The sequence below is a fragment of the Arvicola amphibius genome, chromosome 3 (genome assembly GCF_903992535.2).
Source record: "Arvicola amphibius chromosome 3, mArvAmp1.2, whole genome shotgun sequence".
In the NCBI taxonomy this organism is placed as follows: domain Eukaryota; kingdom Metazoa; phylum Chordata; class Mammalia; order Rodentia; family Cricetidae; genus Arvicola; species Arvicola amphibius.
In genome coordinates, this window is record NC_052049.1 from 48,653,586 (window position 1) to 48,797,764 (window position 144,179).

The 144,179-nt window shown below is 40.9% G+C and overlaps 1 protein-coding gene across 4 annotated transcripts; it reads left to right on the forward strand.

Moving 5' to 3' along the window:
* Nucleotides 1-33,943: 33,943 nt before the first annotated feature.
* Tnpo1 (transportin 1) lies at nt 33,944-117,559 on the forward strand. Of its 4 annotated transcripts, none has more exons than XM_038321931.1 (25): nt 33,944-34,065; nt 62,220-62,333; nt 64,562-64,637; nt 68,112-68,261; nt 72,880-72,986; nt 75,291-75,424; nt 84,417-84,498; nt 88,037-88,159; nt 89,966-90,084; nt 90,540-90,600; nt 91,152-91,320; nt 92,861-93,013; nt 95,423-95,648; nt 96,956-97,127; nt 98,516-98,602; nt 100,029-100,136; nt 100,250-100,408; nt 100,487-100,574; nt 102,905-103,003; nt 103,222-103,317; nt 106,054-106,129; nt 106,988-107,087; nt 108,767-108,841; nt 109,631-109,772; nt 111,869-117,559. In XM_038321931.1, exons 1-24 carry the CDS (start codon nt 34,051-34,053, stop codon nt 109,736-109,738), a joined length of 2,697 nt encoding a protein of 898 aa, XP_038177859.1. In that variant the 5' UTR covers nt 33,944-34,050; the 3' UTR covers nt 109,739-109,772; nt 111,869-117,559. The 4 variants fall into 4 exon arrangements, with proteins under 4 accessions (XP_038177859.1, XP_038177861.1, XP_038177860.1 ...); XM_038321933.1 differs by lacking the exon at nt 33,944-34,065 and adding an exon at nt 34,730-34,817; XM_038321932.1 differs by lacking the exon at nt 33,944-34,065 and adding an exon at nt 62,007-62,100.
* Nucleotides 117,560-144,179: the final 26,620 nt, after the last annotated feature.

The following is a 144,179-nucleotide window of genomic DNA, read 5'->3' on the forward strand; positions in this document are numbered from 1 at the left end:
GCAAAACAATGGTTTTCATTGTTATGGGTCCCCCGACCCTGCTAAGGGGTTTGCATGGCCCCTGATTTTGTAGACTTACAGGAGTCAGAAAGTCTCAGCCATCGAGGTGCCTTCCAGTAGAGGTTGAAATTTTTACTACAATTTTATAAGCGAGACAAATATGCCTGGCTCCTCTCCTGCAGTATTCTGCTCCTCTCCAAGGTCTTAGGAATGTAAGAAGATTGTATTCACTGACCAAGACTGCTGGGCTTGGACTTGGGCCCAGATTTGCAGCAGGGATCAGGGACGGAAAAAGCCACACAGAAGCAGTGCCACAGCAGGCATGGCTGCAGCCTCCAAGAGAGAAATCCTGTGTGCAGACATCCTGTGGCCCATGATGAGAAGCCGGTCTGCCCATCAGCCCCCAGAGCCTGACCCTTTTGTGGTCATACAAGCGTTAACTCTGGTCTGTTCCAGGACAGGAACTACAGGAATGTAGGCAGTGGACTACCAATAAACAATTATGAAATCCAAGTGCACACGCGGCTGTTGTGAGAAAACCAATGAGAAGTCATAGAAGGAGCTTAGCTTCTCCACTACCACACTGCAAAGCACATAGACACAGGCTTAAGACAGTGGCCATCGGTGCCTGGGCATTGGGTGGCAAAGCATACCACTTCTACAGCAGCTTCATACGGATGAGTCATTAACAAGGAGGAGGATGTAAACGTTACTATTTCCATGTAATTAAAGACACATTGGTAGAACACATAAGCCCTGTTTTTGAATTTTGCACAAACCAGGGAGCCAAATTTCATAGGTTCTGGTATAATCTCCACAGGTTTTGGCAAATGTTAAAGGAAACATTAAAATTCTATTGTACAAATTTACATTTGTACAATAATTAAATTTAGTTTTATACAAAACTGATTTATATGAAAGACTAAACACTTTTAGAAAAATGTTCCATGAGAACCAGCAGGTTTACATGTGCCAACATTTGTTTCAGAATAATTTATTCAGAAATTTCCCCTAAATGTTGTCACAGGTTATAAAATACTGTGACAATCACTCAGTAACAACTGCAGAAAGCTTGTCAAAAACTAAAACACTCAAAGGGCACTTTCAATTTGTCATTTTCCAGGACCAGCTAATGTTAGTTTTAATTTTACCAGTTGAAAATAAAGTTGTAAAAAGTTTAAACTGAGCTGGGTGGTGGTGCACGCCTTTAATCCCAGCAGTCACGAGGCAAAGGCAGGCAGATCACTCTGAGTTCAAGGCCAGCCTGGTCTACAGAGCAAGTTCCAAAACTACACAAAGAAATTCTGTCTCAAAAAACCAAGCCAAACCAACTAAACAACCAAACAAACAAAAAGTTTTAGTTGAGTGGCTGATTAAATGAGCCATAGAAAGACAAGCCTGAAAAATTTCATAATTAGCCAAGATGCTACATGCAAAATGTTTTCCCATCCTTTATATTATACAAAATTACAACACCATGTTTTCAACTTTTGGGAAATTATGTTGTTAGTGATTTATCATTATTACATTGCTTGTAATTTGTAAATAATCAAACATTTCAAAGGAAAGCCTTTACAATACCTTTATTGGTACTTTTTCCTTCTGCTTTTAAACCAAGGGCTTTAAACTTTCATTTTAAAGTCATTTCAAATTCTTACATGAGAGAAGGGGGAAAGCCATAATTATAAAAAATGCTGAATGATTTTGTACAAACCCAGGATCACAGTGGGTTCTTTCTGATTGAGCTTGGTGAGGGTGATCTTTGATGACTAATAATTTGATGTCCAATAATTTCACTGACTGCTTAGCAAAACTGAGTCACTAAACTCTGCTTTGGGGTCCAAGGTGGTTTAGGAACAGACTCCTTCTCCTTTCTCCTCCTTCTGTTTTCTCTAGGCATATATCACCAATGATAGTTAATCTTTTGTTGTTGTTTTATTTTGTGTTTTGATATTTTAATTTGTCTTTGTTTTGCCATTTTGCATGTATTGATGTTCTGTTGATGTCTCTGCACCATGTGTGTACCTGATACCCTCAGAAGCCAGAAGAAGGTCTGAGTTCCAGAACTGAAGTTACAGATGGTTGTGAGCTGCCATGTGGGTGCTGGGTATTGAACCTGGGTCCTCTAGAAGAGAAGTCAGCACTCAAACTGCTGAGCCATCTCTCCAACCCACTTTTGGTTTTTTAGTCGTGATTAATCGTGATTGACAGCTTGATGAGACCTGTGAGGGCATTTCTAGGAAGGATTAGCGAAGAGAAGCCCCTCTACCCAGAGCTGACTACAACTCCCAGTGGATGACCCAGATCTAAAGACCCAAGTAAAAAGCAATCTCTCCTGCTCTCCTCCTTAATGGTGACTGTATCTGTCATTGCTGCTGCCACTGATACGCTTCACCGACGGATAAGACGGTGTCTCTTTTAGCCTTCAGTGTGGACTACAGACTAGTAACTCCTCAGTAATCTTCCCAGCCTTCAGTGCAAAGTTGAGAACCCTGAGGCGTCCAGATTTGTGGACTGAGCAGCAGCCAGGCACTCACCCTCCAGAATGCAGAGGCCACTGTTGGCTCACTCAGCCCCATCATGTAAACTCATTTAATACACCCCCCTTTTATAATACATATGCATTCTTTTAGTTCCTTTCAGGAGAGCCCGGGGGGGGGGGGGGGGGGGGGGGAATAAACCTCTGAGTCCAGTTTAAGGGACAAATCTGAAACTAAACCTTAAATCATTCAGTTCTACCTGGTATAATTTCTGATTTTGTTAGTTGCTAGCTGTGGTCCAGGAAATCTGAGAGCAATTGAGATTTTTAGGAGCTAAGGTGGGGGAGGTATTTATGTAAGTAAAGCAAAAGCTGAGAATCCAAACAAGGTTGTCAGACAGGATCCTTATATACAGCGTCACATCTCTACCAGCAAGAGAAGGGGTGTGTCCCAAATGACCAGGGAGATGAAAGAAACACTATTGCCACCCCAGATGAACAAAGGAGAAATAGAGGGCCTTCCATCTTTTTACCACAGATAGCAACTGACAGAGCTGAGCAGGAAGCCAGCTGAGAGAAAAGCCAGGGACGTTGAACCTAAAGGAAACAGCCCATTGTGAGATTGAGCAGAACAGAGAAAGATCAGATCAGAAGGTAAATAAGTAAACGATCCAAGGCTAATAGCTTCAGATTTGAGTGTTGCCCAGGCATCTGAAAAATACCAGTAGCCACAGGTTACTGGAAGTCTTCAATTATTGACCTAATGTATTTAAAGCTCTCTCCATATGTTCTTCTCCGCTTTCTGATGCTGCAATGAACACCGTAACCATAAGCAACTTGAATAGCAAAGGGTTTATTTGGCTTACTGGTCCCAGGCCACACTCCTTCACTGAAGGAAGTCAGACAAGGAGCTCAGGGCAGGAACCTGGAGAGAGAAACTGAAGCAGAGGCCATGAAGGGGTGCTGCTTACTGGATTGCTCACCATGGCTCCCTCCCCCACCTTGGGCTGTGCCCTCTTACATCAACCATTAATCCAAGAAAATGCTCCACCAATTTGCTTATTACAGGCCAGTCTGACGGAGGCAATTTCTCAATTAAGGTACCCTCTTCCCAGATGACTTTAGCTTGAGTCAAACTGGCAAATTAACCAACACGTCACAGTAAATGGAGGCTAAGAAATCATCATTATTATTATTCCTAGTCAAAGAAAGGAAGTTTAAAAAGTGGGGGGAGGGACCAATGAGATGGCTCTGTAGGTAAGTACATTTGCCACCCAGTCTGATGACCTAAGTTCGATCCCTAGAATCAACCTTTGATCCATCCCCACATGTAGTCCCCAGTGCATATGTACCTTCATACATACACAAGCAGAATAAAAATGTAGCAATTTTTTTCTTAAAAAGGAAAAAAAAGACTCAGAGGGGTTTAAGAGAAGATGTTGAGACCACTGAATATCTGAAATGAAAGAACAAAGGAGCAATTATTGCTTTTGCCAATGTAGAGGTGGTCTGTGCTGATCAGGTACAGTGTCTGCATATAGATCAAGCTGCTGACCTGTTGGGAGAAGCCTGGTGAGCTGTGAATGGACAGACTCTCAGGATATTAGGGACAGTATCACCTGAAGAGTGTGACTGCACAGTGACAAATGTCACCAACAACTTCATGTCCAGATCTGCTTGTTGGAATCAGACTGTCCCATGAGCTGTCAAGAGTGATAGGCTCACTGAATTGAATTATTCTTTATCATCTGAAGGGCTTTAAAACTGCTTCTTGGGGCTACTTGTTTCCCCCACTATAGCGGGAGAAAAACTAGCAATCTTTTCCCACGTATGTGGAGAGTTTCCTTATTTCAGTCCTTAAAGCCACCCAGGTGAACCTCAAGGGTTGTAAAGATCTTTTCCATCGCTGCTGACTTTGATGAGAGGTGAGATTTCAATCGTGTGCTGGCTAGTTTTACGTCACACAAACTTGACACAAACTAAAGTCATCTGAGAGGAGGGAACCCCAATTAAAGAAATGAATCCATAGGATCCTGCTGTAAGATATTTTCTTAATTGTGATCAATGGGGAGGGCCCAGCCCACTGTGGGTGGGGACACTCCTAGGTTGGTGGTCCTGGGTTCTATAAGAAAGCAGGCTGAGCAAGCCATGGGAAGCAAGCCAGTAAGCAGCACTCCTCCATGGCCTCAGCGTCAGCTCCTGCCTGCAGGATCCTGCCCTGTTTGAGTTCCTGTCCTGGCTCCCTTCGATGATGAACAGTGGTATGGAAGCCTAAGCAAAATAAACATTTTCCCCTCCAAGTCGTTTTTGGTCTTGGTGTCCACCACAGCAACAGCCACCCTAACTAAGACAGTGGATATTGGACTTTCGCTTCCCATGTCTGTCGGTTGATTTTACTCTGGCTCTTGTCTTTGAGTCCCTTGCTCAGACATCTGTCGGAACAGTAGAGACGGAGCATGTAAGACCCTGCACCAGCCGGGCGGTGGTGGCGTACGCCTTTAATCCCAGCACTCGGGAGGCAGAGGCAGGCAGATCTCTGTGAGTTCGAGACCAGCCTGGTCTACAAGAGCTAGCTCCAGGACAGGTTCTAAAAACAAACAAAAAAAAGACCCTGCACCGCAGATGCTGAACAGCAGAGAGGCAAGCAAGTGCAGCTGAGGTCTGTGACTTGAAATTCCAAGACCTGATCAAGGATATTCCAAGTCACTAGGTATGGCAGGGTAGCCCTTTAGTTCCAGCATTCAAGAAACAGATGGCAGGGGCTGTGTGAGCCATCCAGCCTAGTCCACACAGTGAATACTAGGAGTGTGTGTGTGTGTGTGTGTGTGTGTGTGTGTGTCCGTCCTAAGTCTACTTCAGATCCTCAGGCTCAGATATAGATATATATTAGGTATGTATTATTGTGGTCCAGCTTGGATGGATATTCAGTGTCAGCAATGGTTAAAAATAAAAATGTTCCTTCGTTTGTTCCAGACAATTCCGAGGCCATTGCATTACCTATAACTGCACAGCTGGCTAAGGAATTTTACCTCGGGTGTTGGGCTCTGTTATTTACTCTTTCAGCTAAAATGATAGAATGGTATTCTGCTGAGTGCCTCTGAAGTTTCGTTTCTGTGGATCATGACCATTCTTCTCAAATGCTTTCCTTGTTATAAAATTTTTATTTTTGTTGTTTTTAAAAAGAGAGATAGTCCTTTTGGGATGTTGGGGTTGGTTGTTTTGGGATGTTGTAGTATTTATCTATAGCTCTGTAACAAATTATCCCAAACCAAGCAAGCAACTTGGAAACCAGAATATTATCTCTGAATTTCTGAGAGGTCATGAATCTGGGAGAAGCTTCCTTGAAAGGCTCTTGTCAGTGTCTCACCTGCGACACAAATTCTAATTGGTCTTAACAATAAAAACTTGGAGTCAGCTATCGGGGTGAAAGCTGAGGGATCAGAGAAGCAGAGAGGCAGCCACTAGAGTTCTTACCTCTACCAGTGCTCAGTCTAAAGGGGCGATCCTGTCCTCAGACTGCCTAGACTGCTGCCTCAAACCGACTGCCTCAGACTGACTGCCTCAGACTGACTGCCTCAGACTGCCTCCTCAGACTGACTGCCTCAGACTGCCTCCTCAGACTGACTGCCTCATACTGACTGCCTCAGACTGCCTCCTCAGACTGACTGCCTCAGACTGCCTCCTCAGACTGACTGCCTCATACTGACTGCCTCAGACTGCCTCCTCAGACTGACTGCCTCAGACTGACTGCCTCAGACTGACTGCCTCAGACTGCCTCCTCAGACTGACTGCCTCAGACTGACTGCCTCAGACTGCACTGAACTCCTATCTCCTCCTGCCTTATATTACTCTCTCTGCCCAGTCTTCCTGTTTCCACCTCCCTGGTGCTGGGATTAAAGGTGTGAGCCACCACCGTCTGGCTCTGTTTCTCTTTGAGACTACAGCAATCTGGGGTAGCCCAGGGTGGCCTTGAACTCACAGAGATCTGCCTGCCTCTGTCTCCCAAATCCTGGGATTAAAGGTGGGTGCCACCACCGCCTGACGACTAATGGCTTAGCTGTGCACTCTGATCTCCAGGAAAGCTTTATTTGTTAAAACACAAACAAAACATAACCATAGTTACCAACCATGAGAGCCGAGGCTGCACTTCTCTGAGGGTTTAAATAAGGGTAGATAGAGCCTGCTCCACTCAGCCGGCTGTGCAGCTGTGCGCTGGAAGCTCACTTCCTCCAAGGCCACCCCCACTGTGACAGCTGACTTCCTCTAGAGCAAATCGGAAGAGAGGCAGGCAGAGACTACACTCTTCCACAACCTTGGAGCAACATGTCGTCACCATTGCCAGATTCTATTGGTCAGCAGGCAAACTGTGGAGTGCTGAAAGGATCTGTGTCTGATATTTATGGGATGTCTGGCTTAATTTAAAGCTTGCCTTTTTCATGCCCTCTAGTACACAAAAATTTTCTAGAAATTGTTTAATACGCTGGTGAATTGTCCTTACTATGGTGGGATGTCTCGGAAAAGCTCAGCAGGTACCAATTCGAAGTTTCATGTGGAATCATGATGTATGATTTTGACAGATCTCATCCCCATTCCTCACAGAACCAAATGATTTTCAGTATTTCTTTTAAGAATGTGAGCACTGGAGCTGGAGAGATGGCACTTCCAGAGGACCTACGTTCAGTTCCCAGCACCCATGGGAAGTGGCTCACAGCCACCTGTAACTCCAGCTCCAAGGACCTGCATGAACCAGCACTCAAATGCACATACCCAAATTCAGACACACACGCCTACATAGAATTAAATGCAATTGGAAAGATACAAACACCTGCCCGGCATAACGGTACACTCGAGAGGCAGAAGTAGTCAGGTATTTGTGAATTCAAGGCCAGCTTTATCTACGTAGTGATTTCAGGCCAGCCAAAGATATATAGGGAGACCTTATCCCAAAAATTAAATCACTAAATAAATAAAAGTTTTTAAAAGAATGTGAGCACCCATATTTTGTGCATTTGTTATGGAATTCATAAACTTCCCTGTGGATTTTTTTTATGATTATGCTAGTGTTTTTATGAAGTTCTTATCTAAAGAGATTTTAAATTTTTTGCTTTGTTTTGTTTTGTTTTTTGAAACAAGATCTCTCTATGTATTCCTGACTGTCCTAGAACTTGTTATGTAGGCCAGGTTGACTTTGAACTCCCAGAGCTCAAAATCATTTTTAAAGTATTTATTATCTACAGTATAGTATAGCGACATCTCGAATTCCTCTTTTTCTACTTATTTCTCTAATATGGTAGTTATTTTTTAGGTATAATAAGGCAACAAGTAATTAATGTGCCTACTATTTATTTTTTAAAAAGAACCTTATTTTATTTTATTTTTGGGACAAGGTCTCACTGTGTAATCCTGCCTGGCCTGGAACCCACTATGTAGATGAAGCTGGCCTTGAACACACAAAGACCTGCCTGTCTTTGCCTCCCAAGTGCTAAGATCTCATGTGTGTGCCACTACACTCTGCTGCTACCAAATATTTTTAAAAATATTTTTGTATCACTGTTTAATTAAGTTGTTTTAAGGGAATATCAGCAATTAGCTTACACATTCAATCTTGTATTTTTCTAACTTGAATACTCCTAAAAAGACCAAAGTTAAGTCATTTGTCTAATTTGGTCAACAATGATAAAGAATAGTTTTTTTATTTTACGACATTTATTGATTTGTGTTGTATGTATGTGAGTGCATGTATGTCATGGAGTGTGAGTGTGTGTGTCCATGTGTGTAGATCAGGGAACAACTTGCAGGAGTCAGTTCTCTCCCTCCACACTGTGTGTCCTGGGGATTTAATTCAGGCTGTCAGGCTTGGCAGCGAGGGCCTTGATACTTTCAGAGACATGTCACAAGCTCCAAGATTCCTTTCTTTTTTTCTTCCAAATACATTTTTTTGTATTTTTTTCTTGGTATGTGTATGAATGTTTTGCTTACTTGTGTGTATGTGGACCACATACATGCCTGTTGCACATGGAGGTTAGCAGAGGGAGTTGCAGATAGCTGTGAGCTACCTTGTGTGTGTTGAGTATTGAACCTGATTCCTCGGGAAGAATGGTAAGTTCTCTCAACCACTCTTGGCTCTCTCCAGCCCTGAAGGCAACTGGATTTTAAAGAGAGAATAGGCTAGTAACAGTGTGTGTAGGCTAGGTTTTTAATTGTACTCAGCATCTTACTCATTTTAAATGGGTCATTCCGTAGTGTCAAGTATATTTATAATTTTTCATCTTCAAAGCCTGTGGCTCTGTCCCCTTAAAAAGCAATCCTCCAACCCTGGCTCCTAGAAACCATCGTTCTACTTTTTTCTTATGAATTTGACAGCTTTAGACACCTTGTGCTAGCAGAATCACAGTCTGTCTTTCTTTGTGTCTGCCTTATTTTAGTTAACATAATGTGCTCTTGCAGCTTGAGGACATGTTTTCTTTCCTTTTAAAGCCTGAATAAAATTTGTCTTAAGAGTTTCAATTGCTGTGAAGAGACACCATGACCATGGGAACTCTTAGAAAGGAAAACATTCACTGGGGTGGCTTACAATTTCAGAGGTTTAGTCAATTATCATCATGGTGAGAAACATGGTGGCATGTAGGCACACATGGTGCTGGAGAGGTAGCTAAGAGTTCTACATCTTGATCTGCAGGCAACGGGAAGTGAACTGAGACACTGGGCATAGCTTGAACATAGGAAACCTCAAAGGCCATCCCCACAGTGACACACTTCCTCCAACAAGGCCACACCTACTCTAACAAGGCCACTAATAGTGCCACTCCCTTTAGGGGCCATTTTTTTTTTCAAACTACCACAATATTCATGTGTGGGTGCATGTGTGTGTGCGTTTTTTTTTGTTTTTTTTTTTTTTTTACTACATTTGGAAACTCTCTTTAAAACACTGCCTTTGGTCCTGTGGTACGCATACAGAAGTAGGATTGTTGGATCAGACAATGCTTTAACTTGTAATGTTTTGAAGAGCCTTATGACTGTCTTCCATAACTGTCCCACTATCCTCTAATCTCACTAGCAGAGCATGAGTGTTAATTTGTCTGGATCATTTCCAGAACCCTTCTGGATTTCTTTCTTCATCTTTAATTTTTTTTTAAGTTAATTCCAAAAGAACTTTAAATTAAAAGACAATGACATGATTTTCTTTCAATAGCTGCCATCCTAACAGACCTGAGACAATCTCTAGCTGTGATTTGAGTTGCATTTCTCTTTGTTAGTGATGTTCCACATCTTCTCGTGTTTGCTCTCTGTCTGTGTCCACCTCAGTAGAAATGCCCCCTCAAGTTTTTGCCCATGTTTTTTAATGGGAACACTTGAGTTTTTTGCTGTTGAGTTATGTGAGCTCTTATATACATTATTATATAATCTATATATCTCTTATCAGACATGATACATAAATGTTTTCTCAAATTCCTTTAACTGTTATGTCCTTTGGTACTCAGTTTTTTTATCCTTCTTTTTTTTGGTTTTTTTTTTCAAGACAGGGTTTCCCTGTAATTTCTAGAGCCTGTCCTGGAGCTAGCTCTTGTAGACCAGGCTGGCCTCGAACTCAGAGATCCGCCTGCCTCTGCCTCCCGAGTGCTGGGATTAAAGGCGTGCGCCACCACCGCCCGGCCTTATCCTTCTTTTTTGCATTATTACCTGTCCTTTTAATGTCAAGTTCAAGAAATTATTGTCAAGTCCAACACTGGAATTTCCCCCATGTTTTTCTTTTAAAAGTTATGGTTTTAGGATTTACTTCGGGGTCTTTAACCCGTTTTGAGTTGATTTTTTTTATGTGATATAAGACAGGAATCTTTTAAATTTGCTTATTTTATGTGTGTGTGTGTATGTTTATATGAGGCTACACTCATGTCACAAACAGGTTATGCGCGCCATAATGTGGGCGTGGAGATCAGAGAACAGCTTGCAGGAGTCGATTCTCGCAAGTCACGAGGCTTGGTGGCAAGTGTCTTTGCTCACTGAGACATCTCAACAGCTCTCATGGAGATTCTAAGGGCTGCCTGTATCTGTGGGATTTTGACTCTTACATAACAGAGGCTTATTATTAACCATATCGTTGTAGTTAAGAAATTTTTTAGGATTTTTTTTTTGAGACAGGTTTTCATTATGCAACCCAGGTTGGTCCCAACTTTATGATCCCCCCTCCCCCAGTTTCCCAAAGGCCTGCATTACAGGGACTATCAACACGCTCAGCTCTCTGGGATTTAGAGTAATCCTTGGCAGGATATTTTGTCTGGCAGTTTGTAAAGTAACCCCCACATATTAATTTGTAGGCCCTGTATTACAGAAGAAATGGCTGTTATTTCGATCCAGGGGTCCAGCAACTACAAGATAAGAACTGGGAAAGGACTTGGGAGTTTCTGCAATTTTTCCTTATTTGAGTGCTTCCAGCAGGCAAGTAAATGGGCCTCATTTTCCCTCAAGTCTTCTGTGGTTCACTGTGTCGTCTCAGATGTGTCTTTCATTCTCTGGCAACTGGCACAGACAGTCATTTTTATTTCAAGATATTTTTTTTTCATTTTTATTGCAAGTATTGGTTGTTCTTCAAAGAACGTTAAGCCCTTAGCCTGTGGAATATGATTGCATAGTAAAGAGATTAGTGGTAGATGCAGCTGCTGATCTAGTGAAAACAAAGCTGCCTTGGGCCCTCTGCGAGGTCAGAGGAAGGAAGGGACCTCTAAGGACCCGTCTGTCTGGGCAGCCTCAATGGACACAGATCGTACACAATTGTTCTTCTGTTCCTTCACTAGTGGAGAGCGTTCACTCTTTTTATGACTCTTGTATCCACAACATCTATGTTAACTATGTCCACAGGTCCCCAATTTCTAGAGAATACAAATTCCATCTCCTATGTGCACATAAATAAATTTTTAAAGAAAAGGAAACCAGATAGATAACAATGTATCAATTATGTAATAATTGTCTTCTTGAATTCTGAACATAGGAAATTTTATTTTTATTTATTTGCGCGTGTGTGTGTGTGTGTGTGTGTGTGTGTGTGTGTGTGAGAGAGAGAGAGAGAGAGAGAGAGAGAGAGAGAGAGAGAGAATGTGTGAGAGTATGCAGGTGCCTGCAGAGGCCTGAGACGGCATCGAAATCCCTGGAATTGGAGTTACATATCATAGGAAGCCACCCAATGTGGGTGCTAGGACCCACTCCTGGGTCCTCTGCAAAAGCAGCAGAGGTGCTCTTAAACATTGAGCCGTCTCTCCAGTCCCTCATTTATGAAAAATTTTAATTATAGCCATTATGTAGTTCTATATTAAAATTTTTAATCTGTCTCATGACCTAAAAAGATTACAATATAATTTTCATTACCCCGAAAAAGCAAAGTTGATTTAGAAGGTCAGATAAAGCTGAGTAGAAAAAGAGGAAAATTGTTGTTCTTCAAAGAGCAACAAAAGAGGCTTCCAACAGCCAAGAAGTCTTAGAGAGATTCTCTTGGTATTAGAATGAGTTCCTGAGACTCCTAAAGAAGGTGACTATTGACTGGTGGTTTTCCTCCTGTTTTTTATTTATTTTTAGACTTCCCCTTAAAGATATTAATTAAAATATTTATACAACTCAGATATATTTATTATTCCAAATCAAATTTTCTTCTGCCCTGTGCTGTCACCATTTTTAAATTATAACGCATTTTTTCTAGCAATAGGTAGAGCTTGAGTATAAGACATATATATTCAAGACAAGTAAGTGCTCTACCACTGAGCTGCGGCTGCAGCCCTTGGGTTATAGGATATCTTAAAGGAAACAGGCTCTTTCGGGAGAGCCGTGCAGACACAAGCAAGCCTGAAACCCATGAGGAAAAGGGGGCAGTGTGGTCAGGTCACAGCTCGAGCTTTAAATGAGTGAAGAGGCGCCCCAACCAGCTAGAGAATGAAGCAACCACACACGTTTCAACCTGATGGTACTCGGCTCCGGGGATGTGTAAAGCAAAGTGAGCTTCCTTCCCAGATGACCAGATAAAAAGAAGCCGATGTTGAAGGTTTTATGCTTGGTCCCAGACCAAGTCCCCTCCCTTATCTTAACAATTGATCACTGGCCTAATGGACTCCCAGCGTCAGCCCCCAGCCTTACTTATTTGCCTGGGACAGTCTTCAGGCCCACACTTCCACGTTATCCTTAGAGAACACGCCCTTATACACAGCACGCTGCAGAAACAATCGAAAACAAGGAAGACCATGTGTCCAGACAGACAGGGGCCGAAGGGAGACGACCAGCAGGAGACTAAGCAGTTAATCATCTAAAATCACTAAGTGGCTCACCCCCAAAATGAAAGGTCCACTTATCTTCTCACACAAAGCCCTCAGGGCTAATTATTTACCATATGGTGCATCATTAACCCCCCAAAAAGTCTAATTGCTTTATACAAAACCTAAATCCAAACAAAGGTCTACTTGTCTACAAATCTTAGAATAACAAAATGAGTTTGCAGTAGGAAGTCAGCACAACAGCAGAGATCAGAGTACGATCGAGCCCAGCTCACTTGGGAGCGCGCCTGAAGAGGAACGCGGATTTGGGCATAAGATGCCCGCAAGTCACTGGCGACGCTATCACATGAAGAGTGTTCAAAACGATCTTGTATTTCAACAGTTAGGTAGGTTTTCTCAAGATCTAAAAATAAATAAATAAGTAAATAAGCAAACAAACAAAAAGCAAAGCCAACTCCTGTTTATCAGCGGAAGAGAATGTGAGTTGACCCTGTCCTTCCAAACATAACAAATGGCTGGCCGTGGCTCGCATGCTGAGGAAGTGTGGGGTTTGGGAATCGCTTGCCTCTCATAATTGTAAGGAGGTTGACGTCATCTAACAAAGTGTGGCTGCTCACGTGACACCACTGCTGCTGGGGTCACACTCACAGGCATGCTTACTGGGGTGTGTCTGTTCCGCTCTGGCTGCCTCTCAGAAGTGAGAGACCTGCGATGAAGTTGCCCTGTGATTCTGTGTCGGCCGAAACGAGTTCTTCAGTGGAACAGGACTTGAACCATTTGTGGTGGCTACTTGTTACCATCGCTTCCATAATCCTCTGTGTTTGCAAGAAGCTTTTTAATTCTCGAGTTGAAGGAGAGCAAAGCTGCATGTGGTGGTAGTACCAGTCCAGCACTCTGGAGGCCCAGGCGGGAGGACCCTCACCTGTGGCTGTTCTCAGCTACGAAGTGAAAGGTCCCAAAAGGCGGGGGAAGGGGAGGGAGTGAAAGAAACTACTCATGACAGAGTTTGGTGTAGCACAAACTCTAGTTGATCTTAATAAATAAAACCAAAAATTAGATATGAGGGTGTGAAAACCGGAGGACCAGAGAATCAGTGCAGCCAGCCACTACTTAGTAGATCTTCACCCTTACCAATTTCAGACGGAAGGGACAATCCTGTCCTCAGACTGCACAGAGCTCCGGTCTCCTCCTGAGCTCCGGTCTCCTCCTTAGAGTCCTTATATTCCTCTCTCTGCCCAGCCACATCACTCCTGACTCCATCTCCCTGGTGCTGAGATTAAACACGTAGGATCCTAAATGCTGGGATCACCTTTGTGTGAGTTCTGTTTCTCTTTTAGACAGATTCAATCTTGTGTAACCCAGGGTGGCCTTAAACTCACAGAGATCCCTCTGCCTGTCTCCCAAGTCCTGGGATTAAAGGTGGGTGCCATCACTGCCTGGCCTCTAGTGGCTTAGCTCTGCACTCTGATCTTCAGGCAAGCTTTATTTGTTAAAACACTACAACCTGACATATAGCAGAATTTACCCCTGGGGACCCAGGGTCTGTCTTATTAAGTAGTCTTTAGTGTGAATGATTCACTTACATGTAAGGTTGCATTTTGCATGATTAAGCCAACAGAAAAAGGCAAACTGCAATACTTCCAGAAGATTTGCAATTGAATGAAGAAGGTATTTAGGTAACTTTCAAAGTTTCTTTTTTCCTATATACAGCGCTCCTTTTCCAGAAAGATATCTATGAAACACGAATGCAAATTTGTTGAAGGGGTGTTCTATTTAACACTTTCAGATTCTTACTGTCTTTCTTCCTTACTGAAGCCAGCATGGCAGGCTTCTCTTCAAAGAACTCCATATCTGACACTGTAAACCACGCCTAGCTTTAATTTATGATAATAATTCATTTCCAAGACAGCTGTCGGTGATGCTATTTGTAGCTGCTACAGAGTTAGAACGTCATCATAGAGTTAATCAGGGGAGAAAGTAACTCAGACTTTATTCAGGGGGAAAGACCAGGAGGAAGTAGTGCTTATGATTGACAGCTTGAACTTTAGACTCAGACAGATCTGGTTTAAGTCCAGGATCCTCACCGTGCAAATTGTATAACCTGAGGCAAATTGTTCAACTTCTCCAAGCTTTTATGTTTTCACCTGTGAATGACAATAGTAAAGAAAACAGACTTTACAGGTATATACAGGAGTAAGAGCAATAAGTTACCTAGCAAGTTTGTCATCGTTCCTGGTATGTAGTAGACATCTAATAAATGGAATGTAGCATTTTTGTAATTTATAGAAAAAGATATGGAGAAATTTATGCTAAGCTAACATTTACATGGCTTTCTTTCCTTATTTAAATTTTGCTTCTGCATCAAAATCACCTGCAATTTTTGATACTTCTTTTTTGGGGGAGCAGGGTTCAAAGACATGGTTTCTTTGTGTAACAGCCCTGGCTATCCTGGAACTCACTCTGTAGACCAGGTTGACCTCAAACTCATAGAGATCCACCTGCCTCTGCCTCCTGAGGGCTGGGATCAAAGGCGTGCGCTGCCACACCCAGCTTACTTCTTTCTTAATATTTACAACACAGGATCTTAGATACACTAACAGCAAGAAATCTCCACAGCCATTTGTAGAAATATCTTGATAACAGACAAGAACGAAAATATGATGTCAAAGAAGTTGGGTAAGTATCTAGGGGAGAAAGTAACTCAGTCTCCTAAAGACCTTCCATTCCAGCTACCCTCAGCAGTGACATACGATGTGAAGCCACAGGCCACTGTAAGAAGCACAAGTGGCCTGTCCACTTGGGACAGGTCCTCCCACCTCTCATAAATGACTCTGATACAGAGGAACATAGAGATGACTCCAAAAGACAGGTAACACTTTTAAATGTATGACCCATACTCTGGCAGCCAGGGGGGAAAATGAACTCAACTGTGGATGAACAACTTTTATTTACAGGACAAATCATAGCCATGTAACCGTCTTGTACTATGTGGTCCCCTACATGCTTTCTTTTCACAGTGTGAGTGCTGTTGCTGCCAGCATCTTTAAAGACTCTCTTCCTCTACAGAAGAAACTCAGTGTAATAATCATGAATTCAGAAGCTTTGGGTCCAGTTTTTTGTTTGACCATCCATGTGGTTTAAAATGATTATTCAACCTTTGGGCACCTCAGTTCCCTCCTGTGTAAAATGCGGTAAAGAAAATTCTACTTCTGGGGCTGGAGAGATGGCTCAGCGGTTAAGAGCATTGCCTGCTCTTCCAAAGGTCCTGAGTTCAATTTCCAGCAACCACATGGTGGCTCACAACCAGCTGTAATGGGGTCTGGTGCCCTCTTCTGGCTTTCAGGCATACACGCAGAAAGAATATTGTATACATAATAAATAAATAAATATTTAAAAAAAAGAAAGAAAATTCTACTTCCCATGCCTGCCGTGAAGATGAAGCCATTTCATACCCACATGTTCACGTACTGAAATTTTTTTCCTGATCTGATGGTGTAAGCCTATCATCTCAGATAGTCAGGAGGCTGAGGCGAAATGATCACTAGTTCAAAGTCTGCCTCAGCTGTGGAGTGAGTTCAAGGTCAGCCTGGGCAACTTAGTAAGACTGCCTCAAAAAATAAGAAAATGGGGCTGGGGAGACAGTTTAGAGAAAATGACTAGCCTAGCACATGTAAGGCCTTGAGTTCAAGTCCCAGGATCAATACTTAAACCTCTCCAAAGGAAAAGTCACCTGGTACAAAGAAAGCACTCTAGATGGCAGCCACTACAGCCTTAAGACTGGAATTGGATGTGTTCTTAGTTGCAATAGGGCATTTATATTATCACATTCTTGATTTTTTAAATGCTAAGTCACTTTTTAAATTACTTTATTGCATCAATTTATATAGACAGTGGTAAATTCTTCCATGGATTTTTCATTATTCTGTGACATATCCTTAGCCATACTAAATGTGAGACATTGCTCCTTTGTTGCTTTAATGGGAGTTTATTTAACTGCTACTGAAAGAGCTCTTGAGCTGACTGATTCCTTGCTTGCTCTTGATGCCCGTTTGTTGATGCCCTAGTCATTGGTGGTAGGCTTTTGCTTTCTCCAAAGTCTCGTTTGTCAAATTTTCTTCAAGAAACCCCACACCCTCACTCCATCTCTTGTTTTCTTTCTTTTATTCTTCTATTGTTTCCCCTTTATAGGCACATGGAAGCGCGTATTTCCATCTCCTATGTTTTTCCCCAGGGCTGTTTCCTCTCCTTTTCTTTCTAACTATTGGATTTGTTAATATTTTACTTCCTGTAGTTTTGTCCTTAAGGGCAGGCTGTTAATCATCCTTGTACCTGTGCAACTAGCTAGTCTAGCTCCAAAATGTAATCAATGGCTAAAAAACAGGTGTGAAGTGAAGAATGAAGGAAGGTAGATAGTAGTCCGCAGACCACAGAGGCGCAGGCGGCACACTAAGGTCACATTCCTCTAATAGCCAAATTAGAAGAGCCACACACCGCACCTGTGTGCTACAGCCTCTTGAAGCTCACTTTTCCCCGAGATTGGCCTCCCGTGGGGCCACGACTCATTCCACCAATCCAGTTCATTGTGATCTTTTGTTATCTCTGAGTCCAGAGGGTGACTCTTGTCCATCTGGTGACTGTTTCTCCAGAATGTCATTCTGCTCTATTAGTTTCCTTCCAAGTCTGGACTTGGAGCTCTCTCTTCAGTCTCTAAGTGCAGCTAATGCAGCAATAAAGCAGCCAAGAGCTTGAGCTCTAGGTAGCGTGCTTGCCTAACATGTAAGGAACTGGGTTTGAGCCCCAGAACCGCAAAAAGTGATTGGTTGATTGATCAGTTGACAAAAATGTGCTGCAGATTTGGGTATAATTTTTGTTATTGTTGTTTGTTTGAGACAGTGTCTCACTGTGTAGTCCTGGTTGTCCTGGAACTCACTATGTACACCAGGCTGGCCTCGAACTCAGAGATCCATTTGCCTCTGCCTCCTGAGTGCTGGGATTAAAGGCGTGTACCACCACCATGTTCAGCAGATTTGGGGATAAAAGAACAAATATAATATGGATGCCAGAAACTGTTTTAACACCCAATTTACAGTGGTCAGTCCACCCCCAGCAGCAATCTCCAGACAGCTCCCCACTGTAGAGCACTGGCCCTAAGAACTTTGGTGAGAGATGAATCAGACAAACAGACAGACAGAAGAAAGACACCGTCCATTCTTCATGTCTCACCTCAGAAGGCAATTATAGAAATTGACAACGGAAAATCCCATCATGGCTCATATAAGTCAATGATGATGCATTATTTTTCAGGTCTGAATTACCCTGTCTTAAATAAAATCACATAAAAGATACCAGTGGTCCCATCCACGCAGGATCCTAACAGCCTGTCTCCAACTGAATCCCTTTTACACGCCTCCTCTCCAGACAAGGGTAAGATCTATACAACCATATGTCAGCCTCTCTCCCTCCCTTCCTCTGCCTTCTTTCTCCTTCTCTCTCCTTTCCTCTTCCCTGCTCCCCTCCCTAATCCCTTCTGTACTTATATCAGCTACTCAGGAAGGAAAGTTTGGACCTAAATCCATATTCCAGATATATATACTTTTCTGCTATGATCCTGAAAACAATAACAACAAATCAAAAACCAACCAAACAACAACAGACATCAGCCAATAAACCCAATATACATTTCTAAGCCCTAGTCATCAGCCTACTAGAGACTTCAATTTTCTCCAAAGTGACAGGAGATATTTACTGAACACCTGGGTAATTTAAAAGCTCCATTCTGGCGATTTTCCCAAAACAAAGAAATTTTTCCCCAAAGATAGTGTCACTACTGTCAAAAAAAAAGGCCTGGGTGAGGGATGGAGAACTCATGACTTTAATCCAGGATAAAGACAGGTAGATCTTTGTGAGTTCAAAGCCAGCCCGGCATAGTGAGTTTCAGGACAGCCAGAGCTACATAGTAAGACCCTGACTCTAAATAAATATAAACTCCTGTTAATTAGGACTCAGGTCTAGAGATGGAAGTATGTAATATTGTGATAATATATTCTATCTTTTGGGAATCCCCTTTAGAATTGGCGAGGTTACTGTGCTTTTCTGACTAGAAGACTATTAGCCCTTGGCTTTAGTTTCTCATTCAAGGGCTTTGAGGGAAGAAGTGGGCTATTGACTGTCTCTTCAGCAGATGAAAGAGAAGAAAACAGCTGGCAATTTTTAAATGATGTAATGCAAAATTCTAAAACAAGCCAATTCTTCTTGGGTAGCCTCTTACAGAATGGGTGCACCTACTGCGTGTTCAGGGTTTAAGTAGTCTCTTACAGAAGAGCCAGGCACATGCCTTTTACAGAAGAGCACATGCCGTTAGTTCCAGCACTCTGGGAGGCAGAGGCAGGTGGATCTTTGTGAGTTCAAGGCCACCCTAGTTCCAGGACAGCCAGGACTACACAGAGAAACCCTATCTTGAAAAAGCCAAGGAAATAAATACTTGGGTTCCAGTCCAGATGAACACTGCTCCAGTTATTTATCACTCAGGGTCTCCCTCGATAAAGTGAGGGGTCTGTGTAGATTTAAAATGCCTTCTCAGGAGAACACTTCCTAAATATAACCCCAGTAGCATAGACACTGAGAGAAACAATTAATAAATGGAACCTCCTGAAACTGAAAAGCTTCTGTAAAGCAGAGGACACGGTCAACAAGACAAAATGACAGCCTACAGAATAGGAAAAGATCTTCACCAACCCCATATCAGACAGAGGTCTGATCTCTAAAATGTACAAAGAACTCAAGAAATTGATCCTCAAAAGAACAAATAATCCAATAAAAAAATTGAGTACAGACATAAACAGAGAACTCTCAACAGAGGAATCTAAAATGGCTGAAAGACACTTAAGGAAATGCTCAACATCCTTAATCATCAGAGAAATGCAAACCCAAACAACTCTGAGATTCCATCTTACACCTGTAAGAATGGCCAAGATCAAAAACACTGATGACAACTTATGCTGGAGAGGATATGGGGTAAAAGGAACACTCCTGCATTGCTAGTGGGAGTGCAAACTGGTACAACCCCTTTAGATGTCAGTGTGGTGATTTCTCAGAAACAACCTCCTCAAGACCCGGCAATACCACTGTTGGGTATATATCCAAAGGATGCTCAACTGTGCCACAAGGTCATGTGCTCAACTATGTTCATAGCAGCATTGTTTGTCATAGCCAAAACCTGGAAACAACCTAAATGCCCCTTGACCGAAGAATGGATAAGGAAAATGTGGTACATTTACACAATGGAGTACTATACATCAGAAAAAAATAACGACATCTTAAAATTTGAACGCAAATGGATGGAGCTAGAAAACATCATTTTGAGTGAGGTATCCTAGACCCAGAAAGACAATTATCATATGTACTCACTCATAGGTGGTTTTTAAACATAAAGCAAAAAAAAAAAAAAAAACAGCCTACAAATCACAATTCCAGAGAACCCAGACAACAATGAGGACTCTAAGAGAGATATACATGGATCTAATCTACATGGGAAGTAGAAAAAGACAAGATCTCCTGAGTAAATTGGGAGCATGAGGATCTTGGGAAAGGTTTGAAGGGGAGGGGAGAGGCAGGGAGAGGAGCAGAGAAAAATATAGAGCTCAATAAAAATCAATTTTAAAAATGCCTTCTAACTGCAATTCAAAAGAAATAATTTGTTATACATTTATAAAATCATTATCAATAAACAGTTTTCATTTCTAAATTGTAAAGTAAACTCTGGTAAATCTTCAAGTATTGCTCTTACCCAAATATGATGGTGACATTATGAGATTTTTTTTTCTTTCCCTAAACATCTAATGATGTCTTCCAGTTAAGTTTCTGCTGAGCGTGGTGGATTTTTTTTGTGCAATATCAGGACTTGAGAGGCTGAAACAGAAGGGATTCCCACAGGTTTGAATCCAGCCTGAGTTGTGTTGCAAGAGATACACAGTGAGAACCCGTCTTAAGAAAGTCTACTGGGCATAATGGTGCACACATTTAATCTCAGCACTTGGGAAGCAGAGGCAGGCAGATCTCTGAGGTCAAGGCCAGCCTGGTCTACAAAGTGAGTACTATGCAGAGAAACCCTGTCTCAGGAAAAAAAAAAAAAGCAAAACAGGAAGGAAGGAAGACCACCATAAAAATATCTCAGAAATACTCACCTGGAGAAATTCTCTGGTAGGTAAGAGCTTGCCCTCCCATCTTGCCCTGTAATCATGAAGCCATGAGTCTGAATCTCCAGAACCCATGTAGAAGTCATCAGAGCAATACATATGTCTATTCCCAGTGCTGTTAAAGCAAGATGAAAGGCAGAGACAGGGTTTCCCAGAAGGTCACAGGTAGATCAGGCATATAAACAACAAAGACCTGCCCCAGAGTGGAAGGTGAGGACAGATACCCAACATTGTCCTCTGACACACACAGAGACACAGATACATGCACATATATAAACACGCACACACAGAGACACACAGAGACACACACAAAGACATAGATACATGCACACATACTTACAAGAACACACAAACACAGAGACACACAGAGAGAAAGACACATAGAGAGACACACATACACTTCACACACACACACACACACACACACACACACAAATGTAATTTCTACAATAGAAAACACAGAACTCCCTAGCTTGTCTGCCTGGTGTAGGATATCTTCCTCCCTCTCCTCCCCCTACTCCTAACAAGCTGTGCTACTGACAATCATTTGTGGTCCAGATGTGACACCTCCTCAGGTGCAGTGAATCCCATTCTCCGAACTTTGGAATTTAGATAAGGAAAATACAAACAAACATGGAAAGGGAGTTGATCCTTACTGCTGGAGGTATTAGATGTAAACCTTAGGTATACAGAGAGCGATGCTGCCCGGGGAAGGATGTCTGCAGCTATAGGAGGCCAGCAGATGGTCCCAGGACTAGATAGATCCTCAGTTCCAGAACAGATGGTACCATTTCTCCTTGAGAAACACTCCAGTGCACTCCCAATGAGGTTGCCGTTTACCTCAACCATCTGACTTTCTTGCCTTCTCTCCTCCTTAGCCTCCCAAATATCTAAAGTACGGCAACTGATATTCAAACAGAATGAAATGTCTGCTCTTCTGATTACCTCCTGACAGGGGAAGACTCCTGGCATGGCTGCAGGTCTGAGGTACTTCTGTTCCATGCCTTCCATGGTCACGATACCCTTTCTTTCAAACTGTGAATTTTCTATCAGCTTAGCTAGTCTAAGCTACAGTTGACCAGTTCAGTATAGAGCTACCTCTACCTTGACCCTCCATTTCTGAGCCCTCCTCCTTCAGACCTGCTGCTTTGAATTCGTGTCCCGTGGAAGAGAACAGAGCAGACACAAACCTAGTAACTGTAAATAGACGTTTCTTGCATCAATAAAATGGGTCTTAATCATATTTCCTCAGATCCTGAATTGAGAAGGGATAAGAGATATCATTTTGATAATATCTCAGTCTTTTGCCTAAAATCAAACAGTTAAAACAAACACCACCACCAGCAACCAAAAAACCACTTTAGATATAAAGAATCATGGTAAACCCTTAATATGGTAAAGTGATGTTCTGTTTCCTTGGCTCTAAGCCTGTATCATGTCCATATGTGCCAGTTTTCTTAGGGTTTATATTTCTGGGGAGAGACGCCATAACCATGGCAACTCTTACAGAGAAAACATTCAATTTGGGGTGATTTGCTCATAGTTTCAGAGATTCAGCCCATTAATGTTATGGCAGAGAGCATGACAATGCACAGGCAGACATGGTGCTGGAGGAGTAAAGAGGCCTACATCTTGCAGGTAACAGGAAGTTGACTGAGACAGTGGGCAGTATCCTGAGCATAGGAAACCTCAAAGCCTGCCTCCTCGGTGACACTCTTCCTCCAACAAGGCCATACCACCTTGACAAAGCCACAGCTCCCAATAGTGCCACTCCCTACAAGACTATGGGGGTCAACTATTTTCAAACCACACCACACCATTGTAATTACACACTCCAACACTCAGAACATGCTTCTGAGAAAGAACACAAATTATCTGAGCAAGAATGAAAGCTTTGCTTCTGTTTAGTCCTGAGCAAACACCAGCCACCTTGCCTCTAACAGGCAAACAGGAGCCCTGTGGAATGGTGACAGGGTACCTGGAATTTCACTTCCCTCACTATGCAATGGCCACCAGTAGGAGCAAAGGGAACCCAAATGGCCAGCTAGAGAAGAGTTTGGTCCCTATTTAGAATCCTTTAAATCTTCCCTGACGGAAGGCCCAGGAAAAGCACGACACACATGAATCACAAATTGGTCTTTTGACAGAGGGGCCAGTCTATTGACTACGAAAGGAAGACAACAGCGAATGCTAAGAACAAGAGTGACGGCTGAGGAATGTGGGGAAGATCAAGCTAAAAGTGCGGGGTGGGGGGGGGAGAGGGGGGAAGCAGAGAGTGGGCACAGAGCTTTAGTCCTAGCACGCAGGAGGTAGGGCAAGTGGATCACTGTGAATCCCCTCCCCACCCACCACCCCCCTGCACCCCGCAGCCTCTCCCCCGACACACACAAAGCATGAAAGAAAAAGGAGGGGTTGCCTGAGTTTCATGTGACTTTGGCATCCCAAGGGAACACTTCACAAAGGAATCTTTAATCTTTGATACATATAGTTATAGCAGCAAGGCCTCGTGGATCTGTGGAATGTGTGGGATGCTTGACTTTCTGGACGAACTTCTGGCGGAAAACTCCAAACTTTCCTATGACCTGTGCTTGCTCTCCACCAAAGCGCTGATTCGTTTGAACTACTACGCCTGTAGGGAGCTTCATTTTTGTTTTTAATCTGTAAATTTTGCAGTAATAATCTCATTTAAAAAATATAAACCTTTCTAGCAGGGCATGTTGTAACACACCTTTAAACTCAGCACTGGAAGGAGATTCAGGCAAAGCTCTGTGAGTTCAAGGTCACAGACTCAGGCCCTACACACACACACACACACACACACACACACACACACACGCATTCCCCTTCCTTTCTGGGTAGACTGTCTCTGACTTGTGAATGCTTCTGTTTCATTTGTAGTTGATTCGCGCAGAATTATCAAAACAAAACAAGAGGGGCTGGAGAGATAGCTTACAGATTAACAGCACTGACTGCTCTTCCAGAGGTCCTGGGTTCAACTCCCACACCCACATGGTGGCTCACAACTGTAACTCCAGTCCCAGGGGACCTGGCATCCTCTTCAGTCTCCACAGGCACTGCACGCATGTGGCATACAGATATATATCAAGCAAACAATAGATACCTAAAATAAAGTCTAAAACAAAAATTTAAGCATAAAAATAAATTGTAATCTTTAGATCAATTATATTAAAATCATAATAGTTACTTTCCAATTATTGTGGAACTAATTTAAATTTAATTTTAAAATATTTTGTTCCAATGTGAATCTGATAACTGAAGATTGTGTGCATCAAAAAGCTTTTTTGTGTCTCAGTCAAACTGAAGAATGAAACCATGGCTAGAACCTCATCTCATAGCTCTGTAAACCCAGTAAAAAACTCAGTTCTAGGAACTGAGAGAGGTGACCCCTGGCCTTTAATCCCAGCACGTGGGAGGCAGAGACAGGTGGATGTCTGTGAATTTGAGACCAGACTGGTCCACATAGCAAGTTCCAGGGCAGCCAGAGCTACATAACAGAAAGGCCCAGTTTTTTAAAAAAAGCAATTTCAGGAGCTGGAGAGGTGGCTTAGATGGCTTAGCAGTTAAGGGCACTTAGTGATCTTGAGAGGACCTGAGTTTGAGTTTGGCTTCTAGAACCCACGTGATGTCTCACAACCATCTGTAACTTCAGGTCTAAGAGATCTGAAGCTCTCTTACAACCTCCTTGGCACCAGGCACATGCACGCACATGGTATATATACTGCACATATAAAATAAGATAAATTTAAGAGAAGTTTTTAAAAAATATTCAGTTCTGAGACTAGCAAGATTACTTATCTGGTAAAGGTGCTTGCCACCAAACTTGTCAGTGTGAGTCTGTTCCTGGCCCCACATGGTAGAAGCAGAGTCTCACCCAGTTCCCATGGGTTCTCCTCTGACCCCCAGAGCACGGATGCACACAGAGACACACTGAATGAAATACTGTAATAAAGTAGTTTTAGTTCAATTATATACATTATGTATACTTTAAATATATAATATAGTAAATATACAGTATATATTTTATACAACATAAAAATTGAATACTTTTTTATATCTTAGTCAAATTAAAAATGAAATGATGGGTCAAGATGTCACTGAAATTGAAGAAAGTGGTTCCTGCCCCTCCCAAAGCTGCAGTCAAAGTGAAGGCCTTGAAAGCCAAGAAGGTGGTGCTGGGAGGTGTCCACAGTCACCAAAGAAGATCCACACGTCACCCACCTTCCAGAGTCCCAAGACCCCGAGGCTCTGGAGGCAGCACAAATACTCTCTAGAGAGAGACCAGAAGAAACAAGTTTGAGCACTACGCCATCATCAAATTCCCCCTGACCACTAGGTCAGCCATGAAGAAGACAGAAGACGACACCACACTGCGCTCACTGTGGATGTCAAGGCCAACAAGCACCAGCGTAAGCAGGCTGTGAAGAAGCTCTATGACACTGATGTGGCCAAAGTCAACACCCTAATAAGGCCTGACAGAGAGAAGGAAGCCTGTGTTTGGCAGACTCCTGGCTGTAGTGATGAGGCGAGCAGGCCTGCTTTTCATCCCGCCCGGCTCCCGGCCGCCTGGCTAGCTTATGCCCCGAAATAACAACACACAAATTGTATTCATTTAAATACCGCCTGGCCCATTAGTTTCAGCCTCTTATTAGCTAATTCTCACATCTTGCTTCACCCCATATTTAGTAATGTGTGTAGCACCATGAGGTGGTGTCTTACCGGGAAAGATTCAGCATGTCTGACCTGGTGGCTGGCTTCATGGTATCTGTCTCAGAGAGGAGAGGCATGGTGTCTAACTAACTTCCCTTCTTCCCAGCATTCTGTTTTGTCTACTCCACCTATCTAAATCTTGCCCTATCAAAAAGCCAAGGCAGTTTCTTTTCTCTTCTTTTTTTTTTCTTTTTTTGGTTTTTCGAGACAGGGTTTCTCTGTCAAGGCAGTTTCTTTATTAACCAATGAGAGTCCTCCATCACCTGACTATAACACTCTGGATGTTACTGAGAAGATGGGGATCATCTAAACTGAGTCCAGTTGGCTAATTCTAAATACATATGCTTTCACTATAGAAAGGAAAGAAGAAAGGAAGGAAGGAAGGAAGGAAGGAAGGAAGGAAGGAATAAAGAAAGAAAAGATTTTTATTAGTATCAAAAACTCTGATTTAACCTGCAATTAGAAAATTAGAAGTCTCTGAAAATGATAGTAAGGGGCTTTTTTTTAAAAAAATTAAGGTTTAAGTTTATAGATGAGAGAAAAGAACTGGAGAAAGCCTACTGCTGGCAAGGAATGCTGAAGAAAAGAATACATGCCTCCACATCTATTGTTAGTAATGGTAGAAGTGGCGTCATCTTCAGCTAGTGAGTCAGCACACATTCCAAGCATAAGAATAATTGCAGGCATTTACCAAGTGACAGTCACATTACGAGTATAGCCTCATCTACTCCTCTCTCCATCACAGGCAAGTATCACTACTGTATCAAGGTACAGATGCGGAAACCAAGGTTTCCTAAGTGTGATCAGCATCCCTAAAAAGGCAAAGCTAGGACTGAGCTATATAGATATTTCTCCAAAGATGATTGAGCATGAGCAATAAGGATACAAAAAGAGGTCTGTAAAGATGGCCCAGTGGTTAAGAGGGTGTGCTGCTCTTTCAGAGGACCTGAATTCAATTCGCAGCACACACGAGAACAGTTCACTATAGGCTGTGACTCCAGCTCAAGGGACAACACCTCTGCTTGTTCTGGCCTCCATGAGTACCTGTTCTTAAGTGTGCGTACAAATCATGCCAATTTCTTTTATTGTTGGTGCTTATATATTTAATTCTGGTCATTTTCCATTAGGTATGTGGTGACAGGCCATTTTGATTTCATGTGTTTCAATTAATGGTTCATCATATCAGCTGGTTTTTATTACTGAACAGGCCATGAAAACTTCAGATATATTGGCCTTGATCATGGCGTGTAATTCTTTCAGACGTCATTGAATTGTTCGCTAATAATTTGGCAAGAATTTCTGAGCTAATTTTCTTAAGAAATGGTTGCTCTGTCCTTTTTAATTTTGTAGTTTGATTTTGGGCAATAGAAGAGCAGCTATCTGAAGTGAGTTGTGTTCCCACTTTCCAGGAGATGATTGTACGAATATTAGTGTGTTAATTTTTAAAGCTTGCAGCAATCTCCAGTGAAGCTACCTGAGTTTTGAGATTTCTTTCTAAGAAGTTTTTAAATTGTGATTTCAATTTCCTACAGTTTCAGGGTCTTCCAGATATCTACCTTCCGTTGGGTGGATTATGATCAATTTTTTTTTATACAATTGCATTTACCCATGTTTTGCTTAATAGAACAGTCCTCTACCTTTGGAGGTTGCATATCAAATATCTTGCATATCAGGTATTTACATTACAATTCATAACAGTAGCAAAGTTATAGTTATGAAGTATCAATGAAATAATTTTATGGTTGGAGGTCACCACAAATGAGGGCTAACTGTATTAAAAGGTCACAGCATTAGGAAGGCTGAGAACCACTGGGTTAATGTCTTTCTTGGATTCCATGATTCCTATAATCCTTTTTTTACAATTTCCTCTTTAGAGAACTCCATTTAACTATTTTTCTTCTTCAGAAAAAGCCCACTGGTGACAAAAGGATGTTTTAATTTCCTTTCATCTAAGAATGTCTTCACTCATCCTTGCTTCTAAGGACTCTTTTGGTGGGTTTGGGGTTTGAGTAAGTTTTTTCTGAGTGAGGTGGGATTTTTGTTTGTTGCTCGTTTGCTTTTGGGGGTGTGTGTTTTGTTTTGTTTTTTCCTTTCTGCACTTGGCAAGATGTGTCATGCCTTCCTTGTGCCTCTAGGGTTTCTGAAATCCACTGTCATTTGGATTGTTCTTCCTTGTAGGGAAAGTGATATTCTTTCTGCTCTCCAGATTTGCTTCTTCATCTTTAATTCTCAGAAGTTGAAGAATAGGTGTCTTGACATAGATTTCTTTGCATTTATACTACTTAGGTTGTTTGTGCTTTGTTTTAAATAATAGCTTTGTTGAGATATAATTTGTAAAGAATAAAATTTAGCCTGTTAAAATGTACAATTCAGTAGCTTTTGGTATATTTATGGGGTTGTGAAACTTCATATCTAATTTTAGAATTTTCACCACCTCAGAAAGAAACCCTATTCTTCCTAGTTGTCACTGCCCCAACCCCGCCTACACCCTTAGCAACCACTAATGTACCTCCTGTTTCTATACAGTTGGCCATGCCAGACATTTCACATAAATATGATAATTCAGTATGTGATTTCTTAAAAACTGGCTTCCTTTACCTAGCATCTTTTCAAGTTTCATTCATATGATAACATTCATATCTAACGCTAATTAAAGTACTTTATTCCTTTGTTAGGGCCAGATAATAGTCTGTTGTAAGGATGTAAGGAATATATTGTTTACTCATTAATCAGTTGGTACCTCTATTGTTCTACTTTTGGGGTACTTATAGTCACAAAATGCTGCTATGAACATCTGTGCACCGTTCTGGGGTAGGCCTGTTTTCATTTTGGCTATGAAAACTGCTGAGAGACAGGGAGAGTGTGGATTTAATTGTTTGAGGAACTGCTAGACTGTTTCCTAAAGCAGTCTTAGCATTTTATAACCCTACTAGCAAGGCATGAGGGTGCCAGCTGCTCCTGTGCTCTCCAGTGACACGTGACATTCCATAGTTATACTATCGGATATCAAGTGGTATCTCCATGTTTTGATTTTCATATCCCTAATAGCTACTGATCCAGAGTTTCTTCTCATAGTCTTTTACTTCATTTTATATGAAAGGATTTAAGTATATAAAATGAAGTATATATATCATATTCTCTCTCTCTCTCTCTCTCTCTCTGTGTGTGTGTGTGTGTGTGTTTCTTGACTGAGCTTGGTGGAACACATCTTCAATCTCAGCACTCCTGAGGCATAGGCAGGTGGATCTCTGTGAGTTTGAGGCCAGCCTGGTCTTCAGAGCTAGCTCCAGGACAGTCAGGGATATACAAAGAAACTCTGTTTTGAAAAAACAAAAAGAAAAAAGATGAAAAAAATAAAAATACTCAGTTTTCAGCACTTGCAATAGCTCTATGACCAATTTGGGGTTACTTTTTATACCCAATGTGATGTTCAGAATCGGCTTGTTCAAATATACTCAACTTCTTGAATTATAGGTTCATATTTTTCAACAGACCTCAGATGCTTTCTGCTATTATTTCTAAGAATTTTTTCCTTATCCCTCATTCCTCCCTGGGTCCACAAATGGACCGTGTATTACAGTCACCCAGTTCCATTATACTGCTCAACTGTTGTGCAGGCTGTTCTTGCTTTGTTAGTCTGGATTTCTTTACCAAGGTCTTTGATTTTATTCTTTCTCCCCACTCTCCATCTCCTCTATTCTGTTGCTAAATTTGTTGCCTGTGCCACCTCTGTTGTCTTGGCTCATCACCTATAATCTCCCTCTGCCCCAGCTTGAGTCCTTGATGAATCTTTTTCTGCTATACCCATGGTATGGGGAGGGGGGATTACACTACAAGATTTAGAATTTTTGTTTGTTATGTTTTGTTTTTTTTCAAGACAGTGTTTCTCTGTGTAATAGCCTTAGCTGTCCTGGAACTAGCTCTTGTAGACCAGGCTAGCCTTGAACTCAGAGATCCACCTGCCTCTGCCTCTGGAGTGCTGGGATTAAAGGCATGTGCCCCCACTGCCCAGCAAGATTTAGGATATTTTAGTGCTCTTCCTTTTACCTGACTTTTTCTGAAAGTGCTGGCAAGATGAATGGGATAGCAGACAGATATTGCCCACTAGGGCCAGTTTAGTAGAAAAGCCCAAGTTCCTCAAGTGTCTTTCTTTGACACTGAAGAGAGAAGGCCCCAGAGGTAACAAAATTATAGACATTATCATAGGGAAGAACGAACTAGGCACCTTACTCTACCCAAGAGTAGAAATCTAGGCTGTTAGGTCTTTGTTGATATGGCAAAGGGGTAGAAGGAGTGTTAGTTAGGATTCCTGTTGCTGTGAAGAGACACCATAACCATGGCAACTCTTATAAAGGAAAGCATTTAATTGAGGAGGTTCACTTACAGGTTCAGAGGTTCAGTCTGTTATCATCATGAGAAGGAACATGACAACATGCAGGCAGATGTGGTGATGGAGTAATAGCTGAGAGACCTACATCTTGCAGACAACAGGAAGTTGACTGAGACACTGGGCAGTATCCTAAGCATAGGAAACCTCAAAGCCCGCCTCCAGTGGCACACTTCCTTCGACAAGGCCACACCCACTTGAATGAAGCCACATCTTCTAATAGTGCCGCTCCCTATGAGATGATGGGGGTCAACTAAACTCAAACTACCACAGAATGTATCATAATTTTCTTTGATTTTTGCTGATTTAACCGGTTCTTTTCCAAAAATTTTCTGTATCCTATGCTGCCCCTTAAGCTGGAGAGAGCAGTGTTTTGATGGACTTTTTTTATTGTTTGTGTTTTGTCTGAGCCATTGGTATTTCCAGCTGGTTGAGTCTTCAGTTTCAAGTGTGGAATATAAAAAGGCCGAAGAAAAACCTGAATTCATTATTATGTCCTTCCTCGAATCCCAAGGTCCTTGCTTAGTCTGTTTTCTATCAGAGCTTCTTCTGTTTGCTTTCTATGTAACACCTGGGACTTTTGGCTGTACTGAGAAGAACAGTGAACACCATCTACTTCATCTTCCCAGAAACAGGAGTCTGAGTAGGGCATTTTTATAAATAGAATTATATTTTAATTACTAGGAGTTATTAATAGCTCAAGAAACTTTGAAGTTAATTTTTCCCATTTAATAATAACTCCTAATTTATCATTTTACAAATTAAGGCCTTATATAAGGGTTTGCTTTAAGTAAGAAATACCTATAAATTATTTACATATTCCTGAATTACTGTAACCCCCCTTTCAACTCTTTTAAATTCCCCAAAATTATTGCTTAGAAAAGATTTTCCTTAAGGTTAACATGGAGATGTTTCAAAGTAGACGACAATTCCTTAAACTGTCTGGTGTTAAATGAAGCGTTAAGAAGGGGAGTGGGTACAGGGTAAGACAACAGTATCTTTCCCTAAGGACAACTGGAAAAACGGTTCTCAGAAGAACCCTATTTTAAAGCTTGCCTACCTGAAACATTACTTCAGTTCTCTTGGTGAATTTTTATGTAATATTGGTAGTTATTAATCACCACTAATAAAATAACTTATTAATAGTAATAAAAGTATTACTAAAATAATGAAATATTAGTAATATTTGCCTATTAGATATATTTAGCAAGTTTTGGACTTTCAGATCTTTTTTTTTTTTCAAAATCACCCCCTCCACACAGGCAAACATGGTCATTTATATTCATTAATGTCCAGCAATACTTTTATCTATTGCCCCATCGCTGCCTGCCTACTGCTATTGAACTCCTCATGTGGTTTATCTTCCTTAGTCCTGTCTAAGACAAAATAAAGGTCTGAGAGACAGAACCACACACATGCCGGAGTGGTAAGCCTGGCATCTGGATGCAGGTCACAGTAAAGTCGGCAGCTGGATGCAGGAGTTTTGGTAAAACCAGCATCACGATGCAGGTCATGACCTCCTGAATATCACAGGGTTTTTGATGATGCTACATCTGACAAAGTAAGCAACTTTTCTTTCCCAAGGGTTGGTTTTCTCACGGGGGTGCCATTTCGTAACTGTTAATGTTCTTTGATTTTTGTCTTTGTCAACTCTTTCACCTAAGGAAAATTTAATGTAGAAATTAAAGAATATAAAGGTTGTGAAGAGAAAAGCAATGTTTATTTACCATCTTAAACTTCAAAATATGTCATTGAAAAATGCCAACAATTCTGCAGAGTTTTGCCACATGAAATGTAAAGAGAAAAACACCACCGAGTAGCCATTATTACATGTACAAAAGAAAAACAAAATAACAGGAAAGAAAATTAAATAAGCCATGTTAATAAGCTTTAATGATAAATAAGAGTTATTATTTAAAACACACATTTTTAATTTAAGGTAGAAGATGAGACAAAGGCCACCTAGATAAACATCTACCCACAGTCACTTCACGGTGACCTTTTCATGTCAGTGTTATGAAAGAATAGATTCTTGGGTTACCTCATCTCAATTTCATAACATCTGATAACCAAGTATTTTTTTAAAGATTTTGAGGGAACAAATGCCAACTTTAACTCATATACTAATAAATACTCAATTCCTCCTCCCTTCCAATTATTTCCAAAGTATTATTTAGGTGAATTTATATTAACTGCTTGGTAGGTCTCATAATTGTCATTAATTGCTAATCTTTCTGATTGGATTTAGATTTATTCATGTGTATGAGTGTTTTGCAGACATGCATGTCTGTATGGTATGTGTCCCTGGTGTCTGAGGAGGTCAGAAGAAGGCACTGGATTCCTGAAACTGGAATTACGAAGTTATGATCGACCATGTGGGTTCAGAAAGAGAACGCAGGCCCTCTGCAAAAACAAGGTTCTTACCCACTGAACCATCTCTCCAGCCCCTAATCTTTTAGATTCCAACAATCTTTTAGTTAAGCCCTAGCAATGTAAAACTTGGCTGCCACAATCCTGAATTATACAAGTCCCTCGTCTGCAATGCAGTCTTTTAAGTACAAAATAAGCCTTCATTGCATTTCCTCGCAGACTCACCAAACAGCTCTGGAGAAAGGGTTACATTAAATTGTTTTTTGGGGGAACATATTTCCTCTTAGAAACCCCTTTCCAAGAATACTACTTGATCCAGCTTCCATTAAGTTAACATTATAAAATGCTGATATGTATATTTTAGCTACTTTATTTTTTGAGACAAGGTTTCTCTGTGTAGTTCTGGCTGTCCTGGAACTCTCTCTGAAGACCAGGCTGTCCTGGAACTCCGCAATCAGCCAGCTTCTGCCTCCTGAGTGCTGGGATTAAAGGTGTGTGCCATCACACCGGGTCATATTTTAGTTATTTTAAATATTTCCCTTTCTATGTTCAACTTTCTGATAATAAACATCATCTTTTAGTCTCAAATATGAGTTAAACTAATTGTAATAAGTATTACAAGAGAAGATTCTTACGTTTCTTAATAAATAAGCCGTCTTAGTAAACATTTAGCATTTTCTAGAATTAGGTACTATACCATATATAAAGTGATGAAGAGCACTAAGCGTCTAAACAAAAAGTATGTGACACTAAGTTCTGGTGTGAGGATAAGTCTCCCCTGCAACTCCCCTTAAGAAATAAAGAGCACCTTGCTATGCACATTTACAATATTCATAGAGTATATCTGTGTAAAAGTAATCGCAGGGAAGGAGAACAATTCGTATCTATTCAATACCATCATCACAATTGGGTTTAAACATGTCTACCTCTCCCATACGAAAACATTTTCAGTTTGAAATTACAGTATTTTTCTCATGGTGGCTGTATAAAGCTAGGAGCGCTAATTATTTCCAAGCTCAAGAAAGTAGTTTTATATTAAGATACAGACCTAGAGAAGTAAATTTAATTTTCTAAATAGTTTCATTTGGTTTACACAGTGCTAGATCTGCACAGCTCAGAAACCCGTCTGGTACCAAGCGGGCAGCAGGCCTCCCACAGCCATCTGCCTCGTACCGGGGAAGCTGTGGGATAATCGGCGGCTCACGGGACTCGGCTGTCACTCGAGGGGCTACAGCGGGGACTCAAGTGTGGCCGGGGCACGTCACCTCCTGGAAGGGTCCTGCACGTAGACATCACACGCACGGGCCGGACAGCGACAGAGCCCCACGCTGGGCCTGCGGGGTCGCGAGGGCGTGGGGTTGGGGCGCGGGGCCAAGGCGGCGACCTCGGGGCCCGCTCTGGAAACCGCTGTCGTGCGACGCCCGACGCAGGCCCGCAGGCCAAGGCCGCGGTTTTCCCAGCCCCGCCGCCGTTGCCAAGGCGACCGCCGCCGAAGATTCCCGCGCCGGGCTCCGCCCCCCGGCCAATCGGACCGGCGCTCGCCCGAGCCCAGATTCTCTTTGTTCCGCAGCCATTTCAGGCCCCGGACGGGAGGCAGCGCCGCTTCGGCAGAGGGCCCGAGCGCCGGAGGCCTCTGGGATGGTGTGGGACCGGGTAGGTGGCGTGAGGGTGCGTGGCCGGGGCGGAGGGGCGGAAGCGGCCGAGCGGGCTCCCACCCGCTACCGTGCCGAGGGGGACGAAGCTCGGCTGCCGGCTCTCCTGGACCCGGCCCGGCCGTTTGGAGCCCGCCAGCGACGGCGCGGTTCTAAGCCCAACAGCTGCCGCCCCGGGCGCCCTGCGGGACCGGGGCGGGGCGGGTGGCGCCCCAGGGCGTGGGAGGTCGGTCCTGGGGCGGGAGGGCGGCTGTCGAGGCGGGCTGGTGCGGCGCACATCGGGCCGCACCGGGCTAGGACCCGAGGTCGCCGGTCTTTGTCCCGGAGCTCACACACCTCGATTTCTGCAGCCAGCTGATCCGCCTCCCCCGAGGGTCTGCTGGCCTCGCGACGTGTTTTTATCATTTTAATGTTTGTAACTACGGGTTCTGCTTAGGTTTGTGGGGCTTGCACTTCTGACCGTGCCCTGTCCGTACACGGCACGGGGAACGGCCGCCGAGGAACAGACCCGCCACCACAATCAAACTGGTTTTAGAAAGGCTTTCTTCCCCTTAAGAAATGATCTCGCGTTGTTTAATTTTTTTTCTTCAAATCACGTGGGCCTTGCAGGGATTGTTTACAGTTTCACTTTGTCATGCCAGTCGCAAATCAGCTGTAACTGTAGAAACGAATTTGGAGGCCGTCCACTAATTGTGAAGGTTGTCTGAAGAAGCTTAGTTTGTCCCTGCTGTAAAACAGGAATGGCTTCAGTGAGTACGTGAGCAGTCCTTAGCCCCCTAAAGAATAGATGCTTGCTAAGTGCAACATGTTTGATGAAATCAGTGTTCGGAACTGACTTGTCCGGAATATGCCCATTCATATGTGTTCATCTTTACCAAAAGGGCCTGCTGGGTTTGAAGTCTCCCTATCGAATATTTTCCTTTAAGAGTGATGAGAAAATGTACTTAATGAGGTAGTGAAGGTTTTGGGGAGGGGTTATGGTTTCTACCGTCTCCCTTACCCTGCGTCCCAGTTATTCTAGAGAATGGCTGATCTGGCTGAAAACTTGGAACTGCAAAGAGAAAATAGTAGTTTAGAGGTGAGGGTTTCTTTGAAAATCTTTGACAGTTGGGTGTGGGGGAATCGTGGCTTGGCAGTACTGTTTTTGCTTGAGTCGATATAAACCCATTGGGGTCTGTTTCATTTTCCTCTTCTGAAAAGTGGCCTCCGCCTTCCATGAGCCTTCATGTGCTTCATTGTCACCCCAGTCAGGATACTGAATTCCTGCCACTGAAAGACTATCACATATTTTTTGTACTTCTGTCTCCATCCCTAAATGCCTTTTGTCGTTCCATAATAGGAGCAGAATACATTTTGGGGTAAAAAAAAATGTTATCCTTGCTGTGACAATTTTCACTATCAATATTTATTATGTTCGTTGTTTTCATGACTGATTTTTTCCCTTACTTATATAATGTTAAAGTGCTTGTGTGCATTCAGTTTTTTTTTTTTTTTTTTACTGAATGAATTGTGTTGAGATGTGAACAAGCTTTATTCAGAGGAATTTCTTGTATTTGTTAACCATACAGTTGGAACCGACGGGTGCCTTTCTATTGGTTTACTTCATGATGTAAAATAGAGCTGTCACGCCAGGTGGTGGTGCACACCTTTGATCCCAGCACTTAGGAAGCAGAGGCAGGCTGATCTCTGTGAGTTTGAGACTAGCTTGGTCTACAGAGTGAGTTCCAGGACAGGCTTCAGAGCTACACAGACAAACTCTGTCTCAAAAACCAAAAACAAAAAGATAGAGCTGTCCTGTGTGGTATGGACATCAGGAGCAGACGCTTGAAGCCAAGCCCTTTGTAATTCTTAGTGTAACTAAAGGCAGGTTACAGTGTGAGTTTTTGTCCGATTATGTTCTGAGAGCATCTTCTGAGTCAGTACAGTATGCTCTTCTAACCCGGCCTGCGTGTTGTGAGTGCTCCATACATCACTACTCATCGTTGGTGCTTATTTTAGAAAACTAAGAAAACCACCAATCTCAGGACCATATAACAATTTCTATAAGCCCTTTGGTGTATTTCCTTCCAATGCTAGTTTTTGTTTTTGTTTTCCTACAGTTTTATTACATAAGTAATTTTCTGCTTTTTTCTTAAAAACCTGATATAAATATTTAAGTTGTTTAGTTATTTTGTCTATTTTTTTATGACTATAATATTTGTGTGAATTTCTCCCTAGAGTTTCTAATTTCTTGTAACTGTATAAGAAACCTTGCAATGAACATCTTTATGCATAGAATAGTTACTGCATTTCTGATTCATCGTGATACTGAGTATCTTCCCAAATTCTGGATCCGTATTGCCAAGCTGCTTTTGCTTAAGGCAAGTTTTTTCATGGTAGTGTTCTGAGAAAGGGTCCATCTCTGTAGCTCTGGACATACTGGAACACTCTGTAGATCAGACTGGCTTCAAACTCACAGAGCTCTGCCTGCCTCTGCTTTCTGAGTGCTGGGATTAATGGTATGGGCCACTATACCCGGCTCCTGGTGGTGTTTTGATTATATTGTTGTGGCTATTTGTTTGTTTGAGTGCTGGGGATTGAACTGATGACCTCATGCAGGCTACACGGGTTGTAAAAGGACTAAGTTACTTAGGCTGGCCTTGAATTCACTGTGGTCCAGGCAGTCCATCTTAATCTTTTTCCTTAGCATTTGCTTATAAGCCTCTATCTACTACTAGGCCTGCTGGCTTGTTATAAGACAGTTTTTCTGTGTTGCTTCTATCCTTCTGGCACCATTATGGAGATAATAATGTCCACTACTATGCTAGGCTTGCTTGAGGGAATGTAATAATATTCCTAAAATAAATAGAAGCAAAATAACATTAATGCAGCTACGGATGTGAGATGGAGGGAAAGACTGAATTAATACATTTTCCCATTGTACTATGTCAGGAGTTATCTGTAGACATCTGGTACATAGTATTTCTTTTACATAATTCTCATCATCATAGTCCTGTTTTATACATGGAAATTACTTCCCTTTAATTGATGGGAGGAGATGACTATACATTTTGCACAAGGGCTAGATGAATCTAGGTCTGTTTAAGTGAAAGATGATATTTGTATATTTTTATGTAGCGCATATTTTCAAAATGTGCCTATAAACCATAGGCCACACTGTTAAAATAGCTAACAAAATTAAACCAGACAGAGATTAACTTTCCACATTTTAGAAAATGAAAAAAAAAATCTTTACCTGGATGAAGTATAATTGGACATATAGATATATAGATAGGTATGTAAATAGATAGAAATCTGAATTCTGAAATGAAGGCAGCAAGCATATGTAGACTCAGCATTCTTAGTAATGCTCTCAAACAAATGGGAAAGGGGAAAACCCAAAGAAATCACAAATTTGATTAAATTTAGTGACTAAGAGAAGTTTAAAGGCCCATTAAGTAATTGAATTGAAAAATACACTTGATGAAGCCTATTACTGGTGAAATAAATGAAAAGTCTTAATGGAAAAATAAGCCAGAAAGACTAGAGCTGTTTAACATAAAGAGAATAGAAGATGTTCTGCTGAGAGGGAACAAAAACACAGACTCATGCGTCTTTACAAGTGATTGGAACATTAGTAAAATAGTGACATTGCATCCCCTTAATTCCAGGTGCACAAATCACTCCCACGGACACAGGTCATTTCTATCACTTTTGATTTACTGACAAAAGAAATGTAGAAGAGAAATAATAGAGAATTCCAAACTTATGTAGCATTTATGCAAACAAATGCTTAGTAATAGATGGTGCCAACCAAATCTTTAAAAAATGGACGTAAAGTTACAGAGCCACATCATTTATGTTTCCATTAGCAGTTAACATTTTTTGAGAAACAGCTGAGCTGAGGAGATGGTTCAGTGGGTCAGGTGTTTGCCACGACAGTAGAGGGCCTGGGCTTTGATCCCTAGGACACATGGAAAGCTGGGTATGGTAGCCTGCATTTGTAATCACTTGTCCTACGGAGAGATGGAAGACATGTGGAGCTTGTGGGCTAGCCTGATGTACTCAGGAGACTGTCCAGAAGCTTGTGGGCCAGCCTGATGTACTCAGGAGACTGTCCAGAAGCTTGTGGGCTAGCCTGATGTACTCAGGAGACTGTCCAGAAGCTTGTGGGCCAGCCTACTGTACTCAGCAATGAGCAAGGTAGAAGGGGAGGATTGACACACAAGGGTGTCTTCTGATCTCCACGTCTGTCCCACTCCAATATTTAAAAAGAGAAGGGAAAATATTATAAACTAAAAGTAAACTGTTTGACCTAGAACATAGGAGAACACGCAAGTTTGGGGAGTCTATTAGTTAATACAGTAAGCCCCGAGAGGTGGGTCCCCTCAGCTGGAGAGAACTGTACCACTGCTCGGCTCTAGGATTGACTGTTGTATGTAAACAGGCATGCCATAGCACAGTTACAGGGGTGCAGGGTTTAAGCCTGTGCTGACCTCAGGGAGGACTGGGAGTAGAGTCCACGAAGACTGGCCTGAGCATTTGGGAAGTAGAAACCCATTTCATGGAGTACTCAAGAGGTAAGAACCTGCCATGTTCTTGGACCACTGAGCAGGTCAGGTCCATGCTTTTCCTGTAGACGGGTAGATTATATTTTCTGCTCTGTGGGCCGTACCAGCCTTGGCATTGTCGTGCAGAACAGTTTCAGACAGTGAACCTCCTAACTAGTGTGGCCAGATTTGCCTCACGGGTTTTCACTGGACAACCTGGTCCAATTGACCAAGGTCTTAAATTGCCCTAGAATGAATGATTGAAATTTTGAAATGAAAATGCTCATTACTTGTGTAAATCATCAAGAACGGGATGTTTTTAAAAATAATTATGAAATACCTAAAAAAGAAAACAATTTCTTCCTTTTTCTTTTCCTCTTCTCTCCTCCTTTTTCTTTTCCTCTTCTCTCCTCTCTCTTCATCCTGTGCAACCATACCTGGCACAACTCAGTTTTTTAAATGAGGAAATTGTCAGAAGAGGAAGTACGGCTAGTCAGTGAGCATGGCGCTGTGTCACTAAAACGGACATGGGTAGTAAAGTGTAAAGTCCCCTTCGTACTGGCCACAGTTTAGAAACAAGCACACAATCTATTGAAGGGGTCTGGCAGAATTCGCACACTGCTAAATCAGCACAGACATTTCACTTATTTGTTTACTTATTATTTTTAGGCAGGGTCTCATTGTGTAATCCAGGCCCAGGCTTCAAACTCATCCACAGGCCAGAGTACTGGGATTAAAGGCGCGTGTGTGTAACCACACCCAAACCAGGAATTTTAAAGTAAAGCCATTTTTGCCCTACTAACTTCCACTTTAACCGGGTGGGTAGTCAGGTGCTAGAAGGTCTTTGTAGTAACTGCAGAGCCTCCAGGTTCCTTGTTAGCCTTTGTCTTCTGCATTCCATTCATAGGATTTGTAAAGTGGCTGTTTATGGTCTTGTCCCCACCTGCCTTGCCTCCCTGTCTTAACCCCTCTCACCCCTGTATTAATAGTACCTTCTGGGATTTACTGACCATCTACCAAAAAAAAATTATAGCATATTCCTATTTTAAGGGTTATTATTTTATGTCTATGAGTGTTTTGCTTGCATGTATGTGTGTACACTGCACATGCTTCCGTGAGAAAGAAGAGGACATCAGATCCCTGGAACTGGAGTTAGGGTCCTTGTGAGTGCCCGCGTATGTGCTGAGAACTGAAACTGGGGTCTCTGCAGGAGCAGCCAGTGCTCCTGACCCCTGAGCCCTCTCCCGAGCTCCCCTCTCAACAAACTCTTTTTAAAATTTTCTTAGACTTCTATATGAGTGCTTTGCCTGCATGTGTGTGCATGCCTGAGACTAGACTAACAGAGGTTAGTGAGCCGCCATGTGGGTGCTATTACCAGTTTTCCCCTCTAACATTCTACTAGTTTGTTCTGTTTTCCTCTGGTGTGCTGGCGAATGGGCCCAGCCTTTCAATTGCTCCCAGGCCTCTTTTAAAACACATAGCTATAGGAATCCGAGAATGTGTAAATTCCCAGTAAAGTAGCTAAGTGAACCGTAGGCTTGCAGTGGTTCAAAACTGTTGATAGGTTAATTGTTCACCAGTGAACTGTACTGTACTCATCAGTCTGTGTGCAATGACTGGGCAAGCTGAGGCATACTTTGAATGATTTGCTTTCATTATTTCTACATATTTAGATGCACAGAAAAGAACTTTATAAAGATAATACAAAAGCACATCCCAGAGTACTTCTAGGAAGGGAACCAGGATTACGAAATTTTAGGGAGCTTGAATTTCATATTGTCTGCTTTTCCTGACAATGAATAGTCATGTTAATTTTTCGCTGAGCGGTGGTGGCACACGCCTTTAATCCCAGCACTTGGGAGTTAAAGGCAGGCAGCTCACTATGAGTTTGAGGCCAGCCTGGTCTACAGAGCAAGTTTCAGGACAACTAGGGCAATTACACAGAGAAACCCTGCCTCAAAAACCAAAAAGAAAAGAAAGTCATATTAATTTTTCATCCCAGGCTTTTTTAATGAAGTAAAAGGGAAATAATGAAATAGATACTTAAGAAGAAGAAGAGGAAGAAGAAGAAGAAGAAGAAGAAGAAGAAGAAGAAGAAGAAGAAGAAGAAGAAGAAGAAGAAGAAGAAGAAGAAGAAGCAGCAGCAGCAGCAAGAAGAAATAGATTAAGAGGCTGGACAGGAGAGCCGAGGACATTGCCTTTCTTAAATGTCAGAGTGGTCAGAAATCTGATCAACGGTAGGAGGAGCCAGTGTGAAGATTTTAGGAGAAAAGTTGCAAAAGCGAAGGCCGGTAGATAGGGACAAGTTGAATATGGCAGGGGAACCGCAAAAAAACAGATGTTGCTAAACATGACAAGCAAGGCGGCTGTACGTAATGCACTTGAAGAGGTACTTGTCCAAATTAGGTAATAACTTTGAGGGCTGTGATAGAAGGATAAGCCCATCCATAGTTAATCCCAGGCTTTACCAGGTCATCTTTGCTGCTTTATTTCAAGCAGCTACATGGAGGCAAAATGGAGGCCTGGACTTAGTTGTAGCAGGTCATGTTTTCAGAAAGCACAGTCTTTGGACCTCCTTGGGGGAGAAATGGGCAGTCTGATTCCAAGCACATTTGAAGGTATATTTGGATAGCACTGGGGGGATTTTAGATGTGGAACAAACAGAAAATCAAGGATGACCTTTTAATATTTTTAGCTGAACAACTGGGTGAAAACTACTGACATTTAGTGATAATAGGCAGGGGCTGGGAGTAGATTTGAATGGATTGGAGAAGTAAATCAAGAGTTCTTTTTCAGTCTAGTTTGAGGTGATAGGTCTTATAGGCAGATTGCAAGGTCCAAACCATCGGAGTTACAAGACTGTCCAAAAACAGAGAAGAGACCCCTCTCTCACCCAGCTGTGTCTGAGATGTCTGTCTGACAGACAAATGCTTGTGTCTTACACTGGATGTTTGGGTCTAGAATTCAGGATGCTGTCTAATGGTACAGACCATACGGAATTGTGGACGTGGAGAAAAGAAGACAACCTATCATGTTAGGGCTAGTGAGTCATCAAAGGAGACTGACAGGGCCACCAGCAAGGTCAAAGGGAAATATTGACTGAGGTTTTTGTCCTGTTCAGTTTCCACAGTCGTTAAGTCTCAAATCACACAGAGGTCTATATTAATTATAAACTGATTGGCCTTTTAGCTCAGGCTTTTCTCTCTTTTTGGTTTTCCAAGACAGGGTTTCTCTGTGGTGTTGGAGCCTGTCCTGGAACTAGCTCTTGTAGACCAGGCTGGCCTCGAACTCACAGAGATATGCCTGCCTCTGCTTCCCAAGTGCTGGGATTAAAGGCGTGCACCACCACCACCCAGCTTCTTATTAACTCTTAAAACTTACGTTAGCCCATAATTCTTGTCTGTATTAGCCATGTGGCTTGGTAACTTTTTTGGTGAGGCAGTCACATCTTGCTTGCTCTGTGTCTGGCTTCCTCTCTCTCCCTGTGATGACTGTGGACTGACTTTTTCCTCTTCCCAGAATTCTCCTGTTCTCATTGTCCCACCTCTACTTCCTTCCTGGTCACCCCACCTATACTTACTGCCCGGCTACTGGCCAATCAGCATTTTATTAAAATACAATTGACAGGGTACAGACCATTGTCCCACAGCAGGGAAACCATGGAGACATGGTGCCACGACTAAGGGAGAATGTGGTCACCTCTGTCAGGAAATCAACAAGGAATTTTGTCTCAATGAAGTGGAGTAAAGAAGGGAGAATTGCAAACGCAATTTTCTGTCCTGCCCAGTCCTGCTGTCATTTAGTCCCAAAGAAACACACAGGCTTATATTAATTATAAACTGTTTTGCCTACTAGCTCAGGCTTATTACTAGCTAGCTCTTACAACTTAAATTAACCCATAATTCTTATCTATGTTTAGCCATGTGGCTTGGTACCTTTTCTCAGTAAGGCGTTCTCATCATGCTTCCTCAGTGTCTGGCTGGTGGCTGACTCTGCCTTTTTCTTCTTCCTAGGATTCTTCTAGTCTGGTCGCCCCGCCTATACTTCCTGCCTGGCTACTGGCCAATCAGTGTTTTATTAAACCAGTGTGAGTGATAAATCTTTACAGGGTACAAGAACAAGAACATTGTCCCTCAGCAGTGGACGGCAACTAGGTCATCTTGGAGCATTTCTACAAATAGAGGGGAGTAAGAACATTGGGTACGAGTAAGGGTGAGCAGTGTTTCTGTAGCCATTAGATACTACATGAAGGGATTTTAAATGCATAGACAAGTAGTTGCTTAGTCCAGTAATATCCCGTACACTAGTTGTGTTGGTATTTTTTGTCAGTATACAATCCAGTTCAGACCTTTGTGTTGTACTGCTAACACTGTTTTAGACAAGAAGAGTCTTTTTTCTTCTCTTTTTTTGTTTTAAGACAGAACTCGGGAGGCAGAGGCAGAAAGATCTCTGAGTTCAAAGCCAGCCTGGTCTACCTGGTCTATAGAGCTAGTGTCAGGATAACCAGAGCTACACAGAGAAACTCTTTGTCTCAAAAAACCAAAAAGAGAGAAACAGACAGACAGACACACAACTTTGGCATTTTGCCCTTAAGCAACCCCATGAGATGTAGGTACTATTAACTGTCTCTTAGATTTAATTCTGCAGTCATTATTTTTCCATGACTGATTACTAATAGAGCCAGAACCCAGAGCCAAGCAGAGGGAGTACAGTGTGTGTGTGAGCCTTAGACTGCAGTCCTTTCAGACAGTACATAGGGAAAGATAAAATTCATTATTGGAGGTAGACAAAGAAGTCACATTTCTAGATCATGACCTGGAGAAATAAGAGCACTGGCTGCTGTTGCAGAAGACCCAGGATCAATTCCCTGGGGCTCATATAGGGGCTCACAGCCAGATGTAACTTTAGTTTCTGGATATCTGACACCCTCTTCTGGCCTCCATGGTACCAGGCAAACATTAGACATACGTGTGCCAGAATTCCCATATATATATATATATATTCATATATATATATATTCATATATATATATATTCATATATATATGAATAAAATATAATAACTTTGCAACATTTCTAGGCCCGTAGTGTTTTACATCTATTCTTAACTTTTTAAAAGGTGTATTATTTTTGCTATGTATATGAATGTTTTGCTTGCACATATTTATGTACACTGTGTGTGCCTAGTGCCTGTAGAGGTCAGAAGAAGGTGTGAGATCTCCTGGAACTGGAGTTTTGGAAGGGACCTCTGCACAAGCAAAGTTAAGTGCTCTTAACCTGAGCCACTGCTGCAGCACAAAGCTTCTAAAGAAGGGCAGATTAATGTTTCATGCTAAGAAGCTGTGTCAGGACAGAAGGAAAAGCAAGAAAAGTGAAGGTATTTAAACTTTATGTCAAAATGTGAGGTTTGAGCATAAATGATGCTTTTCAGTTGTTGATACTAATTGTTTACATGGTTTTGTTTGTTTGTTTTGGTATGTGTGCGTGGTTTCCTTGAGAGAGGGTTTCTCTGTGTAACATGTCCTGGAACTGGCTTTATAGACCAGGCTGGCTCCAAACTCACAGAGATCCACCTGCCGCTGCCTTCTGGGATTAAAGGTATGGGCTACTGTCACCACCTGGCCAAGAAATTTCTATGAAATCAAATACTTAGATTTACCCTCTGCTGCTAAAGTCAGTTAGTAGTATCTGAACAAAATTAATGACTGGATCTGAGCTAGGTCTAGTGGCACACACCTCTAATCCCAGCACTCAGGAGGCAGAGACAGGCAGATCTCTGAGTTCCAGGCCAGCCAGGGATACATAAAGAGAAACTGTCTCTAGAAAAAAAAAAAAAACCAACAAACAAAAACAAATCAGTAAACAAACAAAAATCACTTGATCTGTTGCAATTTGTTTCCACTCCAAAAGTGTTGCTTCTTCCTTTTGTCTTTGAGGCAGGGTCTCACTGTGTAGCCCTAGCTGTCCTGTAACTCACTACTACGTAGACTAGTCTGTCCTATAATTCACAGAGATTCTCCTGCGTCTGCTTCCCCAGTCTGGGTTTAAAACCATGCCTGGCTCAGCATCATTTTTCTGCTGACTGTGACTTCTGAAAGAAGCCACCAAGGCAAGTATAGCCCTGTGCCTTTCACAGGAGCCCCACATAGCCTTCAGAAGAACCAAGTGACAGACAGCTCAGTCTTCCCAGAGCATCACTTGGGTGATTGCATTGAATAGCAGGTTCTGGAAGGTAGGAGGGGCTTTGAGACTCACAATAGCATAAATGAACAAAAATGAGGCTAATTTTGTACATGAATTATATCCATGTTTATTATTTACAGTCAGCAAAATTTACTTCTAGAAACTGAAATGAATATGGTCTTTAGTTACTTTTTTAGGTAAAGAAATAAGCCAAAAGAGTTTAAATCATTTGTGTAGCATTGCTCCACGGTTATTATTGGTGCAGAGAATTGAGAGTTGAGCCTGGAAATCCTAATACCCTTTCCTTTTGATTTTTTTTTCTTAAACTCTTCACAGCACTGAAGACTTACAGACTAGACTGTTGGAGGGAGGCAGTTTGTGTTGAGTCTGACTGTTGGCTCTAGCTCTAGACAGGCTATAGCTGTGAGTTTGGATCACCTTGCCAAATACCATCCCTTTGGCCCACATCCTTTGCTCAAACAAATAAAGGATGTGGAACAGTGGAGGCCTTGTAAAGGTAGCGGATTTTCTGGAATCTTGTTTTAGCCTAAACAGTACTGAATCAAGGGACTAGCATAATGCTTCCATGTCAGAGTTTAACTGAGAAGGCAAACAAGAAACAGAATAAAACGAGAAGGTATAAAAAGGAGAGCGCTCCACAGAATTCTAACTTACCTCATAGGAACCTAGGAGTGTGTGTAACCAAGCCAGGCACAGTAGCTGCATGTGCCCGCTGCTCCAGGAGGTTGAGGCAAGAAGATAATGAATGAGCCTTTGAGCAGCATGGTGAGATAGCAAGACCTCATCTCAAAAAAACCATATAGCCAGGAGTTAAAAAGATTTTAACTCTTCAAAGTGACGTGGCTGGGTTGTTACATGCAGTTACTGTTTAAACTGGAGGATCCCTTCATGATGACTTAAGTAGAAATTTTTGTCCGTGCTCCACCCTTCTCTAGGGAGAAGCTTAGGAACTTATTTCGTAAGAAGTGCATTTCTGACTCTGAATATCCATTTGAAGTGATAGAGACAGTGAATCCTTTAGAGGTATCTCTTTAGACTCTGTGTGTCTACCATGTGTGAGTGTAGGCCCCAATGGGTGTCTGCCTGGAAGGGGGTGTAGACACCAGGACTGTGACCTGAATTCTAGACCAGGGAAAGCATGCATTTCCCTTCCATGCCTTCTTACCAGACTAACTTCATTAAGCAGAATCTATCCGCAGCACTTTTTAAATTGTAAAGTTTTCATTTGCTGCTTTGAAGTTTTTTTAATACAATATTTTATATTATTTCAATGTTCTATGACTTTTTTTAGCAAGCGCGGCAATACTAGCTCTTTGGGTTATTTGAAGATGTGTCATCTAGTTTCTTGTATGTTAGTTTTTCTTTTGATACTTATAGTTATGATTTTTTGAGAATCTGCTGTACTTACTATCACAGAAGTCTTAGAGACCAGACTTACAGTTTCCTTTTCTGAGTAGTTTTTGTTCATTTGTTTGCTTTGTTTTGTTTTTAGCTTTTACATTTAAAAATTTTTCTGTTCTGTCCATGTTGTTTGAGTTATTTGTGGGTGTTTTCCTGCATGGCATTTTCACAATTATGTGTCAGAGCCTTGAAAAGTTAGGAAATTACTAAAAGATGCTTTTGAAATTCAGTAAAATTGTGGCATTGGTTCTTATGTTAAATTTGAGCAGTGTTAACTGTGTCTCTGTGTTTTTTACTTGGTGTTTTTCATTTAGCCAGTCTGAATATTAATCTCTTCCCATGATAACATCGTCTCCACGCAGAGTTAGAATGGTTATCACAAGGGAACTTTCTTTGTTCTGTAAGGAAAAAATAAGGCTTCTGCCCTTTGATATTCAGGCCAGCCCTTCTCTGTGTCCAGGACTCTAACTATAAAACAGTTTTCTGTTATAATTCTAGCCACTTGCAAAAGCTGCATCAGTGTTTTGTTTGCTTTTTATTCCTGCGAAGATGTTTTATCATCTTGTTTACTGATGTCAGCGGCATAATCTGGGAAGGTGGCTGCACGTGCGTGAGTCTACAGGTGACGCAGTCCTGACTCCTTTACACGAGTGTGAAGACTTGTTTTATGTATGAATGTTCTGTATGCTACTGGTGTGCCTGGTGCCTGTAGTGGTCAGAAGAAGGCATCAGATCCCCTAGAACTGGAGTTAGGGATGGCTGTAAGTCACAATGTGGGTGCTGGGAGTTGAGCCCAGGTCCTCTGCAAGAGCAACCGTCACTCTTAACAGCTGAGCCATCTCTCTCACTAGCGCCAAAGACTTGACTCTTTAAGTGTGATAACCTTCAAAATCGTTTTCACAAAAAAATTCTCTAGACTGTCTTTCATGCTTTGTACCTTTTAAAAAGTTTTATTTTGTCTTTTAAAAATAATTTTTCGAGGGGCTGGAGAGATGGCTCAGAGGTTAAGAGCATTGCCTGCTCTTCCAAAGGTCCTGAGTTCAATTCCCAGCAACCACGTGGTGGCTCACAACCATCTGTAATGGGGTCTGGTATAAATAAATATTTTTTTAAAAAAAATTATTTTTTGAGGCCAGCCTGGTCTACAAGAGCTAGTTCCAGGACAAGGCCCCAAAGCTACAGGGAAACCCTGTCTCGAAAAACCAAAATAAATAAATAAATAAGAAATATTTTAGTTTCCATTCTATTTTTATTTTGTTTTTTTTCTGTGTCTGATGTTTTACCTGCCCATGTGTCTGTGTACCATGTGCATGCCTGGTGCTGGTGGAGGCCAGAAGAGGGTCTGGATCCCTGGAACTGGAGATACACAGGTGGTTCTGAGCTGCCATGTGGGTGCTGGGAATCAGACCCTGGTCCTTGCTCTTAGCAGCTGAGCCGGCTCTTCATCTCGACTTCAATGCCTTCTTAACACGTTTTAAAAGTGTTGTCTAAGCTCCGTAACTGAAGTCACAGCTCTGAATGGCAGCACTGTGTCATGAACTAGGACACTGGAGTCCCTGCTCTGTGTGATTTCCAAATCTACACTGTGGGAAGGTGGGTTTTTCCTCACAAGCATTATAAACTCACAGTAATAATTAACAGTTTCAAGGAGAAGACCTAAAGACCCTGTGATATGAACACTTTGATAATCTACTTTTTATTGTGTCTGTCCAGTCTTTTTCATTTAATGATCTGTGTGGGCGTGTGTGTGTGGTTGTGTGTGTGTGTGTGTGTGCGCACGCACACGTGTATGTGCGTGCGTGTAATGCTGGAGTTCCTATTGAGAATTTTCTTTACTGAACTGTTTTTTGGTTCTAAGTTAGTTTTCCAGATAGTTATTGCTGTTATAAGAGCATCTCAGTTCATTCAAGTACTTTATATTTACTTGCAATTATACACTGGATACAACTTCTGTTTTCTTTTTACTTCCTAAGTAGGCACAAATACTTTTTATGTCATCACAAAAATTAATACCTTTTTGACGGCTGTGTTGAACGTAACTCATCAGTTAAATATGCTACTTTCCTGAGAGCAGAAATATCCTGGAGTTTTAAAAATATATATAAGTTAACCCTTTTCTGTATTTAATAATCTCAGAATGTGAACTCAGAAAAGTAACCCCGAAGGGAGAGAGCATAAGAATGTCTAAGGCTCATAGCATTGAGTTTACTTGTAGCTGGTTGTTTGTTTCATTCTACCACAGTAAATGTGACTTCATCACACCCTTGGCTCCATAGGACATCATAGCAAAATGTTACTGCATAGTTATACTAAAAAGTTGCTTAATGACTGCATTTATTCCATATTAGTGAAGCTTTGTGTTTTCCTGTGTGTGTGTGTGTGTGTGTGTGTGTGTGTGTGTGTGTGTGTGTGTTTCTGTGTGTCTGTGTGTGTGTGATGCTGGAGTTTCTCGTGTGAACTTTCTTTTATGTGTACTGTCTTTGGTTCTAAATTAGTTTTCCACAAAGTTATTTATGTGTTACTCTTATGAGAACACACAAGTTTGTACTGATGTACCATGTGGGACACCCTTTCACGTTTGTCCAAATAAAGCATGTGTTTGTCTACCAGCTTAGGCATAGTGTACCCTTGGGAACACAGGAGATGGGAAGGCTCTTGAGAAACAAGTAGTGCCCTACAACTGGGACAGGAGCGAAGAGTGCCACTGTCCTACCTCTCTCGCTGGATAAAGTGCTAATAAAGTGAATATTATGAGGTGATTGCCTTTCCTCAAAACAAAAGTAGACAGAGGAGCTGGGGACATAGCTCGGTCAGTAAAGTGCTTGCCTTCAAAGATCTTGGATCTTTCTAATCCACTTGTAAAACCTTAGACACAGTGGTGCGGACACTGTGCCTGACCGCAGAGGCAAAGACGGGTGGATCCCCGGGTGTGCCAGCCAGCCAGCCTCGCAGATTTGGCAAGTTCTAGGTCACTGAGAGTCTATTTAAAAATTATATACAATAAAGGTGGATGGTTCACACGGAGCGTTGGAGGTTGTCCTCTGGCCTTCGTGTATACTTGCACATGTGCATTACACAGGCACATACACCCACACCATGGGAAAGTGGATAACAAAAGAATTTGTAGTAAATGCCTTTACTAGCTGCTGACATTTTTCTACTCCGTCTCCTCTCTACCTTCTGGATATATTCGTTATGCCCTTACCTCTCTGAGACTTTGATGCTCACTTGCAAATTCATGTTGATGTGCAAACTAAGGAAATGCATTCCGTGAATGATCATGAGCCATCATTGTACCAACGCAGCAAACAGTTCCCAGAGAACTGCAGATACTCAGCTGAAGCAAAAACTTTGGGGAAGTTTGTTTCTCATATTATTATATAATCACATAATGTGTATGATCATATGATAGATATTTGAGTAGTTATTTGATATTTCTTTTCTAACTAAGCTTTTTTTTTTTCCCTTTTTAATGGCTTCTTGTTTGTTTTGAGACAGGGTCTCTAAGTAGTCTTAGTTGTCCTGGAGCTATTTATGTAGACCAGGCTGGCCTTAAACTCTGTGATCCTCCCCACTCTGCCTCTAGTGTGCTGGGATTAAAGACAGCTACACCACTGTGCCAGGCTGCGGCTTTACTTATTTCAAGGAAAAGAAACACATTCCATTATTTTGAAATCAAGGATAAAATTCACTTAAGTCATTCATGGCTTAGAATTGCAAAGCAACCAGGAAGCAAGGCATTCCACATGATCCTGCCCAGTACTTTACATCCCTCTGTGTTGGTCCATCCTCCCGGCTTGGAATTCCTGAAGTACATCATTTTATCTTGGGTGTGACTCCCTGCCTGGTTAAGCTTTTAGCAGCAGCAAATGGCAAATCTTCCTGGTCATCCTCCAGGAAAGGGAATTCAATAGAACTCATCTTTTTGTACTAGGATTCATCACATGGAAGGTCATTGTCTGCAGCTTCTTCAGTTTTGTTTAGGAAATGAGGTTACACAGTAAACTTTGCCATAATTCTCTTCCTGATACCTGGGCTATGAGCTACTAATTCCTTAGGGAGGCAGCCCATGGCTTTCCTGAGGTGTTTATCAGATGTTAGCATACCATTCAAACATAAAGGTAGGAAAGATCTCATAGATTGGATGCTCTGGTTTTAAAATCAGAAATAAAATTCTTCCTCTTGTAATTTTGATTTTTGAGCCTTATTTTTTAAATAAAAGGATTGGCTAGCTGCTGCCTAGTGCTCTTTATTCTCATGGTTAAATGGTGGTGTTATTCTCTAACTCAGTTAGATTTTAATTGATGAATACCAGCTTTGTGGGATGAGGGGGTTGAATGAAATGTTAAATCAGCCTCTCTACTTGTGAAAGAAACTTCAGTAAGGGTTAGTATTAGGACAGTATTCAGTGTTAGGGTCATATACTTACAACCAAATATTTGTGTATATTTGGTTATCATTATCCTATGTTCAACACAGTCTCAAATTTCCTCATATTTTATTCTCTTATTAATTTTGCTGGGGGTTTCTAGACAGGCTTTCACTGTGTAGCCTGGCTGTCCTGGAACTCTTTCTGTAGCCAGACCAGCCTTGAACTCAGAGATCTGCCTATTTTTGCTTCCCCCATGCTGGGATTAAAGTTTGTATCACCACGCCTTAGTTTATTAACTTTATATTTCTCATTAAGCTTTATTTATTTATTTGTTTATTTATTTTTGTATGGTAAAAGGGAAACAGACTATCACAGCTCACGGTTCTAAGCTGTTCTCAATGACATTAGCCAAAGTTGGGTTTACTATTGTGCCCCAGCCACAGTAAATCTGTGATTCCTTGCTGTCCTTCCTACCATTTAGGTGTGTTGCAAGTCTGTCTAGCAGCAATTAGGAGAAAATGTCTTCAGAAGACAGAAGACAAGAGAGAAAGTAGGAAATAAAGCCAAGAGCTTTTTTTCCCAAATGAAGTGTGGGCACATCATAAAAAATAGGGATGTATGAACCACTGTACAGTGATGGAAGTGTGTGTATCTTATTTTGCCAAATTAATAATGTTAGAATAATGTTCAATATAAAATTCTTAAAAAAGAAAACATATTTGAATACTCAGACTATATAGTATTGGCTTTTTTTTTTTTAACTTTGAGACAGGGTTTCTCTGTGCAACATCCCTGACTGTCCTGGAGCTTGCCTTGTAGACCAGGTTGGCTTTGAACTCACAGAGATCCGCCTGCCTCTGTCTCCCAAGTGCTGGGATTAAAGGCGTGTGCCACCACTGCCCAGCATAATATTGCTTTTGTACTAAAACTTTTAGTTATGTGGTAGCATCTTTTATTTGACATTATTTTCTACACATTTTCCCCATTTTTGACTATAAAGTTTTCTTGTGATATATTTTATCTGTCTTTGCAGTCTATGAAGATCACCATCAACCAGCTTCTGTGGTTTTCTCTTACATAATTTTTGCAGGCATATCTAATTAATATTTGATCTAGTATTCACCACTTGATTTCCATGTCTTCTGTATGTTTCTCATATTCGTCTGTTATTTTTTTTTCCTTCAATTTTTCTGGTTCTATGGTGTCACCTGTCTAAGTCTGTCCATGCCACTGTAGCAAAATGCTGGGTGGAGTCCTTCCTGATTTTTTTTGCTGTTGTCATGTGGGTATAGCTTGAGGCCAAATAAGAATGGAAGGGCCGACACTCCGCCTCAACTCTCTCCTGAGCCCTTTTCACCTTCTAAAGATCCTGCTTTTTAGTGTCCTCTGGACGCAGCAACATTCCTCCCACTTAAATAACAAACAGCCCATTTTTGTTGAATATTCTTTGATAATCAAAACTAATGCATATAGTCTTCATCTTACTGTTGTCCAATGGTGTAGGTTGGCGTGGACCAATCTTGAGTTTTACTGACAGTTTTAATAGGGGTGCAGTGCGAAGGAATGAATGCTATCGTCGCTCTTTGTGTCCTTATTTAATCTTTTCACTGAAAAAGTAAATTCGAGAGAACTGGGATTGCAGTCATCAGCAGTAAGGAATATATATACACATAATCTTTGTAGTTTTAGTTCCTAGGCTGATAACTGACAGGAACTAAAACTACAAAGATGATTTGCTGGGCCCGGGCAGATGGTTTGGCAGTTAACAGCCCTGGCTGCTCCTACAGAGGACCTGGGGTCAGTTCTCAGACCCCCACGGGGCCTCACAGCTATATTTCCAGTTTCAGGGGATCTAATACCCTCTTCTGATCTCTCTGGGCAACATGTACATGCGTGTTGTATATACATACATGCAGATAAAATATATACACAAAGAGTAAATAGGTGTAAAAACACTTTTTACAATTTATTTCCTCTGCTGTGCTTTTCTGCTGTGTCCCTCTCCTATAACTGAACATTACTGAGACACGCCCCTGTCACGAGTGAACAAATGGAGGATGAGGGAAGCACTGCTAATTGCATTTCTAGCAGCCTGTCAGTTTTTAACCCTTTCATTTTCCTCTTGAAACCGCTCTGGCCATTCTCCTATTCAGTCCTTGAGAGTGAAAACAGACAGCGCTGTGCTCCTTTCTCTGTTTCCTTGAAACGGTAAGACCCTGAAGCAATGCATTGTGCTTAAAGATGGTTTGGAAAGTGAGGGAGAAAGAGCGGGGCTGTCTCAGTTAGAACTTCAGAGCAGTCTAAGTGAACATGCCGGCATGCTTGTCATCAGGATGGTATGTAGTTGTTAGCCTGTGTGCTAGCTAGTTGTTTTCTTAGAATCAGCTTCGTTCTCTATTGACTATACCAACATGGCTCACTTGATAAATATGTACAGTAGTGTCATACAAAATACCAGTACTTTACCAGGCACTGTTCCGGTCTCATGAGACTAGTACAGATTCGTCTCCAGCATTTATGCATGCCAACATTTAAACCCGTGAGTGAGTGAAAGCGCAAATAACAGTAACATTTCTTTAAGACAGGCTATAGTTTTTATTTTTATTTTTTTTTAAATTTATTTATTATGTATACAATATTCTGTCTTTGTATATGCCTGCAGGCCAGAAGAGGGCACCAGACCCCATTACAGATGGTTGTGAGCCACCATGTGGTTGCTGGGAATTGAACTCAGGACCTTTGGAAGAGCAGGCAATGCTCTTAACCTCTGAGCCATCTCTCCAGCCCAGGCTATAGTTTTTATTGATTGTACTTATGTAATTACCTTTGAACCAAAGCAGTGTAGAGTAGTAGAAACATTGGACGCAAAATAGAAAGACATTCCAGTTCCTTTCTTTTTAATATTTATTTTTACTTATGTGCATGGGTGTTTTGACTGCGTGCATGTATGTACATGACGCGTGCCTGGTACTCTTGAGAGTAAAATGAGGGTGTGGAGCCCCTGGAGTTAAGAGTTGAGAGCCTCCCTGTGGCTTCTGGGCACCAAACCCCAATCTTCTGTAAGAGCAGCAAGTGCTCATAACCACTGAATCTCTCTCTTTAGCCTCCCAGCTCAGGTCTTAACACTTAGTATCTAAGTGACTTTTAGTGAGATATTTAACCCACTAAGACTAGCTCTTCAGTTCAAGTGGGAATTCTGAAAAATCAAATACAAAAGCATTTGGAAAATTATTAAAACCTCTTGGCAATAATCAATGTTCTGAAGTAAAATGTATAATAATGTTATAATAGAGGAGACTTGAAAAGAGCTTTTCCCTTAAATCCTTGTCTCAGGATCTGTGTCCCGTGTCCCACTGCAGTAACGGCACTAATTCAATTTAGAGAAACGGTTGTCATCTAGTGGAGAAGCACCTGTAAACCTGGTTCCGGTAGCACTGCTGGGGCCCTGGAACCCTCTGCTGACTTCAGGTCGGTGTTAGTCTCAGGTTAAACTACCAATCAAGGGCCTTGATTTTTATTTTTGTTTGTTTTACTTGAAATTTATTGGAAATAATTCCTTTTGTTCTTATACCCAAAGTGAACTCTTATAGGTTTTCCATTCTGCCATTGGATTTAAGTGTAGTTACTCTGCAAGAACAGCAAGAACAGCACTGATAGCCACTGAGTGATCTCTCCAACCTTGTGTTTCAAATTAAGTAACTTTTGACAGAATGGTCTTGCATTTTGATTTTCATTAGCCTTCAGTTAGCTAGGTTTCCATATTAACCAGTTAAATCTGCCTTCTGTTTTTTGTCATTTTTAGTGCAGAAATTCTTACTAGACTAAGAAGCACTGAACATTTCCAGAAGCAGATATACTGAGTTAGACTGGTTCTCATCCAGGTGCAAGTCTCTAGTGATTCTAATGCATGGTCGGAGTTTAGAAACTATGGGCTTAAGTTGCTTAAAGGTACACGAAGATGGGGATCCACTATAATGGTTAAATTTGCTATAGGACTCAACAAGGAACTACTGTTTTTTGCAAATGACAAATATTACCAAAAGTTAAATATAAAGAGACACCAGTCCTATCAGCCTTTTGTTTTGATTGAAGATGAAAAGCTTAAACTCTAAAAGATGGGGCCAGTAAGATAGCTCTGTTGGTAAAGTCACTTGCTCTGCAAGCATAAAGACATGTTTGAGACCTAGGTGGTGGTGGCACACACCTTTAATCCCAGCATCAGGAGAAAGAGGCCGGCGGATCTCTGTGAGTTCGAGGCCACCTTGGTCTACAGAGTGAGTTCCAGAATAACCAGGGCTACACGAAGAAACCCTGTCTCAAACAAACAAACAAACAAAGAAGACATGTTTGATCTCCAGTACCCTCATCACATACACATACATGCATGCACACACATATGTCTGTGTACCCGCAAAAATAGGCAAAAAGACAGGCATGCTTTTTGTTACATGCTAACAATCCCAGCACTGGGAAGGTCGGGTGAGTCTCATCCTGGTCTAGTCTAATCTAATCACTAAGCTCTAAGCCAGTGACAGACCCTGTCTCATAAAGTAGACAGTACCTGAGGATGGCCTTCACACACACAAGGGCCACCCTCCCCCCACCTTCAAGGAACTCTTAAAAACAAGGTACAGTTACCATACCTGGAGAAGCAGGATCAAGAGACCTGCTGAATCCTTGGTGATATATATGATAGGGAAGAAAGTGTACCAAGAGTGTTCACTGTCATCCACTGTTAAGTTCTTGACTAGCCAGTCACAGGTCTGGAGTGCTGACAGAGGGGTGATAGGAAAGGGGATCCTGGCTCTGTTCATAGTGTCTGTGAGTGAACACGTTGCTTTCCCTCTTTTAGGCCCAGTCATCTTTTGGAAAGTAGAGATAATAATAGTATATATGCATAGAATTAAAGAGCATTTAAAAGCAGTATAAAGCCTGGCACGTGGATTACTGTTATTATGCAGCTCTGTACAGACTCGGGTGTCATAATTCGGTGCTGAATAACCCCCTCTGCCACATATAAATTGAATAGGCTGCATAACCGCTCCCAGCTTCTGCCTCTGTTGTGGATTAATATCTGTCTCCTCACACTATAGCAAATGTCAAATAGCGGTGGATTAATATCTGTCTCCTCATGCTGTAGTGAATATCAAATAAGCTAAAGTCTAAGAAGTGCCTGGTTATCTGTATTGGCTTGAATTTAAGGATCAAACTTTTCTCCCTTATCACTCACTCATTAAGATAGCGCATCTTTTAATGTTGGCATACACACTTGCGCATTTGAGTGGCGTAGCTAATGGTCAAAGGTCTTCCTGAATGCTAAGAAAGCATTTATGTAAAATCTCCCTTATTTCTGTTTTCTCTCTGTGCTGTCTTCCAGCCCTTTGGCAGCAATAAGTTTGTAATGCTGGAAAATTAAAATTTTAACTTAGCATATTTCTTCCAAGTGGCTAATTTAACCACTTACCCTAAGCAGTTAACCAGTCAAGAGTTTTAAAACTCATGTGTCTAATACCATGTTAAATATACTGTCTTGCTGGGAATATAGCTCAGTGGTACAGTACTTGCTAGGATGTATGAACCCCAGGTTCAACACTTAACACCCCCCCCACACCTGCTTGCTGTCTTTCCTGCTGTCTTTGTTGCCTTCCAGTCTGATTGAGCTCAGTCTCTGAACTAGGTGAGGTTCAAATCTTTGTTTGCTTCTTCCTTCCCCCCTTTCACCCAGTGGATATTCTTTTCCCTCCTCACAGATCTGTTTCCCCCGCTTCTTTGCTCATCATAGCATCACCCCCCCTCCCCCGCCCGGGAAACCAACGTAAGGAACATTTAGTGTGGGAGTCTGTGTCGTACATTTTATTCTGCAAATGATTTAGTACATGACTCTTAAGCTCTGCTTAGATTTACATGCTGTTTGAGTAGAAGTGATATATGGTGTGTATGTACAACATGGGAACTTAGTGAAGATGTAGATTTGGAACGTTTCTAACTCAGTGTTGTCAAAATACCTCACTTTAATATTTTCAGACTACATTAGGATTTCTTCTGATGTTAGAGGATTTTTACAGTAGTAAAATGGCTTGCTTCTTACCTCACACAGGGGTAGCCAGTATATTATTTCATGCATATGTGTGTTTTACAATTAGTTCCCAGGTGACAGATTGGTATTTCTGTTGGAAAAGCAATATATCAGGGGCCTGGACCATGATTTGATCCCAGAGAAGATTCATGGGTGTTCTTTGTTTAATGTTTTGAGACAGGGTCTTGACCCTGTGATCTCCCTCACCCTCCAGTCCTGGGGTCATCGCACCACTGCTCTGGCAAGAGTGTACTCCAGCCAGCTTCCTTTGGGCTGAGTCATAGTCTTGCTGGCTACTTGCTGAGTAACCATAGGTGAGGAACTTCCCTGTGAGTCAGTTTGCTCACCCGTTGCATGTGGTTACTATCAATACGATGTCATGAAGTACTAAAATTAAATTAGTTATCATATGTAAGTGCTTAGAAGACTGCTTGGCTATCAAAAAGTATTAGCTGCCACTATTGACATAATAATACATTGAATTTTTGTTGTTGTTTTAGACAGTCTGGCTTTGAACTCACTCTGTAGACCAGACGCTGCCTCTGCTTCCTCAGTGCTGGGAATAAAGATGAGCACCACTGTGCCCCACATTTATAGTGTAGTGTTTAAGTCTTCTACAGTTTAAGGGCCAGAACTTTTAGTGAAACATGACTGCCCTTCTCCTCACACTGAAACTCTACTGTAGATGAAGTTTGTACAGTTAGGTTTTCTGTGGCTCCTCCTGCTGTCTGCCACTGTAGCCTGAAGGGTTTTCAAAATCCCTGTAAAAATCAGCCAAACAGCAGGCAGTCTAGAACAGAAGGTGGGCATCTCCTTGATAGGAGGATCTTTAAGTGATTATGGCTTTCACCCCCTTCACAGTGTATCTACGAGCCATGGGATCTTTAAAGGTGCTCCCCACCACACACACCACACCACATCCCCATCTCTGCCTTCCTCGCATTTGCTCTTGGTCTGTCCTCCCCTTACCTCCTAACTGGATTAGTCTCTTACCCTTACCTCACCACAGCCTTTCTCCACCGAGGCCGCGCTGCTGACTGGGAATGACGGCACGACTGAGCCGTACTCTTCATTTATAGGGTAAGACAGAGTGGTGTTGGATGTTCACTAGGAGGAAGTGTCCTAAGCCACCCCCGCATGGCTTGTGAATGCTACACTAGAAAGTCTCATACAGGTGAAACAAAAACGTGTTTATTGCGCACACACAGACTTATACATACATGCACATGCCCGCTTTTCTAGTGTTCCTGAGGGGTGATTATGCCTTGTTTGCTTTGGAACGCTACCACACCTTATTTACCTTTGGGGAAGTCCTGTCACTCATGGCAACATGTATCCCTTCACAGTGACGTAACACGTGGGTGGGACCTTCTGACTGTTTGACAAATGGTTGTTTGCATTTAATTGAAATGGGGAAGAGCTTTGAAGCAGATGAGGGAAACACTTATCTTTCCTGCAGACTATATTTGCCTTTTCTCTTTATCATTCTCCAGTAGACATTTGGTCCATCTCTTTCACTAAGTGAGAACTGTATTTTCCTTACCTTACCTTGACTCTCCAGTGCTTATCAAGCATGTGATAATTGACCAACTTCGTATTGATTCAGTTGAATGAATAACAAAAACGCAGTCTTTTAACAAATACTTGTTTATTCAGTCTCCATGCACCATATATGTGCTTGATGCCTGCAGAGACTAGAAGAGAGCACTGGAGCCCGTAGGACTGGATTTATATCTGGTTGTGAACTGCCATGTGGGTGCCTGGAATCCAGTCTTGGTCATCTAGAAGAGCAGACAAACAGTGCTCTTAGCCACAGCCATCTGTTCAGCCCTGTTGATTAACCTTTTTTTTTTTCTTTTTTCTTTTCTTTTTTTTTGGATTTTTTTTTTTTTTTTGAGCTAGTCTCACTATGTAGCTGTGGTTGTCTTAGAATCACTGTGTAGACCAGTCTGGCCTTGAACTCACAGAGATCCATCTTCCTCTGTCTCCTGAGTGCTGGGATTAAAGGCATGCTATGCCTGTTTTGTTGTTGTTGTTGTTGTTGTTGTTTGGTTGGTTGGTTTTGTTTTTAAATGTGTGTTGGGATTTTGCCTTCATGTATGATCATCAGTGCACCACCACATGTGACTGTTGCCTGTGGAGGCCAGAGGTGTCAGACTCTCCCAGAAGTGGAGTATCAGACAGTTGTGAGCTGCTGTGTGGGTGCTGGGAATGGAACCTGGGTCTCTTGGAAGAGTAGCTGGTGCTCTTAACCACTGAGTCACCTCTCCAGCCCCTTAGTTAACTCATATAACTACCTTTTTCAAGTCATTCTTATTCTGTGCTAGGTATCTATAATCTAATTTGGAGTTGGTATATCCCAATTTAATAGTTGGGAAGCTAAGGCTCAGAGGGATTGATTAACTTGCCTAGATTTTCACACCTGCTAAGATTTATAGCACTTTAATCTTCATCTCTTAAAAGAGATGTTTATTTATACTTTTTGAGACAGAGTCTCACCATGAAGCCTTGATTGGCCTGGAACTCATGCAAACCAGGCTGACCTTAAAACGCATAGATCTGCTTGCTTCTAGTTGGCTCTCCAAGAACTGCCTTTGGGTTTATATTTTTGATTATCTTGTTATCTAATTGAGATAAGGTTTTGTCTGATTTGAATTGCTAGTAAACTGTGGTGAGCTCTGGAGATGATAGTGGCAGTGGCTGCACAGTAATGGGAATCTACTTAATGCTGCTAAACTCTGCACTAAGAATGGTTGAGGTGGTGAATTTTATGTATTTATAATTGCAGCTTTATGCTTTATTGTGTTATGGCAGGTTCAAGCTAGGTAGCCTAGGCTGACTTTGAACTCTTGATCATCTTGACTCTAATCATTCTGAATGCTGAGATTACAAGCATATGCCTCCATAGCTACTAAAAAGTGACAACAGAAGTTCAAAATAACAATTATAAATCAAATATTTTTGAAAGCCTTTTGTTAACAGATAACTTTAATAAGGTATTGAGGGTCACTTATCAGCATTGTCGGACAAATTAAATACTCTTTTTTTTGTTGTCTTTGTTTTTTGTTATTTAGAGAGGGCTTCCCTATGTCCTCGAACTTGCTCTGTAGACCAGGCTGGCCTCTAATTTGAAGATCCACCTGCCTCTGCCTCCTTAGTGCTGAGATTAAAGTCATGCGCGGTGAGACCCAGGTCAGATGAGATATCTTAATACTAATCTATTTGGAACAGAGAGATAGAGCCGGGCAGAATGAAGCCCATCTGTGATCCTGTCACTCAAGTCAAGGCAGGCAGTATTTGAGCCAGCCTGGTCTACATTGTGAGTTCCAGGACAGCCAGGGCTACATAGTAAGACCCTGACTCTAAATAAATAAACAGATGTTTATTAGGATGCTGTTATAGAGACGGAAGTATGTAATATTCTGATAATATATTCCGTCTTTTGGGAGCCCCCTTTAGAATGGGCGTGGTTACTGTGCTTTTCTGACTGGAAGACTATTAGCCCCTGGCTTTAGTTTCTCATTTAAGGGCCCCGAGGGAAGAAGTGGGCTGTTTCAGCTGGTGTTGACTACATGCACTGACCTGGATGGTTGGCGCTATCTTACATATGAAAGGTTGTAGACTTTAGTATTAATGTAACATGGAGTATTATCTAACAAAGGACTATATGCATTAGTTATTTTTTTCTCATTGCTGCAATATGTTTTCTGAAAGAAGCAACATTAAGGAGCAAAGTTGATTTGGTGGGGATACAGTCTGTTATGGCAGAAAGCCAGGCATCATGGTGGGTGAGCATGGCATCCTGTGGTTCCATAGTCTAAGAACATGCAAAGGAACGGGAAGCAGAGGCCAGACAGAAGTTTAAAGGGCTATAGCACCTCAGTAGGCACCCTAGTGACCCATTGCTCCAGGGAGGGGCTACCTTGTAAAGGTTTCCACCATATCTCTCAGTATTGTCAGCATCTACAAGTCAAGGGTTCAGAAACATGAAGCTGTGAGAGCACCTCATATTCCAGTCATGACACAGTGTGTAGCTGAGACTAGAGAACAGTGTCGAATCTATCCCATTGACTATCGTTATCCCAGAAAGGTGGGTCAGCTTCTCCTGTGTGACCATGTTCTGGTGGAAAGTAGTTCTTGAAATTTTAAAAAAGCTTTGAAGTAAGAAGAAAAAAGAAATAATTTATGATAGAAATTATACTAGGATTTATTGTGCTAATGAGAATGAGACTTGTTTGGTGTAGGTGTTTGGCGCTTTGTGTGTGTGTGTGTGTGTGTGTGTGTGTGTGTGTTTGGAAGAAGGAACAATTGATTTTGTTTCCTCTGTTTAGGAAGCCAATAGAAGACGTTGAGCAAAGTCCTTACAGATCAGAAGCACAACACAGTGAAGGAGAGGAGGGGAAACCATTGTTTAAAAATGGAGAGGGCAAGGTCAGTTAGAGGATTGTAGTAATATCGGGAAAAAATGAACCTGCGAGGAAGGGGTTTTACTAACAAAAGTTGTTAAACTATTATGTAGTGGTAGAGCCGATTAAAAAATCCTCTCCTTTACCGAGCCTTTCATAGGTTTTCTTATTAAAAATAATTCACAGTTAACGCTTCATTTTTATTGGTTTTGTTCAAGAATTTAATTTTAATGAACTGTGTCATTGATATAGTGGCCTTAGTTTGCTGTAGTAGATGCAATCCACACTTTAATTTCTAGCCTCCACCAATGAACCTTTGCAGTAATGTGCTCAGCCATGTGTTCAGTTTTAGTGAGGGCAAATGACACACTTCACTCGGGTTTAGAATCAGATCGGGGTGACCAGCGAGAATACTTTAACAGAATTAAACACTACCCCATTGTAAACTACATGATTTTTCTTGTTTTTCCTTCTTTCCACAGTCCTTTGTGGAGGGCACTTATTTTGTGATGGAATTTATTTCACTTATTGAGTTCATAAGTTGAGTTTTATGAAAGATGCATTTTTTCCATTGACGTTCTACAAAGGTTAGGTTTAATGTTTTTGAGGTGTGGTTATGATTGCAGCGCGCCCTTAATATTTTATTTGAACGATTAATATAGCTTTTTATATTAAGTTGACATGTAAGTGCTTTTATTTTCACTATTGAGCTGTCAGGGGAGTCCGGCGTTTCCCCCATTCCAGTCGCTGTCGTTATTTTTCCACGCTTATTTAAAATAACGAGCCGAATCAGATTTCTTCTGCAGGGGCTTCGCAAAGGCTGGCTTTCGAGTAGCCTTCAGTGTAACAGCCTGGCTGAATGAGCCTGGTTGCTCTGAGAGTGCTCCGTGGCACTAGGACCCAGGGGGCTCCCGTGAGCGGATCTTGGGGCCAGATTGCAAATTCGCGGTGACTCAGTCTGGTCGGCTCCTGGCGCTCGAGGCGGCCGCGGCGGCACAGGCACAGCGGACGTTGGCGCGGAGCTGCGGAGCGGTCCGGCCGGGCTTCGGGTCCGAGCCTCGGTTGGGGCTGGGGCTGGGCGGCGGCGGGAGGGTGCGGGGACGCGCGGCGGGCCTGTGCGCGGGACTAACATCTGCTCGTCTTTTCCTGTGTCTGGCTTTATGTGCAGCAAACCAAGATGGAGTATGAGTGGAAACCTGACGAGCAAGGGCTTCAGCAGATCCTGCAGCTGCTCAAGGAGTCCCAGTCTCCAGACACCACCATCCAGAGGACCGTGCAACAAGTATCCTTGCCATGCGGGGCCTCGCGCCGCCGCCCGCCGCCCCTCCCGCCCGCGGCCCCCAGCCCGGCCTCGCGCACGCGGCCACAGCCCGCCAGGCCCGCCGCCGCCGCCGCCGCGTGGGGCTCGGCCGCCGCTTCCGGGCCGCCGCCGGGGAGGCCACACGTGCCGGGCCGCCACGTCCCCGCCGCCGAGCGGGAGCGGCCGGGCCCACACAATGCCCGGCGGGGCGGGGGCACCGGGCCTGCGCCTGACTGAGCGGCGCGGCCGGGGGTGGAGCTGGCGCGGGGTTTGAACTGTCGGGAGGGCCCGGGGCTTTCTCCAGCCGTGCCTGAGAGGCTGGCGGCTCGGGAGTGCCCCCGTTAGCACCTGTTGCCGACTCCCTGGCGCTCCAGTGAGGTCTGCGGGGTAAAGCTTTGGCCCAAGCCTGGACTTCAGTTACCCCAGGTTCCTGGGTGCTGAGTGCTGGCGTAGCGGTCCTATTGCCACAGTTGGAGAGAGAAAGGTAGTGAGTGCATTTGCAGGATGCACGGATGGAGCGCACATGCAGGCTCCAGAAGGAACGTACAGGCAGATCGCAGCCAGTTAACCCATTAAGTCCAAGCAAGTTAATTCTTTAAGAACTTAGGTCTGCTATGCTCTTAGCAAATTCTCCTGTTACCGTTTTCAGTAAGCAGCAAAATCACCTAATAGGGAATTTGGTAAATAAGCTGGCATTTGAGTTAATTTCATTTTAAAACACCACAGAAGTGAACTTACTAGAAGGTTTCAAAGAAGCACTGCAGTGCTGTAACCTCAGCCTTCCAGTAGATGACCGAATATGACACTGCCCAATTAAAAATGGATGGGACGGTGACAAATCTACTTAGATTGTTCTAAAAAGCCGTTTTGTTTGGATACCTTTAAGACTAGGGAAAATGGTAGTTTGGAGTACAGTGGCGCTTCTATCTGAACCACGCTGTATATAAATCTTCATTTATGCTCTCGTTAGAAGGTGGAAAATGTCGGTATTACAAAATAATTGGCTTCTAAAATTAGCCAACTCCAGGATTGCATTGTAATTTCTGTAGCACTAATATTTCTTGTTTTAAATACCTATTATATACCAACTATGGTGCTTGGGACAGCCCAGTAGTCAGTGTACAGTTTATTCTGTGTGTTGAGAGCCTGTTATGTTCCCTGAGTGAGAACAAATTAATCAAGCATGGTCGTGCCACCTCTTTAACCCCAGCACTAGGGAGGTTGAAGGGATTTTAGAGGCTAGTGATGACCTGTTCTTTTGTGTCTGCTTAGCAGAAAGCAGATTTATTTTGTATGGACTTAAGCACTTTCTGGAAGACTGTTATACAGATATACTTACATCTATGTGTGTTTGTGTTTTGTATGGGAATACATTTTATCAGAAAATAATCTATAAAAATTATTAACATAACACACTAAAACTTAAAAATCTTTATTTGGGGTTGGAGACAGTAGTTATATTTTGGAGTTTTAAAGTATATTTTGCTAGAATTTACATCCGGCATTTTGAGGCCATTTCTGATATGTAAAATTTGGGTTTCTTCAGTAAAAAACATTTTAATCTCTTTGTGCAGTAAAACACTTGACAAGCATACTACTGATTTGAGAGTCGGGGCTTGAAAGGATTAGAGCATTATGTCACTGTTACCTGCCAGTTTGTGTCCTCACGTGTTATCTGGCGTGAAAGGGAATTGACTTGACTGACTTCATATCTGGTAAAGAATTGGTGTGGAGACATGGGCATAAATGGCATTTTATCCTTTTTAAATTCTAAAGAACAGACGAGTCAAAAACAAAAAAGGCCATCTTTCTTAATTTCCTCAAGCTCTTGAGCTCAAAAATACTGTTTTTATTTCTTTAGGATGTTTTTTTTTTTTTTTGCCTTTTTGTAATTAAGTACTTACTAGGTTAGGTTGTTTGTAAGTTACCCACTCTGCCTTTGAAAATGCATTGCTTTGCTGGTCACACAGACCTTTCCTTCACTTGTGTCTTATTGAATATACCTGATGCGCATTTAGCCAGAAGGAACCGAAAGGTTTGGTCTTTTTAAAATAAGTACTAGTGTTGTTGTAAATAACATCAAGTTTGATTTAATAAGCAAATTATTCTTAGGAAAAGTGGAAGCCAAAGGATCGATTATTAGATTTAAAGATGCTTAATTTCTTTCCTAGATTATACAGAGAAGTTTCCTTAACTACCATTTGTTCTAGAAACTGGAACAACTCAATCAATATCCAGATTTTAACAACTACTTGATTTTTGTTCTTACAAAATTAAAATCTGAAGGTAAGTAGAGCTTGTGTAGATAATTAACTAAAAATATCTTTTATCACCATTAAGATCTACATGCTGTGAAGTATTCATTTCAGAGGATTTCATTTTGCCATCTGATTGATGGATGTCAGGTGTCTGCGTAGAGTTACTGCCCGTCTATTTTTCAGATGGCTAATAACAATTCTTCTGATTGGAAGTCGATATAAGTCCCTTTGTTGTTTTCAGCTAGAAAATGTGGTGCACAGGTATGACTTGGTGTTTTGTTTCAGTGTTTATACATGAGTATAACAAAGACTGGCTTTTACTAGTTTACAGATTGAATGTAGGGTTTAATAATTACCTGAATATATGTGTATGTTCGTTATACAAAAAACCTAAAAAGCTATTTAGCCAAAATGAAAGCACTTTACCACCTGGTAATTGTTGTCTCTGAACGTTATTCTAATTTATGATTATATACTATTTTAAAGTTATTCACAAATGATAGAGTCATTAACTATTAGTTTTCATTTTAAGTTATTCCTACAGTACTTTAAGGCTAACTAGTCTTGCATTTTGAGTCTTTGATGGTTCCTAATCCATGTCACGTGTCCTTCTGCACTTTATTTCACAGATTACTTATCTGTTAGCACCACCTCTTTGTCAGACACTGTATAGGCCATGGGAAATAAATACGACTAAAACAAGCAATGATCATTGCCTCACTGAGCGCATATTATAGTGAGGTGTGTTCATCATAACGCTGAGGTTGAACGTCCCTTCCTGGAACACTGCAGACACTTAGATAAGTATTGACAGTTTGCTGGCCTCTAAATGAGAGCACTCTCCCTTATTTGGCATTGGGTGTTTCAAAAAGCCATAGTAAAAATACTGTGCTTGGAGTTGTAAAGTAAGCTGTTTGGACTCTGACACTAAGGCATGGAACCTTCTTGCTTCTTCCAGTTGGAAATGCCTGTTGGACACCCAGATTCCACAAGCTCTCAGCCCCAGCCTCTAGCACATTACGGAAGTAAAGATTTGATAATTGACCTATACTCTAGTGAATCTTTGGATTTGTTCTCGGATGATTTCCTAGTTACTTTTGTGGCTTTTGTGATCGAGGGACATAATAAAAAGTTTAAACTAAATCTAGGTTTTAAACTAGAAATTCTTTTAGTTTATCTTTCAAATCAGTAATTACTATTCTGCTTTGGTAAATACTAAGGAGTATATTGTTTTTCTTAGTATAGAGAAATCTTTTCACACACTAGTTTGTGATCAATATTTAGACTGGAGGTGTAGTTCATTTGTAGAGAAGCAGACCCCACACCCCAATGCAGGGTTTCTCTGTGTAGCCCTGACTGTCCTGGAACTTGCTCTGTAGACCAGGCTGGCCTCAAATTCAGAGATTCATTTGCCCCTGCCTCCTAAATCCTGGGTTTAAAGGTGTGTGCCACCACACCTGACTGACACACACTCTTTTAAAAAGAACTTAAATATTTATGAATGAGATTCTGGTTTTTAAAAATTTTAACCTGTTTGTGCTCTATCCTTTTCTTACCCTACTTACAAATAAGTTGTTACAGTATTATATTTTTTTGTTAAGAATTTCTTGGCATGCAAAGATACTTTAAAAAAATTCATAGTTCAAATAATGAGAAGAATTTACATTTTAGAGACAGCTAAGCCCCCCCCACAGACCTATTAAATTATAAATCCGCAAGATATTCACATTTTTTTTGACCTCAAGTTTATTTTGTCTATTTCTTATGCATTCTTCAAAGGATATAGTGGGAATTCTGTATTTGTATAAAACTTCTTTGTTTCTTCTTATGCCACTGATAAATTTACCTCCCTTAAGCCCAGAAGAGTACCATAACTAATTTTTCTAAGAAAGAAAGCCAGGCAGCCTCTACTGTTAGCCTTATGGCTGTCCACTTTAGAGAAGAAACATGACTTTGTCTTTTAATAAAAAGACAGCTTCACTGTAGTAACATTACATTGACTTTTGCACCTTTTTTTCCTACTTGTGTGTCAGTGTTTGCTGTGTGTGTGGGGGGTGCCCTTGATAGGTCCCCTGGAGATGGAGTTAGAAGTGATTGTGAGCCAACCTCTATGAGTTGGGGACTGCCTGTGTTTTCTGTCTTACACGCACGCATCCAGCTGCAGCCCCGTGGGCTCCTGTGTCTTGTATGGAGGAGGGAGGCCCAGAGAGCTAGGTGCTACCACTTGGCTTTCCAGCCAGTGGTCCCGTGTGACTTTGTTTGAGACAGGGTCTCTATTTAGCCCTTCTCTCCTATCTAGCCCAAGCTGACCCTTTCCGCCTTCCTGTGTCTCCTGAGTGCTGGGATTAAAGGTGTATGCCACCACACCTGATTGATAATTTTAGATTTTTATTTTTTATTTTTTGGTTTTTTTGAGGCAGAGTCTCTTTGTGTATCTTTGGCAGTCCTGATGTCACTCTGTATACCAGGCTGGTCTTGAAACGTAGAAATCCTGCCTCTCTTTCCAAGTGCTGAAATTAAAGGCATATGCCACCACTGCCAGGTTTAGATCATTTAAAAGTCTGACATAATAACTAGATAAAACAAAGTCATTGATTTGAAATAAAGGTATCTTTTATTGTACTTGGCCTGCGTTAAGTCTTTTTTGATTCAGGTTGCAAGTTCTTAACTGAGTATTGGGTTATTGCCTACCTTGAAAGGGTGTAAGGATTGACTGCAGTAATGTTGGTGTATAACAAACTTTAGAAATGTCAGCTAGCCTAGTATCATCTGTTAGCACCAGCAGTGAATTAAGCATCTTTCAGGAGAGAACTATGATTTGGGAGAGTTTTGCTTTGCTGTTCTCCGCAGTAGACGGGTAAAACACGGCAGTATGTGATGGGAACGTGACCCTGGATATCGTGTGTATTTGCTCCCTCCCTCTGCAGCCCGGAAGGATTTTTGTAATTCTCAGGAGGAGTTTTCAAGGAGACATTTAGCATTCTCTGAAAATATTTTAGATTGCCATCGTCTGAATAGGTGCCATAGATGCCACTAAACGTATTAAATTACTCTGAAAATGTCAGCAGTACCAAAGTTGAGAAACCCTGAACCGTAAATTGTAGAGCTGATTTTTGATAATTGGTGATTTTTAAAACCAGCTATAGCAGAAAGAAATTTGATGCGGCAAAGATTGGAAATAACCAAAAATAGTCCTTTTATAATTATTCAATTTTAATACAAAGGGAGATAAGGGAACTTACAGAACCAAGGGTCCAGCGGAGCCGAAGGTGAGCGCGGGGCAAACGAACGGGGCACCTTCCAGTTCCCCAATCCTATTTAAGGGGAATGCTACCCCGCTGGAGCAGCCACGCCCCTGAACGCAGGGATTGGGCCAGCTGCCCCAACAGAAATTGGAATGTTGGAATCAACTTTCAACATAAATGCTTTTAAAGTGATTGCTGTTGGTACCTTTTGGAATAAGGAATCTTTTAGAACTCAGTTGTGTTACTGCTTCTCACAGATGAGCCCACAAGGTCCCTGAGCGGTCTGATCTTGAAGAATAATGTGAAAGCTCATTTCCAGAACTTCCCAAACGGGGTAACGGACTTCATCAAAAGTGAATGTCTAAATAATATTGGTGATTCCTCTCCTCTGATCAGAGCCACTGTTGGTAAGTTCTGTTAGAGAAATTTTGTATCCTTTTTGTAACTAAAATGCATTTAGAAATGGGATGCTATTTTTGCAGGAGTTTTTGTTTAATTTAAATCCTCACATATAGTTTTCACCATTGCAGTAAGAGCTCTGCAACCCTGGGAAGCCAAGGCCAATGGCTGCTGATTAATCATTTGGTTAGAGTGGGGCGTCAAGGACTGAAATTAGGACGTCTTTGAGATTATATACACTGGGATTCCTTGTTGTCTCAATACCTTGGGTCATCATAGTGTCACTCTTACAGGTACAGAGAGTCCTGTTTCATGGCAACAGGCTTAAGTACAGGATTCTAAAGTTTTACTATTTGCCTGTAGTACGAGCCTTCTTTGTATCTGCTCCAACCACAGGGTTTGTTTCTTTGCTTTTTAAGGCTTTTCGGTGTTCAGCTTGGTTTCAGGCATTGAAAAACTGTTTATGTAGCAGTAAATTAAAATAATTATAACTGCTGGCGTGGGTGACTTTGGGAGCACACTGCTGACTGTTTGCTCAGTATGCATGACAGCAGCTCCCCACAGAAATAGGCGGCTCCACGTACTTCATGCACCTCCGCTGTCCAGGTGCCATGGGTTTAAGAAGCTGTCGTTGACCAGGACCTGGAATGCTCACTGTTAATCTAGGAGGTTGTTTAAATGAAAGTCTGTGAAATGGATCAATGTCTCATTAAGTATTCCTTGTTTGGGGAGAGGATCTTAAGTTTTTTTATACAGTTTGTCTTTTAAGTTTTAGAAGTACTGTTTATGTCTGTGAGGCTCTGACTCTCCTCCGGCATTTCCATATTAAAGAGTATCATTCTGACTTCGGGTTTCAGAAGTATGGTACATTTGTAGTTTAGGGGTACAGACTCCGGCTCTGTAGGTTAGTCTTACGTGCTAGTGTATCAAGGCATTGCCAGCTCTTGGTGTTAGTAAAAAGAATGGAGCCTGCCACGATCTCTATGTAAAGCCAAGGAAAGAAGTCCACCCTAAGGAAAAGCAATTTAGCAAAAGAAAAGAAATGGGTGAGATACAGAAATTCATTGTGAGATTGTCGGCTCCCTAAGCTGTGGTATCATAACCCTGGCTTTAGGATGTAGTCCAGACTGTAGAATTCAGGGTACTAACTGTAAGGTTGGAAGCACTAGGAGAGAAGAGTTGACTTGCAGTGAGTGAAGACTGGATTTCCTTTACCAACAGCCTTTGAAAGCATTTGGGACCTGGGTTTATTTTAGGATTTTTTTCCCCTGTGGTTTTAGGAATTGACCCCCTGGCCTCAGGCACGATAACCACCCACCACCCTGAGCCTTGTCATCTTTTGTTCTCACTTCGAAGTAGAAATGCTATTGATGGCTGTGATCTGTGCCTCTTGATAGCATTTCACAGTCTGTCCACTCTTGGGTGTTAGGTCTAGTTTTTATTATGTACTCTGTCTGGCATTCTGATTGTGAGAGGCCACTGAAGATTTTCAGTGTAACCAGCAGTTCTTAATCTAACTTCAGATGTAACTGCAGTATGTTTCCAAGTGATGTGTGAAATATAATAAAGTAACTATGAGTCAAAGGTGGCTGGATAGATTAGATGAAACAATGATTGGCATGTGCCAAAGACTGGCATAAAGGGTAGTGAGTATATTTCATATTTCTTTATTTTTACATACAGATTAGATATCCCTTAGTGTTTTTGAATGTTTACATACAATTTGCCAGATGGGCAAGCCTTACTACAGTTCACATTACTATAAAATCTGAGTGTTTATTAACTATATAAATCTATCAACTTGAAATAGTTAAACAGATCAGTTAATTATCTGCCTTGTGTTGTTAATTAAAAATAAAAGACCAGTGACTCTACAAGACAACAAAATAACAAAAGCTTAAAATATGCAGATTTATAGCTGTTCATGTGTTGAGATTGAGTGATAGTTAAGTGCTCGGCCCTGTTCCACCCTCTCTAACAGTGCTGGAAGCATCACAGAAGAAGCGGTAAGAGGAATGTCAGTCCTGGAATCTAGTGAGAAGGGCTGTGAAAGGCCATCTTCTAATTCTTCTGTCCTGGGACTGCCCGAGCCTGGCCCCCTGAGCAGTCCGCCGTGGGTGGAAGAGGGGCTCATGGGGTCCCACTACTGCTGACTTCTGAAAGAGTCTGGGGGAATGTAATCATTGTCCTCGCTCATGTACACACTGGTGAGCCCACCAAGCTCTCGTGCATAGTGCTGAAGGACGGTTCACAAAACAGATGAATATGGAAAAGGAATTTGTAGGAAGAAAGCGGGTGTTTGTTGAGAAGAATGAGATAAGAGAAGGTGAGGGTGACAGTAACTAGGGTGATGAAATTATCAAAGAATAACTTTAATAAAAGGAAAAACCCCTCCATTGTTGGAGAGTAAAGATGCCAGAACAGAAGGAGCGACTGCAGAGAGAAGTTACTGGACGGCACCCAATATTAAAATCACTTGTTTGTAATCCGTCACCTAGAATTTAAGGTACTTTATTGGGGTGGAGGTAGTTCACATGAAGCCTTGCCTAGACTTGTGAATTTTTTTTTCTTTCTTTCTTTTTTTTTTTGTTGTTGTTGTTGTTGTTTTGTTTGTTTTCTCAAGTCATTTTTTGCTTCAGGAAAATAACTGAGCATGTTGTAAAACCTCAGTTTCCAAGAAATCTGGGAATTTTTTAAAATCATTTCTTAAACTAGTTAATCTTAGTTCACATGAGAAGATTTAAAGCACTTTTGGGAACACGTTTTGTAAATAGCTCATCTAAAAGGCGTTTCTAAGAACTGGAGAACAGATCTTTACTCATCAACCTTGACAGAATTGAGAGGTGTATAGTGTGTGTTACATTATTAATGTGTAGAGCTTCATCTAGACAAGCATTTTACAGCCTTCCCTCTTGACATTAGGTTAGATAGTTTTTGTGGCTGGGCTCCTGTGGACTGTAAGGTTAGTCAGCGTCTCTGACTTCCCTTAGGATGCCATAGCTGCAGTACTCGCAGGTGTGCCAGTCCAGTGTGCCACATTGCCAAATGGCTGAGCTTCCTGAGGGCAAGGACCATTGCTAATTTTAGATTTCTTATCGCCCAGTGCAATATTGATGCCATATTAAGAACTTAGTAAATATTTTAACTAGAGATTTCTGATTGTAAAAGTAAACTTGCAACTTTAGGTTTAAGTTTTTTGTTTTTGTTTTGTTTTGTTTGAGACAGGGCCTTTTTTTGTTTAGCTTTGAACCCTGTCCTGGAACTCGCTTTGTACACCAGGATGGCCTTGGACTCACAGAGATTCTCCTGCCTCTGCCTCCTGAGTGCTGGGATGAAAGGCGTGCGCCACCACCACCACCCACCTTAAAAATTTCAAAGTTTATTTTGAGATGGGATCTTGCTTTCTCTTCACTCCTGTGCTGCAGATACAGCCGTGTGCCTGCTGCACCTAAGTTTAATTTCTTCCTTTTCCTGTTTTCTAAAGTATCTGTGAATCTTGTCAAGAGAGTTTATTGGGAAGGTACTTCATTTTAATGATTTCATGCTAACTCATTTGGATGAATGAATTGCTTACCTTATAAAATAATACATAGCTTGTTTGTAATTTTACTATTCCAATAAATATTGTTTTAAGTATGCTTATACACTTGTGAAAAAGTTTAAGAGTAATTCATAGAAATAACCTTATTGGAACCAAAGTGGGCTTTTTTAAAATTTTATTTATTTATGATTTATGTATGAGTGCTCTACCTGTACACCTGCATGCTGGAAGAGATTAGCATATCCTATTATACATGGTTGTGAACCAACATGTGGGTACTGGAGATTGAACGCTCTTAACTGTTGAGCCATCTCCATCCCCCAAAATATTCTTTTAAATTCTTAAGATTTGAATAAGTATTATCAAACATATTTATGGTTCTTATATTTTTGTTTTTGTGGAATCCAAGTCAGCTACCTATCTGGCCCCCGCTTTCTCTTGAGTGTGGGAGTTACAGGCGTGTGACATTATGCCCAGCTCTCACAGCTCTGAACACTGAAAATGTGTCCGTTTTCAAGGTTTCAGCTTTTCTTGGTATTAGTATTCTTTTTCTCTGGAATAGTAGAATTATGGCCTCTAGAATGTGGAGTTGTCACCATTCTTTAATGTTTCCCTGGCAAAGCAATGGCATTCCAGTTGTAGGTGTGTCTGTTTAGTCCACTTGGTGTTTCTGAAGTTTTGTTTGGGTTTTCCCCTTGGTTGGTTGGTTTTGGGGGGGACAGGGTTTCTCTGTGTGGTCCTGGAAGACCTCTATAGACCAGGCTTTTTCCTCAAACTGATAGATGACCCACCTGCCTCTGTGCCCCAGGTGCTGGGATTAAAGGTCTGCATCACTGAGCCCGGCTTGACTTTGCATTCATCTTCCAAGTCTGGGATTACAGTTTTAGTGACCACGGAGTCCCTGTGTTTTGTTATATTTTAACATAAGATCTCGGTACCTAGCTGATTCTTGCCTAAAGGCTAATAAGAGTGATATCTTTAATGTAACTCTGATTGCAGTTTGGGCCTCTTGGCATGTTTTGAAGTGTGTTTGTGCATGCCTCTCACACAGTGCCGTAATCTCCAAATGTGTGTCGTCTTTCTAGGTATTTTAATTACAACCATAGCCTCCAAGGGAGAACTGCAGAATTGGCCTGATCTCTTACCAAAGCTCTGTAGCCTGCTGGATTCTGAGGATTACAACACCTGTGAGGTAAGGCTGCTTGCTTCTTAGGTCTGTCTGCATATGTTAACCTTCAGGAAGATTCTTCTCAAATAGACAGCTTCAAAGCTCAGAAGCCTAAAGTTGTCTTTGTATTTTATATTTGTTACCTTTTACTGTTTTCTGAAAATAATGTGACAAAAATCATCACTGTTTCCTATAAGGAAATGCATTGTCTCTGTAAAGTTTTTCTTAAATGTTACATGCATGTGATTAAAGCTGTTTTTATGTTTAATAAATTAATTTTTTTATTGTTTTATTTTTTAATTTTATGGGTGGGAACTTTTTGCCTGCATGTATGTATGTATGCACTGCATGTGTGCTCTCAAGGTCAAAAGAAGTCACCAGATTCCCCTAAAACTGGAGTTACTGGTGGTTTTGAATTACTGTGTGGGTGCTGAGAACCAAACTTGGGTCCTCTGCAAGAGTGACAAGCATTCTTACCTTACTGGTGAGCCACCTTCCCAGCCCCTCATTGATGTCTTATATATTTAAAGGTAAACCGAAGTTTACCAAAATACCAGACCATAAATTGTTTTTAGTTTCTCTAAATGACATACAATAAGAGGCATAAACATTTTTATATATTTTTATTTTGATCCTAGCCTTTTATAGCTGAGCCATCACGCCAGCCTGACACGAACATTTTAATCATAATTAATTCTGACCTCTTGATTTGTGTTTTAGTTTCTTAGGTTTTGCTTTGCATGTTTTGTTGTTGTTGTTGTTTTAATTATTTATCACCACTGGTAAAATCTGTAAAACTATTGTTTTGGGGGAAATGAAGAAAATGTATGGATTTGTATTTTGAGACAGTCTCATTGTGACCCTGAACTCTTCTAGTCCTCTTCCCTCCCAAAGGCTGGGGTTGCAGGCAGGAGCCACCATGCCCAGTTGGAATTCCCTTCTTAGTTTCTCAATGTTGATGAACACTGTACTATTTGATTTAATAGCAAGCCAAATTTTTTTTGTCTGTCTCTTCCTTCCTTCCTTCCTTCCTTCCTTCCTTCCTTCCTTCCTTCCTTCCTTCCTTCCTTCTTTCTTTGACAGAATCTTACAGTGTAGCTCTGGGTGGCCTAGAGCTCATAGAGATCCATCTACTACCTTTGCTTCAGAGTGCTAGGATGGAAACTGTGTGCCGCCACATGGGCGGAAACCCATCTTAGATGCTTTGACTTGACAGTAGCACGGCTTGGAGGTATAAGTGAACAAGATGGCGTCAGGTGGTTTTATGACTAGTGATCCAGGAGAGAAGAGAGGGGGACTTGGGAGATTAGTCTCCTAAGTCACTCTTAGGGCATGCTGCAACCCTGGGAACACAGTGACAGTGTAAAAACTATAGTGATTGCAAGTTGCTTTGCTAAATATGCAGGCTTTCTAGATCCTCACACAATATTTCTAAATGTTTGTTTTTAATGGAATTTGACTGCATTGTTGTTTGTTTTTTGTTGCTGTTTGGAGGTTTTTTTTGTGTTTTTGTTGTTTTGTTTTGTCATTTTTATTACCAAGATGATTAAGGGAAGTAGCTGTCAGCTTGAATCTCCTGTTAGTATATTATGTTGTCAGTTTCCCAATATATGGCTTGTATATGATTGTTTCAAAAATTATTGGTAAGATATATTACAAAAGGAATTCATGTTACAGTGGTTAAATACATTTCTATGAAAATTTATTTTATCAGTCTGGCAGTGGTGGTGCATGCTTTTAATCCTAGCACTTGGGAGGCAGAGGCAGGTGAATCGCTATGAGTTCGAGATCAGCCTGGTCTACAAGAGTTAGTTCCAGGACAGGCTCCAAAACTACAGAGAAACCCTGTCTCGAAAAACCAAAAAAAAAAAAAAAAAAAAGAAAATTTATTTTACCATTTAATAAGATAATTTTAATATAGACTTAAAATTGATATTTCAGTGGAATTAGAAATTTTAGATGCTATTTATTATATCTCAACTAATCAAAATATTTTCCAGTTTTAACTTACTTAATACTAAAAGTTAAATACATCATTAGGGTGATATTTTGATACTCTGAATTAATTTGTTTTTAAGTTTTATAAAGCATGTGGGCTGAGAACATAAATTTGTTAGTAGTCCACATATCTTGATTTTTTTCTTTGTTTTGCTTTGTTCTAGTTTTTTCCTTTGAGAGTGGGGTCTTGCCATGTTGTCTAGACTGGTCTCAAGCTAGTGTAGTGGTCTCCCCGGTGCTGGGATTACAGCCGGTGTGCCCCTCCTTCCACTCGCAGTTGTCTGCAGTTGTCTTCAGTGCGTTCTAATGCTATCAATCTGTCTCTTACAGGGAGCATTTGGTGCCCTTCAGAAGATCTGTGAAGACTCTGCTGAGATTTTAGATAGTGATGTTTTAGATCGCCCTCTCAACATCATGATTCCCAAATTTTTACAGTTTTTCAAGCACAGTAGTCCCAAAATAAGGTGTGTATATGGCATTGTTAGCTTGTAAGCTGGTTGAAGCCTGATAGACCATTACATTCTTTCGTTTAAGACCAAGAATAGCTCCGGGAAGTTGTTTTTTAAGTTATCTGCTTTGTCACATCCAAATACCTTCATCTGTAGCTGAATAATTAAAATTCTTCTCCCCGTGCAATGTTGACATACCTGTGTCCATTGTGGTGAACAAGATTAGCTGATGTTGTTTGAACTTTTAACAAGATATCCTCTTTCTTGTCTACTTCTGTTTTCAGTTTCAGTTCTGTCCTCTCCTTTGGCTTTTTATCCTGTGATGGGTAAACTGACTGAATTGTGATGAAAACATGTTTTCATTGAGTTGTTGACTATTGTCACTTTAAAAGTTTTGGATCTAGTTGTAGAGAGTGGGCAGTCATTTAACACAGGCACCAGAACCTTTTTATATACCATGAAATGACATGGTGGGCCTCAAGTCAGGCTGGACTGGTGTCCATTTTCACCTTAGCAGCCCCTAAAGTGATGCTGCCTTGTAGTGGTCAAAATACTATTAGAAGATGAGTTAGTCCCGATGAAGCCGATTGCCATCAGTTCCCTAGCAAATTATAATTGCAATGTGTTAATGGAAGTATGTCACGTCTCCTGTGTTTCCCTAAGCTGTTGAACTTGTTGGCTTTTGTTTTGGGTGTTGTTGGTTGGTTTCCCTAACTCTTATTTCAGAAGGTATTGCTGTTTCTGTGAATTGTCAGTTCCTTTGATTTTTATTTTTGTTGTTAATTTTTCATGTATTTCCATAGAATAGACAGATGTATTTGCATATAACTAGAAATCATAGCCTAAAATAATCGATCACTCAAAGATAAATAGACTTCAGTGCAGATTATAGACACTACCAAATAGCTGTTGAAAAGTAAATACAGTGCAAGATGAAGTGTCTGAAATGAAACTGAGTTGTACTTGTAAATGCAGAATTTAATCAAGAAATAAATTCATGCTAGCTCTCTGGCTACAGAGTTGAAAAGAGCCAGTGGGATGGAATATTATGACCCAACTAATAGCTATAATTGCTGTATGTCTTATTTATTTTTATTTGCTTATTTATTGTAGCCATTCCAGTGGGTATAAGATGAAATATTATGTGGTTTTAATTTACATCTCACTAATGCCTAAAGATGTGGAACACTTTCAGATGTTTATTGATCATTCTATATTTCTTTGAGAATGTCCAATTCATTATTCCATTAGTGATTTTTTTGTTTGAGTTCTTTATAGAGTCTGGATATTGATCTTTGATAGGTAATTGTCAGAGGTTTTCTCATTTTTCTATACTGTGTTCCTCTAGCAGTTTACATTAAGGGTTTTGATCCATTTTGGTTTTGTTTTTTTTATTTAACAAAGTTAAATATCTAATATCTAATATCTAGTTGGTTGTTAATGTTCAGATAACCCAGTTTACAGTGTTTGTTTTGAGACCCTGGGTAGCCACAGACAAGTTTATTTCCGGACCCTGTGTTGCATTCCATGGGTGCTTTTGTGTCTGTGGTGCAGGTTGTGTTACTGTTCCCAAGTTTGAGTGGGTTTGAATTGTTAGTAAGGTGATGGTTTTCCCAAGAACTTTCCCTGCTGTGTCCTTGCTTTGTACCTATACTTGGCCACCGTGTGTTCTCTGAACAAGTTCTTGATGTTAATGCAGGCATTTTAAGTGGCTTTTCTGTTTGGGTGGCTGTTTCTTTGGGTTGAGAAATTTTTTCTGCTATGATTATATTGACCCATTTCTCTGGCTCAGCTTCTTCTGTCCTGAAAATTCTTGGGTTTGGTTTCTTGGTCATACTTTGGAGTTCTTGAACATTGCAGTCATGCTTGGTTTAGTTTGGCTTGGTTTCTTTGAAAAAAAACCTTTTCTGTTTGCGTGTAGTGTTTCCTTGACCTTGTCTTTTCTTTTTAATAAGGTTTATTTTTATTTAATGTGCCTGAGTATTTTTCCTGCTTGTATGTCAATTGCGTGGTACCAATGGAGACCAGAGGATGTTGACTGTCTGGGACTGGAGTTATAGACAGCTATGAGCTGCGATGGGTGCTGAGAAGAACCCCAGTTCTCTGAAAGAGCAGCCAATGCTCTTAACTACTGAGCATCTCCCCAGAGCCATCTTGACCCTTGACTTACGTAAATTTTCATTTCTGGCATTTCTTTCTTTCTTTTTTTTTTTTTTCAAAATTTCTATTGACTTACTGAATTTCTCTTTTATTTTGCCTTTTTAGCTATATAGCTAAAACTTTCATCAGTTTTGTCTAGTCCCTCCTCTTTGCTGCTGGCTTTCTTCTAGGTGCTGGTTTAATTTCTTCCCTAATTCACCCATGTGTTTATATCATTTTTTTAGGCCATTGATCATCTTTTGCTGTTAAACTTTGGAGGTCATCTGTCATGCCACCCGCTCAGTCTGAATTCCTTAGGATCTTTGAGGGACCTTGTGGCTTGTCCTTTCACATTTCTTGTGTTCTGTGTTGCAATTTGTGTGACTCTTGGTTTAGGGATCTTGTTAGTAAGTAACCTAATTTGGTGGGCTCAATTTCCAGTTCCATTTAGTGAGAAGCAAATAAGCTGGGTTTTTGTTGTTTTATGTATGGCTTTTTGTTTGTTCATTTGTTTTGGTTTTTGGAGGTGGCTGTCCTAGAACTTGCTCTGTGGGCCAGTCTGGCCTTGGACTCACAGAGATCCACCTGCCTCTGCCTCTTCCGGTACTGATACTAAAGGCATGCACCACCTCTGGCCAGGGATGTACAGAGAAGCAAACAAATAAAATTTACAAAGATCATTCGTTGGTGTTGAAGAGATGACTTGACAGGTAAAAGACTGGACAGGGGACCTAAGTTATTCCCAGGACCCAAACCTCTTAACATATGACAGCTACGAAGGCACTTGCAGTCACCTACCTGCACATACCCGCCCGCACACAGACACAACACGATACAAAAATAATGGGGTAGAGACATGGCTCCGTGGTTGAGAGTACTCATGGCTCTTTCAGAGGACCCAGGTTTGGTTCCTAACACCTCCATGGCAGCTCACAACCTCAGTTTCAGAGGCTCTGATGGCCTTTTTCCGAACTCTGCGACCTGCACACACATATGCATATGGTACAGATATACATATGTGTATGTATTGTGTGTATATATATATATATGTATATATACACACAGGCAAAATATCTACATATAATACAGAGAAAAATTTTTAATTCTACTAGAAGTTTTATATTAGAAGAGGAAAGAATCAGAGGGCATTAAAAAGATTGCCTTATGGTGGAAATGTATAAACACATTAAAAGTAGTAAAACAAGAAAAAGTAAAAATACTAAATACCCGTGGAGTCTTGGATCTTTGAAAATTGGAGCATGCTAGGAATGTGCAGGTTGTGAGGAAGTCAGTTGTCTTGGGAGCTCTTAACTTTCTTATAGTTTATTCTGGTCTTAAGCTTAGGTGAGTGTCTTCACTTTGATAGATTCTCTTCTTTGCATGCCAGGGTCCTCTGCTGACTACACTGCTTTGTAGACCACAGTCTACACTGTGGTTCTTCCATCTTCCTGAGTGTGTCGAAGCAGCTGGGTCTGTGTAGGTGGAACTCTTCCTACTTTAAGTCCTGCTAAGTATTATTCACCCTGCTGGTGGAGTGGAGCTGTGGATGTGGGGAGCTTTGGCGTGTGAGTTCATGACAGATAGCTGGCTCCAAAGGTGACGCTACCTGCTGACACTTAAGTGGTTTCACCTCAAACTGATGAGTTCAGCTCGAAGACACCTATAGATTGCCGTTTTCTGTATACTTCTCTGCCTGAACAGAGCCCTGCTACCTTTGCTCATCAGCTTCTGGCCTTTGTTCTCTCCAATTGTCTCCCAGGATTGTCCCTCCTTCTGGGCCTATGGCTAGTTGAATTTAGGTCCCTCGACTTCGGTTGTTCCCGGAGGCCAGGTCCCAGGTTACTTCATTTTTAAACAGTAGGGTTCCTCTTGGGATGCCACTGGACGTCAGTCCTCAGAGCCTTTGGAAACTCCTTCCTACTGCTGATCTGTCCTGGCATAGAAGGCGTGGTCTTAGCAAGGCCCATAACTGGGTTTGAGGTTTGAGAGAGGCTTGTCCTGTGGCTAGGACTCACCTCGAGCTGAGACTTCTGCTCTCCTGCCTGCAGCAGGCATCCTGTGACTGGAACTGTGTTTGACTTTATCACACATTTTTATTACTCTTTTTAAATTATAGTATAATTACATCATTTCTCCCTTTTTTCCTCCAAAGCCTCCTACATCCCTTCCTTCTGTCTTTCAAATTTAATGGCCTCTTTTTTTTTAAATTATTAATTCTTATAGATGGAGCTTCTGACCTTCCCAGGAGACACAATTTCACTGTAGACTCTCTCTCCAGTCCTCTGGCTTTACAGCCTTTCTACCCCACCCCCTCTCTAAAAAGTTCCTTGTGCCTTAGGTTGCAGGAGTTGTTTTATTGATGTTTCCCCTGGGACTTGCCTCCATAACTCTGCATTTTAATTGGTTGTGGTTTTCTGCATGGTCTGTTAGTGTTGAAAGAGAATTTTCATTGTTGAGAGTGAAGACTGTGCTTGTCTCTGGGCGTAAGGACAGACATTGGGGCTGGAGTTAAGGATTATGCTGTTAGTAAGTTGGTGGGTGTAGGTTCCTTTCAAGATCCATGAATTCACTTGTCCTGGGTACTTGACTGGGTTTCTAGTAAGTACCAGGCATGATTCCCATCTTGTCAAACAGGTCTTAAGTCCAGTGAAAGAGCTGTTGGTTACTGCAAGGTATGTGGTCGCTGCTGCACCTCTAGGACCAAGGTATACGGTCGCTGCTGCGCCGCTAGGACCAAGGTATGCGGTCACTGCTGCGCCCTTAGTAAGATTATTGTGTTGTGCTGGTGTTGATAGGCGACATGGCTGGATAGAGCTGTTGGTTGTTTCCCTTCTTTGAAAGCTTGCATGGTGCCTTCTCGTACTATGAAATATGAAAACTAGTCCTTAAAAGGGAGGGCATATAGATCAGTTCCAGCTCAGGGGCCTCTGGGGCCTGTGTTTGAAATGCATGGTGTTTTCAGCAATAGGGACTTACTTTCCACTTTGGGGTGGGGGCGGCAGCTGAGGGCAATAGAATAGCAATACCTGTAATGTGTTGTTTTGCCTTCCTCTTTCCTTCTCTCTCTTGATCTTGTCCCCCTGTTGCCCCATCCCCATACTCTAGCGACAGTCCCTGTCTACTTTCCTGGTTTCTGCAGTAGAGTAGCTCCAGGATATATGTGCTCAGAATCTGAAGATTTGGAGCTAGGAACCTCTGATGAGAGGATCCACACGTTTTGTTTCTGTGTCTGGGTTACCTCACTCAGCATGATCTTTTCTAGTTCCACCCATTTACCTGCAAAGTTTATGATTTCAATTTCCTTTATGGCTGAATAGTATCCTTTACCGTATATGTACCACATTTTCATTATCTGTTCTAGGTTGTTCCCATTCCCTAGCTATAAACAGAGTAGCAGTGAACATGGCTGAGCCAGTGTCTGGAGGAGGATGTTGAGTCCTTTGGACATAGTGTACCAAGGAGTGCTATGGCTGGGTCATAGTGTCATTACCTTTTAATAATTGTCCAAACTGTTTTCTGTAGTGACTGCACCAGTTTGCAGTCCTATCAGCAGTGGATGTGGGTTCACTTTCTTTCCGTGGTATTTGTTGTAGAGTTTTTTGTTGACCTTTGCCATACTGGGGTATGATGAAATCTCAAAGTTGTTTTGATTTATATTTCTCTAAATTGCTAGGGACAATGAACATTTTTAAAATATGTCTTAGTAAGTTATTTTTTAAATTCTTCTGAGAACTGTTTAGGTCCTAGACCCATTTTGTGAATGGGTCATTTGGTGATGACTTGCTTGTTTCTTTCCTTTTCGTATGTTCTGGATATTAATGTCAGATGTCTCACTGATGAAGGTTCTTTCCCATTCTGTAGGCTTTCTCTTCACCTTGCTGAGGGTGTCTCTTTAGCTGTGCCGAAGCTTTTTAGGTTTTACAAACTTCCACTTGTCAATAATTGTTAGCTTTAAATTTGGGGCAAGTAGAGTCCTACTTCCCACACCTCAGTCATTTGGGGGCACTGCCTATGTTTTCTCCTAGTAGCTTCAGTGTTTCGGGCTTTCCTTTAGGTCTTTGGTCATTTAGAGTTGGTCTTTATGCAAGACGTGCATACTGGTTTAATGTCATTCTAGCATGGACGTAAGTTTTCCCAGCACTGTTTGTTGAAGTTGCTTTCTTTTCTCTAGCCTGTGTTTCTGGCATCTTTGTCACAGAAATGGCTGATGTCATGTGTACTCATATTTGGGTCTTTGATTATTGTTCGAATGGTCAACACATCTCTTCTTGTGCCAGTTCCATATTTGGGTTTGGGGGTTTGTTTTAGTTTCTTTTCCTCCTTTTTTTGGACTGGGTCTATCTATGTAGTCATGGTAGTCCTGGAACACTCTGTGTGGGCCAATCTGACCTCAGAGTCACAGGGATTGGCCTGCCCCTGCCTCCCAAATACTGGGACAAAAATGTGTGCCACTATGTACAGCTCGTATTATTTTTATTACTCTGGCTCTGTAATATATTTTAAGATCTGGAATGGTAATTCCCAGCCCCCCCCCCCAACATTTTTCATTTTGCTCAGATTGCTTTGGCTGTCTGAGGTGCATCTGAATTTTAGAGTAGTTTGTTTGTCTGTTTGTATTTTCTGTTCATCATACTTTTTAAATGCTGTTAATCAGGTAGATACAAAATAATGTTTTATTATCGTTTTGTATGTTTTTCTGTCATTAGACTATTAACGGTTCATGTTATTATAAGCATTGCCCTTTTTCTTGTCTTTCATTCCTTTTAAATTAGGGGTCTTTTTTTGATGCGTACATCTGGAGGATCTGTCCTCCTCCTCCTGTCATCTTTAAAGTCACCTCATGCTGTTGTTCAGTATGGTCTTCAGACTTCCAGGCTCAGACTGTGTCTTAACCCGAGTTCCTGGGCGCAAACCACAAGAGCAGTGGTTCTCAACCTTCTAATGCTATGACCCTCATGGTATGCTGACCCCCAGCCATAACATTTTGTGACTACTTCATAACCACAATTTTTCTACTGTTATGAATCATAATGTAAATATCTGATATGCAGCCCCTGTGGAAGGCTTATTTGACAACCCCCGAGGGTCCTGACCCACAGGTTGAAAACTGCTGCTTTCGCAGTCATGATTCATTTGAGTAGCATGTTTTTATTATGATTTATTTCTTTGTTTTTATATCCTAGCCACAAGTTCCCCACCGCCCCCCCCCCCCCATTCCACTCCTCCGCCATTGAGAAGCATGATTTTCCCTAGCTGTTCTGTTGCTGTGAAGAGACACAGTTCAGTGGGGGCTTGTTTACAGTGTCAGCAATTAGTCCTCATTAGCACAAGGTCTCACAAGCTCCAAAAAGGCCACACCTCCTAATATTTGTAGTCTTTTCAAACAGTTCCACTCCTTGGTGACTAAGAGTTCAATTATGGGGCCATTCTCATTCAAAGCACCACACCATCACATCCATTAAACTACTCTCTCTGCTCCCTTCTGAGCTCAGCTCTTGGGATCAAGTCCATCTCTAGTTTGAGGCTAGTTGTAGCTATGTAGTGAGACCCTGCCTCAAAATAAATAAATAAAGTTACCATGTTGGTTTTAGAATCTCACATGACGAATGTGAATTCCATGTATGTTGTTCCTTCTGGGTCCTTGTTTAATGACCATACGAGATTCTAGTCTGTTCTTTGAACAAAATTTTGAATTTTTAGCAAATTGCAGTAATTTAGGATATAGCTTATAAAGACAGTTATTACTACTCTTATAGAAAGTAATCACTGCATAACAAGGAAAGAGTGAGACACTGGAGGCCCATAAGAATATAGATTTTTACTTTTGAAAGTTATTTTTTGGTTATTTTCTTCAGAAGAAAGTTGTAATGGCTACTGATAAGAGCAGAGTGATGGCAGCAGGGCTAGCTGCTGAGCCTGGGAATGTGGTGACTGACATGAAAACTTACTAGTTCTGCAGTGAGCGTGTCCGAAGCTCCTCCCATTGAGGTGGGGAATGAGTGCATTTCTTTGAATTACTATTTTCCAAGCACAATGGTAGATGTTGCCTTGTAGAGTGTTTGGGGAAACAGAAGGCTACACCTTCAGCTTTCAAGGAGTCTGCCTCATCCGTGCTGGGAACCATCCATCCCCATGAGCACTGATGGGCCACCTGTAAAATTTCTGAATTGTAAACCTCCGAATGAGCTATAGAGTAGACAATTTAGGAAATTAACCCTAAAAATATAAAATGCTGTAAGTGCTTGTTTTTCAGATAGAGTGTGGGTTAAAGAAAGACTGAATATTATTTGAACTGTGTAAGCATTTCAAACTGGAAATTGGAATTAAAATGTGTTTCACTTTGCTTAAATTTGCTCTGTGCTTACTAAATACTCAGATACCTCTAAAGCAATCACTTTTTTCCTTTAATTTAAAAGTATTGTGTTCTATGGGAAAGAAGCTGCAGTATTTTTAAAAAAGGTATTATTTGGATAAGTGCCATTTATGTAATGTCAAGCAGGTCTTATTAAGGGAAGAGAGGAGGAGGGAGAGGAGTGAAGAAAAATGTATAGCTCAATAAAAGAGGCCGGGCGGTGGTGGCGCACGCCTTTAATCCCAGCACTCGGGAGGCAGAGGCAGGCGGATCTCTGAGTTCGAGGCCAGCCTGGTCTACAAGAGTTAGTTCCAGGACAGGCTCTAGAAACTACAGGGAAACCCTGTCTCGAAAAACCAAAAAAAAAGAAATGAAATGAGAGACCATGTCTGTGTGCCAGGACTATCTCACCATTACTCTCTGAACACTGGTGTCACCCTACTCGTACACGTATGGGCTCATATACCATAGTATTCTAGAGGTGCACATTAAAGTTCTTACACACTTGGTTTCCAGGTCTCACGCTGTGGCGTGTGTCAATCAGTTCATCATCAGTCGGACTCAAGCACTCATGCTGCACATCGATTCTTTCATCGAGGTAAGAGTCACCACTGCCCGTGTAGGACACCCTGGGGCCGTGGGCTCATTATATACCTAGTCATTTACAGTATGAAAATAGCTGTTCTTGTTGGCGATATTAAACTTGGACACAGTCTGCTGAGTTTTTCCTGACTGGAAATAAAGGCGGTGTGTGTGGTGCAGACACTGCTCGTGGAGGACGCGTATGTGGTGAGTTCTGCTCACTAGCTGGACTGCTTCAAAATTCTTCCTCAATAGACCATTCAGGTTGTATGTGCAAATTGATTTCCCAGCTCGTGAGTAGTATTTGAAGCAAGTAACACAAAACATAAGATTGATGAAGTTAAGAATCCAAAAGGTACTTACTAAAGAACAGCTATGTAACTGTTGACCTTGCTGCCCACCGTGCATTACCGTAATTACGTGTTGACCGTAAGCTTCCTCCGTGTATAGGCCAGATCATTTAGGCATGACTTTGTTTTTACATTGGCTTCCTTTATGAAGTAGAGGTGTCAAGAGAACCCAGAAAGAGTAAGATCATAACATCTGACCATATCCATAAACAGTGCAGTTCCTTTTCAGAACCTCTTGCCTGATAACAGCAACTATAATAACTGACATTATAAGAAGGGGCCATTTTATTAATAGCTTCTTTCCAGTTGTGGCATGGGACAGGGACAGCCTAGAGATAGAACTGAGTATGTCGGGAGAAGAGCTTCATAGCCTCTCAGTCCTACATGCAGTTTCTACAAGTAACAATTTTTTTCTTCCCTGTTTTTATATTTGTCTCTGTCTCTCTCTCTCTCTGTCTGTCTGTCTGTCTCTCTCTCTCTCTCTCTCTCTCTGTGTGTGTGTGTGTGTGTGTGTGTGTGTGTGTAAGAATTTGCTTTGTTTTGTTTTGGTTGGTTGGTTTTTTGAGACAGTGATTTTTGTTTTTCTGTAGCCCTGGCTGCCCTGGAACTTGTTCGGTAGACCAGGCTGGCCTTGAACTCAGAGAGACCCTCCTCTCTGCCTCCTGGGTGTGTGTCACCACACCCTGCCGTGTAGAAGAATTTGTAAGAAGTAGATGCACAAGTCACTGGGCAACTTTGAGTTCTCTCCTTCCTTGTTGAGTCTTCTATTTCTGTAACTGTTTTCATTGTACTCTCCAGGCTTTCTGGCCTCAAGCTTCCTGGCATTTCTCCTGTCTCTACCTGCAACTCACTGTCGGAGTGCAGGGACTACGAATGAGTATTACCTTTAAAAAAAAAAAAAAGAGCACAGCTGGGCAATGGTGGCACAAGCCTTTAATCTGAGCACTCTGGAGGCATAGGCAGGAGAATCTCGGTGAGTTCAAGGCCAGCCTGGTCTACAGAATAAGTTCCAGGATGGCCAGGACTACACAGAAAAAAAAAACCAAACCAACAAACCATGAGTTCAGGGGCTTAAACTCACAGCAAGAAGTTCTACTTACTGAGCCAGCTTTCAGCACTTTTCGATGTTTCTTTCAAGATGTGTTTTTTCCCCCCAGACAAGGTTTCTTGGTGTATCCCTGGCTATCCTGGAACTCGCACTGTAGACGATACTGTACTCAAACTCAAGGGATCCACCTGCCTCTGCCTCCCAAGTGCTAGGATTAAAGGTACTGCCCAGCTTCCGGATGTTTTTCTTAATTCAGTGTGTGGGGGGGGGGGGGGCGGGAATTGGAGATGGCTATAGTGACCTTGAACTCATGATCATTTGACCTCTATCTCTCAAGCAAAGGGGTTACTAGCCAACCAGGGGGCACTAGCTACTGTTCTCATCTTAAAAGTTGGCTTACTCTTAGAGTAAAAACTTGTTGACCTAAGATTCTGTGTAAGCCAGTTTGAAATCCCTTCTCTGAATGGCATGTTTTTAAACCTCTACTAAAGTTCACTTATTTATCTGTGAAAATGAGTAATAGTATCTTAGTGTTTTGACAGTTGGATATGTCACCGCAGCCTTGTGGTCTATTTACCACCACCACCCCCTCACTCACACACTTTTAACCTTGTAGAATTTGTGAGAAACATAGGATTGATTACCTTGATTACTGTCCACTTCACTAGTTGGTAGTTGACTTGTAAACAGCAGCAGTTTAGGGTTAAGTTGTTAACCTGCTTCTGCTGCTGCTCCATGTGAGCAGGAATGCCTATACCCCAGTGCTACAGTTCCATTATTTGATTGGTTTGTTGATTGCTTCTTTGCAACAGGGTCTCACTCTATAGCCTAGATTGGCCTGGAACTCACTATGTAACCTTGTCTGGCCGTGAACTTCTGCCTTAATTTCAGTGATAGGATTGCACACCCAGAAGTCTGTGCTTGTAAACTTTAATTCCATTTATTTATGCATGTATGTATGTATGTATGTATGTATGTGCAGCTGAGGGACTGGAGAAATGGCTCCATAGTTAAGAACACTGGATGCTGTGCCAGAGGATGCAGGTTCAATTCCCAGCACCAACATGGCAGCTCACAACTGTCTGTAATAACTCCATTTACAGACACACATGCAGGCAAAACACCAATGCACATAAAATAAAAATAAAAGTGCAGCTGAGCAGACAGCTTACTCTGTTAAAGTGCTTGCTCTGCAAGCATGAGGATCTGAGTTCAAATCCCCATCACGCAGTATAAAAAGTCAGGCATGGCATTGCTTGTCATGGCATTGCATGTCACCCCGTAAGCTTGATGTCTAGCTATTGTCTAGAAGACTTAATGAGGCTTCTGGTTCAAAGTGATCTTACCTAATTTTAGAAAGATAATAATGTCCAAATTGACTGTGGCATACCTTTGGCCTCCCCATGTATTTATCTCTGTCACTCACATGACTATAAACTACATACAAAAACCATAACTGTGTGTAGTCTCGTTAAGATTGACATTTTAGGCATGGAGAGATGACTCAGTAGTTAAGAGCATGTACCATACTCATCTAGAGGACCTGAGTTCAATTCCCAGTACCCACATCAGATGACTCAACCCTCTGTAACTCCTGCTCCAAGGGATAACACCTTCTTGACCTCTATGGGCACCTGTACTTACATGCACCCCATCCCTCACCTAATTAAAGATGTGGTCCCCCCCCCCCCAGACAAGGTTAATTAAACACACACACACATAATTAAAAGAAATAATTATGTAATTACATTTTAATCTGGTATTATGGTCCTTTAATCCCAGCACTTAGGAGGCAAAGGCAAGTGAATCTCTGTGAGTTCCAGGACAGCCTCCTCTACATAGAGAGTTCCAGAACAGTCAGCAATATACAGAGAGACTTTGTCTCAGAAAATCAAAAAGAAAGACTTTTATCTTTATATCTCAGTCATGGTCTTTGGTAGTTGCCACTTAACAGTTGGTTGTCTGTTTTATCAATTGTTCGTGGGGCGGTTCTAGGGTTGGGAATGTTTGTTTGGTTTGGATATTTGAAGCAGAATCTTAGGTGTCCCGTTCTGGCCTTGAACTTTAGGGTCTTCTTGTCTTCAACTGTCAGATGTTATTCAGTCTTTTTGTAGGTCTGTTAAAGTATGGGTAAAAATGTCTTTTTTCTACGACAGAACCTCTTTGCACTGGCTGGTGATGAGGAAGCAGAGGTGCGGAAAAATGTGTGCCGGGCGCTGGTGATGCTGCTGGAAGTCCGGATGGATCGCCTGCTTCCTCACATGCATAACATAGTCGAGGTAACCTGAGCCGGGCAGACTCTTGCCTCATTTCTCCCCCAGAGAAATGTTGGCACAAAATGTAATAATTGTAATAATGTAAGGATAGAGTTTTCTGAATTATATAATACCTTTGAGGGGAGGGGCAAAACATAGATATGATGGCTGTTTTTAAATCCTCTTGGTGATTTGTCTTTTGTGAGATTTAAGATGTTATGGGAGGAGTTTTTTAAACAGAGATAGGTTTTAATATCTCTGTTTAGATAGTTGTAACTACTAGGAAATTCTCATGGTATAGATGAACTTATGGGTGTTTGGGGGATATTAGGTGACATATTCTTGAATTGATGGAAATAGAGTTAAAAATTGAGTTTGTTTTCAAGTTATCAACAAGATTCGTCTGATTCAGGCTGTCTTCAGTAGAGGTAGGGTCACACTTTCCCATATGATTTTATATTGCTGAATATAATCATACTTATTTATTACATGGCTCTCTGGGTGCTTTAAGCAGTATATTGTCCAGAGCCTCACGTCTGCTTACAGTTTTATCTTGTGAGGTGAGAGTTACAGTATGTTAGACTCTGGAGAGATGGAGAGTAGTTAACAGTGCTTGTTGCTCTTGAAGAGGTTGCGGTTTCATTCCTAGCGTTGGAGGCTTACAGCTGCTTGTAGTTCTGGCTCAAAAAGATCCACTCCCTCTTCTGGCTTCAGTGGACACTTTGTATACAAGGTGCACACTTACAGACAGGCAGGCACACACAAAACATATAAACATGATTTCATTAAGTAACTTTTGTTTGTTGTTTTTAAAATGTGTTAGAAAAATGCTGGCTCAGCAGTGTGTGTGTGTGTGTGTGTGTGTGTGTGTGTGTGAGAGAGAGAGAGAGAGAGAGAGAGAGAGAGAGAGAGAGAGAGCGAGCATCTTCTGTTGTTACAAGTATAGAATGGTGTCTTGAGTCTGTTTTGTCTATGAAGTCACCTAAGATTAGTTTTGAAAGGTTAGAAGAATCTAATCAGAACGTTTAAAATTTTATCATTTGGTGTGGGTCACAGCGGGGGAGCCTGATATAGTGTTACATAGCATTTTCTTCAGCAGTACTCAAAGCCTAGTATTTGACGTGTAGTGGAGAAGTGACAGTTGCCGTATTTTGTCGTAACAGTCTGTTTCAGTCCAGAAGCGAGAGTGTACTAGAAATTTGTTGATTGACTTTGATTCCAGTCCTAGGTATACTGGGAAATCCCCTGAGTGAATTCAGTTCGATGTGTTCAGAGGACGCGATCGTAGTTATGGATGTTAGAGGTGTGGTGTGCACCCCCATCTCTCACCTAGGAGGCAGAAGGGGAATCCTGAGTGTGAGGCTGTGTGGGCTACATAGTGAGCTCCAGGACAGCCTGGGATCCATGCTCATCCACCCTGTCTTCTGAAGACAAAAACAAAAAGGGGAAAGAAATCTTTTTTTCCCCAAAATTTAAAAAGATTAACTTATATCACTTTGAATATGGAGAAAAGTCTGTCTACAAGAGACAACGTGTTATTTTTAAGTTCTTCATTTTAAGGAAGATAGTTCCTTTTTTCCCTCTGATTAACATTAACACGTCAGAAAAGTCAGCAGCTTCCCTATATACGGGATCAGTGATGCACACAAGCGAGGACTTCATTCTTAAGTGGTAGTTCTTAAGTTTTGTCTTGTTTTAAAGGTACATGGGGAGCTCTAAAAGAGGGAGAGGCGTACAGATTGGAACCGGGATTTGCAGAATGTAGGATCAGGACTAAATTTCTATTTGCTGTCCAGAATAAAATGATGAGTAGTGTGATTCCCTTCACAGTACATGCTGCAAAGGACCCAAGACCAAGATGAGAACGTGGCTTTGGAGGCCTGTGAATTCTGGCTGACTTTGGCTGAACAGCCAATATGCAAAGATGTACTTGTGAGGCATCTGCCTAAGTAAGTGTCCCGCTTCCAAGTGCCACTTGTCCTCGGGACACTCGGAGATGTCAGACTTCTTTATTGATATGAGTAGATTTTCTTGATTACCTTTTTTTATAAACTACATGAAAATAGTTTATTCATGTGTTGGGGGGTGGATTCAGAGGTGCCAAAACAGGCACTTGGAGATCAGTGGACAAACCCTACCTTTACAGATAAAGCATAATTGCAGTGTTTAGTTACTATTGGTCTTCTGTTTTGGAACTTTGGAGCATGAGTGTTTGTCTGACCAATATTTCTTAAACCTGCCCTGTTCATATTCCTTGAGTTAATTGGAGCAGCAGTGTATCACAGGATATGCTCACAGACTATATTGCCACTGCTATCTTTGGTTTAATTAGTGTGCATGAGGTTGTTAAGACAACTTAATACTCTATGGATCTTTAGGTCTATGTTTCATTAATTCTCTCTAGGTTGATTCCTGTGTTAGTGAATGGCATGAAGTACTCAGATATAGATATTATCCTGCTTAAGGTAAGTAAACCATCATCTGATTAGGGAACACAAATCTATATTAATGATAAAGTTTTGAATTTGATCATTAGGGCATTTATTTAAGATAGACCCTGTGTAAGGGCTTCCTATTACCTGTAATAGGCTACAGATGTTCAAAGTAGAACAAACTAAATTTGTTTGTTACCTTAATTGATAGTGACATTGGTGCTTTCCTTAATTTGCCTTTGATCAAAGCCATTTGAGGTTTATTTTTAGTTTGTAATTTATTTTATTTGTTAAGACTGTCTTACTCTCTCTGGGTTTATTTTAAATATACTGATCTGAATTTAATTTGGGTTACTCTTATTGCACCAACTAATAGTAGAAAGGGCCTGTAACCTAGCAGGTGTCATATACCCATTGTCCCTTTCACGGGTCCTGTTTACTGCAGAGGGAAGTAGTTTTCTCTCAGGAAATACACTCCAGAATCCTGTGCATGACCCATATGATGCTCTGGTTCCTTTACTTATGTAGGCATTAATAGCTTAAAATGGAGTAGCCACTGAAGGCTTCTGTTTAAATAACAACAGGGCGACGTGGAAGAAGATGAAACAATCCCTGACAGCGAGCAGGACATAAGGCCACGGTTTCATCGCTCAAGGACAGTGGCTCAGCAGCATGAGGAGGACGGAATTGAAGAGGAAGATGACGACGACGATGAAATTGATGATGATGATACAATTTCTGACTGGAATCTGAGTAAGTAGGATGGGTAAAGCACGGTTGCTTACTTGGACAACCTCTGTTGCTGGTGTCTAACCCAGGTCTTAGGAAGCTGTGAGTAGACTCACAAGTTTTATTATGTCAGCCTGAACTATGTAGTAAGACCTTTGTCAAGAAAATAAATAATAATACAGTGAGTTTTATTTGTACATCTGTCCAGCCATCACCATGATCATTAATGTGGGATATTTCTATTACCTCCATCCCCATAGCCATCAGTCTGTGTCAGTCTAAAGATTTGCTGCTTGTAAACAGCCCTTCCTAACCAGCTCTTACTTGGCATCCATGTTGTAGCATATATCCACAGTCTTTCCTTTCGTCAGTTGGTGAACTTTGTGTGGATGCATTTTCAGGTCAGGCAAATGTATCCAGCATAAGCTTGCTTGCTTGATTGTCATGGCCATGGTTTAATCTATGACTGGAAGAGGGATGTGACGTGTCCCTACAAGGGGAAAATCCAAGACTTTAATCCAACACAAGCAAGCAAGCAAGCAAGCTGCTACTCTTCAATTAAGAGTGTGGACCAGGGGGCTGGAGAGGTGGCTCAGCAGATAAGAAAGTTTACTGCTCTTGCAGAGGACTGGGGTTCAAGTCCTGGTACTCACATGGTAGCTCATAACGTACCATAACTGCAGATTCAGGGAATCTGCTGCCCTCTTCTGGCCTCCTCAGGCATCAGTCACTTGATGTAAAGACAGAACAAGGGAGAACACCCAAACCAAACAACAACAAAAACTTAAAATAGAAAGTGGGTCAGAAAAAAAAATTATAGCTGGTGGTGGTGGCGCACGCCTTTAATCCCAGCACTCGGGAGGCAGACGCAGGCGGATCTCTGTGAGTTTGAGGCCAGCCTGGTCTACAAGAGCTAGTTCCAGGACAGTTTCTAAAGCTACAGAGAAACCCTGTCTTGAAAAAAAAAATATATGCTTGATTTTAAATGATCTACTATTAGAAATGTTATGTAAAGGACTGGAGAGGTAGCTCAGAGGTTAACAGCTCTGGTTGCTCTTCCAGAGATCTGAGTTCAATTCCCAGCAAACATGTGGTGGCTCACAACATCTGTAATGAGATCTGATTCCCTTTTCTGGCCTGCAGGCATACATGCAGACAGAATACTGTATACATAATAAGTAAATAAGTCTTTTAGAAAGAAAGAAATACTAAGTAGAACTAAGCTGGTGTTTTGTTGTTTGTTTTGTTTTTGAGATGGGGTCTCATGTAGCCCTCGCCGGCCTGGAACTCGGTATCGAGCAGGCTGTCCTCTGACAGATTGACCTACCACTACCGGCCTGAGTAGAATTCAGTTTTAAGTGTGACTTTTTTCTTTTTCTTTTTAGTCTGTTTGTTTGCTTTAAAGTGAGCACATTTTGCCACAGAATTTTAACAATAACCATACATGGCATTCTGAAAGCGCATTAGATTTTTCCACAAAAAGATAGAAGACTCTGTAATCAAGTACAGAATAAAATATCTTAATAAATTTGCTAATTCTGTCAACAAAAATGTATTTCCCTAGGAAAATGTTCTGCTGCTGCTCTAGATGTTCTCGCAAATGTTTATCGTGATGAACTCTTGCCACACATTTTGCCACTTTTGAAAGAGTTGCTTTTCCACCATGAATGGGTTGTTAAAGAATCAGGCATCTTGGTTTTAGGAGCAATTGCTGAAGGTAAGTCCAATTGCAAAGAAAGTTCTTAATAGATTTTAATAAGGCTAGGTTACTTTAAGCAGTCGTTAACTTAGTAAGCAGAGACTTCACTCTGAACACATACACTGAATGGCTCTGCTCGCAAGGCCAGTGTGTGGTAGATGGGACTGTGATCGCTACTGACCTTAAAAGAGATGACTGAATTCAGAAACCACCTTAAAGTAAGTTCCTGTTAGGTACCACTAAGAAAGAAATCTGATGTCTGAGGGCTGTTGCTCAGGAAATAGCTTTATTCCCCAGGTAAATCTAGGAAGTTTGGTAAGGCAAGAGTGTCACCATTCTCTATAAGAAGATTGGTTTTTTGTTTTATCTTAGCTGTAAATTTCTACCTCAAGACATTTTATAGGCATCTTTTTAAATACTTTTTTATTGATATTTATTGAGCTCTACATTTTTCTCTGTTCCCCTCCCTGCCTCTCCCCTCTTCTCTTCAACCCTCCCCCAAGGTCCCCATGTTCCCAATTTACTCAGGAGATCTTGTCTTTTTCTACATTCTACTTCCCATGTAGATCAGATCTATGTGAGTCTCTCTTAGCGTCCACATTGTTGTCTAAGTTCTCTGGGATTGTGGTTTGTAGGCTGGCTTTCTTTGCTTTATGTTTAAAAACCACCTATGAGTGAGTACATGTGATAATTGTCTTTCTGTGTCTGGGTTACCTCACTCAAAATAATGTTTTCTAGTTCCATCCATTTTCCCTCAGAATTCAAGCTGTCGTTATTTTTTTTTCTGCTGTGTAGTACTCCATTGTGTAAATATACCACATTTTCCTTATCCATTCTTTGATCGAGGGGCATTTAGGTTGTTTCCAGGTTCTGACTATGACAAACAAAGCTGCTATGAACATAATTGAGCACATGTCCTTGTGGCACGACTGAGCATCCTTTGGATATATACCCAAAAAGTGGTATTACTGGGTCTTGAGGAAGGTTGTTTCCTAATTTTCTGAGAAATTGCCACACTGATATCCAAAGGGGTTGTGCCAGCTTGCATTCCCACCAGCAATGCAGAAGCGTTCCCTTTACCCCACAACCTCTCCAGCTTAAGTTGTCATCAGTGTTTTTGATCTTGGCCATTCTTTCAGGTGTAAGATGGAATCTCAGAGTTGTTTTGATTTGCATTTCTCTGATGACTAAGGATATTGAACATTTCCTTAAGTGTCTTTCAGCTATTTTATATCCCTCTGTTTAGATCTGTACTCCATTTTTTTTATTGGATTATGTGACCTTTTGATGTCCAATTTCTTGAGTTCTTTGTATATTTTGGAGATCAGATCTCTGTCTGATGTGGGGTTAGTGAAGATCTTTTCCCATTCTGTAGGCTGTCGTTTTGTCCTGTTGGCCATGTCCTTTGCTTTACGGAAGCTTTTCAGTTTCAGGAGGTCCCATTTATTCATTGTTTCTCTCAGTGTCTGTGCTGCTGGGGTTCTATTTAGGAAGTGGTTCCCTGGGCCAATGCGTTCAAGTGTACTTCCCACTTTTTCTTCTATAAGGTTTAGTGTGGCTGGCTTTATGTTGAGGTCTTTGATCCATTTGGACTTGAGTTTTGTGCATGATGATAGATATGGGTCTATTTTCATTCTTCTACATGTTATGCCAGCACCATTTGTTAAATATGCTTTCTTTTTTCCATTTGATATTTTTTTGCTTCCTTATCAAAGATCAGGTGTTCAAAGATGTGTGGATTGATATCCAGGTCTTCTATTCGGTTCCAATAACATCTTTGAAAACCAGAATTTTCTTGAAATTTGAGGTCAAATGGATGCATCTAAAAAAAATCATATTGAGTGAGGTAACCCAGACACAGAAAGACAAGTATAATATGTACTCATTCATAAATGGCTTTTAGACATAAAGCAAACTAAAAACAGCCTACAATTCACAATCCCAGAGAATCTAGACAACAATGAGGACCCTAAGAGAGACATACATAGATCTAATCTATATGGAAAGTAGAAAGTAGAAAAAACAAGATCTCCTGAGTAAATTGGGAGCATGAGGACCATGGGATAGGGTTGAAGGGGAAGAGAGAGGCAGGGAGGGGAGTGGAGAAAAATAGTTAATAATAATTTTAAAAAGACAAAGTACAAATACATATATACAGGTAAGTCATCCTTGCATTTAAAATAATTAAATTAACAACAACAACAAAAAAAGAAAACCAGAATTTTCATGACAAAAATGTAAATGTAATTTTAGCCTCCTGTAAGACACCTAGGAACAACTAACTCTGATTTATTATTCTAAATAATTTGGTATCAACTTTCCTATTTGTAGCACATGGAAATGTACTAAATTTTTCTTTGTGAATGCTTGTGTTCTCATATACAGTTGAGTTTAGCGCTGTTTTGAAGGATTGCTGTTCTTTCCTAGGTTGCATGCAAGGCATGATTCCATACTTGCCTGAGCTCATTCCTCACCTTATTCAGTGCCTCTCTGACAAAAAGGCTCTTGTGCGGTCCATTACCTGCTGGACTCTTAGCCGCTATGCACACTGGGTAGTCAGCCAGCCACCAGATACATACCTGAAGCCATTAATGACAGAATTGCTGAAGCGTATCCTGGATAGCAACAAGAGAGTACAAGAAGCCGCTTGCAGGTGGGACAGTGTGATTGTGAAAGTAAGAGCCTGGTTTTGAACCAGTAGTAGAACGTTGACGTTAAACCATTAAACATACAACACTGCAGTTTATGATGGGAAATTAGTTTTCTTTGGTTCAGTTTTAATAGGACTGATTTGTAGCTCTGGGATATTTGCACAATGGCATATTTTACAAATTTTTTTAGACTAGAAAATATTTTTACTAATGGTTTTGTTAAAGTGTGACTTTTAGCTAAGCATGAGCCTTTGCTTTCTTCCTCATTCTGTCAGCTAAAGTGTTTGTGGAATCTCAAAGGAATAACAAAATTCTAGATCTTTAGTCTACAGAACCACAGCCAAAACTTGGCAGGATGTCCTACAGACTTTTGGTATGTCCACAGTGATGTCATATGCTTAGTGAATATTCCATAGTTGTTCTGTTGGATTTAGGACACTCTTTTCTCACATCAAAACTATTTGCTTTCATCTCTACTAGTTTTTGTTTCCTGGAGCAAGGGTACCTGCCATTAAATTTATAACTCCAAGTAGTTTTTACCATTGACCCTTTCATGGGTTTAGGGATCAAACCTCAGATACTCCGATATGCCAGGCAAGCGTTCAGTCATTTACCTGCCATTTCAGCTTATCGTTAAGTGTTCTTGTCTGGGTGATCTTTCATTAGCCTAAGACTTGCCTACTAAGCTCGACTGGGTTACCAAGTACCTTCCTAGATCTGGAATTACAAGAAGTCACTAATATGCCTGGTTTTATTTGTTTTAAATCTAGATTATGGAACTTACACTCCAGATTGCTGCATTTCCAGCACTCTGACAATATGAATAGTAAGCACCAAATAAACTTGTTGAATGGATAAATACAAGGACCAGAAGTCTTAATGGTTTTAGATCTCACCACTGTAGCATATTAAGAAAAGAGGATCAGGCCAACCTGATCTACAGAGTGAAATCCAGAACAGCTGGGGCTACACAGACCCTGTCTCCAAAAAAAGTTTTTTTAAAGGAAGAGGGCGAGCTGGATAGATAGCTTAACACTTAAGGTTAATTCCCAGTAGTGCATGACAGTTCACCACCACCTGTAACTTCATTTTAGGGGATTAGATGTTTATAACTATCTTCAAGGACTCCCGCATGCACGTGGTGTACATACAGACACAGGCGTGTACGCATAAAATGTTTTTGTGAGAAAAAAATCATTAAAAAGCAAAGTAAGCCTGTAGAATGAGGCAAGGCTGTACTCATGGTGCGATGTATAATCTTCTGTGACAGGAGACTTCATTTCCTATGTGTTTCTCATTTTCATTGTAGTGCCTTCGCTACATTAGAAGAGGAGGCTTGTACAGAGCTTGTCCCATACCTTGCTTATATACTCGATACCCTCGTCTTCGCCTTCAGTAAATACCAGCATAAGAACTTGCTCATTCTGTACGATGCCATTGGGACATTAGCAGATTCCGTGGGACATCATTTAAACAAGCCAGTAAGGATCCGAGGATGACTGCTATGGGGACAGTACAATAAGCTGCATAAATACATAGTGTGTGTTTCAAAATGAAAAGCCTAAGAAGTAGGAACAGTTAGGTTTTGCTACTGTGGGAATAGGGAATATAATTCTTAAGAAAGGTAGCAGTTGGAATAAGCTTATGGCTAGTGTAATAATAGCAGCTCATGAATACACTTTGGAGTGTCTGGAGGAAAGGGATGAAAGAGTTTGTACTCCACATTGACTTGGTTCCATTTAAGCACCTTTAACACTGGCTTCAAAGCTGCTGCATCTCCACATTCTACTTCTCTTCAGAGTGTACCTGACATCAGAAGTCTACTATAGAATATAAAAGTTAGAATGCGAATGGTAGGTAGAAAATGCTGACGAGCACTAAAAGTGTCTTGTCTGTCGTGGTGTAGCATACGAGGTGAGGTTTGAAGATACTGTCTTAAGAATTTTAACATAGCTCAGTGTCCCTGCTGGAAATGATTTGGTGAGATACATGGTCACTGTAGGAAGAGCCTTAACTCACCCTTGTTTTGAATTATTCTCAACCCTAGAGCCAGACAGTCTGTAGGTCACTTTGGTGTTGGTTGGGTGGTTTACTTAGTTGAGGGGTAGGTTGTGTTTTACAGCCTGTACCTCTTGTGTAACTATCATGAGCTCACTATAGAGCAACAGCCATTATAGTATAGCCACAGCCAGACCTTCCCACCCCAAATAGTCTTATTACTTGGGAGGAAAACCTGGGATTTAACAAGCTGTGGATTATGCTGTGTTTGGTGACAGACACTCGTAGTCCCAGCATTTGGGAGGCAGAGGCAAATGGATCTCTTGACTTTGAGGCCAGCTTTGACCACACAGTGAATTCCAGGCAGGCCAGCCAGTCCATGGCAAGACTGACTTAAAATAGAAAGCAGTGGTGGCTGGAGAGATGGTGTAGCACTTAAGAGCACTGGCTGCTCTTCCAGAGGTCCTGAGTTCAACTCCCAACACTCACATGGTGGCTCACAGCCATCTATAATAGGATCTGTAACAGGATCTGATGCCCTCTGCTGGCCAGCAGAACACTCATACATAAAATATTAATAAGTAAGTAAATAAATAAAAGAGAAAGAAACCCAAGTAGCAGATTTTAATGGAATGAGATACTTACACACATTTTGTTTAGAAAATATGGAAGATTATTTTAAATCAGAGTCATATGAATTAAAAAGTGGAGATAGGGTAGAAAAATATTTAAGTGAAGACAGGGTCTTAAAAATAGGTTTGTAAAAGTTTAGCACAGTTGTTCCAAATGAACTTTAATTTTTATAAACTCGAAATGAACTAGCGTGTTCCCAGATGGTAGTGAAGCTCTGTGTTTGTTGTTCTGTAAACAGGAATATATTCAGATGCTAATGCCGCCTCTGATCCAGAAATGGAACATGTTAAAGGACGAAGACAAAGATCTCTTCCCGTTGCTTGAGGTATGCTGAGCTGGTGATGTGCGAGTTCCCGCAGTGTGAACCCATCACAAATGTGTTCTGAACCAAAATGTGTGTGCTTGATAGAATGTCAACAAATTGTTTCTCAAAACAATTTCTGTTGAAATGCTGAATAGTCATGGAACTTGTTTTTTGCATCATTTTAAAGTTTGTTCTTTGACAGTTTCATACATGTGTAGACTGTATGGTCATGTTTTACCCACATTCCCTCTCCCACTCCTAAAACTGCACCACTGTGTGTCCCTTCTACTTAGTGTCTTATTAAGATGGGAACGCGCTGTGTAGCTGTGGCTGTCGTGAAACTCACGATGTACACCAAGCTGGCCTTGAACTCTTAGAGCTCTCCCTGCTTTCAGCTGCTGGGATTCAAGGAATACATCACCATTCCTGGTTTTTTGTTTTGTTTTGTTTTTAAATAACTTAACGAGTCCAATTAATATTGTCTGTATATATGCCCATGAGTATGGGGCCATCTACCAGAGCAACCTACAAGCAGTCACAACCCTAAAGAAAAATTGCTATTCTGTAGTTGGTAACTATTGTAGTTACCAACCAATAGCTGTTCAACTAGGGATGGTCTTTGTGAGCTCCTCCCCCATCTGTTCTAGAATACTATCTAGCCTTGACCTTATGACACTGAGTTCACGAGTCTAGTGGCCTTGTCATATACAGAAGACAGCGTCTCACAGCGTTCCTCTGCACCTTCCGGCTCTTAGGTTTGTCTTAACCCCGAGCTTGGGGAAGGGAGTATGTCGACGTTTCTTTTCATTTAGGGCTGAACATTCAAAAGTCAATTCTTCTCAACTCTGGACTGCTTCCCAGTGCAGAAAGAAGCTTCTCTGACCAAGGTTAAACTTAAGGTTAATCTGTGACTATAAGTATAAATATTTAGAAGGATGTTTGACAGCATGTCCACTTGGCAAAAAAACAGTCATAGTTTAACTCCCAGGGTCTGACCACCTCAACCATGAACTTTTGACTGGGTTTACAGTACCAAGTATGAATTCTCTACCATGGACTAGGCCTTTGGTTAAATTACAGACTGGTTGGTTGCTCTGTAGTAGTCTTGCCACTCCTGTACCATACGCACAGCAGTCTCCTTGGTAGACTCACTTCCTCACTCTGAAATGTGTTCTCATGGTAGGGTTGTCTGTCATGTTTGTGTATCTTACACATACCCTATCGACCCTCTTTATAAATCACACTTAGATTGCTTATTATTTCTGATATAATGGAATTTTAACTTTCTTCTGATTGTCTGACAAATTGACAACGAACAAAGTTAGAAAAGGTGTGATAGCATCGTAGAACAGATGCTTAAACAGCTCAGACTTTTTTGCTTAATTTAAAGCATCTATTGTCTTTTCTATAATCTGAAAACTTAATGTGTGTACTTGATTCTTTCTAGTGCCTATCATCCGTTGCCACAGCCTTGCAATCTGGCTTCCTTCCCTATTGTGAACCTGTGTATCAGCGTTGTGTGAACCTAGTACAGAAGACTCTAGCACAAGCCATGGTATATATATATATTTTTTTTCATATATTTTTCTTTCTGACTATCGTAATTTTAGAGATAGATGTACACACTTTTTCATTGTGCAACAGCAAAGACAATGTGTTTAATTTCAGCTAAACAATGCTCAACCAGAACAATATGAAGCTCCAGATAAAGATTTTATGATTGTGGCTCTTGACTTACTCAGTGGCCTGGCTGAAGGGCTGGGAGGCAACATCGAGCAACTGGTAGCCCGAAGTAACATCCTAACACTAATGTATCAATGCATGCAGGTAAGATTTGTAAGAGTGAATGAGTTGGAACCTGCTTCATTGTGTTATGAGAAGTTAATTTCTTCTTATTTCTTGTAGGATAAAATGCCCGAAGTTCGGCAGAGTTCTTTCGCCTTATTAGGTGATCTGACTAAAGCTTGTTTTCAGCATGTTAAGCCCTGTATAGGTATGAATGTTTTCTTCTCTGGGTGTGGACTAGCATATCTGTCTTAATTGTATTTAAAAACAAATTTCACAGAACAGAATGTAACAATCTCATTTCATAGGAATATACTTTCCCCTGCTTTCTTTTCTCTTTTTGTCTCATTTGTAGCTTTTACTGGCCTAGAACTTACAGAGAATACACCTGCTCTGCCTCCCAGTGCTGGGATTAAAAGGTGTGTGCCACCACACTCAGTAGAAATATGTTTTTTGAATCAGCTGTTTATGGATTTTAAGTAATTTCAGCTATTGTATGTTAAGTCATTGTGGTTTTAGTTTAATTCTCTATTATATATAAGTATATATTTTTATTTGTTTTGTTTTTTGAGACAGGGTTTTTCTGTGTAGCCCTGGCTGTCCTGGAACTCACTCTGTAGACCAGGCTGGCCCCAAACTCAGAGATCTGCCTGCCTCTGTCTCCTAAGTGTTAGGATTAAATGCATGCAGCTCGACTTCCCTTCTAAATTATAAAACATTTATTATGTATACAGTGTTTTACCTGCATGTGTCCCTGCAGGCCAGAGAAGGCACCAGATCTCATAACAGGTGGTTGTGAGCTACCTACCATGTTGTTGCTGGAAATTGAACTCAGGACCTCTGGAAGAACAGTCAGTGCTTTTAACCACTGATCCATTTCTCCAGGCCCTATAAAACATTCTTATGAGATGCTGTTCATACAAATGTGTAACAAAGCTCTGTTGTCAATGCATGTTAAATCATGTTTCCCATGCATTGCTGTCCATAGTCACAAAGACCATGGAATTATTTTTTTTCTTTGAAACTGGGTTTTTCTATAGCTTTGGAGCCTGTCCTGGAACTAGCTCTTGTAGACCAGACTGGCCTCGAACTCACAGAGATCCTCCTGCCTCTGCCTCCCGAGTGCTGGGATTAAAGGCATGCGCTACCACCACCCAGCTGACCATGGATATTTTTAAATTCAGTATTTCAGAACCTGTTGCACTGAGAGGGGTCCTTTTGTTTGTCCGGACTGCCTGGCTAGCTTACACCCGAAATAACCACAATGAAACTATTCATTTAAACACTGCCTGGCCCATTAGCTCTAACTTCTTGTTGGCTAATACTTACATCTTAATTTAACTCATTTATATTAATCTGTGTATTTCCACGTGACTGTGGCTTACCATAAGCAAGATTCTACCAGCGTCCGTCTCAGACAGGAGATCCATGGCATCTGCCACTCTGCCCTTCTTCCCAGCATTCAGTTCTGTCTACTCCACCTACCTATGTTCTATCCTATCAACTAGGCCAATGCAATTTCTTTATTCAACCAATGAAAGCAACACATAAACAGAAGGACCTCCTCTACCAAGAACCTATCTAAATCTCTTTTATGTAATTGCTTTTTATTGCTAAAGGGATCTGAGATTTTGTCTTGAACTTACTGATTTTCTTAGTGATGACCACACTTCTGGTGTTGTCTAACATGCACTCCATTCCTCTGTATTAGCCATCAGCTAGGAGATAGGTCCAGAAGCCAAGCTTCATTTTAATTCGAGGGTTTGGAGTGTAGGTTTGTGGGGTTTCTTGTTTTTATAGATGGTTTTATATGCTTTTTTATTTAAAGATTATTTGTATTTATGTTCATGTGTCTATGCCGTTATGCATTATGTGCATATACATCCAGGGAGGTCTGAGGGCACCTGGATCTCCTGTAGCTAGAGTTAGACCGTTTGAGCCAACTAATGTGGCTGCTAGGAACCGAATCTGGACTCTTTGGAAGAGTAGCAAATTCTTTAAACCACTAAGCTATCTCTTTGTTCCCAGTTTTGTATACTACTTCAGAAGGTAACTGGAGACTAGTTGTCCCTCTTTTTTTGTTAATGCTTCCAACTATGGTGGTTATTAAATAATTAGTGGTTCTCACCCTGGATCAGTTTTGCTGTCTGGGAGTGTTTACGGTATCTAGATACACTCTGTTTAGCTTAAGTTAGTATGACTGGTATTCATGGGTATAGACATATACATTCAGGCAAAACACCCATACACATATAAGCTAAAAGTAAATGTAAGGGGGAGCTGCTACCTGAAGTGTACTTAAGCCTCATATGAAAATTCAGTAGTCAGATATTATCTCTTGTAGTTTTTAAGAAATACTAAAACTTCTTTAAAGAAATATTCTTGTGTATTTTTATCAGTTTCAGTATTGACACTATAAAGTTTGTTTTATGATAAAACTTATTTTTGCCTGGATTTCCTTTAAAAGTAAGAAGTCTGTTGACAGGTTTACCACATAGCCTTATTTTATTATTTTGTTGTTATTTTTGTTTTTCCTAGCTGATTTCATGCCAATATTGGGAACAAATCTAAATCCAGAGTTTATTTCAGTCTGCAACAATGCCACCTGGGCGATTGGGGAAATATCGATTCAAATGGGTAAGGTTATTTACCTCTGAGCAGTGCATCCAAAAGTGCCTTGATCATTGTCGTCAGTGTTCTGTGAGAGATCGGAGGGAGGGAGGGAGGGAGGGAGGGAGGGAGGGAGGGAGGGAGGAGGGCTAGCTTGTGTCACAGTTAGGAAGAAAGGAAAATGTTTTGTGATGATGTCTTAACGTTGATTTCTTCTTATTCTCTCTCTCTGTGGTATAACCTAGGTATAGAGATGCAGCCTTATATTCCTATGGTGTTACACCAGCTTGTAGAAATCATTAACAGACCCAACACACCAAAGACGCTGTTAGAGAACACAGGTACCATATGAATGAAATGTTGTGGTGAAGAGAAAATGATTTGCTTCCTAAGTTTAAATCAAGATGCGTAGAGAAACCAAAGCAAAGCTAACTTTGAAAATTCATCCACTTGTTATTATCATGAGTTTGAATTCTTTGTAACAGTGTCTTAGTTTAGCTATGTTCCATAGCCAGGTTATAGGGACATTGGACAAACATTTTTCTACATATTCTCAAGTTCACTACCCTCTAATATGTATTCTTGCTAAGATCCTTGTTGAGTCATATGAATTTTTTACTTTAAATTCAGGAAGTAGCTGGGAAAAGTAAAGATTTTAAATGTACATTTACATATAGCCAAAAATAGATTTTAGTTCATCAACTAATTGCCTCAAAATGTTATATATATTTTGTATTTTATCCTGAAACTTTTTAAAATCAGGAACTTAAGCAGTTCCTAGTGGGGTTTTTATTTTAGAGACTGTTTCTCTTCTGCATTTATGTGAAGCATGTTGGTGTTAAAGAATGCCTTCCATACAATAGCACACAGGGTGATTACGTCTCTTTTCTTCCACGCTCTCAGACAGTTGCTAATGAATATTTCAGCTTTGTTTCTGTTCAGGCACATCTTTCTTTATATATTGAGGTAACAATTCTAGCAGTTTATTCATAGTTAATGGGAGTCCTACCACTATCACAAGAGAAAGATTAAGGTCTTCCGAATATGAAAGTTTTCCCAGACATTTTAACTTGGTATTTTTGAATTACACAGTTTTACCCTCATATAATTGAAGTTTATAATGTTTATTGGTATGGAAGGAAATCTTTTAATTATGGAGCAGTTATCTGGCTGATTGACTGTATGGGTACTGTTTAGTTTAAAGTAAATTAGATTTTCTTGCTGAAAAGTTTAACAGTCTGTGTATAGAATGATTTTGAAATGTTGGCAGATTTTTTTTTTTTGTCTTCCTAGAATGCAGTACCTATACATGGCATTCAGAATGGAAACACTTGGTTATTATAAGAATGTCATTGAACCTAAAGACAAATTTTTTCTTTATCTTTAAATGTGAATGCATAACTACAAATAAATGTTGAGTGTAATGTATACTGAAGTTTCTTGTGGGATATCAGCTGGCGGACGTCTTCCTTTAAGAAAAATTGGCTTTGTTTATCAGATAATACTCCTGGCATGGCAATACCTAAGTAATGATAATGCCATTCAGGTTGATGGACTGAGTCAGTATGAGAACCACACAGGATTCATTAAGTTAATTTTGACACAAGTGGCTATGTAAATTACTGACTTCATTCCTTACCCAAAAGAATGGGTTTTAAACTATTAAAATCACGCTATGTTTTAGCAACTTACCATATTCTCAATATCCCCTGAGGCCAATTCCTTAGTGTGTTGTATTTGCTTTTTCCAACTAGTATATCCTACACTGAACTTTTTCAATGGACCATCATCTGCTTTCTCGCATGTTTCATTGGATTGTTCATACTTGCCTGTTTAATGAGAATGTTGCATAGTTTTGTGTCTTTTGAACATAGGTTTTCTTTCTCTTGCTTCATATGAATCTGCTGAATTTTAGTATTATCTGTGTAGTTTGCTTCAAGTAATCCTTAAACATTTTTCTTTACCCTTCCAACCCCACCCTTTTTTATGAAAGGTTAACCTGTAAGTTTTTGAGAGAACACCATTAAAGCACCTCATGGTTTGTTTTCTGTGTGTATATTTACCCGTTGTGTATGAATGTATTTATATGTATGTACCTTTGAACTGCAAGATGCAGTTCCAATTGCAGCTCTCTTAGCTCTTTATACATTTATGGAATTCCTGAATTTTGATGGAGAATGTTTGCCCACTACAAGTTTTTTTTTTTTTTGCTTGTTTGTTTTTTTAAACAAAATGATGTACTATTCTATTATTTATTTTGTGTTAGGCCTTTTGTAGCAAAGAGTGTTTTTTTTTTCCTATAGTCCATATCACCTGTCATTACAGTGGACTATCTAAATTTCCTTCTCTAGAGCTTTATCTCTCATATAGCTAGTGCTGTTACCTGAGTTATTGGAGATTTGTCAGAATGGAGTTTGATACACCGGAACGGCTTTTCAGTCTGTGCATTCGGTGGACACCATGGTACTTAATATCCAACAATTGATATCGATACAATCAACAAAACCCCATCAATTTGAGAAAAGTTAACTTAAATGTTACCAAAATTTCGGTTAATATCCCTAGGTGATTTTTAAAGGTTGTAATCACTTATAAAAAGTGGAGAAATTTTGAATTAATGCAGCTCCAAAGATTGGTGTTTGAATGAACTTCATTTGAATGTAATCACATTTACTGCTAATTCTTGGGGAAAGAATCCATGTTCTGCCATTTTGAGGGCTCTGAATGAAGATTCTCTAAGCCCACTCATGTTAATAGCTCATCTTTTTACTAGTACTTGACATTTGGTGAGCAGGAAAAACACTTGATGGTTTTTGGTGTTCTCTCAATCTTTAGTTACTTTAATTCCTTTTGTTTTCCTTTTTCCAAGAGTATGCTATATATGTTGCTGCCCCTTCCATCAGGGGGTGGTAATAAACAACACTGGTGAGATCTTATGTTTATTATCATACACAAATTCTGTTGGTTTCTGTTTCTGAGTTATTTGTTGTTTTTTCTTTATTTTTTCTCCTTCCCCCTCATTTGCTCATGTCTTGGTTGGCGTTTGGTGGTGTATAACCGTGATTGCGTTACCTTAGCAATAACAATTGGTCGTCTTGGTTACGTTTGTCCTCAAGAGGTGGCCCCCATGCTACAGCAGTTTATAAGACCCTGGTGTGTATTATTCAATCTTTTTTTTTAATTCATTTTTCTTCACTCTTTCTTTCTCTATCTCACTTTTAGATATATTTTCAGTTGGTTACAAAAATCACAATCCTTAATCATTGCCAACCATGTGACTAATCTTGTCCTATCAGGTTTGTGAGGTTTTTCAGTAGCATCGTCATGTATATTTATTTTATGTTGTGGCTAACGACTAATTGATGCATGGGATAAGATTGTCACATGCTTGCTGTGTTTAAAAGCTTGATTATACATAAAAGCATTTAAATATCCACCAGAAAAATTAAGATGCATGCAAATTTTATAAATTTAGGTTCTTGCATTATGTTTCTTTTTTTAGAATTAATTTGGAAACTTGGATTGCATTAAATACACGTTTAAATTTGCTACGTACAAAATCTTATTTGCTTGTTAATGTCAGAGTTAAACATCTATCTACACCATAAGTGTATAGTAATAGTTTATATTGTGACAGTATAGCCTGTGTTCTGCTTCTTTCAATTGATAATCTTTTAACTCAAGTCATTTTCAGTAGTGTTTAATGGAATAAAAGTCATAAAAAATTTAAAAAATAATTTGGTAATATACTCTGTCTCAGGCTAATTAATAGTTTAAGAAAAACCAGTTGTCTATTTTTATAGATTCAGTCTATTAAGAAAATATGAATTTCACTGTTAATACTATTGAGATAAGATGGGTCAGACATGAGAAATGAAAGTCAAGCTTCCTGAAAATGTAGTATATTCATTATCTCTATTGTGGTGCCTATTCCATTAAATACTGTCTATTAGCATTGTGTTGAACCTGCTTTTTACTTTTAATACTAAACTCAGTTCTGTAATTCAATAGGTGTACCTCTCTGAGAAACATAAGAGACAATGAAGAGAAAGATTCAGCATTCCGTGGGATTTGTACCATGATCAGTGTGAATCCCAGTGGCGTAATCCAAGTAAGATGTTCACAGGGGTTTGTTCTCAGCGTTCTGTGTACTACATAATAAAATTTTAAAGGAAAAATATTTTAAGGCTTTAATTACATTTGTTTATTGTGTGTGGACAAACACATGCCGTGGCACATGTGGGGGAGGGGTCAGAACAACCTGTAGAAGTCAGCTCTCTCCCTCCAGCAGGTGGGTGCTAGAGACTGACCTCAGCTCTTCAGGGATGGCAGCACCCCGCAGTATTTGATTCTCAAGTCTTACTGCACTAAGTAAGATAGTGATAGCAGACTTGTCTTCCACTGGACCAGGCCTTTTCATGTATGTTTAGAGTTCATTTATTTACTTTGTACGTACCTCCTGTTTATAGATATCAGTTTAGAGTTAGAACTTTAAAATAGCAAATAAAATAGAATATTGAGTTATTTTTTCTTTTTTTAATTATTTATTATGTATACAATGTTCTGTCTGCATGTATGCCTACCCACCAGAAGAGGGCACCAGGTCTCATAGATGGTTGTGAGCCACCATGTGGTTGCTGGGAATTGAACTCAGGACCTCTGGAAGAGCAGCCAGTGCTCTTAACCTCTGAGCCATCTCTCCAACCCTTGAGTCATTTTTTCAAATTGTTTTAAAAACTTGTTATTTATTCATCCTATTTTATTTCCTGTTTGTTATCTTTAGACATTTTTAAAATTATAGCTATCATTTTTAATATGTATGGATGTTTTACCTGCATTTTTGTCTGTACACCTTGTGTGTGCTTGGCGCCCTTGAAGGCCAGAAGTTGGTGTCAGATCCCTTGGAACTGGAGTTAAATATGATTATGAGTGGCCATGTGGGTTCTGGGAATCAAACCTGGTTTCTCTGGAAGAGCAACCAGTGTGCTCCCTTAACTGCTGAACCATCTAACTGCAGCCCCTCTCGACATTTAATTATTTAGTGACATATATATGGGCGTTCAATAAAAATTTTCCAGCTGCCAGTTTTCCAGACATAACACAGAAAAAAAAAAAAAAACCATTGAATTCTATACCACATGCTCAAAATACAAAACACATGTATGGAACCCTAAATTAAATACTCAGCATTCATTTGTTCCATTGATTGGTTGGGGTTTTTGTTAGTTGGTCCTCTCCAAGAGCAACTGGGCTCTATCCCTCAGTCCTCTCTCCAGACCCTGGTTGGTTCTCACGCTGTATGGCCTGTGGGTGCTGAGATCTGAATTGAGGTCGTCTGCAGAAGCAACCAGTGCTCCTAACTGCTGAGCCGTCTCTTTAGCCGAGTATTTAAGGTTTTGTTTACTATTTCAAGATGGTTGTTAAATTTAATCCCCTTCGTCTGTTTCAAGCTAGCATGTGGTATAAATTCTAGTTGATCCAGGTTGTTTACAATCTAGCCAGAACTGCCTTATTGTTGACTTTATCTGGTACTTTCAGACCATTTCTAATGCTAAATATTTCCTAGACTGGTTTGCTTTTGTTTTGTAAATTACAGTTTAATATAAGTTACTAGGAGGTAATGAGTTAATTGAAATGTTAAACAGTCACTTCTAATTCCCTAGTGGTCCTAGTTGACTTTAAATATTGGGGTTTTAGTTAAGTTCCGCGACGAGCTCATAAATTTGCATCTGTATTTTACTGAATTTGGTAAAAAGAGTAGCAACATAAAATGCCTCTTGCTTGTTACAGGATTTTATATTTTTTTGTGATGCCGTTGCATCGTGGATTAACCCAAAAGATGATCTCAGAGACATGTTCTGTAAGGTAACTAATCAGCACTTATGACTGTTAATTCCTAGTTGAAACACTGGAGTTCCTCTTTATTTTAAACTCAGCTTCTTCGGAGCTGTATTGTGATCTCAACTCTTAGCAGAGAACCTGGCTTGATAGTAAGATCTGGAACTGGCTCGGGACAGTATTCTCCCAGTTAATAAAACTGATTCATGTTCTCTTATTATTGCAATTGTAGAAAATGGCTTGAAGTTCTCAAGATGAATTATCTTGAACAGAGTAAACCTTCACCAGTGCCCTTCACAGGGATTGAGCCTGTGTTGTTTTGTTAGTACTCCCTTCTGATTAACTGTGGTCTGTACTCGGCTGTAACAGTGAGAAATATAATATGCTTGAATCACTTGAAATTAGTGACTGTATTTGCAGTCAAAAGCCCAAAGCTTATATATTTATTTCTAAGTTGAAATAACCCAACATTCTTAAAGAAAGAAGGGAGGGAGGAAGGAAGGAAAAGTTACCCAGTAGATAGGTTTTATGTTGTTTGGTTTTGACTTTTTTGTTTTTTTAAATTTAATATCAGAGATTTCTCAATATTATTTAGCAACATCATGTTGGTAAAGACATTTCCTGAATTTTAAATGTAAAGCATAGAGGGTAGTTTTGGTCATTCGTGGGGCCTAGAACTTAACTTACAAAGTTTGAGATTTAATACTTTGAAATGGAAATCGTAATTAACATCAATAATGCTTGATTTCTAAAGATAAACAGATCTGAGTTTTTGTCTTTGTTCATAAGGTAATTATAGGTTTTCACTCTTTGCAGATCCTTCATGGATTTAAAAACCAAGTCGGGGATGAAAATTGGAGGCGATTCTCTGACCAGTTTCCTCTTCCCTTAAAAGAGCGTCTTGCAGCTTTCTATGGTGTTTAATCTAATACACTTAAGCTGCGTCCCAGAATTAGGGGTAAGTTACAAACTTTGGAAATTTTTAGAGTGAAAGTATTTAATGAATATGCCAGTCAAATAATGTCATGTTGTCCCTCCATCTCTCCCCACCTCCCAGGAGTCTTAGATAAGCAGAAATCCTGGTTGATGCACTGGTTTGATTCTATACATTATTTCATCCCTTTCTTGTTTGCATGGGTAGCATTCTCAGTGGGTTCAGTTTTGAAGCCTTACTTTATAATCGTAGATGTAAGCAAGGACAAGAAGCTTTGTGTGTTGTGACCTTTAAGGAAACAAATTTAGAAAATTCTGGAAGTAGATGACATTTAACACTCGTTTGTTAATCACCTAGCAGCTACCCAGAATGAATTGTTCATGAATTGGTCTCTTCGTTTGAGGAAGTAGAGGGCCAAGTACTTGGTCTTGCTCTTGGTAGTCTCTGTTCTCAGTTTGAGATGAACAGCTTTGCTCTCTAGCTTCATCTAGTTATGCTGAGGAGTAACAGTGTGGTATACAGTAAGAGAACTTGGTGTGCTTGCCTTACCTACAAAGTGACTTACTCTTTGGATAGTATAGTGAACTAGTAAAAATTCTCCAGGTTTTGAACATAACTTGAGACTTAAACTATCTGACTGGAAGCCAGGCATAGGACACACTAAATGTGTAAACTGTTTACTATACCAGATTGAAGTACCCTTTACATCACAAGGGTTTGGGGGTTGTTTTATTTTTTTGGCTAGCCACTTGTTTAATCTGAGCATGAAAGATTTTATTATCCAAGTTACCTAACCTAGAGGAGAGTAGAAATGAATTTATATAGCCTCAGGCTGTCTAGGCCCTCTCTGTATTGTTCACTCTAGTTATGAATCCTCGGCTTCAGCATTTTGGGGTGTTTTATTTTTCTTAGGGGAATTACTTAGCTTTAAAGATTCCACATCGAGCTAGTGAGTCTTAAGTAGTTTGTCATCCTTTAAATTGGTCAGTACCTTTTATTCTTGCTTCTTTATGCTTGCATGCAGAAGCAGGAGAAAGCAGTTGATCATACTTCACTGAGGGGTCCGTTAACCTCTGAATTCATATGAACAGTTACAAGTGACCAGTGGTTTGTAGTATTTTTGTAAAAGGACCACGTATCTGACATTGGTTTATGTATTCCAATAATCTTACTTAATTTTAATGTAACAATTTTAAAAAGTCTACATCAGCAAAAATGAAATTGCCTGAGAGTATGGGAAATAACCAATAGGGTTGAAAGGATGACTAATTACAAACATCAAGAAGATGGGTGTGTTAGACTGGAGAGATGGTTCAGTGGTTTGGAGCACTAGCTGCTTAGGGGTCCTGAGTTCAATTCCCAGCATGCACATGGAGGCTCATAGCCATCTGTAATGGGATCTGATACCCAATTCTGGCATAAAGCTGTACATGCAGATAGAGTAACTCATATACACAATAATTTTTCCCCCCAGGATTTTTGTTTTGTTTTGTTAGGCTTTTTGAGTCAGGGTTTCTCTAGCTTTGGAGCCAGTCCTGGAACTCACTATAGATCAGGCTGGCCTTGAATTCACAGAGCTCCTCTTGCCTCTGCCTCTTGAGTGCTAGGATTATAGGCGAGTGCCACCACTGTACATGTTAAAAGAAATAAATCTTTTTCTTTTTTTTTTTTTTTTTTTTTTTAAAGATGATGATGGTGTTAAGTTCTGTTTTTGAATATTATTGAATGTTCTGATCCCAGTAGGGTAAAATTAGAATTTATTTTCTTAAACATCAGATATTTTGATTTCATTTTAAGAAAGTAAAGTGACATGCAGGAAATGTTCAGTTTGCATGACACCCATTCTGCTAAAAGAAGTAAGGATAAATAACATGCAAAGCAGAATTCATCATATGAAGCACTGTATACTGTTTGTCCCCAATGTGTGTTCACTTTCATATTTAATGCAGGTAACTAACTGTTCAGTCTCACAAGAACATGGCATGCATGATCTTTGGCAATTTGTCGAATTTCCTAATTTCTTTAGGTAAAGATAGAAATGTTATTTGACTGGTTTTGTGTTTCATTGGCTCTGAAAGAGAGGTGGGTATTAAAGATAAAATTGGTTTTGTTTTTTGCAGGTCCATCAGTCTTGGAGACTATAAGGGAGCCTCTGCACCCAGGGAAAATGTTACCCTTTACAGGGGGGAAGGGTAAACCAGTAGGGAATACAGTACAATCCCAACCCTACTGGGAGGGGCGGGAGGGAGGTGTTGCCGTCACTGTATTAAGTCGATGTTGGGAAATGTTTTAACATCTGGAGCCTTTGTGGGTGGAAATCTGTCTCCAATTACAACTCTGCACTGGATGTGAAGAAGCAAAAACTATTCAGTCTACTCACAGAACAGTACTTTCTGGAATATTATGGGGAATTGTACCAAAACAAGAACCACATAAACAATGCGTAGGGATAAGAAGGAGGAAAATCCTATGGTCCACAACAAAGGAAACCTAAGAGTGGGAAGCTACAACAGTAAGGAAGCTTTTTTCATTAAAGGTTTTTTATATAAATTTTCCCACGTTACAGGGCCTTGTTTTGCATGCTGATGAAGAACTACACAAACTAACAGTTAAAATCAGCTTGCCTCCCCTAGTAGAAGCAGGTTCTTGGAAGTTACAATTTAAGGTACCCCCAAAAAGTTGGAAATAAAACGAAACAAATTTGAACAATGAAGCACCCTGTGAAATGCCAACGAGTCACTCCTTTTACCTTTGCGGGCTGGGCAGGGAGGGAGGAATAAATGGGGTCGGGGTATCAGACTAAAGGTGAGATCTAATTTTACATTAAAACGTTAGTGGATATAATTTCATGGTTGTACTTCTTAGATTTAATTTCTAGGCCAACACGTTATTTTAAGGTGCAGTTTAAGGTTCAGGCATGCGCTCTGGCTCATAGTGATTGAAAGTGATGTAAATTAGTGGGACCGTAGCATGCTTGCATCACATAGAGTGCAGTTGGTATCCATTTACCTATGTTGCGCCAGTTTGGGTTGCAGTTTACCAATTCAATAGCCCTGCATTAAAATTACTTTAAGATTTGTGGATTTTATTTTTTATTAAGAATATAGATATATAAAAGTACTGTAGTTTACAGCTAGGCCTTGAAATATCTTTTTAGGATCTGTTAGGAATAAGATTGATATTGTATTGTGTGTAACCTGCACAATGTGGAAAGCTGATATACCTGTGCAAAATCTCTGCCTCTGTGCTGTCAGTGTGGTGTGCTTTCTGCATGGTTATATACTACTAGTGATTTTATCAAATTTCAAATTACATGGTAAAAGATCTGTAAAAGGCTGCATAAATATTAGTTGGCACATAAAGACAATTGTAGAAGTTGAAACAGGATTGCTATATTTCAATGTTTATTCCCACTCAACATATTGCCTCTAAGCTTTCCTTTTTTTATTTTATTTTATTTTATTTTATTTTATTGTTCAAAGCATGATCTTAAAGATACGTTTAAGTTAATGGATGTAATGCAGGGTTCCTACACTGTATTGGCGCATGTTGGTGGCCCTTTGTGCCCTAAGCATATGCACACAGGGTGCAAGTTCAAAGCTACAGAGTGAGAGTTGGTTTGGATCCTCTTCATTTCATTTGTTTGGCTTTTCTGTTATTTCCCCCCACCCCCTACTTACATGTATTCCTGTGAATAAATCCTTGTTAAGTTAACCCTTTACTTTTCCTTCCATGTGTATTTTCTTACATACTGTGAATGTGAAGACCCTAACTGGTACACTTGATCTTATGTCCATATGAAAGTGCGAGTCTTTAATAATTTGGATTGCCTGAGCAGTGTGTATCCCATGATGATGAAGGAAAATGGAGAGTTTTGAGGTTTTTGTTTTGTTTTGTTTTGTTTTTTTAGCTCTGCTGGTCAGAGATAAAGCCACGCCTTTCCATTTTTCAATGCTGCATATTTAATCTGCAACAAATTGTTAAGCCATAACAGCCTTTTTATATTTTAATTTGTCACCTTTGCATTGCAGAATAAATACCGAATAACAGTTTTTATAAGCAGTTGCTCCTCTTTGCATGGTTCTGTTCTCTAAAAGTGTTGACTGATAAGGCCATTGCACTGAAGTGTGAGCTGTGTGCGTGTGACTTTATAAATGCAGTTTCAAAACATTTCACATGCATGGTAGCATACAGAAAGGTTTTAGTTGTTGTATATGTGTTTGTTTTAACATGTTCTTTTACTTTTTTCCCTTCTATTTTGGCTTTGCAAATTTCAGTCTATAAGGCCTGAAATAAAATCATCTACAATACCCAATCTTTGTTAATTTCAAGCTAGACTCAAGGGTGTATGGCATTTCCTTTTTAGTACAGTTACCTTACAGAGAGCTCAAAAATTTGCTTCTTGGGTTGGCTTTAACGCCGGAGCAGAATAACTGTTTTATCCTTGGGTTGTAAATGCCATGTAGTGCTTCAGATGCTTTCCAGAACTGAACATAGGAGGTAATGGTCTTGCATAAGTAGTAAATAAACAGCCAGATTCGTCTCTTAACATAATAAAACAAATATAAAAACTCTCAATAAAGTTATATGGACCTGTGATAAACAATTCTGTATTAAGTAAAAGCGATATTGTCACCTGTCTGATTAAGAATATATTTCCAATTTGGCAGTTACGCAGCACAAAAACAAGCAATATTTAGTTTTGTAGTAAATAGATTTGTTTCTAAGTTTAATAACTTTATAATAGAAAATTAAGTAAATATGTCTGACAACCTAAGATTAGGGGTATTTCCTAATGTAGTTTTTTTGTTGAGGCTATTGTTTCTTCCTAATTTATATTATATTTCAGACAACATAGTATAGCACAGGAATTTGCAGAAGCCATTTAAGGTTTTTTTGGTTTGTTTTGTTTTATTTTTTGAGGTAAGCGCTGAGTTAGCATATATTGTTTTGATGAACGTAACACATCATGGGATATATAAATATATATAAAACAACTTAATTCTTGTGGTGCAGTCTTGATAGTTTTGAATGTTGACTGAATGTCTGTGAGATCGTGCGTTTGTCATGGTTACATTCCAGTGTTTCTGCCTCTTGGCATGCTTAAAACGCGGCTTCCTCCGCCTGCTCCTTTCACACTAAAATGCTGTTAGTGTGCTCAGCTACAGAGATAGCCGCTGCTGAGTGATGTAGATTTTCTACTTGAATATTTTTATGTTGTAGGAACCTCAGGAGGTCAGTGTTTACTGTTTTCTATATGCCTTCTTTTCCTGTTTGAGCTTCTCTCTTTGAAGGATTCTAACAGAAGAAAAGCTGCTGGTCAACCTAAGTTGGAAACAGAAAGTGTGTTTGTAGAGCTTAAATGCATACTTGGCAGTTCCGTGTCACAGCCCATTCATTAGCAAGTGAACTTAGTGCCACACGTGTTCATTTCTTCAGGAAATAATTTAGCTTTTTGTATTGTCTAATCTCTAATGACTTCATACTGTGTGAGAAAAATCACTTTTGTATTGTTTGTTGGTTATTTCCAAAATAATCAACTTGTAAATATCCTTAGAGCCAGTTCTGATGCTTACATTATTGCTACTTGATTTTGTTATGCAACTTAGATTTCAGATCTTAAAACACTTAACCAAGCCATTACATCTTAAAACAAAACAAGTAGCATACATTTTGTAATTAACATTGATAAACACTGTGATTTTTTTGGTTAAGACTTTTTCATTGATCTGAATTGCTTAAATTGCATATATTGTAAAATAGAGTCAGATGTATATTTTAAAATAATTTCAACTGACTTTCCTCTTACTGCTTTGTCTACTCAGTTACGAATATTCAGATACAAGTTTTATCTCAGGTGAATATCCTTGTATCATTTTGCTTTGGTGACATGTTTATAAAGAAAGATCATCATACTTAATAGTCTTGGGAGGTTTGTGAGTTGTTTTTGTTGTTGTTGTTGTTGTTGTTGTTTATGTATTTTATTGATAATCTTCCCAGTTAGTCTGGTGTTCCCTCCCTCCATCCCCCGATTGTTCTCTCAGACTGGAGCAATACAGAAAGCTCTCCACATCTAGTATGCAGATTTATCTGAAATTGAGTCAAGTTTGGTTCTCCTCTTTTCCAGACCCTCAAAATACAAAAGTGGAACCTTTTCTCCCTTACCTAAAATTTTCTGCATAGTTGAGGTGCCAGAATTAAATTATGTATTAAACTCTTGTCTCAACTTAACACCTTTGCAGTGAAGACAGTTTTTTGCTTCATATAGTTAATTATATTCATATTGAATGTATTAACAGATGCCAGAGCAAAAGCATTCTTCCCAAGGGAAGAGTGTGTCGTGCATACCTAAAAACCTAATTCCTTCCTTTGCTAATACTACAGGTGCACACAGATTTGCTTATAGAGTTACTTTTGAAAATATTACAAGGCAGGGAGACACTAATTGTTGCTGCTAGTACTGTTTAATAAAGTGAGCGAGCATTGGAATCTAAAAGGAAAATAGGGTCTTGTGGTTAACAGCCTGGGATAATTGAGAAGGAAAAAGAGCAGTAGTGGCCTGTGTTGGTAACAATATTATCTAGTATCAATACCATACAGTAGCATTGTATATCAGCTAGTGAGTGCACTTTGTAGTGTATTAAATATGGCAGTGCTTCTAAGGCCTCTTTCAAGTTAAGTTTCACATGAAAGTTAGTTTCTCTTACCTGTATGCTTTCTAGGTAAGTAGAAACTAGCTTCAGGCTTGATATAGATCTTCTCCCTGTTGGTATTACATATATGTAGATAATTCTCAATGCCTAATTATTATACAATTGTAAGGTATATGCTTAATTACAGCAACTGCTTTTGTGGTTTGTATCCCAGAGTGTATTGTGTTGAAATAAAAAGATGCAAAGCAGCTGTATGTATGCATGACTTAGAGGGAAGTTAAAACCGGTTTTCTTTTCCCCACCTCTGTACATTAAAAACTAAGCCAAATCTATTTGCCAATAGTAGATCACTAATTACAAAACTAGTAGTTTGTCTTTTAGTAGGAGTTTTTGTTTGCCATAAGTCACTCTTACTGTGGCTTGGTATTATGTGGGATTGTCTCTTACACAGGTACAGTCATCTTGCTCAATGCCTGCTGTAACGTGGTTAGCCTAGAAGGCAGTGTTGTCCCTCCTGATGTCCACCGGGTTCCACTATATTTTCCTCTTACCTTTTTGTCCCTGCTTTCCAATGTGGATATATAACCAAACTGAACTTCATTGGGTTTTTTATGGAGATAATATTAGATAATACTGTGTAATTAATTTTACTCAATAGATTATCATCTTAAGAGATGCTTAAATGTGGTAAATCACTTCATATTATGAAAGTTTTACACTTAATCTTCATGCTAACGTTGGGTGCAATAACTTAGTAGTACTTGCTTAGTTATGAATAACTGGATCTTTCTGCTGACAACTTAGGTTGTATGAGTTATGCTTAAAAGCTTTAAATCTGATGTTTCCTGTACCTGCCACACTATGTTAGAATGTGTCCTTCAAACATATCCTCCTGCAACTTCTCAAACTGTACTCAATTGATATTTCTTGAAGTCTAACTCTGTGCTAACAGATCTTCATTTTAAATAGAATACGGTTTTAATTTTTGATAAGCTGCTGAATTTTAAAGAGAGTTTTTTGGGGCCACCAAATATTTTGGATCATGCAGAGAATATATATTGTACTGTAGTAATTTTGTATTTACATTTGTATGATGTGACATGATAGACGTGAATGTTAATCACTGCTTGACTATGTTAATAAAGTTGTTTAACTATAGACGTTGCACTCTGATTTTTAATGGAAAGAAATTCTTTCTTTGTCTTCCTCCATTTTGTGTCCTAATAGGTTTGGTGGGGTTTTTTGGGGGTGGGATTAAAGTGTTGTGTGGTTTTTATTGTTTTTGGGTTTGTTTTCTCTATCTTACACATTAGTGAGCTGTTGTTATCCAAGCAGCCTTTTTTCTTGGTCATGTACTACAGAAACTTTTGCATACATTTTAACTTAACTGCTATTAATGCTTTTCAACTCAAGCTGCAGAGGGTAGATGCAATAACTGCTTTGCCAGAGGAAACGAATAGAGGTGACCCTGTGACATAAAGAGTAATCATAGGAAGACAGTGGAAGCCTGTCCTGATGTAGCTCTGCTCCTTCAGAAAACGGAGACTTGTGGTTTTGGAAGTTAACACTTTCAAGTCATTTCCTCTTTAGGCTGTAATCAACTAGTGTAATTTACATATTACCAATTAAAATTTAAATATATTGATACATCTAGAGTCTATGTATACGTAACTGTAAAGTGCTCTTTTTAACCCAAGTATAGAACATTTTAGAACAAGAAAGGGCCCGAGGTGAGTCATTACAGCCCAAAAACTTAGAAAGTGAAGCTTGGGTTTCTTGGCTTTTGTTAAAAGTATTTGACGGAAGCCGGGCAGTGGTGGCGCACGTCTTTAATCCCAGCACTCGGGAGGCAGAGGCAGGCGGATCTCTGTGAGTTCGAGGCCAGCCTGGTCTACAAGAGCTAGTTCCAGGACAGGCTTCAAAGCCACAGAGAAACCCTGTCTGGAAATAAAAATTGACGAAACACAGTTGTGTTGGCGAGGATAAACTGCATTGGAACCGAGATGCGGTGTTCTCGGTTGTGTCTCACCTGGAGTGCAGAGTTGGGAAGGAATGAGTATAGGAGTCAAGAGGGGTTAGGACACCAAGGAAACCCACAGAATCGACTATCCTGGCCACAGAGACTGAACCAACAACCAAGGAGCCTGCGTAGGCTTGAGCTAGGCACTCTGTACATACGTTATAATTGTATAGCTTGGTCCTATTGTGGGTCTCCTAAAGTGGGAACAGGGGCTGTCTCTGACTCTTTTACAGACTTTTGGGACTCTACTCATATTGGGTCACCTTGCCCAGCCTTAATACATGGGGAGGTGCTTAGTTTTATTGATACTCAAGGGAGACCTGCCCTTTCCTGAACAGAAACAGAGTGGCCTGGGAGGTGAAGAGAGAGGGAAAACTGTGGTTTTACAACCAGGTTGTAAAAGAAATAAATTGATTAAAATTGAAAAAATAAAAAAAGAGCCCAGAGTGTGAGATTTGGTTTGCGGAGATGTTCATTTCAGTCTGCCTGCTCATTAGTTCAGGTTCTAATTTGCTTCCTAAAGAAATTGTTCCAGAAGATGAAATCTTGACATTTTTAGTGAGACTACAGTCAGCAGCTTTATTCAGTTTTTTCAAATGATTTTTTTCCTCAGTTCATATGATAGCCATATTGATAAGCAAGTAAATAGGTCATTCCGTTTCTGAACGGGCATTTGTAGTCTGACATTTAAAGAATCATTATTTCGGGTTGTGGTTGCAGTGGAACCGTATAGGTCTTCAGGTGGGTGCAGCTGACAGCAGGAGCTACTCACACTGCGACTGTCATTTGAGCTCCTTTGTCTGACTTCCCAAAATGTCCCTTTATTGACTACAGTTCACAGGTGACCGTCTGAAGTTGAGTAAAACTTGATCCACTGATAGTGATGTGAAGATTGTTCTAGTTGTCACTTTGGGATTTTTGTCCCAACCTCATTGAGTTCATTTCTAGAAATGTTACAAGTATCTTACTGTGACCATTTCAAGTATTCCTCGTCAATATTGGTAAAAAGTGCATCAGTGCACTCAGGAGGCAGAGGCAGGAGGATTTCTGTGAGTTCAAGGACTGCATTTTTTTGAAAAAGAGGCCCTTTCTTTAAAAAACAAAAAAAATCTAAATGAGTTTTATCAGTAATTTGCTGTTAATACTTCTGAGTACATAATAAGTGAGGAGAATTTCTGAATTGTTTCTAGGCAGTGCTGTGTACAGCCAGACTTGTCAGCTGATGGGTGCACACTGATGTAGCTACAACTATCCTCTTGGAGTGCATTCAGATGTTATTTCTGGACTTTTCTGAGTGAAATAGTGATGAATGTTGAGGTGCTGAAATACTTGGCACACATTTACAGCAATCTTTGTGGGACCAGTAGGCCATTGCAATAGTAGTGTAGTAGTTAGGTCACCCTTCAGTCATGTCTGCAGGTTTTCAGAGCCAGCTTACAGTGTGCTGTAAATTGTAGCTAATGGCATGGGTTTCGAACTTCAGGAAGTTTTGTGTATGAAGTATGTTTTCATATTGCAGATTTAACAGTTACCCCAGTCTTACGTTGCAGACACTGTTCCTACTCCTATGAGGTGTCGTCTGCTGACAGAGAGCCGTGTAGAATAGTGTTGTGTGGTAGAAAGTGCTAGTATAAGAAAGGAGCGCGGGTGTCAGGGCACTGTTCTGTTACTTGAGCTGAGGGGAGATCAAAGTGTAAAGGAGTGAGGCTCTTGATCTTGGAGAGATTATCTCAAGCAAGGGAGCCATGAGAGATGGCCTGAAAGGCTATGCATTTGGGTAGCACCTTAGTGTCTAGAGCAAGGAGAAAGAGAAGGTCTAAGAGATAGATGAAAGCCGACTGGGAAGGGCTCTGTAGGACTTAGGGTGGAAAATAATGGGAAGTCATTGAAAATGCCCGATGGCACTAAGGTCAAAATGGGTTTGGGGGTGCTGTTGTGGTCAGGGGAGGGTTTGAACCAGGGTAGTAGTGGGAAAAGTGGAAAGCAATTGACTACTTGGGTATGTCTTAGAGTGATCAGGGTTTGACAATATACTGAATGTGTATATTGTGGAGGAGGAGGAAAAATCACAGGTGGCTTGTGAGACCTTGGGCATGGCAACAGCTGGAAGGACATAATTGCAGTTAGCTGGAGGTATTCATGAGAAGTAGAGAGTGCATTTTGAATAACAGGCAGACACTGCTGAAGATGATGAGCTGGAAGTTCAAATCATAAAGCTGAAAAATATCTGAGAATGGCAAAGGAAATGGAAAAAAAAAATCCTCTGGGACCAGACTGAAGCATTTCAGCACTGAAGCTCAAAGGTGAGTAAAGAAAGTCCCAGAAGTGGAGGCCTGGAGAGATGACTCAGAGGTTAAGAGCACTGGCTGCTCTTGCGGAGGTCGAGTTCAACTCCCTGCCCTCAGGTGGTGACTCACAGCTGTCTCTGATGCCATCTTCTTGTGTGCAGACCTACATGTAGACAAAACTCAAACATAAAAAAAAATCTTTAAAAAAGCAAAGAACAGAGAAGCATGGTGTCTAAAGTTGGGGGTGGGGAAGTCGAGTGGACTTTGCACTCGGCAGTATAGAAGGGATTAGTTTGGGTGGGCTATTTAATAACTGTAGGAACAATGATACTCCCTCTCTCCGGGGACTCTTAAGAGACCTTGGGTTTCCATTTTCTCAAAGTCAAATTGGCAAGTGAAGTCTTCTGTTTTGTGAAATTAAGTTCAAAAATTTAGAAGCGTGTAAAAAGCAAACTGAAGTGGCCCGAGATCACTTTGAAGTCCACTTCCAGAAGATTTACCATTTGTTAGCTGGATAAAGTTATTTGAATTCATGAAGTCAGGCAGAAAATAAGTTACAAAGGTAGAACAGTCTCCTCTTCCCAGAGCTGTGGTAGAGGGAGTCCTCTTGGGAATCAGTAACTGAGCTCAGAAGCCTCTGAACATGAAACTACTGTAGTCCAGTGGACAGGACGAATTATTTGACAAATTGAGGGCAAGGAAGTTGGGTTTATAACTTCATGTTCCACCAGAATTCCTGATTTTAAGATACTGCAGTAAACTTTTTTAAATGTTTTATTTTCATATTATGTTTATTCTGCCTGTGTGTGTAACCACACTGTATGGGAGAAGTGCCCACTAAGCTAGACAAGGGCATCAGATCCCCTAGAGTGGGAGTTGTGGGTGGCTGGGAACTGAGTTCTTGGTCCTCTTAACCACTGAGCCATCTCCAACCCATAATCGTAATGTAACATGGCATCTGAGACAGCCCTCTCCTAAATAGTTAATTTTTCAAAAAGTTAATTGTGCATAATGTCAAAATCCTCAAGTTACAAAGCTCAGCAAGTCAGACAACCCAGTAGAAAGCCTGGCGAAGGGGACTATTTCTTTTTAAGTATTAATAGGTCTAGGCCAAGTGGTGGTGGTGCACACCTTTAACCCCAACACTCAGAAGGCAGAGGCAGGCAGATGGTTGAGTTCCAGGACAGACTCTGAAGCTACAGAGAAAAAATGCAGTATAAATACTACATGATGATGGGGAGGAAATAAATATGCCCGTACATGTTGAATTCAGATTCAGTATCCATCATCAACCTTCCCTTCTTTCCCTCGCATGTCTCCTGTGTTCTGTTACCCACGCCACCTCCCTTAAAGCCTCATTTTCTATCTCATAAGTTTCCTGGTCTTTACCCACACTACCTCACTAAGTACTATGTCCTTGATATTAGAAGCTGGGATCCACATAGAAGATGTAGTTGAACCTGGATTACCTCACTATATTATTTTCCAATTCCATCTGGGTATTTTTTGCAAATTTTACTTATTTATTGCAGTTTTCATTATCCATTTGTGTGTCACAGATATACCTGTGTATGTTTCTTGCTGCTCTTACCACAGTAGCAAAGAAATGGAACCAGTCTTAACTGTCCACCATCAGATAAGAGTTGAACTAGTAAGGGCATCCCATTGAATGAGTTGAAATCCAACCCCAGTTTGGTCACCTGAACACTGACAGAATCTAGTCAAGTAATACTACTAAACAGGAAAAGTATGCAAGTGGGAGAGTACTGGATATCTTCAAATCCTCTAAAGTGAAAAATAAAAGTCTGGCATGCATTGTCAGTGAAAGACATGGGCAAAACTGAAGCATTTACTGCTGATGTAGAACAGCTACAGTGGAAGGAGTCTGCCCTTCCTCAGTAAAGCTGGACACTTCGAGCCACCAAAGGTGACACACGAACCTGGAAAACCCATCATTCTCTAGAAGGCCTACAAACAAGACAGGAATTGGAAAATGTGGGGCAACCCGGCAGTGGTGGTGCACACTGTAATCCCAGCACTCGGAAGGCAGAAGCAGGCAGATCTCTGTGAGTTTGAGGCTAGCCTGGTCTACAGAGCAAGTTCCAGGACAGACTCCAAAGCTATACAGAGAAACCCTGCTTTAAAAAAAAGGGGGGGGGGGAGTATAGGGAGAGCCACAGAACGTAAATTCAACTTCAGGCCAGGCAGTGGTGGTGCACACGAGCTAGTTCCAGGACAGGCTCCAAAGCTACAGAGAAACCTTGTCTTGAAAAACCAAAACTAAATAAATGAATAACTTCAACTTGAGAGTCAAGAGTTTGAATAGCTATGCATATTTAATGCCATGCACTTGCATAATAAGCTTAAAATAAGCTGATGCTTTATAACAAACAGGCCTAGCTGGCAAGTTTATGTAGTAATGTGTTAAGATTAGTCAACTCTTCCAGGCAGAGAGGACTCATACTTTTAATCCCAGACAAGGCAGAGGCAGGCGGATCTCTGAGTTTGAGGCCAGCCTGGTCTTCAGATCAAGTTCCCGGACAGCCAGGGCTACATAGAAAAACCATGTCTTGAAAAAAATTTTAAAAAAAATTAGTCAATACAGTGCATATGGGAGTTACAGCATAAAAGTTCATGTGAAGCTTGTCTTGCTTTCACACCACGGCAAACTGAAATATTTAGACTATTTAGCACTTGGTTATAGACCCACTCTGAAAAGGAAATGGTTGAGATTTAGTTACAAAGTAACTTTTTTTTAATGTGTGTGTTCCCAAGTACCCAAGGGAGGCCAGAAGAGGGTGTTTCGTCTTGGAGCTGGAGTAAAGGCAGTTGTGCACTGCCTAGTGTGGGTGCGGGGAACTGAACTCAGGTCCTCTCTGCAAGAGCAGTGCCCAACCCACCTGCGAAATCTCTCCAGCTCCCAAGTAGTTCAGTCGGTTGGTTTCTTCAGTGACCTCATTTTGTTTCTCAGTGTAGGTGTGTACATTTTAATTTTATTTTATTTGTTTGTTTGTTTGTTTGTTTTGAGGCAAGGTTTCTCTCTCTCTAACAACCCTGACTGTCCCGGAACCCACTTTGTAGACCAGGCTGGCCTCAAACTCATACAGGTTCCCCTGCCTCTACCTCCCAGTGCAGGGATTAAAGGCGTACAACTCCACATCTGGCTCCCATTTTAAATTTTAAAATGCACACACATTAGAGGTGTGAGTCTCTAATCTTAGCACTTGAGAGGAGGCAGGAGCTTTATTTAGTTCAAGTCAGTCTTTGGTCTAGTTGGAGGCCAGCCTGGGCAACATGGAATTGTCTGGACCACACACACACACACATTTCAGTTTTTTTAAAGTTCTTCTCAGGACTCTAGCTTGAACTATATCCAGTGATAATGTGAGAGTCTTTCCATTAGAAATCGCTGCTGCTGTGTATTGATTCTACCATGTTGACAGCATTTTATAGAAACAAGTACTTGTAATGAGGTGATCTCCACTCCCTAAACACACAATATGAAGGTTTTTGAGCTTTTGGTTTTGTTTTTTTAAGACGGTTTCTCTGGAACTCTAGCTGTCCTGGAACTCACTCTGTAGACCAGGCTGACCTCAAACTCACAGAGATCCGCCTGTCTCTGCCTCCCAAGTGCTAGGATTAAAGGCGTGCGCCACCATAGCCTGGCCGACTCCCACTCGTTTTTAAGTAACCAGTCACCAAAAAGAGTTCAAGATTCTGACTGGCAAAGCAGTTCTTGTCCTGGTGTGCTCTTACACCTGTCAGGTCGCAGAGCTTGTCCCCCAAGGGGAGAACGGCACAAGCATGGAGGTCACTGACTACCACTTGCTGACTTGGTACTCAGGTTGGGGACTGGGGAGAAAGCTCTGTTTCTGAGGAGACTAGGTATTACCTGCCAGGCTTCCCCGCTGGGTGATAGAGTCTTAGAGGATCATCAACCAAAAGAAGGAATGGCATGGGCTCACGTGGGAGCTGCACGAAGCTTCTTGGCAACTAGCCAAGTGGAGTCTGCCCATCTTCCTATCAGGTGCTTTGTGGGGTACCGTCCCTGTTGTACTGTCATGTTGTGTTTTAACTTTTATTTTGCTTTACCTTTCTAGTCTCCTACAGCCACCATTTAGTCTCATTTACAAATCTGGTAAAGAGGAGATAGCTGATATGCTAAAAGTCCAGATATAATTTTAAAAGCAATGTAATGTCACATTAGTAAAGTTTATTTGCTATTTTTTTTCACCAAAATAAGATTTTGTTTTATCTACTTTGTGGTTAGAATCCTGGAGGTGTGGTTTTGCTTAGTATTACATTGTGTGTGTGTGTGTGTGTGTGTGTGTGTGTGTGTGTGTGTGTGTGTGTGTGAAGTCCTGGGTTCAGCTTCCAGCCCATGAAGGTTTTATAGGTTTGAACTGACGCTGAGTTAGTTCCTGGTACTACCTCTTGTCTCCCCTACCAGTAGAATCAGCTATTTCTTCAAGGTCCCTAGATTTTGGTTTTTGTTCATTTGTTTTTTAGCTCAACAATTTTAGTAGATTTTATTTGTAAGAGAAAACAACAGCTGGGCAGTGGTGGCATATGCCTTTAATCCCAGCATTTGGGAGGTAGAGGTAGGCAGTCTCTGGGTTCAAGGCCAGCTTGGTCTACATAGTGAGTTCCAGGACACCTAGGGCTACACAGAAAAACCATGTCTCAAAAAGGGAGGGGGGGTGGAGACAGACAGACAGACAAGGCAGGCAAGCTGTAAAGCTGTAAATCTCAGCAGCTGCCAGGAAAGGGAGATGACAGAGAAAGCGATGTCATCTGCAATGGAGGTTGAGCAGAGTGAAGAAGCCCAGAGTGGGGCGAACATGCTTAGCCTCTGGCCAGTACCTAGAAAGGGTACATAAGCAGGCTGGTGGCATGCAGGCAGAATATCTTTCACCATGCTGCCTGATGGAGAGAGGTGTCTCCCCACTTTTTCTTTTAGAAATTGGTATTTAGGTGGTGTTGAGTGTGTTCATTGTTACAGTCATGGTTTTTTCTCAGTGGAGAGGAATTGCATGTACACTGTCTACTTGCTGTGAATGTTACCATACTAAACATAGCTTCATGTTGATGTCTTCAGCTGTGATCCCCTTTCATCTCCCAAATACTGATGACATTTCTCTGCAAATAATAAACTGGCTCATTATCAACAATGTGTGGTGTTATTTATGCAATCCTAACAATCTAGTTCTAGACTCAGCTACTGTGATGAGCAAATGTAAGAACCAGATCCCACTGTTTTCAGACAGGAGCAGAAGCTCCCGAGGGCCCTTAGGCTGCTCAGCTGCTTTTCTCAACACCCTAGCTTAAGATGTGTACTTGAAATATATAAACTCATTTGAATCTGCATTTCATATATGGATCCCACCGCCCTTGGTTTCCTGATTATAAAAACACACAGAGAGCCAGGAGGTGGTGGTATCTTTTATCCCAGCACCCAGGAGGCAGAGGCAGGCAGATCTCTGTGAGTTCAAGGCCAGCCTGATCTTCAGAGTGAGTTTCAGAATAGTCGGGGCTACATAGAGAAACCCTGCCTCAAAAGAATAAAACAAATGGCCGGTGGTGGTAGCGCACACCTTTAATCCCAGCACTCAGGAGTCAGATGCAGGCGAATCTCTGTGAGTTTGAGGCTAGCCTGGTCTACAAGAGCAAGTTCCAGGACAGGCTCCAAAGCTACAGAGAAACCTTGTCAAAAAAAAAAAAAAAAAAAAAGAATAAAACAACCTACACAGGAAACATTCTGATTTGACTAATTTTAACTATGCCAAAGCCTTCCAAAATAGTTCATTACTCAAAATATTCCCCCCATATAAGCATTCTTCTCATCTATTGGTACCATGGACTTTTCCATTCCTACAGATCAGCTTTTGCTAATGTAGATATAATAAATAGCCTTTTGAGTCTGGCTTTCACTTAAAAAGCATTTAAGATTTTCCTATGCTGATTCCTGGAATCAATGGCTCATTCCTTTGCTGCTAAGTAGTATTGCAGTATATGATGCCATGATGAAGTACATCTTGATGGTTTTCTGTTTAGGCAATATGGATTAAGCTTCAATAAACTTTGTGTGTGGCTATAAGGTTCATTTTGATAAATATTAGTGAGTAAATACTGTCTTTTAAATTTTTTTTAATAGACAAGTAGATAAAACTTCCTGAACCATCTGAGAGTTAGTTGGAGGTGCCTCTTTCTCAGTAAGTACCTCAGCATGTATGTCCTCAAACCGTTAACACTGAAAAAATAAAACTAAGATCTGCCTTGGTCTGTCACCCGGGAGACTGGGACAGGATGATTCCAAGTTCTAAGCCAACTTGGGCTATACGGTAAGCTCAAAAATTAAAAAGATCTAATTTATAACGTTTTCAGAGTTTACAAAGTATTCTAATATCACAGTCAAAGAAAGCCCCCGACTGCCACTCGGGCGGTTCTGCCTGTTGCTCTCCCTGGAAAGGCTTCTTAGTCTCTCGTAGCATTGGCATTCGTGTGTGTGTGTGTGTGTGTGTGTGTGTGTGTGTGTGTGTGTGTGTATGTGTGACGTAAATTGATAGAAGCTAGATTTTTTTTCTTAATAAATCTTTATTTTTGTATAGTGTTCTGCCAGCATGTATGCTTGGACACCAGAAGAGAGTACCATATCTCATTATAGATGGTTGTGAGCCATCGTGTGGCTGCTGGGAATTGAACTCTGGACCTCTGGAAGAGCAGCCAGTGCTCTTAACCACTGAGCCATCACTCCAACCCCTTTGTTTGTTTGTTTGTTTTTTAAGATTTATTTATTATATATACCGTGTTTTGCCTGCATGGTCACCTTCACGCCAGATGAGGGCGCCAAATCTCACTACAGGTGGTTGTGAGCCACCATGTGGTTGCTGGGAATTGAACTCAGGACCTCTAGAAGAGCAGCCAGTGCTCTTAACCACTGAGCCATCTCTCCAGCCCCTTTGTTTTTTGTTTTTATTCTCATGACCTGGGGTGATTATTGGTGTGTGGATTACCAACGCATGCTTTTTGCATATTTTTTTAGTTGATCGCAAAAAGGGAAGAGAGAGGAAACTTAAGGTGTACATTAAGAGCAAAGCAAGGAAGAGTCGTGAGTGGCTACTATAGTCTTGGGCGAAGCTCTGTAGCCCTACCCCTGTCTGATTGACCTCATTCATACTCAAAGGGATCCTCCTGCTTCTGCTTCCAGTATGCTATGATTAGTGTGTGTTCTACTAATCATAATCCCCAGTCTAGTTTGCTCTGGCAAGGGAGGACTTCCCAAATGTTAGATCCAAACTGCCCACCTTCATGGTCCTCTAGTGAGCCTGGGCATCCCCTGATTTGACCTGTCAGATCACACCCATCTGGGTCACCTCAGACAGACACCTCCCAGAATCCTAGCTGTTGCCTCGCCCAGGCACCTGTGGGCGATTCCACTCTGGCCAGTATGCTTGGCCACCCTGTCCTCAACAGTGTGTGCGCCCAGGTGGAGAGCCAGTGCAGCCATCACTATAACCTCAGTCGAGCTATCAGTTCCCCAGAGACCTCTTGGCAGCCCTTCAGCGGCCCTTCTCAGTTAAACCATCTTTCAAGATAATGAGCTCTCAGGAAAACCACTGGTCATGGGAGAGGAGTGACCTCTGAAACAGAAGAGGAAGTGACTTCCGAAGCAAACAAGCTAAGGCACGAACTAGAAGGACTCCCTTTTGCCTTTCCTTCTCTGAATCTCATTGAAATATTGAAATCACAAAGAAGTTACATAGATAATAAATTATATAATTATTTAATAGCGCAGAAAAACTAGAAAGGGTACTTCCAGCAAACAAACACAAGACAGTTTCGAAAAAAGTACAAAACGTGAGAATTGATAGAAAATTCTAGCAGAGCAGAACTAAACCATGAAGCAGAACAGGGCATTGGGTGAGGCAGCCTGAGCACGAAGTCGCTGAGGCAATCCCACCTAGGAACACACCAGCTCTGCACGGGGGCTAAGGAAAGTAGAGGCTTCAGCAGAGCTGACCGCCAGAGGTCGGGAAGGAGATCAGGCTCCGCCCACCCATGCCATTCAGTGATACTGTACGGCTCCTGTGGAGAGTTTCTATTGCATGGAAATTAGGAAATGCTGCAAATCAGGATGACCCCTCACCTCCAAGCTGGTGGTTAAACATTTACCAAATACCACAGCTCCAGAGCAAGCTAGGATGGAGAACAAGGACAGTGCCCTAGAGGGCCAGGGAGGAGAGACCAAGAAAGCACGCCACCTACAGCCTGTCTCTCCCCTAACCAAAACTCCATTCACTTCCAGGTACAGCTCCCATTTGAAGTGAGAATTCCCTGTAACTACAAACGGACAGGAAGTGAGGAACCAACTTGCTGGACAAAAACAAGAGCTTGTAAAAGAACTCGGGAGCGGAACAGAGCCATCCTAATGTATCAAAAATTAATGAGAACTGATAGGAACCTTGCATTAACTATAACAAATATCCCCAGGACCACAGACACGCATGCACGTCCGCGTTATTGCAGAGGTCTTCATTATGGCCCATCAGTCACGGATGGATCCAGAAAGTGTACTATATATACACAACGGAGCTTTATTTCGCCATAAGGAAGAATTAAAATTAAGTAACCTAGAGGAAAATGGATGGAGAACATGAATTTAAGTGACTTGGATAAACAAGTTTTCTCACGAAATCTATTTAAATTTAGACTTAAATATGTGCATGTATGTATATGTATGCACATGTATATGGTATGAAAGCGTACGGGGCCTACTGGGAAGAAGAAAGGAGAGGGAACAGGGAAGGAACAGAAGGACACACAGTGCACGTTTTCTTATATGCAGAAGTTACACAGGCGGATGCATATGACACAAAAGCAGAAGGGGACTAGGTGCCAGGGAGGACCGGCACCAGCAAAAGTGGGGAGGATTGAGAGGGCAGTGTGGAGGGGCAAATGTGAGCAACACACAGTGTGAACTGTGATCAGAAAAGCCCTCAATTTGTACCTTAACTAAACAGGTAAGCTATCCAAATATTAACACGACAAAGAAAAGTTAGGTCCTTTCTGCCTTTCAGAAACTAAAGGCAACAAGAACAAGAAAGCAGAATGCCAGTTCCACACCTCTAAAACTAAAAGACGACCAGAGCTAAGTAGGAAGGAGGACTTGAACGAAGGTCACACACACTGGAGACCTAAACTTAGCTGTGGGACTGAGAAAAAGCCAGCAGAGCTCATGACTCCGAAGCAGAGTGCAGAGCCAGAGATGAAAAATCAATTGTCCCAGCCCAGGATGATGGTGCGCGCTTTTAATCCCAGCACTCTGGAGACAGAGGCAGGCGGATCTCTGAGTGGTGGAGGCAAGCCTGGTCTACGTAGTGAGATCCAGGACAGCCAGGACTGCATAGAAAGACCGTGTCTGAGAACAGACAGACACCAGTCGTCCCATTCTTGCCCCAGCGGTACGAGGGTTACTGGTAAAGATTGTCTGGAGCTGACCAGAAGCTGAGGGAGTTGCTTTAAGCAAGAAGTTACGCGGCTGACTGCTGATTTTCCAGGAAGTAGCATGCTGCTGAAGAGAGAAGAGGAAGACTGTACTGTGTGTGACACATCTGGGTTAACCTCAGGTGGCTGCTGAGGAGACAGTCTTGCAGAGATGATTCACACAGAAACGCTCTTAGAAGGAGAATTTCTGCTGAATGGAATCCAAACTTCGCCTCTCTCACAGAATTCCAGAAAATAACTAAGAATTCACCTTTATTTAAATTATTTTTTCAAAACAATAGGAACTAGGAGACGATATTTTTATCTATCTATCTATCTATCTATTTATGTATTTATTATGTATACAATATTCTGTCTATGTGTATGCCTGCAGGCCAGAAGAGGGCACCAGACCCCATTACAGATGGTTGTGAGCCACCATGTGGTTGCTGGGAATTGAACTCAGGACCTTTGGAAGAGGAGGCAATGCTCTTAATCTCTGAGCTATCTCTCCAGCCCCAGGAGACAATATTTTTAAAACATGTTCTGAGAGGTGAAAACAAAAGTTCCCACCAAGTGAATGGCAGACAAAGCAGGCTCACTATGCAGCAGGTAAAAAAACAAAAAACAAAAACAAAACAAAACAAAACAAAAAAAAACCGAGCTGACAAATTGTCGTGGACTGTTTTTATGAATTAACTCTTTATTTTCCTTTCTTCTTTTCTTCCTTTCCTCCTCTTCCTATGTAACGTTGGCTGTCCTGGAACTCACTATGTAGACAAGATTGGCCTCAAACTCACAGAGATTTTCTTGCCTCTATCTCCCCATTGCTGGGATTAAAGGCGTGCACCAACACCTCTGGTTTCTTAATCTCTGGGTTTTAGGTGGAGGCACAAGCCTTGAATCCCAGCATTCTAGAGGTAGAAGCAGGTTCTATGAGTTTGAGACTACCCTGGTCTACATAGCAACTTCCAGGCCAGCCAGAGCTACTGAGACTTATCTCAAAAAAACCAAAGTAAAATAAAATAAAATACTCTCCATAAAATTCAGCTCCATTAAATGAGCACAAAACATGCAGGATTATAATCATGGAGACCAGCCAAATATGTTAGCACATGTGGGTAATCTCAACACTCAAGAAGCTGCAATTGTTGAATTGTGAGTTCAAGACTAGCGTGGGGTACAAAACAAGACTCTGTTTGATAAAAAGGGGATGGGTAAAGCATGAAGTCATATTTTTCCTTATGTTAATTAAACATGAGATATCAGAGTCTGGGGAAAACTGGAAAGAAAACATAAATTTGCCCATGTTAACCAGTGAGAAGTCACATAAAGCAACATATACACTGTACACAATGTAAACACAGGTAGGCAGGCCATAACTTTAAAACATGAAAAACTGTATACGTTCAAAAATATTGGAAAGAATTATTATGAAAGATAAGTTCATGAATGCATGCTTGGTATCTTTCAATAGAAGCAGTTTATAATACTTAAAATAGTCACTTGTTGCCAGACCATGGTGGTATATGCCTTTAATTCCAGCACAGGTTAGACAGACACAGGCAGATGTCTGTGAATTCGAGGCCAGTCTGGTCTACAAAGCTAATTCTATAACAGTTAAGGCTACATAAAGAAACCCTGTCTCAGAAAATAAAAAACAACAAAAAAGATATTTGTTAATTTAAAGTATTAAATATAAAATTCGAAAGAACAATCCAGACATAATTATATCAGCTGATCAAAGAGGCACAGTTCCTCACTGACAAACAAGAGTCCACACTTCCTAAGAGCTGAAGAAATGACCAGAGTCCTTGAACCTCTATGTGGACAGAAGACATCTTACTTGGATACTTGCTACAGCCATTTACCTTAGGGAGACAGCTTTCTGTCATCGTAGTGCCCCTTTCGGGGATGTACTGCGATGGTTTAGTCTACCTTAGCTTGTCCAGGGTCATACAATAAAGCATGTGAGGCATCTTTAACAACGTAGATTTTAATAAATGTATTTGATTCTTAAGAAAATAGATCAGGAGCTGTAGCGAGGACCTAGGTTTGGTTCCCAGCATCCATATGGTGGCTCACTGCCATCTTCAACTCCAGGACCAGGGGATGTGATGCCCTGTTCTGACTTTATTGGCACTGAGCACACATGTGGCACACATACATACATGTAGGCAAAAGACTCACACGTGAATCTTTTAAAATATATAATCTTTTAGGAAGGAAGGTTTATAAGTTAAAAACTATTCAGGCTGGAATTTAAGGATTTGGCTTTTTAATTATGTATATGGTTAAGTCTCTATTTGGGTATGTACACAAGAGAAAAGTTCCTGCAGAGGCCAGAAGAGGGTGTCGGGTCCCTTGGAGCTGGAGTAACAGATGGTTGTGGGCTGCTGAACTGGGATCTTAGGACCCTAACTTGGGTCTTCTGAAAGAGCGTTGTGTGTCCTTAACCACTGCACTGAGTCATCTGTCCTAGGCTGGAGTTTAGAAGTCACATATATTAATGCTTGGAATAGTAGACCACTGTAGGCAAAGTTTTCCTGTCCTGGCAGCACTCCCAAATAACCACACAAAAAATGAATAGTGATTGTAAATGCTCAGCCAATGGCTCAGGATTATTACTAGCTAACTCTTACACTTTAAATTAACCCATATTTATTATCTATGCTTTGCCATGTAGCTTGGTACCTTTTCTCAGTATGGCACACCCATCTTGTTTCTCTCTGCATCTGCTGGCATCTCTCCTGACTCTGCCCTTCTTCATTCCAGCTTCTTTAGTTTGGTTGTCCTGCCTATACGTACTGCTTACTACTAGCCAGTCAACTTTTTTACTAAACCAATTCGAGTAACAAATCTTTACAGTCTACAAAAGGATTATTCCACACCAGACTATTACTAAAATCAAGGAAATAAAGTATTAACTAGTAATTTTACACGATTGACAACATCTAAGTTGTCATTGAAGTAGAAAGCCAAAATGAGGGCTGGGGAGATGACTCAGAGGTAAAGAGCATTGACTGCTGCTCTTTTAGAGGCCCTGAGTTCAATTCCCCCACCCCCAACCCCACCCCGCAACCACATGGTGGCTCACAGCCATCTATAACAAGATCTTGTACCCTCTTCTGGATGTAGGCAAACATGCAGACAGAACACTGTGTACATAATAAATAAATAAATCTTTAAAAACAAAAAACCCAAAACATTTATTTGCTTGTTTGTTTATTTATTTATTGTGCTCAGAACTGAACCCAGGATCTTGCGTATGCTTGGCAAGCTCCGCCACTGAACTACATCCCCAGCCCAGGAAAATATTTTCATTTTGGCTCATTTTTATTATATACACTCATCACCTCTGTAGTGATATTTGCATTTTTCATATTAAACACCCAAACCAGACTCATATGTTTGATTACAGCACTAAACTTTAACCCCAGGACTACCACCATTTTTTTAAATATCTGAGTAAGATTTATTTTTTTAATATAAACGTTAATCTGTTTCTAAATATGTAGTACACTGACACAAAGAAAAACTATAATGTCCAAGAGTCAATCTCCTTTTTTTTAGACTGGGTAGCTGACTGTGAGACTGGGTCTCACTGTGTAGGCCAGGATGGTTTTGAACTCACAGAGAACCATCCATCTGCATCTGCCTGAGTGCTGGGATTAAAGGCCTGTCAGACCCCACCTGACAAAACTTTCAAAAAATCTTTAGTTATTTATGTGGAGTCCAGAAGAGTGCAGCGGACCTCCTAGAGCTGGAGAGTGTGCTGGGAGTCACACCCAGGCCTCGGGAAGAGCAGGCCACACTCTAGCCTCTGAGCTGTAGGGGCATTTCATTTGTATTCTAATAAATAAAGCTTGCAAGGAGATCAGAGCATAAAACAGCCCCACTGGTCAGGTCGGCCTTACAGACCAGACAGCAGTAACACACACCTTTAAAGTTGCCATAGAAACTGGGTGGTGCATGCTTTTAATCCCAGTGGTGTATGACTTTAATCTCAGCCCTGGAGAGGATTATAAAGTGGGAGGAGATGGCTCTCAGTCACAGTCTCATTCTGAGCTTCCTGGAGGCAGGATCGCCATTTTGAATTGAGGTAGAAGAAAGAGTCAGTGACTGGCTGTTTTGCTTTTCGGATCTTCAGGTTGAACCCCAGTATCTGTCTCTGGGTTTTTATTAAACATGCTTCACTGAGCTGTTTCTCCAGCTCCTCAAATCAACCTCAGCTTCCTTTTATCCCTTTTGTTTGTTTTCTCGAGGCAGCGTTTCTCTCTGTGTGTATCTCTGGCTGTCCTGGGAACTGAGACCAGACCAGCCTCAAACTCAGAGACTCGCCTGCCCATTCCCTGAGAGCGGGGATCAAAGGGTGTGCACACTGTCACCTAGTTCCCCTCTTCAAAGAGTCATTGTCACCACTTGCACACATATCCTTTGCTCCAGAGATAGTATATTTACACGAAGAAGGTAGGTATAAAATATACACAGATTGTGAGTGTACATGACTGTATACAAATTAAAATGTTTATAATTAAACAGACTTTTTAAAAAAATATTTATTCATTATGTATACAATATTCTGCCTGTGTGTATGCCTGAAGGCCAGAAGAGGGCACCAGACCTCATTGCAGATGGTTGTGAGCCACCATGTGGTTGCTGGGAATTGAACTCAGGACCTTTGGAAGAGCAGGCAATGCTCTTAACCTCTGAGCCATCTCTCCAGCCCCCAAACAGACTTCTTTTTAAAGTGTGTGGTAGTATGTTGGGAATTTGTTCTTTCCCTTTTTTTTTAATGGCTTTTTGAGACAGTTTCCATATGTAACAGCTCTGGCCGTCCTGGAACTTGTTTTGTAGATCAGGCTGGCCTCAAACTCAGAGAGATCTGCCTGCCTCTGCCTCCAGTGCTGGGATCAAAGGCACACGTCACTATGCTACACCTGCCATGTTTTTTCTATGATGTAATGCATCGAATCTAGTGGTATGCTGGGGATGTTTAACAATCTGCTAACATACACTTCTATAATCTATTTTTCACATCACAGCAAAATCAACCTTCTAAGCATTTGGTCATAACATTACTGAAAATCCTCTGACCTCTCAAGGCTCTTAAAACCCCATCAGAAGTATTCTTCCACATCCTCGGCCCTCTGGCCCTGACTTTATTGTTTGCCTCATTTTCTCCAATTTACACTTGCTTTTCTGCCTGGCAGGGTCAGGACTCTTTCCTTCCCTCTCCTCCTATAGGTCTATGCCGGATACACTCTCTGAAATAGCCCCTTGCTCCCTGTTCTTAAAAGTACTGACCACTTTCCATTGACATGCTTACATTACACAATGCAGGCACTATTTCAGAGCTTTACATGTTTTGATTCATTATAGCAACTCTTTGAAGTCGGCACTATTATCCCTGAGTCATACACGTGGTTAAGCAATATTCCTAAGGTCAGAGAGCTCACGAGTGGCAGCCTCGATATTAACACAGGCAGTTTCATTTGACAGTCATTCCCTATCTGGTCCCTCATTTGCTATTTAAAAATCGAGACAACACAAAACAAAAACTTATTATTGCAGTGAAGGGGATTCAGGTCCTCACATATGCTTGGCGTGTGCCCTACCACTGACCCCATCTCAAAGCCCTTGCCTCAACAGCCTTTGGACACAGGTCTTGCGAGGTAGCCTAGCAAAGTGTGATCTTTATACCTCAGCCTCCCGAGTACTAGGAGTGTGCACAGCAGAGGGGTGGTGGGGGCACAGGCCTCTAATCCCAGCAGTAGGGAGACAAAGGCAGGTAGATCTCTGAGTTTGAGGTCAGCCTGGACTACAGAGAGGGTTCCAGGACAGCCAGGGCTATATAGAAAACCCTGTCTTGAAAAACAGAACAAGCCGAGCGGTGGTGGCACAAGCCTTTAATCCCGGCACTCGGGAGGCAGAGGCAGGCAGATCTCTGTGAGTTCGAGGCCAGCCTGGTGTACAAGAGCTAACTCCAAGACAGGTTCCAAAGCTATAGAGAAACCCTGTCTCGAAAAACAAAAGAAAGAAAGGAAGAAAGGAAGGAAGGAAGGAAGGAAGGAAGGAAGGAAGGAAGGAAGGAAGGGAAAGAAAGAACAAAACAACAAAAAGAGAGGAAAAGAGGAAGGGAGGAAGAGAGAGAGAGAAAGAAAGAGTGTGTACATAACATTCCTGGCCTGCCTACATTACTTTTTATTTGAAAAATATGCATTTATCATATATGTACAGTGTGGAAAGCCTAATATATGCATTACCTCACATAATTATTTTCATGTGTGTAGTGCGAACAATTAAAATCTATCCCTTGGCCTGGGGTTGCAGCACACTTGCCTGACACTGATCCTCAGCACTGAAAACAAAAGGCTCAGTGATTTTGGAAAGTACAGCGTATTGTAACCAACTGTCCCCACCCTGTAGGGATCACTATTCAATACAACACTAAACTGCTGCTGCCCTCTTATGTTTTAACATTGTACTTACTTATCAGCCTCCGAGGTATCCACTCACAGACATTATACTATGTATTCCCTTGTCTGTTCCCTCTGGCTGTGAGAACTCTGGAAACAGGATTCACCTGTCCTGTCCACACACGTGGGATGTGAGAAATGTTTGTGGAACGAGCTGGCAGCTGGAGCTGTAAGTTGCACATAGTTTTACCCCTAAACATGGAAGCCCATGGACGAAGTGAAAAGTAGAATGATGCGGCGAAGATTGGAAATAACCAAAAATAATCCTTTTATATTTATTCAAGTTTAATACAAAGGGAGATAAGGGAACTTACAGAACCAAGGGTCCAGCGGAGTGAGCGCGGGGCAAACGAACGGGGGGCCTTCCGGCTCCCCAATCCTATTTAAGGGGCATGGCTACCCCGCTGGAGCAGCCACGCCCCTGAACGCAGGGATTGGGCCAGCTGCCCCAACATCTCCCCTTTTTTGTCTAAATAAGACAGATTCAGAAACCAAATACAACTATATACAATGGGAACTGATCATATAAAATTACAAAAAGTAAACAATATCAGGCGAGAAGTATATAACGAAGAATTTTTCTAATCACTCTACTTTGAGAAGTCTAAATAATCTAGAAGGTAGCTACCATTATCTAATCTTCAACCCCATCAAAGATCTGAGAAGGAGAGTAAAATTACCAAAGCAACCAGGAAGCACAAACGAGAAACTTCCAAAATGTGCAACAGAAGACAGAGACAATTGACTACCTGGGCAACCACACGAAGTCTTGAAAGCAATGTTGAGGCAACCAACTTTGGCTGAGGCCTGAAAAAACCTGACATACCATTATACAATGGCAAGGAACCTTTAGTAGAACTATCCTATCCTGTCTTGGCAAGATAAGACAATTCTGTTTTATCCACTTATGGATATTTTGTACTTTAGTCAGTAATGGAGGTATGGGCTTTTCTTTGCCCCAAGGCCAGTTCTGCCAAGTAGAAGACAAACTCCCAGTGGAGTGTCTTTGGTGCTCAACGTTCTCTCGGGAGTAGAGCATTGTTGCCAGGAGTGATTGTGTCTCAAAAATACAAAACTGTAGGTTAGATTAAAGGCCATGTTCTACAGTTCTTCAAAGAGGTTGAAGATTATGCTATCTATACTAAATACAACCTCTATGTGTCTAAAAAACCTGATTGTCCTAAATATAAATATGACCAACATATAATTCTCAACACTTATGTAACTGTATGACTAATAGAATAGACGACTGTGCAAAAAATGAAGACAATGATTTCCAAATGTAAACAGGGTCCTTACATAAATAATATCTGAGGTAGAAATGTACAGTGCAATATGGTAAACAATGTCATTACATAAATAATATCAGAGGTAGAGATGTACATTGCAATATAGTAAACAATGTCAATATAACAATTGTTTCAAACAGAGGTGGTATCATACTCTCATATAATGTTCAATATATCAATATACAAGAATCAACACTCATATAGTTTTTTTTTAAAAAAAAGAAAAACAATAACTCACAAAAATCAATTATTCCTTCAGATCACCAGTTAATCCCTCCCTCCCCCCCCCCCTTTTTTTTTTAATACATATAGATATACACATAAATTATACCCCTGAGTCCATATAAAGCCTTCCACAACCCGACCACCCTATACCAGCCACCAATTAGTGTCCCTAAATCTGAGGGTAAACTTTATTGGGAGGGGGGGGCGTCGTCATCCAAGATTGCTTCCAGCTGACATAGGGGCGACTTTTCTTCCCAGGGGTTCCTGTGAAAGCAAATGATGGTAGAATACCCAGGGTAACATTTCGTCTAGGAAAAATGTGTCCAGCCTCTGAATTTTTTTTTTTTTTTTTGAAAAATGAGGCCAGAACGTTGTCAAAAATGTGCACCATTCAAAAGTGTTCTGTGCAATTGGTACCAAAAAACAGGCCAAATATTAGCGCTACTAAAACATGACGTCATAATAACTAGTTGGAGTTGATGTTGCGGGGCCCCGTCTTCATCCTGGAAACTGCAAAGATTACTGAAGAAAAAAAATTTTTGTCGTTTGTTGTGAGAGAGATAAGCATTATCTACAAGGACACATACAGACGTATACGTGCATATCTTCAAAGAAAGGTGCATTAAAAACAACCATAGATATGAATGAAGGCAAAGAAGGCAAATATATTGGTACCATTATCAACATTATTGTTATTAATATTCTGTCTCATAATATTACTCCTAACCTGAGACAGAAACTCTGAGAAATCTCTTATAAACAAGCTTGGAATTGGAGAGGGACTGGGCCAGAGTCCAACTCCAAGAAACCAGCTCTGAATATCTATGAAGAAATGCATATTGACACACATACAAAAATTGTTTTCTATACTCACCGAGCTTACCCAATGTTAATGCTGATCCTTGTTGGGTTGCAATTGGTTCCAATTCATCAATATTCAAGGTATGCAGGGTCCCTCAGGTCCTTTGAAGGTGAGCGTCTTCCTGTGGGGATAAGAAAAAAAACCCTGCCCCCGTACTATATGTTTCTTACCATCAGTATGGTCACCATCCTTGTGCATGAATTGTTATTTTTCTTTTCCAAGGGGGTTCTCCTCTTCAAACCGAACCTTTATTAATTTTGATGGTATCCACGATTTTTCTTCTCCTGTGGAGACAAGAGCAAAACCCCTTCCCCAACGCAGCACATCCCCTGGCTTCCATTGTGAGGTTAGCACATCCTTGAAATAAACTGGTTGATTTAATTCAACAGACTTTTCCATTATCCAATGTCTCTCTGCAGCCGTTGTCCCCTTTTCATTAGCGTTGAGAAAATTCAAAGTTAGTAAAGCATTATGTAATCTATTTCTGGGGGTATTCTCCACCCCCTTTTGCTTGTTTAACATTTCCTTTATCGTCCTATTTGATCTTTCAATGACTGCTTGACCTGTAGGATTGTAGGGTATGCCTGTAACATGCTTAATATTGTAATAGGCAAAAAACCGTTTCATTTTTCTAGAGACATAAGCTGGACCATTATCCGTCTTTATTTGCGCAGGTATACCCATGATGGCCATGACTTCTAATAAGTGAGTGATTACTGAATCGGCCTTTTCTGAGCTTAAAGCAGTTGCCCATTGGAATCCTGAATAAGTGTCAATGGTATGATGTACATATTTTAATTTTCCAAATTCTGCAAAATGGAACACATCCATCTGCCAAATTTCATTCCTTTTGGTGCCCTTTGGATTAGTCCCTGCAGGCAGTGGTGCTTGGTTATAGAAAGAGCAAGTAGGGCATTTCTTTACAATCTCCTTAGCTTGTTGCCATGTAATAGAAAACTCTTTTTTCAAGCCTTTGCTATTGACATGATGCTTTTCATGAAATTCGGAAGCCTGCAGCACACTACCAATCAATAGCTGATCAATATCTGCATTGCCACGTGCTAAAGGACCTGGCAGACCCGTATGGGATCGGATGTGTGTTATATACATAGGGCAAAGTCTGTTCCTGATCATTTCTTGTACCTGGATAAACAATGAGGTTAGCTCAGTATCATCAGGTATGAATTCGGCAGTTTCAATATGTAAGATAACTCTTTCTGCATATTGTGAGTCAGTAACAATGTTAAGAGGTTCCTTAAAATCCCTTAGCACCATAAGAATGGCAAATAACTCTGCCTTTTGGACAGAATCATAAGGACTTTGTTCCACCTTACTCAAGTCTTCTGATTTGTAGCCTGCCTTCCCTGATTTATTAGCATCAGTATAAAACGTGCGGGCTCCAGTTATCGGAGCATCACGGACAATTCGAGGAAGAATCCAAGAAGTTCTCTTTATAAAGTTAAGCCTTTTGCTTTTTGGATAGTTGTTATTAATTTCTCCTAAAAAATTAGCACAAGCTCTTTGCCATGGTTCATTATCTTCCCACAATTTTCGTATCTCATCAGCGGTGAAAGGCACTATGATTTCTGCTGGGTCTATGCCTGCTAGTTGGCGAAGTCTCAATTTACCTTTTATGATTAGTTCAGAAACCTTTTCCACATAGGTTTTTAATTTCTTACTTGGCTTATGAGGTAGAAAGAGCCACTCTAAAATAATATCATCTCTTTGCATTAGAATTCCTGTAGGAGAAATTTTTGAAGGCAATATAACGAGAATACTACTGAGTTCTGGATTCACCCTATCCACATGTGCTTCTTGCAATCTTTCTTCAATCATTGTCAGTTCTTTTTCTGCTTCAGCTGTTAATTCTCTGGGACTGTTTAGGTCTCTTTCTCCATCTAAGGTTTTGTTTAAGTGAACTATCATATCAGGTGTTATCCCAACAGCCGGTCGAAGGCTGGAAATGTCTCCCAACAACCTTTGAAAGTCATTAAGAGTATGCAGCTGATCTCTCCTAATTTGTGCCTTTTGTGTCTTAATTTTTTGCAAACCTATTCTATAACCTAGATAATCAACAGAATCTCCTCTCTGAATTTTCTCGGGAGCAATCTGTAATCCCCATTTAGGTAGAACTGTTTTTACCACTTCAAACAGTTTCTCTAAGGTATCCATGTCTGAGTCAGACAATAATATGTCGTCGACATAATGATAAACAACAGATTTGGGAAACATCTTGCGTATTATTTGTAATGGTTGATTCACAAAGTATTGGCACAGGGTAGGAGAGTTCAACATGCCCTGTGGGAGGACGGTCCACTGGTATCTCTTGGTAGGTTGAGAGTTATTATAAGTAGGCACAGTGAAGGCAAACTTTTCTCTATCCTTTTCTTGTAAAGGTATTGTGAAGAAACAGTCCTTTAAATCAATAACTATGAGAGGCCATCCTTTTGGTAATAGAGAAGGCAAAGGAAGTCCAGATTGCAGAGAGCCCATAGGTTGAATAATCCTGTTTATAGCTCTGAGATCCGTCACCATTCTCCATTTACCAGATTTTTTCTTAACCACAAATACAGGAGAATTCCAAGGGCTGGTAGATTCTTCTATATGTCGAGCATCCAATTGCTCTTGTACTAGCTGTTCTAAAGCTTGCAACTTTTCCTCAGATAAAGGCCATTGTTTTGTCCATATCGGTTTCTCAGTCAACCATTTTAGAGGTAGGGCCGTTGGTGGTTCTGGAGGGGCATCCATTGGTTTGTGTTCTTGTACAGCCCGAATGGCTGGTTTTCGCCATCTGTAATACCTTTTGATGTTTTCCTCAGAAATATATGCTCTAGAGGCAGCAGGAATGTTAATTTGAGTATTCCATTGCTGCAATAGGTCACGACCCCATAAATTTACTGCAATATTAGCTACATATGGCCTTAATTTTCCTATCTGTCCCTCAGGACCGATGCATTCGACCCATCTAGTGCTTTGCCTTACTCGAGATAGGGTCCCAATTCCCAAAAGTCGAACATTTACATCCTGTAGTGGCCAATACGGATGCCAAGATTCTGGAGTAATGATACTAACATCCGCTCCTGTGTCCAGCAGGCCAGTAATGAAAATGCCATTTACACACACTCTTAACTTTGGTCTTTGATCACTTATAGAAGTTTGCCAAAATACACGTAATTCATCTCTTGGGCTATTTTCGCTTCCAACAGCAGACATGGGGATTTCTAATTGTCCTGACAAGGCATGTTCTCCGTTGTAACGGGAAATGACTGGACCACATTCGCCATGGGGGCCTGCGAGAGGCCCCCCATGGCGTTTCCCGCCTGCAACGGATTTCCTTGCCTATCTCTTGATGATTTGCATTCGCTGTCCCAATGTCTGCCTTTCCCACATCTCCTACATAACCCTGAAGGCTGAGGCCTTCTATTCCTGTTATTCCTGGCAAAGGCATTATTATTATTATTATTTCTGTAAGTCCTTTGTCTGCAATTCCGTTTCATATGTCCTATTCTGCCACAATTAAAACATTTGGTATTCTGATATCTTCTTGTACCGTTGGCAATGGCATCTTCTACCCACTTATCGGCGTGATGGGCGTGATGGGCGTGAAGCTCATTCGATTCAATATTCATTGTATGTAAGACCCATTCCTCCAGGGGTGCTGATCTGATCTTTAGGGGCGTCAATACCCTTTTGCACTCTACATTGGCATTCTCATAAGCCAAGGACTCAATTATTACCTGCCTTGCCTCTGGGTCAGATATCCCTATGTGTACAGCTTTAGTTAGTCTATGTAAAAAGTCCACAAATGGTTCTCTCGGATCTTGTTTAACTCTGATATATGATTCCGTTCTCTGTCTTGGGTCTTGAACCCTGTCCCAAGCCTTCAAGGCTGCGGTAGTACATATGGATAGAGTGTGTTCATCATAATTAGCTTGTTCTAGAGGATCAGAATAAAGTCCTTCACCCATAATTTGATCTAGGGTGATGTCAACTCCCTTTGATCTTTCCTGCTGTTCTAAAAGCCTGGCCTCTTGTCTAAACATGCACTTCCATGATGACCGTTCTCTAACACAGCTGAGACTAGGTCCAACCAGTCCCTAGGGGTTGGGTTAATTGTAAGGGACCAAGACTTTAGCATCTCCTTAACAAAGGAGCTATGCATCCCAAAATTCATAACAGCTTGTTTAATTTCTTTCAGATCATTCATACGGATAGGTTCCCATGTATATTCCTTGGTGATCTTAGGGTTTTTAGAACCAGTCACCTTTTCTGTAGTTATTACTGGGAAAATAGGTAGAGTTCTATTGAAGCTATCCCGGAGAGTTCTATTCGATGGGGTTGGGACTTTCTTTTGTACTATTCGCTCCTGTTCATGAGAGTCCATAAGTTCCTCGATCTTTTCAAATCTATTTACCATTGCCTTCTGCAATGCCTCAATCTCTTGCCCAGTATTATGTTCCAAGGCTTTCATAGAGGATTCAAGGGTATGAAGTTTGTCCAATACCGATAACGTCTCATCCTTGGACAGAATTTTCATGGCATGAATGGTGCCATCTTGTATTGAAATTCTGTCCAGCAATCTTTCATAGCTCTTTGATAAAGTCTTGTTAATACATTTAACGGTTCGAATCTCCTCAGATAATGTTTCAGTTCCTACCGACAGAGATTGTAACTTATGATTCAGATCCGTTGTTCCTGACTCCATACCTTGCATTTTTCTCTCAAGCGATAAAGTCATCTCAGAGAGAGATCTGTTATTCCTTTCCTCATGAAATTCAAACTTCTCCTCGAAAGTTCCAAATTTCTCAAGTAACAAAGCCATCTCAGAGGAAAGTCTCTTATCCCTTTCCTCGAGAGCTGCAACCATCTTTTCAAGCTGTTTATTAGTGTTTTCCAAACCATTTATGTCCTTGTTTAGTTTTTTAGCTCCTGCCTGTAAGGACTCTATCTCCTTTTTATTTCCCAACCACGTTGTAATGAAACAAACAAAAATAAAGAAGATACCAAACCCTGTAAATATCCAGCCAAGGGAAACCACATCTGTATCGCTCAAAAATTCAGTCATCGTGTAGTTGAACAAGTTATAGAATCCGTTAATAGTGATATTGTCGGACATTGTCAATCCGAACGGT

Coding starts and splice junctions, on each gene's coding strand:
- Tnpo1 (XM_038321931.1), top strand. Junction 68,262..72,879: donor TCTGATCAGAGCCACTGTTG/GTAAGTTCTGTT, acceptor TCGTCTTTCTAG/GTATTTTAATTACAACCATA. Junction 108,842..109,630: donor TCAGAGACATGTTCTGTAAG/GTAACTAATCAG, acceptor CACTCTTTGCAG/ATCCTTCATGGATTTAAAAA.